General features: G+C 32.2%; 2 protein-coding genes, 1 long non-coding RNA gene and 1 pseudogene across 13 annotated transcripts; 2 read left to right on the top strand and 2 right to left on the bottom strand.

The window, feature by feature from the left end:
* Nucleotides 1–8,451: 8,451 nt before the first annotated feature.
* Nucleotides 8,452–22,656, top strand: LOC105322105 (uncharacterized; annotated as a pseudogene).
* A 7,756-nt stretch (nucleotides 22,657–30,412) lies between these two features.
* LOC105322103 (cyclic GMP-AMP synthase-like receptor) lies at nucleotides 30,413–98,140 on the top strand. Of its 10 annotated transcripts, XM_066074129.1 has the most exons (13): nucleotides 30,416–30,813; nucleotides 33,571–33,779; nucleotides 41,202–41,360; nucleotides 42,628–42,786; nucleotides 43,361–43,501; nucleotides 92,689–92,829; nucleotides 93,376–93,516; nucleotides 93,920–93,968; nucleotides 94,237–94,299; nucleotides 94,921–95,123; nucleotides 95,464–95,704; nucleotides 96,033–96,254; nucleotides 96,549–98,139. In XM_066074129.1, exons 3-13 carry the CDS (start codon nucleotides 41,214–41,216, stop codon nucleotides 96,944–96,946), a joined length of 1,905 nt encoding a protein of 634 aa, XP_065930201.1. In that variant the 5' UTR covers nucleotides 30,416–30,813; nucleotides 33,571–33,779; nucleotides 41,202–41,213; the 3' UTR covers nucleotides 96,947–98,139. The 10 variants fall into 10 exon arrangements, with proteins under 10 accessions (XP_065930208.1, XP_065930206.1, XP_065930203.1 ...); XM_066074134.1 differs by lacking the exon at nucleotides 43,361–43,501 and having other exon boundaries at nucleotides 30,414–30,813; nucleotides 96,549–98,140; XM_066074131.1 differs by lacking the exon at nucleotides 33,571–33,779 and having other exon boundaries at nucleotides 30,415–30,813.
* On the bottom strand, nucleotides 50,373–123,882 carry LOC105322102 (cyclic GMP-AMP synthase-like receptor). Of its 2 annotated transcripts, none has more exons than XM_066074140.1 (10): nucleotides 123,701–123,882; nucleotides 118,461–118,619; nucleotides 108,492–108,656; nucleotides 107,878–108,171; nucleotides 65,476–65,524; nucleotides 65,143–65,205; nucleotides 54,414–54,616; nucleotides 53,485–53,725; nucleotides 52,953–53,168; nucleotides 50,373–52,477 (listed from the first exon to the last, which is right to left on the bottom strand). In XM_066074140.1, exons 2-10 carry the CDS (start codon nucleotides 118,605–118,607, stop codon nucleotides 52,080–52,082), a joined length of 1,776 nt encoding a protein of 591 aa, XP_065930212.1. In that variant the 5' UTR covers nucleotides 118,608–118,619; nucleotides 123,701–123,882; the 3' UTR covers nucleotides 50,373–52,079. The 2 variants fall into 2 exon arrangements, with proteins under 2 accessions (XP_065930212.1, XP_065930211.1); XM_066074139.1 differs by lacking the exons at nucleotides 50,373–52,477; nucleotides 52,953–53,168; nucleotides 53,485–53,725; ... (1 more) ...; nucleotides 65,143–65,205; nucleotides 65,476–65,524 and adding exons at nucleotides 100,391–102,497; nucleotides 102,970–103,185; nucleotides 103,507–103,747; ... (1 more) ...; nucleotides 105,512–105,574; nucleotides 105,835–105,883 and having other exon boundaries at nucleotides 123,701–123,859.
* Nucleotides 56,755–63,390, bottom strand: LOC136272498 (uncharacterized). The gene is made up of 4 exons (XR_010710508.1): nucleotides 62,494–63,390; nucleotides 60,728–61,673; nucleotides 58,962–59,907; nucleotides 56,755–58,141 (listed from the first exon to the last, which is right to left on the bottom strand). It is a non-coding gene; the product is annotated as an uncharacterized lncRNA (long non-coding RNA).
* Nucleotides 123,883–134,058: the final 10,176 nt, after the last annotated feature.

Raw genomic sequence — 134,058 nt, 5'->3', positions numbered from 1 at the left:
TTGGGCCTTTTCCAATTATTGTAATTGTTTTTGAGCCAATAAAACATTTGTATTTGTATTAGAGATAAATGATTAAGTATCGTAAGTTGATAATTTTGGTCGGGACGTTTGCAAATCCAAAAAGCCTTAAGGGTTTAATGATAGATGTTATTACACACATTGACTAATTTATCACACAATAACATTTAAAAAATGATTACATATTATATTTTATATAATTTTCAGTAATTGTACATGTATGATTAAATAATAAATTATTGACCGTTTTACTATATTTTAATTTAGTATAATTATTACAAACCCTATTTGCGCCCCATGGTACGTAATTTGCGTCATTGATGGAATGGATTGGACATTACAAGTACGCTACAAATTTGATTAGTATACTTACCACAGACAACGACACTGAAATTGGGATATGTAAATATAGACCCTTTCAGGGTAGCTTTGGTATTGCTCTTTTGCAGGGCAAAATAAAATCGTTTGGTGAAATATGACGTAACATCAATTGTTTCAATTACCTCATTTAATTACTGCCTACTAAAAATTCGGTAAAGTATATCAATTTACTTTGCAAGGGAGCAGTGCTGCAGATATCGTAAAAGTGACTATAACACTTACTAAACAAACCAGTATTGAAACGTATAACTTTTTATTATTATCCCCTTGCGCAACTTTTTGCGAAGGGGATATAGCATCTCTGCTGTGCGTGTATGCATGTGTATCTATTTCAGCCTTTTAAGCAAATATTCAAAGAAAAAACCCTCGCAGGCATGATTATCAAACTTCGTATACTTTATAAGCATGGTAAAAGGACAAACCCTATATATTTTCAAAAAAAGTTTTATGTACAACTTGACAATAGACATTTCTTGTTAGCATAAGTAAACATTTCAAATCATTAACTAGATATTTTGTTGGATTTAGGCCTTGTAAAGGTAAGAAACAAACATTTTTGACTGTGATCTAAAATTATTTCTAATATCTTTATTCCGTTATCGATGATTTTGGAATTTTTGTATATTGATGATATTTTCTGTGAATTATGCCATCATTTACTCCTGCAACATAGGCTCGATATATTCCTAAATGCTACCCTATGGGACGAAATTCGCTTATACATACAGTTTCATCATCATCATCATCATCATCATCACCATCTATGTTTTAAGTGATAAAAAGTAAGGATTATCAGATAATCTTTTTATATGCAAAGGTACTTACAATCTTTTGACAAATCATGCTACAAAACAATCTACTTTCCAGAAATAAACTTGTAAAATTTTTCAAATAACTAAATTGTTATTGTCAAAAATAATGAGCTGTGTATTGATATTGACAACAAATATGGGTTCTAACTACTATATCCTAGTAAAACATTTTTTACAATGGATACAAAATGCCATGTCAAATAAAAAAAAAAAAAAGAGTAAACGTAATGTTAAGTCAAAGTTATAATTCAAAATATTGTCATTAAATGGCAGTGTTAAGTAGTTTTGCTCATATGCCAGAGCCAAGCATCGAACTATATGCGAAACATTTAACAGATAATATATCATGCAAATTTGTTTTGTAAAGGCTGTTTAGAATTGTATTTACTTTACAAATGCTTGATTTTTCCTTGCATATTACATCAGAGTTAAACGCAATCAGTGGTTCAAAATGAGGATAAGATCGTAAAATTCAATATCATAACACTATTGTCTATGATTTACATATATATGTATATATATATATATATATATATATATATATATATATATATATATATATATATATATATATATATATATATATATATATATATATATATATATATATATATATATATAAATCTTCAACCCATTTTGCCTCTTTAGCAGGAACGCTGAACAAAGGGGCCAGCTTTCCTCTTTCTCACAAAAAATCCAACAAACAGATATTTTAAAAATACATCAACATTTGCAAATTTACAAGGTACTGATTGTACAATTATATACATGCCTAGAAATAAAGCCATTGGTTTAAAATGTGTGCATGCAGAGCCACCTTTACCTAAGCAGAGCTATGAGTCTCATTCAGTATCCTTATAAAATCTTAAGTACCATAACACACAACAATGTTGTAACAAAGACCGATCAATAAGTTAATTGATGCAACGTTACAGGCCATCTAGTGTAATGGTTAATAATAATGCACCCCAGACATACTTATGAATGTATAAAAAAATATACATAACTTCTGCTGAACATGAAACTTGTCAAAGGAATTAGTTAACTTGAATATTTTGTGGTATGGATATAAACGAAAACATGTAACATTTCAGCACCATTATTGTAAGAGACCATCTAGTTCCCTGACAATAGACCACCTTTCTTCCTCTGGGACTGACTGTAGAACATTGTCTCTGGGAATGAAGTAATTCTCAATGGCTCACTCACGTACACATTTCGCGAGCTGCTTTATACTCTCCTTAAGCAAGTCCAATTTCTTCTCTTTACTAAAATCACTATGCTTATCATAAAATCTTTCTTCGAATATGCTAAAATAATTCATAGTAAACCATACATATTTTCAGAAAATTATTTTTTTTAATTTTCCTAAAGGGCAGACAACTCTTTAAAACAGTTTTAAGTGCAAAAAGTTCATTTAATTGACTACATACATACATACACCCGAGTATAGTTTGTGTCAGCCTTATAATAGCTTTAAAAAACGTATTTTATGTAGTATAGATCAATCAAAACTGTTTAATTCGCCTTAGTAATGGCTGGACAACCTTAGGTCAACTACGGAGGATTTATTTCTCACCATTTTCTGATACACAAATAAAAGATTTTCAGAAGTTCTGACGTTTGATCTACTGAAGATGTTTTACTTTAACAATTTCTAGATACAGCAATACAATTATCACAAGAAGTTTTGGTATTGTTACTTTTTACTTTTTTCTGATAAATCAAAACAACGTATTGCAATAGCTTCTGACATTGGATCAACCGAAGAATTGTTAACGTTAGCAATTTTCGTAAACAGCAATACAATTACCACAAGACGTTCTGCCATTTGGTCAAGTAAAGAATTTTCATTTTTTACCCTTTTCTGATACATCAATACAATTTTCACAAAAGGTCCTGCCATTTGGTCAACTAAAGATTGTTTCCCTTTTACTATTTCCTGATACACCAATGCAATTATCATAAGAAGTTCTGCCATTTGATCAACTGAAAATGTTTAACAAATTCCTAATAGAGTATTACAAATTTTACCAAAGGTCCTGCAGTTTTGTCACCTAAGGAATTTTTACTTTTTACTATTTCCTGATTTACCAATACAATTATCGCAGGAGGTTCTACCCTCTGATCAACTGAAGCATTTTTAACTTTAACAATTTCCTGATGCAGCAATTACAATAATTATCACAACAGATTCTGACGTTCAGTCAACTGAATATTCACGGAAAGGTCTGGAAAGCAATCTGAATGGCTCAGTCATATATAAGTAAACTTTATCACAAGGACTGGAAAGTTGACTGAATATCAACAACCTGCAATTCGTTTATATTTCAGTAAATATTCAGTCACCTTTTAAGTGACCCTTTGTCTGTTTCCCTATGTTTTCATTATCCATATCTGGGAGACGGTCAACAAATTACCAATAATGTCAAGCATCTTTAAATTAGCGACTTTCCAGTTAAAATTTGATAAATTTCGTTGCTTAGTGTCCAAAAGCTTTGATGATAAAGAAATCGTTCTTCTAAGATAGTTAATATTATTATATGGCCAACACTACGTAACGTCAGATAGTTTAGACTATAAAACACTTTTGATTTGTTACCTTTATGTTTAGCTTGGCTCGATTTCGATGTTGCTCCTCCTGCACCATCTTAATATCATAAGATATTTTTTTTAATGATTCTCCAATATTTTCTAAATCATAATTGATACAACTAGTGAATGGTGACTTTATACTTTATTGTAAATCTATAACTCTCAAGTAATCAAATGGGCAACATCTAAAATACACTCTTATCCACATGTTGTCGGGGTATGAGACAACATATCATTTGTTGGACTGTTGGACTACAGACACGACACAAACGTTGCCCAAAGTCAAACAACTTAGACAATACTTCTGTCAGAAGGTCCAACAGATCACATGTTGCAATGTAAACATAATTGAATCTTTTTGCTATTTTATAGGTTCATATAAGGAAGCATATTTACAAATGTGAATATATAGAAATGAATGCCTTTGTTAGTCAATAGGTTCAAAGAAAGAAACATGTTCAGAAATGTAATATCCTCTATTTTTCACGCAGTTGATTATAAATTGAAAAAAATTTCCCAGACTTTTACAATGCAAATAAACTTTTAATCGTTACAATAGACCAACAATGATTCTATTTTTATAATTATAAGAGTTTAGCACGACATAAACTAAATCAATAAAATAAAGTGTATTCATTTTATACATGTATATTTATTTCTCAGGTTTTCTCCAGAAACATATTTGTTTAAACGAATAACTAATCTCTGATGCTCTGCTGATTTAGTGCTGGTTAACCGGTTTAAATTTGCAATCTTTTTTTACAATTATTATGTTGTGTACGAAACTGTAAGCATTTTGTTCATTTTGTTAACTGACATGGTGTGTCACAATGAGTTTTACGGCATGACGAAGAAACAAATACGAGAAGAGGGGATATACCAACAAGAAATACACACACACACATATATATATATATATATATATATATATATATATATATATATATATATATATATATATATATATATATATATATATATATATATATATATATATATATATCATGAAGGTAACAATCATTGCAGAAAAAATGCGTAACCTGCCATCTTTTTTTGTGTTTGAATAGATCCATCAGCATTTGATATCGTTCTCTTATTAGAATGTTTCTCTGATTAAAGATGACTTTTGTATAAATAATAATTTAAGTTTGAATTCAACGACTCCCCTCTTCTTCTTCTGCACCTTCTATAGCAACGCATTTCACTTAATTTGATCTCTAAAGTTATACAGTTAACTAATTTACAAGATAAACAAAAATTAGTTTTGGACTTAATACTGTTTAAGAGGATAACAAATTTCACCTGGTAAAATTTGACAAAAGCCATTGCTTTTTAATCAATTTATCTTTGAAATATTACAGTGTTTCGTTATTTTGTTTAAAGTGTCATATAAACATGTTGTCTTTCCAGGAGGTTCTGGACCCCCCTAATGATATGAATCATTAATAATGAATGAACATGTACGCATATATAGATGTTATTTTCTATCTTCTTTCAAACACACAACTCTTTCCCTCATGTGTATGTGTTTATTGGGTAAATCGTTTATTCACATAACTGCACAACTATCCTGTTGCCCCTTGAGGGCACCAGATATGTTGTATTGTTTAAGCTAAGCTACAAAATTTCCCCCATCCTAAAGAATTACCCTGTTTAACTGCGCATGCTTTGTTGCTGTGGATGCGTCTAGCTCCTGTGTACTATTACTTTCATCACTTATTTAAGGAATTAGATGGTTGAGGTCATTTTACACTATACAAATCTAATTGAAAAGAAAATCTCCGTTTAAATATATAGAACAAATATTCAAACTTGAAATATAAACTCAATAGATGTTTTCTTGACTCAATTACAGTTTATTGCTAACGAAATCATATCGATATATTTAAGGAATATCTGATGGTTAATCTGTTGACCACCCAGCTTCTTAGAAAGTCGTATCAATACGCGCTGGTCTTCACTTACCGTTGTATCAATTGACATGGACTTGTCGATAACGTATATTTCTTAACTTCACTTACTGTAGATGGATAAGGGTATTGCTAAGGCTAGTATAAACTCACAAGTTTTTGGTAAAACATATTAGCCTAAGTGGTAGTCATGTCCGTGTTTTTCACCCTGGCGTTAACCTTGCGATTTTCCGGAAATTAATTAAAACCTCACTACGTTTTTATTTTGTTTATTTTGAAAGTTTCAAACACCATGCGGACGACCCACTCCCACACACAACTCACAACCTACTCAATATACAGGGTCATAAATCCTGGGGAGCATTCAAGGTTGTCCTCAAGAGAGACAACTCTTGAAAACGTGCATATCTTATTAAGATAAATAAATTAACAAAAGTTTTGAAAGCATTTTAATATCTGGTATTCATTTCAGGAGTGGGAAATGACATATGACTATAAATTTATTTTCTCTCTCTCTCTCTCTCTCTCTCTCTCTCTCTCTCTCTCTCTCTCCATGAGCTCATACAATATCTTTGTCAACAATGTTGCTAATGCATTGTGGCATTATTACAATATATATGGTTCATGGAAGCAAGGCAATCAACAACAATTACATGTATATTGTATTAACAGTCTTTCTCTCTCTCTCTCTTTCTCTCTCTCTCTCTCTCTAAAAGAGTCTATCTCTCTCATACTCTCAATTGTATAATGTTATATTTACATTACAAATGCAGGCCCTTGATTCATAAACACTCTCATCGTTTACTGGTATATTGATCCTATATAAACAAAAACAGGGCACGGGCCTTGTTTACATCACAAATAATTGCGAGCCCTGTATCTTGCTAATAACTCTACGAATGACTCTCAAATTTTATTTGATCATTAGAAATGCATTTTTAAACCATTGTAAATAATAAAAACATAAAAATAGAATTTTTGGAACGCCTAAAAGATGAACAACAGATAATTGTATTTAAGCCCCTGTCACACTATAACAATTTTGAGCTACCATAGCGAACGAGTTTGAAAATAGCTCTTAGTTAGGCCTTATCGTAGAAATGTACCTGGTCTTCGTTCATCACATCAATCACTAAACGCAGCGATTAGTTAAAGTTTGTTTAAAAAATCGTGTCAACAGTACACTTTTTTAAAAAGTTTTGTATAATTTCGGAAAACACTCGCACTGCTCTCAAGATAAATTTTCCATTAAATCTGGCGAAACTTTGAAAAACGTGTAATACTAAGAATATCATACAATCTACCCAGAGTATGTTACGAGTTACTACGATTGTTTCTCGAGTCTTACTCGAGTGTCCCCGAATAAGAAGTTTGTTTCGATGCGAATATAAGATAAAAACAGTCGTTTGTGGACGTGCAAGACGTGAACTTTCCAAGTGAACCACGAGTTAGTAAGAAAATATGAAAATGTAAGAATATATAGTTATTGTTTTGCAATAAATAGTTAAATTTATGTTTTGACTAGTAACTACATATGTACACCGTTCGTTAATTTTGTAACTTACTTAAAAACCTTTGTCTTTTGAAATTTCACGTTCACTTGTTCATTTAAATTGCTCCATTCTACCGGAATAAAGAAACTCCATTCAGAAATTTAATTTCCAGAAAACTTGCACAAAAATCCAATATGATATTAAAATCAAATGAAAGATTATATTTTCTATTTAAAAATAATATGTATTAATCAAATTTTAACAAAAAATACTTTTCTCCTATGATAAATATACTGGAATCTTAAATAAATCCTACAAGATTTTAAATATTGGCTGTAGGATATATTTCTAAATATATCACCTGTCAGGTGAGATACATAAAAATCAAAAGTGGTTATCTGATATACAGTGTATCATTTGATATAAGTGTAATTTTACGAAACTGCAATTTAAGCAGTTGCAAGCATAGTACCTTGTCAATGGCATATTTATCATAAATTCTAGGAGTTTAAAACTCAAAATATTAAAAATAAGGGAAAGCGGATTAGCAAGCTTGTTGTCATGTTGTTCGGAGCTTTATACTCAATATTTTATAGTAAAGTACTGTCGATTTCCTTAACATTCTACGTTTTAGTGAAAGGCAAGACAATTCCCTCCCTTTTCTGGAATACCACTGTGTTTCATCTTGAAAATGATTTGAACAAAATGAAATCAACAAATTGAAACATTACTTTTCTTGTGACTATCCATTATAAGGACTTGCATTTATACTTTATAAACACAAAAGTTTTTTGAACCCAGATCGCGTCGTGTAGAACCACATTTTGAATTAATCGAATAGATCGGATAACATTGAATATATAGGGATTGCGTCATCCTGTTATTTATATTTTTTGTGATTTTCAATAAAAAATCTAGTATTTCAAGTTTGAACTCACATTATAATGACAACATTAAAATTCATCTTTCAAGTCGGTTGACATGATGAGTTAGCATGTTCGCTAACCAACAAAGTGTGTGAAGATGTAAAATCAATGATATTTGAACTTTTTAGATTCATTTGTTCCTTACACATGCACAAGATTGTGTAGTTTAATGAAATTCATCGCGCAAACTTGACAGCGTTGTCTGCGCAGTCAGGTATATAACCGTGCAAATATTGCAATTGTTTGTAAATAGGTATTCTCTAGTCTAATTTTAAAACTGGCTGGAATAGATGTTTTAGATTGTTAAAAAAACCCTGTAATTTATCAATGTTACGTAAGACGTAAGTAATGGAATTAGCATGAATTATGCGCCATGCTAACTTTAACGATTATTTGAACTCCTTAAATGGTGTTTTAATACGTATAATATTGCCAATTGGCGTCTTACATCTCGAATTATTTGAATGTTTTATAAGGAATAAATTGACTTTAGGGCACAAATCATGACAAAGCAGTTTGCATTGAATAATCCAAATCTATTAAACTTGTTAACGTTTGAGTAAGATGTATGAATAACTATAGACGGATACAAAATATAAATTCCTAAAGTAAAATTCTATATTTCTTTTATCTAAAGTTGTGAACTTTATAAAAGCAGTAATAGTTGCGCTTCCGTAGTATTAAGGTTTTCTTATGAACTCGAGGAAAAAAAAATTGACATGATTATCTTTCAATATTGTAATATTCTTAATTTCACATGTAGTAAAAACAGAGAACCTTAAAAAGAAGATGAAGTTCCAGTTCCAGATAATTTATTTTTCAAAATCACAAAGGATTGGAACAATGATCAGGTAAGTCAGTTTGTTTTTATAAATAAATTTGATGGCATCCATCAGTTAATCTGTTCTTCCTTTTAGCTCACCCAAGCCAAAGGTTCAAATTCACAGTTCTTATCACCTGTTGTTTATTGTCTGTCTGACTGTTCATCATTCTGTCTGTCTGTACGTTCGTCCGTCCGTCTGTTGTCTATCAGTCTGCAAATTTTTCACATTTTGTATTTGTCCCCTAGAACCAGTTGGCCAATTTAGACTTATATCTTGGTATATATCATACCTTTAGATTTTAAACTGCTAAGATAAAGTCTTCTTTTCAAGAACTACAAAAGAATATATGTGATTTTATCTTTGCGTTCTTTCAACGAGTTAAGATGGTAAATGAATTTGCAAAGTTCACGCATTTTTTTCATCTCATATAAAAATAAAATAACACAACTTGATGTGTTATCCTTATAAATGATGTACGTATAATATAACTCTAAATAATGGTTTTTTTTTAAATCAATATATTTTCTTAGAAATTAATCACTTGAATGGAATGATAGAAGACTGGGATAGTCTACATGCACAAAGTTCAGGAATTTTGTTGGTTTGAACGGACTCAATCGACAAACAATTGTTAAATTTCTATAAAAACAAATTCTATTGAATTGAGTTTATAAAAATTGATAAAGAGCACTTACTGACGGTCAAACAAAAGTCCTAGAATGCATAGTTTTGGTAAGCTTTTTATATAGAAACGCAATCAAAACGTTTTCGTCTCGACGTTAAGATTAACTTTTTGTTTGGTAATGGTTTACAGTTCTATTAACTTCTTTACCAATATTTTCAGATGTAAATATTCGTTAAAATCAATGTAAATTTGTATCTTGCATTCTAAATGTTCTGGATATTTACAATTTTACAAAGAGCAAGATACCATGTGATGTTTAAATATAAAAGATATATGTAAACTTACACTGTCCAACTGACAAGCTATTCATGCTTCATTTTCTTTTAAGCTGCAATTTTGTGCAAAAAAAAATTCAAGTGTTGTTCGGTCATCAAGTAAATATTACACCGTATTTATAGCCTTGCCATTGCTTACCTACATCTGTGTACAGAAGGTTTCCAACCACTTTGTTAAAAACAAAGTCATTATTAACACTTATCTGCTATTCAAATATTGTGTAAGAATTTTTTTAATTTTTTTTTAAATATTTTAAAACATTATTAAACTAATTTTGACTGTGTTTATAATGCATAACGGATGTTTAAATGAAAACCTTTTCTCCTAACCTTTTTTTTGAATCATTGTAATGTGATACTTTAATGAAAACTAAAATTAATTGCTTATCACTAATTTGGTTCCAATTTTTTTTTTATATCAAAAAAGTCTTTTGAAATTGAGATGACTTATTATCTTTGCTATGATATGTTTTTCTATGACAAAAGAGAAATATATGATATGCAATATTTTAATATTTTAATTAGGGATGTCAAAGAGCATTGTACTCGACAATCGCTCGGTTACACCGATCATCGAACGAAAAATTTGTAGTCGATTACATGTTATAAAGAGTAAAAAGAAATTTAAAACAATTTTTTTTTCTTAAAGCAGCGCTGCTTTGTGCTCCGAGTAAAAATAATAAGTTTAATTTTTTTTCGGCATTTTTGATCAAGTAATACTCTGTCCCATCAAACATGGTATATTTTTTGAATTGGGTAATAATTAATTGTTTTTGTTTATACATCAAATTATTGTTTTGAATAGATGCACATGTACTAAGGCAAACATGTACTTAAAGAGTTCAATTTTTGGTTCTTAAATCATTCATTTTTTGAAGCGGTTGTTTTTTAAATCATTGAACTTTAATTGCTGACTTAATGACGGGACAGTGACTTAATATTAAGGAAATCACATTTTCCTAAAACTAGTATGACATGGCGCTCAATTACGTGAAATCGTCACAAGAAAAAAGGAAAGATTAGACATTCTCTAACGGACATTTAGACCAAATTCTTTGAATTTCAATTTATTTGAAATCAAGCTGATCAGGTGCGTCTTATTTTATTTTTAAATGTTTTGAGTTCAAGATACATTGTATGTGACAGTACCATTATCTTATTTTAAAGGAATCTAGTTTCAAATAAGTCAACGAATACTTGACTATCGTTCGCCTACAGACTCCGATTAATCGACTAAGCCAAACGAGTACAATTGACATACCTAATTTTAAAACATGTCTTTTAATCGTTATATTAGTATCGCTAAATTTGTATACTAAATGCATGTAATATGCATGATATCGTGATATTATGGGTATTGTTAAACATATTTTAGATTTCATTGTTGCGTTTTTAGGTGATTGAAATCGATCGGGTCATTTAATGTGCGGAATTCCAGGAGACAAGAGCAGGACAAGACAAATCGACATGCAATTGTAGCATTTGACTAGGCAATGGAATTTTTTTCATGAAATTGTAGAAAAGGTATATATTTTAAAGACTTACAACAACATGCAATCAGTAACTCAATCATATATACTGGTCATGAACCAATGTTAATTTTAAGGAAAATAAAGATTTTAGTGAGCATGTTTTGTTTATATATATAAAATTATTTGCGAAAAAAATAAATGACATTATTATTAACAGTAAGATACCTTATCTTAACCATGCTAACTTTGTTAACATACATGTATTTAAGCAAGCAACACTAATTAACATTCAGATTTTTTTTTGCATCATTTACTATCACAAAAGAAGATTCATTTTCACTAAGTTTACATCGTGCAAGTTAATTATATTTAATCTTTAGACAAACCTTTCTCTAGACTGTCCTTAAGTAAAAATGTGTAAAATTTTATTTTAGAACTATAAGACAGATGCGTTGCAAATGTGCATTCTATCATTCTGTGATGATTGATCAAGGAAGTGATAGTTTATCAGACAAGATACACGTGGACCACCACAAGGTACTGAAATGCAAAACAAAAGAGTTAAAAATGCAAATGTCATTAAAAAAAAGACTTGATACCATTAATCAAATATATATTTTCTTGCAGTGCTTTAATAGAAAAAAAATGATTAATATCAAAGTTTACAATTCTTTGCCATTGAATGACGTAAAATGACAGATTTACAGGTGCTAAATATGCACAACAACAGAGCATCACGATAAGAAAAGTGGCATTTTAAAGAGACATGGTCACGATTTTGACCAAAAATTATTTTTTCGATTTTAATGTTTATAATGCTTCAGTAAGGCATTTTAATGGGCAACCAAAAGTTAAGTGTCATTTGTTGAGTTATAAGCGAGTTACAGAGCTTACAATTCCTCGCTAAGTAAACTAAGCTTTTGTTTACATTTTGAATGTTGAAGTGAAAATTCCAGTTTTAGACCTAAAATGAATGTGTTAATCGTTAGGAACTATTCATTTATGCTTAAAATGAATAAGAGTATAGACAAATCATCTTGAAAAAGATTTTTACTCGTATATTGAACCTGTGTAATCAAAAACAGGGCACGAACCTTGTTTACATGACGAGAACTATGAGCCCTGTATATTGTTTAAAACTCATCGACGGGCACCCAAATTTCATTTGATCATTAGAAATGCATTCATAAAGCATTGTAAATAATAAAAACAGAAAAATAAAATTTGACCAAAATCGTGACCATGCTTCTTTAAAGTTCTTATGAAAGTGTATGAAAAGTAATACAAGCAGTTTGGACACCCAGGGGTAAGAAAAATGCGGGATTGTCGACTACACACAAGCATGTAGAAAGGTAAATATTGAAAGTGTTACAATGGTACAGTCAGTTCAAGCATATCTTTTACAACATACACCATAGCATAGCATTGCATTGAAATCTCATAGAATAGCATCGGAATCTCATACCATAGCATTGAAATATCATACCATAGCATACAATAACATAGATTCTCATTCGTCATATCATACTATAGCATACCATAGCATAGCATACAAAAGGATTTTAACTCGGTTAAAAATATTTTATTAAAAAGAGTGTTTTCACATTGCAGATTACACTACTGAATTCAAAATCCACTGATATTCCCAAAAATTGACTGACATTGTCTGACATCCACTGTACATTGACTGTACCTCACTGTACATTTCACTGACTTCCACTGTACCCCTCTGTACCCCACTGTACATTTCTACTGAACAACACTGTATCCCACTGTACACCACTGTACAGTCCTACTGACTTCCACTGTACCCCACTGTACGCCACTGTACAGGGCACTGACCAGCACTGTACCCCACTGTACGCCACTGTACCGGGCACTGACCATCACTGTGCCCCACTGTACGCCACTGTACTATTAATTTGAGAAAGAATCGGATTTTTAAATCTTCAGGATATTTTTTTTCTTCAATATTTATTTTTATTATGCTGTATATAGCATTCACATTATGCATAGATACAAACTGACAGAAGAATGCAACAGGTCGTTAAATCTATTTAGTATGTTTTATCAATTAACAGATTAACGTCTATTGTTATTGAATGTTACGGTCACAAAATTATGATAATGCCCATAGCTATCAGGTGAAAGTTCTGAATTTTACACGTTGAATCTGATTATCAAAAAAGTGCATGTCAATATGTTTATTCTGCCAGTCAATGGAAAATACACCCCCCCCCCCCCCCCGCCAACCAGCAAGGTACATTATCATTCCTTATTGATGATATACGACAAGCCCTTGTTTAAATGATCGGATTCCTAATTCTCTGTGTCTCATGAGTCGCTTTAACCCACTGAAAAACAGTCAATTAAACACTGAATCCACAAAATATATTCATGCTTGTTCGTGTACACATGTCCGTGTATCATGACTGCGCGCTTGACTACACAGGTACATTTTGAAGAAAGCGGGCGAGTTTCGAGCTCATATGTTGATTTCTTTTGATTAAAATTATATTTAAAATTTCATTGCAAATGTTGGGTTTTAATTTTGCAAAATAACATATAATGCAGAATGCATTTTAAATTTTAAACAGAGAGAGAGAGAGAGAGAGAGAGAGAGAGAGAGAGAGAGAGAGAGAGAGAGAGAGAGAGAGAGAGAGAGATTAATCAGAAATCGATTAGGGTAAGAAATTGATTGTCTATTAATTGCAAAACCCCTTGCATGTATATCACTTTCTGACTATTGTATTGGTATCATATGTAGTCGTAGAAAAGTTCATTATAAAATCTATGCTGGAACTGGTGGTTGTGATGCCGTAGGGGAATTTTAAGGTGCTTATTCCTTTCTGACCCCGGGCCTCAATTTTTAGCACTAGTAAATTCATGAGAGAGAAAGAGAGAGAGAGAGAGAGAGAGAGAGAGAGATTAATCAGAAATCGATTGGGGTAAGAAATTGATTGTCTATTAATCTGCTTCTTTTACATACCGATTATTTTCTTAAGTCTCGAGTTTATCTCTGCCAACTAACTCCTGGGTTCAAAAAAAAAATCTGCAAACTTTAAGTCTAAAAATAAAATGTAGTACAGATAATACATCCCCCCTTTTTTTCCTCATCCACTTGCAAATTGATACCCCTTGCAGTACTGTGCTATGTCGAAACGATTCATGTTAAGCATGAATATTATGTTAATAGAATTAATCTTTTATGCATTTTTGTTTATTTTTGACCTCGGTGTGGAATAACTATTAAATAGATATAATAAATCCCACTTTTGTAAGCATTACATGCAAGTAGACCTAATTGTAAGTAATTAAAAAAATCTTTTAAGACAGATTCTAAATAATTATGATCCTAAGGCACCCGGCAACCGTAATGGTTTTTTTAATCAAAAGTGAAAATTCAGATTTTTGTTTTAACAGTGTATTTCCCCGACGTTTACATCTATTTATACCTAGGCTACAGCACATATACACAGGTGGTCAGTTTTCACACCTCGACGCAGTCAGCCGGTCGTGTGTATAGTCTGCGCCTTTTTCTGTTTGTTCCGAGTTTTTCATTGTTCCATGACAGACAAAAGATTTTTATCTGTAGACATACACAAAGAAGGAGACAATACATGCATCGTCGATATTAAAAATTACTTTTTAGCGTTGACTTTCATTCATTAAGAATTTAAATGACAATCATTCAATAACGAACTTCAATTCAAATTATTTGAATCCATGGACATTATCCCGTAACTAGAAATCATTTTTATGCCAACATGTACAATTAGCCGCTGTCAACATAACTATACATGTTACCGGTGGTACTTTATTCAAATACTGAAATATTTGTACGTTAGCATGGAGAGAGAGAGAGAGAGAGAGAGAGGGAGAGAGAGAGAGAGAGAGAGAGAGAAATTATCTTGTTTGCTATGATACAATATACCAATATACTGGTTTCAGTAAATAAAGATAAAAAAACGAAAAATCAATTTAAAGGCCGAACATTTTTACCGGGTGGTAAATCTCAGGTGGGGGGGGGGGGCTTAATTTCTAGAGGTGTGAAAGCCTCGTGAACGCTGATAATCACTATACACAGGAAGCAAATATTACACAAGATATAAATGATTAGTCAGAATTGGTCTTTGTTTGATTATCTTATTGTTCTAAAGACAACATGAAGCGATTACGTGTCGTCCGGATTTTCTCTAAGTGTGTAAAGCAAAAGTTGGTAAACTACCAATCGCAACTTCTCGGGCCTTTCCGGCAAGCTCGGAAAAACACCTCGAATGTATTAACATCACCGGATGTTAGAATTTTTTACAAAATGGAGTCGCTTCCTATTAAAATAAGTATCGGCTATACAGTCTTGTATGTTGCTTCTGTGTTATATTTTAATGTATATCGTTTACTTTAATGAAGTATAGCTCACATCTAAACCGATCGTAAAATGTGTTCTATTTATATCAAGTTTTACAAAAAGGGGGGTTGTCATGGACGCCTAGGTAATACATTCGAGGTGTTTTTCCGAGCGTGCCGGAAAGGCCCGAGAAGTTGCGATTGGGTAAACTACATGTAATTCTGCCCCCCCCCCCCCCAAATTTAACTCGGTACATTGTGTTTAGCAATCGACATTGATGAAGACGTTAATTTTAACAAATATAATTGTGTTAAAAAAACCACACGATCAGTTATAATGTTGAATGTAAAGGCAGCCATTATACGATGACAACTAATGGCGTTCGTTCTCAATGGAGTGACGTTTTCGTGCAACAAGTTCCAACTGTCTGTATTATAACCAGTAAATACAGTTTTTATAGCTCATAAGTTTGTTTTAAAAAGAAAATTTTATACGCATGATTTGGGATGCATGCTCATTCATCTTTGTGGAATTTATTAGGTCACAAACATTAAACATGATTCAAATATAAATTGCGTATTTTCAATTACTGAATAATAAAAATATTTTTCTCATTTATCCGACCTGTACACAATTTACCTATTACGGAAGGAGAAAATAAATATGTTTGCCTATTAAATGAAATGTCGTTTATAATTGAAGAGATGCTACAATTAAAGTGTGATGCAGGGGGTGTTTATGCCTTCGTGACCTTGGTCCATAAACATTTGGGAAGATAGTTACAACATAAGAGAGAGAGAGAGAGAGAGAAACAGAGAGAGAGAGAGAGAGAGAGAGAGAGAGAGAGAGAGGGCGATATATTTTTTTCTTATTAAAACTATGTAACTATATCATGGCAATATTCTTAGCCGTGCAAGAGAATATACATGTAGATGTATGACATGTGGTGATAACGAACAGTGTTGAAATTCAAAAGTATATAATTTAAAGTACCGTAACAGAGTGAAATATTATTTGAACAGTGTACGTTTTCACCACATTCCATTTTTAATTTAACACTATACAATGTACTTATTTTGATATCAGCGACTGCTGGGGGAGAGGGGAGGATTTATAAATATTTGACATGTTTAATATCCGACTTGATTTAAATGATAAAAAACGCGTCTAAAATGATGAATATAAAGATAATTTTGTTTATTCATTAATGTTATATTTTTAAAAATACATATTTCAACTGGATTTAATACTCTCAAGATCAGAAATATACCCCTATAAGGGAATTGCATAATATCTTGAACAAGGTGTCAGACTGACAATTTACAAGATTGAATATTGCGACACTCACAACTTTTGATCTACTGAAAGTATGTATACTATACACAGACACTGACTCACTGATCTTCCTGTGAAGTAAAACTTCAAAGACATTTTAAAGTCCAGACCAGTTGGTTATCTTCTCTCTTTTTAAAAAAAAAAATCAGTATGCTGAGCAATATAGTGGATTTTTTTTTCTATAAATTGTAATACATTGTTTTAAATTCTCTGAATTTTAAAACTTTAATGTAACATGTAAACTAATACTATTTTTTGATAACATTGATAAAATTAAATTCATTGTAAAAAAAAAAAATCCCAACTAAATATTTAGGTACTAAAACATTAGTATTGAAATATATATAAATACTTCCCCCTTTTAATTGGATGAGTTGCTATATTTCGTATGATATTAACTGGATTCTGAGTTTTTAATACATGCACGGATCGAAGGATCGGGGGGGGGGGTGTCAGAAGATAATTCAATTTTTTAAAACTTACATTGTACAACTATCCAAAATATGTCTAAGCTCCCCGAGAAATCGATGATATCCCTGCCTTTTCCCTGACCGCGCATGTAATTATATATGAACTTAAAGAAATAGAAGCCCATTTTCTCTCTTGTAAGCAATAGGAAAGAATCAAAACAAATCCAGATTTTGGTCTCAAATAAAGTAAATATTCAATTCATTGTTCAAACATATCAATAACTTAAAAAAAACATAGGTACAGTGGGTTACAGTGGTGTACAGTGTTTGTCAGTACCCTGTACAGTGGTGTACAGCGGGGTACAGTGCTGTTCAGTGCCCCGTACAGTGGTGTACAGTGAGGTACAGTGCTGGTCAGTGGGTAGGTACAGTGCTGTTCAGTGGAGTACAGTGGAGTACAGTGGCTCTGTACAGTGGGGTACAGTGGGATACAGTGTGGTACAGTGGCTCTGTACAGTGGGTGTACAGTGGATTTACAGTAGGGTACAGTGAATATACAGTGGATGTCAGACAATGTCAGTCAATTTTTGGGAATATCAGTGGATTTTGAATTCAGTAGTGTTAGTGGTAAACTTTGTCTTCTAATCATTTTACTTTGAAATGTGTGGAACTCTCGTGTGTATGGAGGCGTTTTGGTTCAAATCTCATTGCATACCATACCACAGCATAGCATATCATATCATTAAACCATTCATTTCAATTTCTCATAGCAAAGCATACAAATCTCATAGCATTGCATTAAAATCTCGTAGCATATCATTTAAATCGCATACCATAGCATAGCATAAAATTGTAAAAGATATGCATGAAATGACTGTAACTAAACAGGATTTCTGAGTGTAGATTTCATCACATAGTTTAAATCATTGGAATTGCTGACCCGTTATAATGGTTATACAAAACTAAGTTTTAAATTGAGAACTGTTGCGATGTTCACCAGCAAATCAAGTGCTTATATTTGAAGCATTTCTGAATTGGTCTGTGTATTTGTTTTTAAGGACAACCTTAAAATTGTTGCAAAAATGAATTTGTTCTTAACTTCATAAAAACCACACTATTTTATAATCTTTACCGGCTTACAAGGAAACATTTTACATGAAATGGGTTTCATCAATTATGTTCTTCTATATGAAAATTAATGATAAAACTAAAAATAGTTTACATAGCGTATATAAGTGGTCTAAACATTATCATATGGTTTCAAATAAAATAATTTTATTAGACTTAATTATCACGACACATGTTGCCAATTTCAAAATTTATTATGTCATTTCACAAGGGTTGTGAATAAACATGTTCAGATTCTTTATAAACTTACGCTCTTACCTAAAATAGGAATTGTTTCCAAAAAAAAATCCCAGCTTAAAGTAGCACATAATCACATAAGACGGTACGCAAATGATTTAAGTATGGAATACACCAAATTATTTAACAGTTGAATGCTGTTTTCATGCACACTATTTTAATGGTTCTACGTCGAAGAAAAAAATTAAATATGTTTAAGTTGTCTTTTTCAGATAGAGGTCTACCAAAGAGAAAGCCTGGATGTCCATCTATTATTAAGGAAGTGTAAATTTTAGAATTGAACGAGCTAGAACCAAGGAAAAAGGCTGAATTGACATTAGTTGTATAAACATTTCATCACCTAGAAAATACGCCAGAACATTTTTGATTGATACTTTAAGACACTGCATGGTCAACAAATTACCTATTGCACCTGACCTCAGATTTTAGATAGGATCATTTCAGCCATAAATTGTCATTTAGTAAAGACAAAATCAAAATAGTTTAGCTTTAGAATTGTTTTTTTGTTAGTTTTTGAAAATATTGATATATAGGTCTTATTTTCAAAGAGAATAATTGAGTGTTAAAAAAGCCTCGATCATCGAAACTTCTTGAGCATGTGTCCTTATGACTAGCTGCTAAGAAAAAAATCCGATATGTCTGCTCAAAGGCCGGCAAATGTCTCCGATATTTTTAAAAATATGAAGTTCGAATGTTTTATTTCTAAGCTAGTTATAAACAGTATGTAAAAATTTCCATCCACTTTTTCAATTTGTGATTTATGTTCTTTACTTGTCTTAAATTCAAAATATAGACATACATATATATGACATACATATTTTTGAACTGTTGAAACTTATCAACGTATAATATCAATTGAAAACAAGTTTTAAATGTGTCATATTTACAAAAGATTCATTGATAAAATAAAAAATAAACGATTTAATAATGAATGATAATAAATCTTCTTTAAATCATTATTTTGATACGATTGCTATCATTTATATATATTCATTAAAGAATGTCTAATTACAAACTATGTATTATATTTTTGATATATATATTACAAACAACATCTGTCGAATGAAACACTAGAATAGAAAAGTTTTAAGAGAAAGTATTACAGAATAACTGAATGTCAAAATATTTTTAAAATAATTTTTTTCTAGCTTGAATTGGGTAGGATATTTTTCTATGATGTATGTTGATCTATAATGACGTCGTACTTTTGCTGTTGTTTATAAGTGCATTTGCAAGTAGAACTGAAGCTTCCCATTGCATTTCATTTAAAATTAGGATAATCTAGCAAATTTTCCATGTTTAAAAAAAATGAATATATGTCAAAAATATATAAATTACATTTTGTGAACATGAATGCAGCATGGATAAAGATTAACTGTCAAACATGTAAAATCTTTCAAGTTTGTAACTTTATTTCAATGTAATTGTATAAAGCATAATCCCTTTTAAAATTTAAGAATCCTTATCAGATGCTTACCTTAATACAGGGTGTTTCAATAAACATGTCCCATCTTTCGATGTCTATACCTTAGCACTAACATGACACATTTCTTAACAATAATACTGCATCTAACAGCGTTTATGCTGGCATAATGTATTACAGTACAAATACAATGTATTATGATGTCATAATTAATATTTGATGACATCATCAAAAGTCAAGTATCCAGGTATTTGAAAATGGATAATATAAATTATCTCTATATTTATATTGTAAAACTGTACTTTGAAAATGGAAAAACGCCGACCCTAGTGAACAGGTTTTAAAAAAGAAGTATCCAGATGTGAAACATTTTTGAAGGAGCCAGATTTTTTGTATTGTTACTAAATTTGAACAGTACGGGACTATCGGTGACAGAAGAAAAGATACGCGTATAAGACAGAGGACTGTGAGATCGGATAAAAATATTGAAAAGGTGAAGACAATTATCAAGGAGAGTCCAACGAAATCAGTAAGGAATGTATTTAGAGAAGTGGACTCCAATAAAAGTTCTTCATCTGTTTATCGAATTTTAAAATACGATTTAAAATTCACACCAAATAAAATTTCTATAATGCAACATCTAAAAGACATGGACATTTCATCCCGATTAAGTTTTGCAGAATGGATGTTGAGAAACATTGATTTAACTGAAGTCATTTGGTTTTCTGAAGAAGCACATTTCACCCTGAATGGACATGTCAACAAGCAGAACATGCGTTTTTAGGAAATTCAAAACCAGACTTTTATGCAGAAAGACCACTTCATAGTCAGAAAGTTACAGTATGGGCAGCACTGAGTAGTGGTGGTATCATAGGCCCCTTTTTCTATGAAGAGAATGGTGAAACCACAGCAGTTACGTCGCAACGTTATCTGACCATTCTAAAGACGAAATTTCTTCCTGAGCTAAGGAGAGGAGATAGAGAAATGAACAACGTATGGTATCAGCAGGATGGTGCCACCCCACACACTGCAAAAATTGTACTTGAATGGCTGGCTGAAAAGTTTGGAGAACATTTCATATCCTTACGTTCAAACAATGAATGGCCACCACATTCAGCTGATCTGACCCCTTTAGATTTCTTTTTATGGGGTAATTTAAAGGACTGTGTTTATTCGCCACCCCCACAAGACACGAGTGCTCTGAAAATGTCTATACGAAGAGAAATCCGACGTATAACCGTAGACTCTTGTAAAAATGTTATCAGGAACTTAGATAGAATAAGACTAGTGACTGAGAAACAAGGCGGACATTTGGAACACGTACTAATATGACTTAGTTTTAAAATGCCTGTGGAAAATAAATGATTCAGCTTTATTAAAACTTTTGATAAAATTTCATGCAACTGCTCATAACATTTTTGCAAAATTTCAGTTCGTACATGAAGCATAACTTTTATTCTAAAACTGTAAAGTTGGGACACTTTTGCTGAAACACCCTGTATATCGATAAATTGGATTAGTCTTTTGGTGATTTTTCTCTATCTCTGACATACGTCTGGTATTGGTTATTCTTTATTATTTTTTTTTATCTGTCATGTTCTATAGATACATAGGAAGGCTGAAAAGTGTGCAATTTTTTTTAAAGAAATGATATGCCATAAATTTTGAGAAATGATTTAAATAGTACCACTTTTATACGAATTTAAAATGAGTTGTGCTTATATTTTGGCGTATAAATTGGATAGTTATTAAAGTTATTCCTGATACTAAATTTATTTAACTGTTATTCATTGTAGGCAAAAAGGGTCATTTGACCTTTAAATTGATTTTGAAGTTTACCTATACGAACCGAACGTATAGTCATTATGATTGACACGTTTTCGATGTTAGTTTTACTGTGGCGTAGGCAATGATTTTTATAATATGCACACGCTTTTAGCTAATCAGAAGGTGCGTTACAAAAAAAAAATTAAAATTAAATAAAGAAAATACCTTAGCTTAAGCTTTGATGGTTACCTATATATTTATATAGAGAGCTTTGTCTCTGAGTGGTTATTAAAGTTTTAAAATGGCTGCGCCCTCTCATCAAAATATGTCAATTGTGCACGCGGTCAACAAAATTTCAAACAAAAAAATTTGAACAGGTTCTTTGTATCATTTCTTTACCGTATTGGTTTTCTTAATGTTGACTATTTGAAAATACAATGTATAAATGAATTGTGCATGACTTCCTAATGTTGATTTTTGTGTATTATGGAAAAGAAAAGATTCTATCCATACTTGCTCAATAAAAATATTTTCAAACCTTCCTCACGGCTTCCACACAAAATTCACCTTTTTGGTGTAATGGTTTTTGTGAATTTTCTTTCCTATACCAATGTAAAAATTTGAACCATTGATTTTGCCCCTTTCTACCTATCGGGATATTATGTCAATACACTTGAATTTATTCTACATTAGGATGTTTCCATACAAGCACCAGCTTTTTTTTGCTTAAAGCTTTCGGTGGAAGAATTTTAAAGATGTTTATTTTTATTAAATTCTGTGTAAAACTTCAAATCGCCGTTACTAACTCACCCTACATCATGGGATTATGATTTGAATCTAATTCACTTGAGGATGCTTCCAGAAAATGTCACCTTTACAAACATAATATTAAAAAAAGATGTTTAATCGTCCATTGTTACAGGATCAGACTCTTCAATAAAGCAAACGTAAATTTTGTTAATGCAGGAATGTTTAAATGCAAAGGTTGGGTTAAATATTAAACTAGTGGTTTATGAAGTAAAAAGTTGAAAATGTTAAAATTTATAGACAGAAAAAAGGTGCTCAGAGACATTCAATGGAACTTTCAGCTCTAGAGACCTTAAAAAAATTGGAAAAACTTTTATCATGCAAATATTGAAATCGGTTATCCATAAAAATAAAGAACTTGTACGCAATTAAATCCGTTTGAAAACAACTTATCAATGTTGCTCATGCAATCATGCGTCAGATGACATCTCAGTCGAAGTGATTGAATGAAATATCAATTTAAAAAAAATGAATTCATTTAAATTGATTTCAATGATTTTAATCCGAATTTAAAACATCATATCTAAGTTGCTCTTGCAATTCTGCGACTGATTACATAACAGTCGAGTCGATTGAATGAAATTTAGGTATATTTCAAATTCAGTCAAATATATGTGAAAATGTTTTTTGAAGAACAATGTAGAACAGATTATTCTCAAAAGGATGTACTTTATATCTATGCAACCACAAATAGAATATTTCATTAAATTATCCTAAATAGAAGGTAAAAGGTTAGCTCCTAAAACGTTCGCGTTTTGGGGTAACAAAATTATAAATACTTGTTGAATGATATATGTTAAAATTATACGGCCTCTCATATAATATAAAACAGTAACCGGACCCTCAAATTAGAGACTTAAGGGGTGAGGGGAAGGGGGTTCTAATGTCCAAAGCTCTTTACTTTTCTCATGTATCATATGATTAGGGATTTTAAAGGGCTGGAAGTCCATAATCTTCAAAAAACCTCATTGAAAAGCAATACAGAAAATCATTAGGATTCTTTCCCTTTTTCCACAATATGTTCCCTTGTCGGAAATCTTAGTCAAGGTCATATCACCACCGAATATTTAACTGAAGACCTCCTCGTAGCTCGCAACGAGATCGTGTCTAGTTATATATCCTATGCTTTTGTCCTTGCTATAAGCTATTATTGGTTCCGATGTAAATATTGCTTTATCTTTTGTTTGTTTTAATTTCGTTCCAGTATTTTAAGATGCGTTTTTAATCCTTTGATTCTTGAATTATATTTTTTACCATAACTCATTGATTTCTAATTGGAGTTTCGATTGGCTTTTGGTTTAATTTAGGATCTCATTTCTGTCTGCTTCAATTCTGACTGTGATAATATGGTCTACGTCTGTATTAGAGTAGCTTCTCTTGGATAAGTGTTTCTTTAAATCCTGTAGAATAATACTGTGAGTTGAAGTGTCAGAGGTATTCCTCACATATCTTATGCATTCATCCTTTTTAAAAACGGCTGGGTTATGAGAGCTTTCTCTGTGTAGATACTGAAAATTGTTCGTTGGTTTTATGTAGTATCTGATATCTAGTTTGTTTGAAAGAACTGCGAACGCTAACGCCCGTTTCCCGAATACATTTTACATCCAAATATTTCTGAATTTCTGTCAGATATTCAAAAACTAAGTTTTCTACTAAAAAGTATAATCATATCCTTATCAATTTATATCAAAATAAAATTTGTAATCAAATTATTTATCTTTCAACAAAAGTTTTGCTAACGCAGGGTCTTAAAAAATTTTCATTGAAATCTGTCTCTATGAGTGAGGAAAATATTATTTAGCGGCAAATATGTGCATAAAAACTTAAAAATAACATATCTACGATTTATATTAAAGTAAAATTTCTTTATAAATCATATCTGTTAATTATTTTTCGAAAATTTACAAAGCAAAATTCTTTTTTTGGAATGTATTTCGGTCTGTAGGCATACAATGTATGTTCCCCCCCCCCCCCCTTCACAGGGGGGAAAGAAGTTTTAAAAACATTTCCGTTTTCCGTTATTTTCTATTATGAAATGAGCTATTTTAACCCAAAATACAAAGTTAAATCTCTTTGTTTGACCAAATCATTTATATTTAATGAAAATATACATAAATGTTTACATTATTACAAAAAAATAATTTTAATTTGACAACTTTCAAAAAATGACTTTTAGTTAGGCGGCTAGCCAATGCTATCGTTCGCAGTCCTTTTCTTCCTTTATACACTGTTGTGTCTAAAATGTTGAAAAAATTAAATTTTAGTATGGATGGCACTGACTCCCTGTTTAAAAGAATTCGATCATCTCAGTCTCAGACCCATTGAAGATAAGAAACATCATCTCTAAATCTGCCGCGAAACAACACTTTATTAGTATATTGAAACTGTGTTATGATTGAATGGGTTATTGGGAACAATCTAATGTTAGAAACAGTAGGGAACACAGTTTAAACCATTGCACAGCCGGTGATATGTTTGTAACATTTTTCATACAGTTTAAAATTATTGTTTTCTAGTATGCGAGTTCTGATACGTCGCTTTTGGTATTTTTCTAAGGTTTTTGCAACAGTGAATAATGATTCACTGAACTCCACGTCAGTATACATACATGTACAAGTAACATATGATGGCTCAAACTTCCATCGCTCGAAGTTCTTAATTGCTCAAATTGAGTCTAAGGTTCCGGATTTTTTCCTACTTAACTAACATCCTTCTGATTTTTCGAATTGTTGATCCTCGAAATTTTTTATCCCTCAGAGTCAAACTGCAGTCCCGTTATTTATAGTTTGTTGATATTTTTTCTCTCTATACTTCGAAGTGAGTGTGTATAGACACGTGTTACCTACACTAAGTGACCAAAAGTATTGCAACAAACATGGCTGACGTCATCACAAAGTAATATCAACAGCAAACAGAAAAACGAACTTTCAATGTGATAAAAGGTGTCTTCAGATTTTCCTTTTTGTATCATGTTGCATAGCCTTTCTGAATTGTAACCTATCGTCGTCTGTAGGGAATTGAGGCATACAACCTTCTCATGTAGGTCTGTGAAAGTCCATTCCAAATTCTCGTAACTGCTGCTACTAAGTCATCACGATTTTCAAAGTTATCAATCTCACGGGACTTTCTGCCACTGTTCAGAATGCCAATGTTTTCTCCCTCCGCACCATCGAATTTCGCGTTGTCGGTAAACTTTGCTTATTGTCAGAGTTTTCTAAATTTTCCCCCGCCTGTATCCTTCCAGATGTAAGCTTCGCCTCACGTTCTCTTGGACAAACGCGTTCCTTCATTTCTATTGTATGCTAACGTTACATCCTGTAAAGATTGCCTACGATTTGTTTTAACAATGCAATTAAGTTTCCGAACACCCCTCACATATGTCACTCGCGGCTTTCAACTTCCGGGATCGTTTTTAACACTTCCCATTTGAAAGATTTTTTTTTCAAAAGACATCCGACTGTACTGCGAAGTATTCCCAATAATTCACTAACTTTATTGTAGTTAAATCCCTTTGCATTCAATATTACGATCCGTTCCTTTAAATCCGTTGACAGTTCTCGGTTTTTTCGACATTGTTTATGTTAGTTTCTGCATTAGTTTCTGCATTGGATATCGTCGGCAAATGAAAACCAAAAACAGTTCCTGAAATAATTACTACTAATTTAATTTACACACCGAATACTATGCCCCGAATAAAATTTGAAGCAAGCAAAGTTGTAATGACGTCAGCTTTATTTGTTGCGATACATTTGGCCACTCAGTGTAATTAAAACTAACTTGGCCATATAAATGGCTCCAGTCGTCAGACGTAGGACTCTGTAACGGGTTGTTTATTCAGGCGAAATTTGTCCTGCAGGGCGGTAATTGTTCGAGGATTTAATTCATTAGCCTTGAAACTATAATTGATATAAGTGCAAGTTAAATCACGTGTTACTTTGTGTCTGGTGATTGTTATTGCGAACAGTAAACTCTAACCATCTTTTCACAATTCAAAGGCAGCCAAAATCGATTGTAAAGATATGTGTTGATTAATAAAGTGTTTAATTTTCCAATACCTAATAACGAGGAGGTCTTCCGTCCGATTTTTTTTATTTGATACGATGAAATATCAATAATCTCTGCCAAATCTGAGGGCCTGGTGAAACTAGGTTTTTTGTCTTGAGACCGGATACGGACGAACAAAAGTGATAAATGAAAATAAAAGCTTATATTTGTTGTACATTTGCCTAGTGTACATCACTTTTTATCATGCTAGATGAACCACTTCAGAAAATCTGTTAAACTTGTTAAAAAGATGAATTGTTTGAACCCTTCCGGTGAGTACCGAAAGAGACAGTTGGCAAAATAAAACCCGTTAAACACATATTCAATCAATTGTCTTTCGTTCATAAATGTTCTGTGTCTCAATCACTTACAGTCATAAAATCTTCCGGGTATCAAATTTGTAAAAGGAATAGGTACCTAACATATATGTTATTTCTCACAAAAAGTAGAATATGTTTGCTAATTTACCACTGTATAGTTAGCATATATATGATCGTGTACTGATATATTTATTACGTGTAAAATAAATAAAATAAGGAACAAATATTATATAAGTGCTTCCGGTGACGACTGGAAGTGACGACGAATAAAGAAATAATGTTAACACATATCCATACTTGGGCTATTATCCAACAAAGTTTGGTTGTCCAAGTCGTCACCGTATTTGAGATTTCGTGGATTCATTGTTTTTGGTCTCTTGACAGAAAACGGACAAACGGAAGTGCTCAGTAAAAATAAAAGTTAGTATTTCTTGATGATAAGATAACTTTACTTTATTGTGTTTTTTATTAGAATTTTACTAGATTATCAAAGAAAAACAGTTAAACTTTCAAACAGCTTGATTTGTTTGAACCCTTCCGGTGAGGACTGGAGGTGAAGGTTGACAAAATAAAAGCGATTAAACACATTTTCTATAAAATGTCTAGCATCTACCTAAGTTTCGTGTATTGATCGCTTGACTTTCTGAGATTTTGTGGGTAAAACATTTAATGAAAAAAGGCTATTTGAGATATTTGATATATATTACCAGCAGTAGAATGTTTTTGTTTATTTTAAATCGGATATATGATAAATGTAATGATTTATACTTATATTTCAATTCTATGTGAAAATAAATTGAATGCGTAAATTTTTTTTAAGTGCTTCCAATGATGACCGGAAGTTATGACAAACAAAACAAAATAGCTTATAGACTTCTACAACTATTGGTCTATAATCATACAAAGCCTGAATGCTCAAGTCCTTATCCAAATCCTCCCACACAATGTTGCAAATGTTGTCAAAAAACACGTTCACACTCAAATATTCCTAATAAACTCGGTAAAAAGTGTTTTTATCCAATTAAAACAGCTGTCTGCTGCAGAAACCTAATCTCTTCGCCCAAGAAAAGATAACTCTGTACTTTTGCCATCCGAAAACTCTCGGGACTCTCTATATGTTCAGTAATAATACATAGTAAAATTCCGCGAAACATCAATAACAAAACAAAGAAAAAAATTTTATACATATGCAGATCTGAACATGCAGCACGGGTAGGGGTGAATTTTGATTGATGGACAATTTTATTTTAAGTAGAATTCAGCTTAAAATGTCAAAATATGTATATTTTTTAAAATAATGCATATCTGCTGTCACAATTTATATTTATGGTGTATATATTTGTGGTCTTAAAGATACATGTAATGATAGGAAATTAGAGAACAATGAATATTGTTCGACCTGCTACAGCAATTACTTTATACTGACCACTAGAGAAAGACCATTTGATTTAGAAGAAAAAGACTCGTATAGTTTAAATTTATTTAAGGAATTTATTTTGTAATTTGATAGGTTTGTTACATGTTCTTTATGTCCTGGATGACTTGTACAAAATTAAATTTTTAGAGAGTGATAGATGTCTTGCAGAAAATTATGCAAATATATAGAAATGCCTGATTTTTTTAAGCCAAATTTTGCGAGAATTTTACATTTTAAACCATATATCTAAAATTTGCAATCACTGACCCCCATGTTTTATTATGTAAAAATGACACTGAGTACATATCTATGCAACTTGGATTTATCTTATAAAATTCTTGATATTCAAAATGTTCCCTATTTAAATTTTAGTACACTGTAACTGTAGCTTCGTTAAGTGGGACGATGGTCGTGGCCAATTTTAGAATGTATTGATCTTATTTTGTAGAAGAGCTCTATAAATTATAGGGGGATACCTTAACTTAAAGTGTAAATTTTTTGAATATTTTTTTTAATTAAGATAAAGCTTAACGCTAATCAATGTCAATCAACTTTTTGATTTAATATTTCAACACGCTTCCTTACATGCTATTTTTTATTTTTACTTTTTTAAACTCTAGAGGATCAATACATTCTAAAATTGGCCATCGTCCCTCTTCACGAAGCTACAGTTACAGTGTACTAAAATTTAAATAGGGAACATTTTGAATATCAAGAATTTTATAAGATAAATCCAGTTTGCTTAGATATGTACTCAGTGTCATTTTTACTTAATAAAACATGGTGGTCAGTGATTTCAAATTTTAGATATATGGTTTAAAATGTAAAATTCTCGCAAAATTTGGCTTAAAAAAATCAGACATTTCTATATATTTGCATAATTTTATGCAAGACATCTATCACTCTCTAAAAATTTAATTTTGTACAAGTCATCCAGGACATAAAGAACATGTAACAAACCTATCAAATGTTAAAAATGTGAATAACAAAAAAAGTATAATAAAAAGAAAAGTATATTGAAAATTCATAATATTGCTTGTTTCTCTCATTTTTAGCTAAAAAAACCTTCCGCACGAGAAAATAGTTCCCCCAAAACGTGTTTATTTCTTAATAGTTAATAGTTCTTAATTTTCTGAATAGTTTTCGTTTAGCGTAATCATTCCTCAAAAGGCTAACTCTGTCCAACCTATTCACTGCAATTTCCCCAAGGATGTATATCTTAAAGAGTTTTCAAACTGTTTTTTTAATTCATGAATGTAAAAACTTATTAAAGATTAAAGTCATAATATTGTGATAGAACAATCTGAATTATTTTCTTCAAAAGTCTCTTAAAGCACCTTGTACGATTTTTCATCATTATCACTTGGCTTAATTTTGTGGCGTTTTAATGCAGAACAACTTTGACCCTTTAGAGCAAAGTTCTTCAACCTGATGAGATAAAGGGGGACTCAGAAAAGGAATGTAAACCGTAATGTATTACTTTCATGAAAATTAAATATCTAGGAGTTTGAGAAAACCCCTATTTACTCGAGGCAGTTATGGCATTCCATAAAATCAAAAGATAGTAAGCCCTACTACAAGTACTAAGTAACTTGAAAAGTGTATTCCTATTGAACCTAAATTCTCAAATTGTTCACTAATTATTCAGAATATGTCAATTCAAGTGAAATACTTACGGATAAGGAAATGAAGTGTACCTAAACTCAATAAAACATAAAATGAATGAAAAGTTCGTTCCGTATTAATCACCATAAAACATTCCATTTTTACTTAATTCTTCCGGGATAAAATGATGTCCTTATTCTAAATACATTGTAGCGTGCACAGTTATGTGATAATCGTATAAGTGTAAAACATAATTCTTTGTGTTTTGCTATATGCATTATTTTTGTACTTGGTGAAATGGCACAAAACCAATAATGGTGCAATGTTACAAGTGGATGTTTAACCAAATTGCAAATTTAAGGAATCGTTTATGTACAGGAAAAGGTTATACAATATTGTCTGTATATTATATCCATAAGCGGTTCTCCTACAGCGACTCTATGACTTGAATCAAAATGAAAGTAGAAAGTTCCGAGAATAGACTTTCGCACATGTTCACCAACAATGGGCCTTGATGTTGCAAGCGTGTGAAAGATAGTTATATAAACAGGTCGAGCTAACTTTTCCACCTTCAACAACAGGTGTGTATACTATTTACTTATGATATTAACATGATGAGATTGTTGCGATAGCATGTCAAATGATTACATATTTAACACATTTATGATATCGAAAAATAACACATGCATGTTTATTTGACATAAACAAAATTCTTAACCAATTTGTATTAGGTAAAATGTTTGTTAGATGTGTCTAAATAAATATCATGATATAACTTCGTATACATCAAAATGTGCTGTTCCAACACAGTTAAAAACTTGGCAAATGAATTGCAGATCCTGGTACTTTTTTAAACATTGTTTTATAGACGATAATAAATTTGATTACGTATTTTCTTTTCAATAAACGACACGTTTGCTAAAGTTGATGATGTCATAACTGTATGATCTGTGGCAGTATATGTTTTTACACACTCACAAAGTGTTTGGTATTTTTGAATGTATATGTTTTGTTGCGTGTTTCAGTGGGGGGTTTTTCCGAAGCAATTTCCTACATTTTTGGTATTAAATGTTCAGTATTCACGTATATTAAGAACTACTTATCAATTGTAGGATATTTAAACTGTCTGTGATCTCAAAATATTTCTAATGTCTTTATTCCGTTATCATCAGTATCATTATCTATGTTTCAAATGATAGTAAGGATTATTTATATGCAAAAGTATTTACAGTCTATTGACAAATAATGTACAAATACTCAGAAAGAAACACTGAAAAAAGTATTATGATTAGTTTTCTGGTCTAGAGTTATGCATTAATTGATACAAAAGATTTTCTATATTGTTCCTTTCTTGCATGACCTTGAAGTTTGTAAAACTTTAAAAATTTAGGATTTTTGTTTTGTTATAGATGATTTTGTTTTCATTTATTTTCTTACGATTATGAATGTTTCTTTTACATACAGAGAGTCCCCTGGTATAGAGGTATCTTAAAAGAATAAAAATGTATAACAAGTAGGAAAACAAATCACAGTTGTGTAAATTTTCGATATGGGAAATTTATGATATGAATTGAAATGGAATTAAATACATTTCTTTTCACGTTGACAGACCCTCCAGATGATCATATAAATCAACTGACAAAACTGACAAAACACGTCATTTATAGAACTCCAAGTAGACTACTTAAGTAAGGGACTTCATGCATCTGATGTCTCTAATATATCTTATATATATATATATATATATATATATATATATATATATATATATATATATATATATATATATATATATATATATATATATATATATATATATGTGTGTGTGTGTGTGTGTGTGTGTGTGTGTGTGTGTGGTTCATGGACGCAAGGCATCAATAACAATTACATTATATTGTAATATCTTTAACATTCTCTCTCTCTCTCTCTCTCTCTCTCTCTCTCTCTCTCTCTCTCTCTCTGAGTCTATTTATTTATCTCTCTCATACTCTCAGTTGTATAATGTTATATTTGCTAACTATAAACTGACTATAATACACCTACATACACATTTCATACTAGAACATGTCTTTCATGTCACATTTCACAACGACCATTATTCATCAACATTTTGGTAACACATGCAGTGGAATTATTGCACTGCAGGATATTTAAAGGAATCTTTTTCTAATTTAACATTGTAAGCGAGTATGTTGTTACCGATACATGGCTACCCCTAGCACGTTTCAGATTGTTGACAAAATCAAAAACTGCTGTTCAGGCGGTTTCATTCTGAACAATTTTCATGATATTTAACTAGAAAAGGCTAATCACTCCAAACTTCGAATTCACATTAATAAACAATTGTTCTGCAACTTTAAATAATTTAAAAAGCTTGCCGATAGAATAAACATATACTTTTACTTACTTTTCGATCCGTCCCAAGTTATTGCTTCCAATACTTTTTTGATGATTTTTAATAAAAATACATATACCTCTGAAAGAAATACAGTTGATATCGATGAAAGGAATATATCCAAGATATCTTCATTGAACAATTATCATTTTTCACTCATAAAAGTTCACAGGAACGAAAACAAATTTCTTAGGGAGATTTATAATGGGAAATGTTTACATCTTTTCTCCATTCAGAAGTACTCAGGATACCTTGTGCAATTTTTCAACGTTATCATTCGGGCTTATTAATGGCTGATGCAATGCAAAATCTCCGGAGACTTTCTATTTTAGGAGGTGTATTGAAACCTGAAGCCGTAGAGGGACGTTTCAAAACAGATAATCATGACATTTTTCATATAAGTGGATGAACGTAGTGTGAGCACAATAGTATTTATGGTTATCGAAATATCAAGCAAAAAGTGGTGGAAGCAAAAACTCGGGACAGAGTATAAACTCCTCTCTCGATTTGCAAGAGTCTCAATATCCCGTGAATGACGCATTAGGGCATTCTTGGTTTTTTTTTAGTTTTTCGTTAATATAAAAATCAGAAAGGGTCCGACTATTAACAGTCTTCTTTGAAGTCATCTTTTCGTAACTTCTATGGTCGAGCCAACGATACCTTGTCAGCAAATACAATATTCCACAAGGTCGCATGCTAACAGACGTTTTTCATACTAATTGTTAGACGATAATTAATCACTTATGGACTTTTTTCGAAAACGATAAAGAGCACACGGCGAGTGTGACCGGTCAGCAGATGATGCTCACTCCTCCTAGGGATCTGATCCTACCTCTATCTATTTGGAAGTCCGTGTTGCTCTGCTTTGAATGTGTATTTTGTTTTATGGATTTTGAGATTGTTGACGGTTAATTATTGTCATTTTTTTCAACATGCTGATAAGGCTTTGAGGTGTGCCACAGGTAAACGAAAAGCGGATCTCCTACAGCGACTCTATGACTCACTCAGTGTCAAATGAATCAAAATGAAAGTAGAAAGTTCCGAGAATAGACTTTCGCACATATGTTCATCTACAATGGGCCTTGATGTTGCAAGCGTGTGAAAGATAGTTATATAAACAGGTCGAGCTAACTTTACTACCTTCAACAACAGGTGTGTATACTATTTTCTTATGATATTAACATGTTGAGATTATTGTGATAGCGTGTCAAATGATTACATATTTAACACATTTCTGATAACGAAAAATAACACATGCATGTTTATTTGACATAAACAAAATTCTTAACCAATTTGTATTAGGTAAAATGATTGTTAGATGTGTCTAGATAAATATCATAATATACTTGACTTTGACCCGTGCGTGCACGGGTTGACATTGCATATAATATAGGATATGTACAAAATAGGTACATCTATACACCATATTGTTGACATTTACATAACCAAGCTTTAATTAAGCCAACAATAATGCTATTAATTTCACTACACTCTGCTTAGTTAGAATAATCTGTGTCTCGAAACGGGCCTTCACCAGAACTAAAATGCATTACATCAAAGATATAGATAACATTATTAAGGTCTTCCGTTTCCAACGGAAGACCTTGTACTGATTCTGTTGGAAATTCTTCATTATTATTTTTCTTCTTCTTTTTCTTCTAGACGTTTCTTTAAACTGTAATATCTCGCTTGTTTGTCATTAGATTTTATTTAAATTTTCAGGGTTTATTGGCAATGACAATAGCTTACTATAGCACAAAACAATTTGAAATCGCTACTTCCGGTTTTGAGTTATTCCCCTTTGAATATTTTTTTAGTGGGTCTCGTGTACCTGCAAAGGCTCCGAGTTGATCCGTAGCAAGTAGTTTTAATTTACAAATCCTTAATGTAGACATCTTGAACGTTGTCCTCCTAGTTTTACATGTTTGATTAACCCACGTATACTTCTTAAAAAATAACATCGAAATTAATGTTTAAAAAAATGTTAAATTTTGCTTATATCTTTGCTCAATAACTTTTTAGTTGTAAATTTTTTCTAGACACATATAGAACAAAAGTTGTGCAGAATATTAAGAGCTTTCATTTGATACCATAAAAAAGGGGCTAACCCCTAAAATGAGGGGTCTAGATCCCTTAAAAGTCTTTGCTTCATAACTCTAAAACGGTAAGTTTTTCGATATGGGCGTCGCTGCAAAAAATGTTGTTTGAGACTTTATTGATCTCATAAAACTGTTTTTGTGTTCGGGTATTGCATAATATGAGGGAAAAAGTAATACGTGTTGACCAGTACTCGCGGCAATTTGGCCAAGTTAACGAAACTCTCCCTCGCCCGCGGCCGAGAAAATCAGTCACCATGGTCGCGGCTGGGCTACCTTGCGGTCAGCGGATATCTAATACACGAGAGTTGCGTCTCTCATATACGAGTTTATTTAGCCGCCAACTCAAGAATTGTTTTAGTTTTGATTACACATAAAAGTTTATCGACTAAACGATTCGGTGTCAATTAAGAAATTGTTCAGTTAATAAATAAGAGCAATGTCATTCTCAATCTAAAGCAATATTAGACATAGATCAATTGTGGGTTTTAAGTTTAAAATAAAGAACTTTTATTTGATAGAATATGGTCATTATACTGCAAACTTTTCAAATCGTCCTGGGTTCTGAGCTGTGCGTGTCTCTGCGTTGAACCTTTACGTAATCTATCCTTCGTCCATGGCCGAGGAGATGAGCCACGGCTGCACTACCTAGCGGTAAGCGGTTATCTAATACACAAGATTCGCACACCGCGACGCATACAATGTGTTTGAGTTTATATAGCCGTAAATACAAGAACTGTTTTAATGTTATGTTATAAAAGTTTGTCCATCTTGTATTTATTTAATTAAACATTTGAGTGAAAATGAAAACTAATGAACGATATTACTCCAAATCGGAAACATTGTCAGACATAAATTAATGGCTGGTTTGTATATCTAAAAAAATTTAACCCCCCACCCCTCCCCCAATATTAAATGATGATCATCCCTCGCACATGGCCGAGGAGATAAAGCGCGAGTGGACAAGTGATCCGCAGTCGGCTCGTGTTCTTCTACATGTACCTTATTACGCGCTCATGTTTCATATTTTGCACGGACAGAACTATACTTATTATGTTTTCAACTATTATATAGGATTAAGATGAAAAGATAAATTTATTTTGCTTGTACAGCTGATTGAGCATTGATTTAATTATACTATAGCGTACAAGGTAGTTTAACAATCAACTCAAATTATAATCAAAGTTCCATGTTACATGTTTGCGGTAGGTGCTTTTTTTAAATTGGCGAAAAGATATCCAGATCTGTCGAAAATCATTTTTGGTGACTTCTTCTTATGTGTAACATTTTCTATTCAACGTGTTTCACTTTCCCACCCGATTGTTTATTCGGTCAGTCTGTGTTAATTCAATCGCCACGTGCGACCGAAAATCTTGTGTCGGTTTAGCACACACAACTCAGAACATATGTAATTGAGTAACAGTTGGAAGGTGCTTTTATTAACAATAAGACTATTATTCGAAGTCAGTCATCTTTACATTAAAGATGTGGAATCGTTACCTGAGAGTGTGGCTAATAAATTAACCCGTTAAACACACTAAACTTCTATAGTTATGAACAGAATAATTCATAATATATTATAATTGAAAGTTGGAAGTCAAAGGAAATTTTGTTCTTTAGAAATACGACTACATTATGCAATGCAGTCGATCGCCATAGAAATCATCAAAGTACTGCAAGTGTCGACAGATTTCTTATTTCTTTGAAAGACCATAATTGTTCACTTGACTTGCAGACTATAATATAGCGACATATCCAAAAAAATATATGCGCTTCTCAAAGTTACACTTAAGTGCGTTATTGGGGATTTTATTTATTGCTAATTGTATGAAAATTTATAAAAAAAAATGAATTGAAGTTGTTTATTATGAGGTTGTAATGCAACTTAATTTACTAACAAGGTTAGCTACAGCCAGTGGAATAATAATTTTAGGTGAACAATGAATACCCAATATATTAAAATACAAGATAAATAGTTTCCAGAACTATAATACTATGCATGTGTATATGAAAGTTGCACCCTCATTTGTATGGATGTAGGTGAGGAGGTAAAGGTGTATCGATATACATACAATGTATGACTGCACATACGGATTCCGGACCGTGGCTACAAGACGATACACATAATAGTTTTTTAATACATCAATGCGCAGTTTGATCTAGAAACTGACCAGTTTCATAACTTCTTCGAATTTCTCTAACAAGGACTGTCTAATTCCTTCCCAGAATTCCAATTTACGCAAGCGCTATTGAAGTTTTTTTTCTATTTTATAAATCAACCCACTGACATAAAAATAAGGATTTTGCATATTATTACATCGTCGAGAGAGGTGCTATTCATTCTGTAAATAAGGTTATTTAATTACATTACGTTACACAGCGGTGTCTTTATGAAACAGAACCATCTGGTGTAAAATTTAGATGCTCGCTTTTGCATAAATACTCCCGCTGATCTTTTTTTTTTTAGCTGATTATATATTATTTTGAATGTCCAAGTCTACTCGTATCATTAAATGATATCAGACGACCCACATTTCCCTATAGAAAAGTTCAGAGATGCCATCAATTTTGACTAATTACTAAAGTTTGTCCGCACGTAACAATTCTAAACTTGCATATAGTCTTCAAAAATTTAGAAAGATTTGAATAAAGGAGTTATCTTAGAGAAAAGGTTACGTGTTTTGTAGGCGTGTTCGGTTTTAAAAGAAAAATACAATTCCTGACATGAGTCATGAGTACATACTGTTTATAACAATGCTTGCTACCCTTTGATTTAACTCGCCATTTAACATGATGTCTCATTTTTTAAAGAATTTTTGAAATGATTACACAAACTGTGTTCGACAGTTTTCATACAGCATTTTCTTCCTTTCTTTTCAAAACATGTTTTATATACAGGCTTTCAATCACAACACGTTTTTATAACAAAAGCAGAACTGAAAGTTTAGTCATTATTGTCGTTTGACACCATATCACATATATTTTCAACCCGCAGCAACAACGGAAGACCTACTCGTGGATTTGCCACGAGCTCTGCTCTAGTTTATGTCTCTGATCCCATATACTCGTAATGTAGGAAACAAAAATGCAAAATCGCTCCGAAACGATTTTCAAGAAAATTAATTAAGATGCATTTAAAATAACAGTCAAATTATATTTAACAAACCATTTTGAGGCTGTAAATACCTTTCATGTAAAAATTTTATTCATATTAATTTGGGAATTCAATACTTTTTTACTTGCTTCAAATTTACACACCAAGTTGTCATTTGGAACTCTCGGGATTTTTCGATTTCGATGCGGTTATTGCATTAAATTCATCGGCTGGGCTGCAGGTACCTTTAAAAGCGCTTAGTGAGAGTTGTCTCTCGTATTTTCTTTGGTGAACAGAATATGTAGCAAATTTCCAAAGAAAATTTAAAAGTATTTGTATTATTGTTTCTGAGTTTACATGGTTTATTCATGCAAATGTGATATTAAGGAAACATAAACTTAAGAGCCACCCGTGATTTAGCGTGAAGGTAATGCGCATGCGCAAGATTGTAAAATCCAAAAATCCCGATGATTCCAGGATGTTTAGAAAGAAATTTTTGTTTATTATTAATAAGCATAGCTTGATTGAGAAAAAATAAAAATAAATTGGTAATCTTCAAGTACCAATGCTGCTAAAAATCTATAAAACAAAAGATTGTTTTCTTACAATTTATCGGTATTAAAGCCCAAAAATTCGAGTCAACAATTTCAATATAGTAGTACAGATTGATACTTGGTGACAAGTATCATTTTAAGTCTGATGGTACAAATATATAAGTATAGAAGCATAAAATTGGATGTACATCTAATTAACTTTTATACTTTCACTTAAATATATTTTGTTGATGTTGATATTTTATAAAGAAACACGATATACCAATAAAAGAGCGATTTTGGGTATAAATACCGAAACTCAAAGAGTATAAATTCGGAAATGAATTTTTAAGTGTAAAAAGCTGTATCATAAATTTTGAATTGACTAGGTACATTTCAATTCAAATTTAAAAAAGGACTAAGTGCGGTTTTATGCAATTTTTGCCCCCCAAAATCAAAGTTTTAGAAAGAGCTTTAAAATAAGATGAAAGATAGTTAAAATCATATTGGAAATAAAGGTGTAAAAGGTTATCACCACAGTGACGTCATAACGTAGAAATGACGTCATGAATATTGCATTATTTTGATAAATTGATGTTTTGTAGCAAAATATGGGTGTTTTCCGATGGTTTTTTGACTGGGAAACATCGAGCGCAGGCTTGCTCAAGTACCATTCTTTAGTATAATATGTATAACTATCTGAAGAAAAACATATGTTAAAATTGCACTTGAGCAGACCTGCGCTCTATACTTCCAAATGCAAAATAAAGAGCAAAAATGAGAATATCTTCATTTGTTTGCAAATTTGCGGGAATTGGGTCATTTAGGTGACGTCATAGATAAAAAGCGAGTGAGCAATGATGACTAAAATCAAAATTAAAGTTAGAGGCATCCTTTTTACAATGATTTGTGAAGATTTCATTTTTATACGATACTATTTAAAAATTGGTTGAAATCGGGGGCAGATTTTTTACCATACCGCACAAAGTCCTTTGACATGTACGCCTGACACCCGAACAGTAAATTAATGATTTTGAAAAAGACAAAATGTGTTTTAATCTTTGTGAATTTTTGTCCATGATATATATATTCTCTTAGTACATATGACGAAACCATTGCTTATCTCAAATTAAGAAACTAAAGACTAATAAACTTGAACATTTTCCTCCGTTTCATATTCAGATTTAGACAATGTAAACAGGTATTCCTTTCAAAGGACTGACGGGCATGTGATATTATCGGTCAACTTCGTGTAAATGTAATGCTAAATCATTACATGACATGCAATAAACACGGTAAATAGGACAAAACGTCCCGTTTTGTTGATTTCCAAAATAACTGAAATGAATGTATTTTATTGAACTTAGCAGGCTTAATTGAAAGATAAAATTGATAACGATTGTCGGAATAAGGAACGATACACTTCAAATTTCAACTATCTTAAAAGGTAATATAAAAACTCTTTTTTAAAGTCCATACACTCTAAGGCCGAAAATGTTACCATGTACTGCAGATGCATTCAGTATTGACATTGCACTTATGCCTGCAGACGACTTATCAAAAAGCTATCCCACTTTTTCATCAATCATAAAAACCAAGCACTTCAATCAAAGCAGACGATATAATTTTTTTCAGCCGTGTAATCGACACTAAAATGTTTACATTAGTCATCAGGGTGGAGAGCTTGCTTTTGTGAAATAAAAGCATTTTCAATCTTTTTATTACTGACAAAGTACGCATAGAAATGAAGTAGTTAACAATAATGTAAAATACAGGAACGAAACTACAGAAACCCAATGATGTACTGGATAGCAATTGTTTTACTCTATGGCAGTCTATAAGAGTTACGATATCGCATTTAGATTAGGAACATAAATTAAGTGGAGGGGGTAAATATTTTTTACGGCTGCATGAAAATACATTTATATTCAGAACTTCTTCCATTTGTTTTTAATTAAATAGAAAGTCAGTTCGAATAGTATATTACGCTGATTTAATTTTTAAATTTTTATTCTTTAAATAATTTTACCTTTTCTGTATATTTGAACTCTATATTTGAACTTATTTGAACACAGTAAATATTCGATTTAAAAAAACCTGTTTACCACAGATTTTCAAAAAAAAGTTTAAATAGAATACGTTCATCTAAACTTTTTACATTCTTTCGGATATGAGATAATTTTTTTTATCTGATAAGTATCTCATATTAGATGACATATTAGGTGACTGAAATATTTGATTGTAATTGTATCAACACGACACTCTCTGAAAGCAAGCGATTTCTGGTAGTCACAATAACAGTATCTGTAAAATGTGAACGAACTCATCAGAGAAACGTACAGAGAATGTCAGTTAACTGTGACCCTATGTAGAGGTAAACGATTACTGAACGTTACTATCATAATATTTTAAAATTGTATTGCCGTCAATAGCGGTTTGGAAATGACAATTAGGCTTTATTACCAGTAAGATATCTCATTCTGTCTTTCTTTTTTTACTTTTTGTTTACTAATTTTAACTACAAAGACAACAGTTTTATCACTACTTTTGTTAAAAGCATTCAACTAGTCCTGGTGGAATTGTTCAAAGATTCCTTCTAACGTTGTACCACTCTGTGAACCAAAGGAAAAACGTTGTTGTATGGATAAGAATATTCTAGAATCAAACATAACGTACAAACTTTCTTAAGTCAGTACTCAGCCACAAGTATGAGTATTTACCTCAGATTTATGCACTTTTCTTTAAACAGTGTAAGTTAAGAAATACTTTGATGTGAAAATTTTAATGACGTTTTCTGGCCTAACCAATAATAAGTCTAAAAAATAATTCCAAAAAATATCTCATATTTCAGTTTATCAGCGTTATGGTAATCAAATGTCCTAATTGTGACAAGAATGATTTCAAGAGTGTAAGAGGACTCAACTGTCATATATCACGAATACACCCGAGTAGCGCAGACGGCAGAGGATTGCGACCATCCACTGATACACGCGGCAGGAGGGACGATAAGGTAAGAACAACAATACACGCTTCGGACGAAAAGTAATAAAAACAATTATTTGAAGGAAATTCACAGTTCTGATACCATTTGAAATTCATATAAATTAGATAATGTTTGGTCAAAACTTGTAAAATGAGACTCAAATAAAAATTACGTAGTTTATTTGTTTTTAAAAGACAATTTTTGAGAATTTTGATATCATTTAGTTGCATCATATTTGGTCGGTTTAAATGAAGAATTGAAGATAAATCGGACAAGAGAGCAGGCATCTTTCGTTTTAAAACTGCATTTTTAAACTGAAATTCAAAATAAAATTATTCGAGTAATTTAAAAGAATACCCTGGGGAAATCAACTCAACAAGCAACATAATCTTTAAAAAGTGAGGGGATTTGAAAAAGTGGGATCCGTACAAAAAGGATGTTGTTAAGACTGTTACTCATTCAGTGACGCCGTTGTTATATATATAAAAGACGTCATTTTGGACACACTCTTATTTTTTCTGATTTTATAAACTCTACTCAGTTTGTCGAAGACTCATGAATGTTTGTTGAGTGAAAATTTACATCAAATACATTTATAAAACTTTTTTTGACTTAACGTTAAAAAACTTTAATTAAAGCTTTTTAAAGTGTCTATGGTATCAGATATTAACCCTCAACATTTGTTAGAAAATGTAATTTCTTTTTTGAAAAAATAGCCAAAAAGGAATAAGACTTGTTAAATGTTGTATAAATTTTAATTTCCTAGAAAGATATATAAGATATATATTATAGGACTTTTATTCATTGAGTTGTGTGTTTTCTTTCCCCGACCCTAGGCGAGGAGATAGAAAACACACAAAAAGTTTGATAACTATCATATACCATTGCAAATCATAAGAGATTTTTTATCGCATTTTTACAACGTCTTTAGCTAAAAATTATAATTATGAGCCGCACACACATTTATTGCATTACGTCAACAATTTTACGCATGGAAAAAAAGTTCCTTAAAGATCAACAAACAAACATTACATTTTTGAATATATTTTAACAATTTATAAAAAAAAAAATCAACACATTTCAAATGATTTTTTCCTTTTTATTCTATGTCAATCAACCGCCTAGACCTACGTAATGTAACATCATGACGTCACGTTGAGAAAAAATACAAAGTGTTATATCAAAAAATTATTACATCAATGAAAACCCCCGTTTATTGACCTAAAACTGATAATTCACAATATATAATAAAAACTTTCTTAATAATCATGATCTTTGTGGATTTATTTCCAAGGATATAGTCGTTAAGGATATCACATGTCCTTTTTGCGACAAAAATGATTTCAAGAGTGAAAGAGGACTCAGCTGTCACATAACACGAATGCACCGAAGTAGCTCAGACGGCAAAGGACCACGGCCATCCACTGGTACACGTGACAGGAAAGACGACAGGGTAGGGATAACAATACACGATACACGACCACTAAATCAGGACATATATCGTATATCAAAGACGTAACAAACTAAATGGCATATCAAAAGAAAAAATAATTACTTGTGCTAGATTTTTATAGGAAAAATACAAGACATGATAGATGACATGATAGAATACATAAAATATTGAAAAAGAAAATTAAAAGACAAAAACGAACAAACAAACAAAAATACATATTTGTACTACATGAAATTCATTAGAATCATTCGCTTGTAAATCTTATACTATATTTTCTGTAACAAGAAATAAATTTAGTAGTTAAATAGAATAAACATAATAAAAATCAAGATATTCTATTTACAAAGTCGTCAATAAAAAAATAACCATCACGATTTGAGAATAAAATAATATTTAACTCCAAAAAAAATAGAAGCCGTATATTTTAGTATGAACTGTATATAATAAGGTATTTGGATTTATCAAGGTATCGGCACAACGGCTTTAAATTGTCCTATTTGCACAAGGGACAATTTCAAAAGCGAGAGTGGGATTATTTTAAACAGTTTCAATATATTTCAAAGCTTTTATTTAGGACAGAGCAAGACCAGAAACTCTTACTCCACGTCATGAAAATCATGAGAGACACAACACTGACAGAGATGTTGTAAAGGGTGTTGCCAAGGTACAGAGGGATTCACTCCAAAAGGATTCTCCAGACAACATTCTGTTAAAAGTAAATAACTATTGATATGTCTTGCTTTTGAATAGATTTGCACGGATAACCAATCCATTTTCATGAATAAATAATCTTCATAGGTCTATCATATCGGTTAATGTTTATTGCATAATAAAAGCCCGGGAAAAGTTTTTTCAATTCATAATCATCTTCATGATAAATTTGTATTTTTATATTTTAAAATATATTATCTTACACGATAGTGTCTTTAAATATCCAACAAATGATATGTTGCATTATACCCAGCAATCTGTGTATGATAATGTATATTAGATGCTGATCATACAATATCTCTAGAGCTATTGATTTACATGAATATCAAAATTCATTTGGTGCATCAATTATGATTTAACAAATAATGAATAATCATTTTAACAATTTTTTTCCTTATGATACTAGAATGATGCAGTAGGAGCAAAACCGGAATCACGTCCAGCAAAGTATAAAGGTAACAGGACAGAGGTTTTTTTCCAAGAAAAGCAATCCGAATTAATATAGTATTGGCAATATATCAAACATTTATTATCTTAGAAAAATGATCAAGGTATCATCCCAGCCTCTGGACACTCGACAATCATTTTAAAGATCTCTCAAATTTATGCTGGACATGTACTTAGATGCTCTACATAATTGGACTTAAATTGCTATCTCCCCTGATAAAATCAATGAAAACACATAAATACGTACATTTGATATATTTCTACTTTGATCAATAGAATCTCCAAAACAAAGCAGAACAACCGAGGAACCCCATGACAGACCTCTGTCATCATTGTCAAGTAAGAATTGATTTAATCATACTTTGGTGTATCAGATAATAGTAAAGAATGATTTAATTCCTGTTGTAACGCGCTTTCTGAGTAGCTCAAACAATATTTTTATCGTATAAAAAATGTTGCCTACATTATAGTGAGACTAACGTCAAGAACGTATCAATTCGTCTGGCGTTACGTTTGAATTTTGTATAAAGGTCAAATGACTGTTTTTATCTACAAGAAATAGCCAAAAAATTTACTAATAAGCAATGATTTCACTTTGTATTAGTTTTATGCGATATAAAATAGTTAAGGACAGTTAACGCTTTTTTATAAACCGCTTCAAGGTTTATAAAGCTTAAACTGCCCCTAACCATATTATATCGCATAAAACTAATACAATTTGAATTCATACCTTCTTGTGATGATTGTATTGATGAACTCTAATTTACTGGTAAAAATAAAATAATTGTTCAGTTGACTAAATGGCAGAACTTCTTGTGAAAACTGTATTAGACTATTATATAATGGTTAAGAATAAAAATTATTCAGTTGACTTGATAGCAAAACATCTTGTGATAATGGTATTGTTCTATTAAAAAAAGATAATAATTGAAAATTCTTACAGATTTTATTCTGTCGTTCAATGCTCCAAATTTTGAGAAATTTGTGAAAATGATAGAGGGCAGCATTGTACGCCCGAGGGAAGACAGTACACTTAGGACCGAAAGTGTAAACAAGTTCATAGATGATTTAAAGGTTGTAATGGAAAGGATATCAGACATACCGTTAAAACTCTTAAAATCGGGGTCTTACTACGACAAAACAAAGGTAACTGTTACAAGACTTATGGTATCAATTTGCATCGCCTTGAACGTGTACTTCATTTTTTTCATTTTCTTGTCTCTTTGATCACCTCAGAATACTCAAAGAATGATTCCTTATTCCTTTATTATTAGTTATGGACATGTTTTCACAAATAAATTCTCTAAGGATTAATTATAAGCAAAGAGAAGGAGAAATTCATGGAGTCACTTGAATTTAGAGTGTAAAATTTAAGTAGTTTATAGAATAAAATGACGACATCACGTCAAGATTAACATCTTACTATATAGCGAAAACTCTGCCATATGAATTTCATACACGTTTTTACTTTAATTTCTTTAAACAGATCGACTACAACAATGAATTTGATTTTATGTTTTATGCTGACATCAAAATGGAAGCAGATTTTACAAACTGTCCCCCAGGATATTGTAAAATTCGGAAAGGAGTAACTGTAAACAAGGATCTAGATCCGTTTATTGACAGGAATGGGTACCTTGTTCCCAAATTGTACAAATCCCATATGTTCGATATATTTGAAAAATGTCGGACTGACCCCAGTTTTAGAAAGGGAAGGAGAACTCAACGTAGGTGATCTATTTTCTTTTATTATTAGCCTTTTCAAATACGTATGCATATGGCTTCTTATGCATAGGTATATCGCTGAAAATTGTTTGCTTTTCAGCATATTAGAGAAAAATTAATTTGTTACAAAGTATCGTGCAGACATCTAGCGTAGATTATGAACCACGATGATAAACACTTCCCCTTGCAAAGGCTTTGAATAAGGTTTAACTGGACATGATCCTGTATACATACACGTTCTTGTCAAATGTTTTATTACCTTAAGATGTATTTTGTTCAAACTTACATTTATTTCCATTATTATGTAAAACTTTAAATCTTCTGTTCTAGTACAAGATCGTAAACCGGAGAGCCCAGCATATACATTACTCTTCGATTTAGGAATTCCCGATAAATCCCCAATCGACATTGATCTGGTTCCTGCAATTAGAATATCTGGATGGCCCAAAACAAAGGATGCAAGAGAAATCCAGACTGGAAAATGGATTGATATAAGCACGGCAAAAAAAGCTATGGAATGTTTCCATGTCGTAACCAAACAATTTCCTGAAGGTATACGCTGATTCATTACATTGTAAATTTTAGCTAATTTGATAGAAAAGAAACATCTGGAAGGATTTGGAAATATATCATATTGTTTGACATATTTTTCGAAATATTTAACCCTTAAAAAACCTTTAAATACAGCAATTAATTTCTTATAATACAGTAATTACATTCTTTGGAAAACAAGAAAAAAAATTAAAAACGAATTCAAAGTTGTTGAGTTTTTTTTTAATGAACCTAAACAATAAATTGCAATATAATTGGTGAGAATTTTATGTTTTTAATATAATTTTATTTTTAGCTCACCCAGACATTAACCTGCTATGGAGGGTTTCTTTCTCGCATGCAGAAAAAGAACTTATTCTTCACGCAGACCTGTCAGACAAAGGTTGCCGGAAGAATGTATTTAAAATTCTGAAGAAAATAAAGGAAAACATGAAGTCTAAAAACCCAACTGAAATGGACAAGTTTTGTAGCTACCATCTTAAAATGTTCATTCTAGGGTTTTATGATACGCACAGTGATTTTAGTAAAGACCAAAAATTGGACATGCTTAAGAAGGGTATAGAGCAACTCGCGAAGTGCGTACGTGAGGGAGCCATTGAGAATTACTTTATTCCTAAGGATAATGTTCTACAGTCAGTCCCAGAGGAAGAAAGGCGGTACGTTGTCAGGGAACTAGAGGGTCTCTTACAATAAATGGTGCTAAAATGTTACATAATTTCGTTTATATTCAAACCACAATATGTTCAAAGGGGGTCTAATACAATAAATAATGTTCAAATGTTACCCTTTTTTATAATAATCAAAGCCGAATGTGTTCAAGTGCGTTCATTTCCTTTACTGGCTGCATAGAAAAAATATTATGAGCCTTAATTTCTATAGAAAAATATATCTTTACATTGCTTAAGTTGACCAATTGATCTGTCTTTATCAAGACATCATTGTATGTTGATCTGTATATCTGTATGGGTAACGGGACGCATGAATATGATACTGTGAATTCATTAGATTGCATGGTGGCTCAATTTTCGTTGAATTCGTGGGTACCTCTCACCCACGAATTAACATCTTCCACGAATAAATAAATTGGGACTGTTAAGTCATATTTCCTTTTGGAAGTATCAGAGAATACACGAAATTACGTCCCTATAAACCTGTAGAGTTAAAGCAATTCACACAAATTGGCCCCCACGAATTTTAATGATTCCACAGTGGTCTGCGTATGCACATTTAAAAGCATCAGCTTATTTTCTATGCATATTTTGTAATTTAATATGTTAACATTTTTTAGGAATAGTCTACCTCTGTTAATTTTCTTCTGCGAAAAAGAGACATAATGTGTTCGTTGTTTTGTAAGATGGTATTTTTGGCGTTAAACTCTAATGTAAGATGTACATGTAACCAAACAAGTAAGTGTTTGAAGTTTTGAATTACATGTATTTTGTAAAACAATTTTTTATACATATTTCTGTAAAATTTGTTGCATAAAATTTAATGTTTTCCATTTGCATAACTATCCAAAACAACAGTTAATTGCAATTAATTTTTGGACTAAATTTTTGGACGTTATCCTTTTTAAGTACATGTAAAAATTACCTTTTGTTTTGGAGCTTATATACATGAGGTCATATTGTAATTTTTTTAAAACCTGTAATTGAACATCCGTAATTATGTTTAAAGAATAAAACTGCATATTAGTATAAGGAAAGAAAGTTTAAATTGAAAAATTTCCATTTCAAGGACTTTTATAATTGGATCAAAACTATTGAATGTGTTTAACATTAATTTTGCATACATTTTCAAATATGTTACTGTTTTGTTATTTTAAACCTTTAAACTATAACCATTTTTTTTATACGACAGGACTTTTTTTCCATTGATCAATATTGTTTAGGAATTCTGTTTTTTACGAAAATATTTCTTTTTAGGATCAAGAATGAACTGATATTCAGACACAACTGCAAAACCTTTTTTTCTGTTCTTATACCGATTTCTTAAATTTGTTATTTGGTAAAAATTTGACCATTTACATTGTAAATTTATTGACTGACTGTGTGCCACTTTTCCAAACAGTACACATATAGCTCTTTATAGTAAGTGTTTAAACTAAATATAATAGGGAAAATTGTAAGTTAGCTACCAACTATTTATTACGATAACGTAGTTTATATCCCGGAAGAATTTAATCAAAATGAAATGTTATTTGTTGATTAATAAAAAATGGACCCTTTATTCGTTTTATCATTTATTGATTTTGGATTATCTACCTTTCATACTCGTGAGTATTTACCTTTAACTGACAAATTTTTGTACAATTTAATCTTTTTAAAATTAAGTTTAAAAGGCATTTATCAAGTTATATGAAAAAGGGTTTACTGCCTATTACTTTAAATAGGATAGTATAGCTTCCTTGAGTAACCCTCTCCTCCTGAAAAGAACACTTTAATTACAATTATGACAGACATAGGGAAAAAATCAACCTTATCATATCAACATAGCGCAATACACGTTTGCATGACAGGAATATAAAATTGACAGTATCTAGGCATCATTAAGAAGGTAAGCATCTCAAAGGGCCTACTCAAATAATGGACAATAGAATGAAAAGTGTTTCAGATAATTTGCTTTGACCTTAACCTATGACTTAAAAATTTTCCAGCTGGCATAGAAGTTTAAATAATTCAATGTCATTACTCTTACCTACATGTATTTATTTGTTCAATCCGAGCAAAATTAAGCATTTGAGAATAAATGTATGTTCTAAAACTGGATTATAAAGAGATCTGCTATGATCTTCTCATTTCGCCTTAAAACTTGGGGAAGTAACAGCAAAAATAGGCCAAGGGGGAGACAAAATGCTCCTGACAAGAGATCTCGGACGGACGGACAGACAGACAGAAACAAAAATGGATGGATGGACTGCTCACTATAAGTCACCCGCAGAGCGGGGTCCTAACAAGTAGACCGTGCAAAATTCAATTTAAGATAACAAAGTTGAACAGAAAATAAATGAAATTGCAATGGTGAATTCGTAATATTAAGCAAAATTTCATACCGGTATTTATTTTAATGTTGCATTTATTGGAAGAATACAAAGTATTAGGATTTTCTTGCACAAAACGAGTAATTTCGTTGTGAGTGCACATCAAAAGGGGCTTTTTCAACTTTCCAATATAGTTGCATACCCTAGTTCTCTTACCAGCGTTGTCAATAGACGAGGATACAATACACGTAGTAGGTAAACTTTATTTCAAATTACCAACACGTTTTTAAGTCCACGATGTCTCTGCTTGTTCTATTGCAGTACATGTTTTGACAAACTAACACAGAGTAACGTCTGTAAATGTGAAACTTTTAAATATATCTGTTTTGTATCGTGTTTCATTGGTTTCTTTTCTCAAAACACTTTCCTATATCGTTTGCGATAAAGGGCATGGTTACGATTTTGGTCAAATTTAATTCTTCAGTTTTTATTATTTACAATGCTTTAGAAATGCATTTCTATATTCAAATAAATTTGAGAGTCAGTCGTAGAGTTATGAGTAAGATACATGGGTCACAACTCTTTGTAATGTAAACAAGACTCGTGCCCTGTTTTTGTTTACAAAGATTAAATACACTATATAAAGCTGATTTGTTTATCTTCTTATTCATTCAAAGCATAAAATAAACAGTATTTAACATTCAACACATCATTTTAGGTCTAAAACTGGAATTTTCCCTTCTACATTCAAAAAGTAAACAAAAGCTTTCTTTACATAGAGAAAAATTTCAGCTCTGTAACTCGCTTTTAACTCAATGAATGACACTCAATTTTTGGTTGCCTATAAAGAATGCCTTACTGAAGCATTGTTAACATTGAATTCGGAAGAATGATTTTTTACCATAATTGTGGCCATGCCCATTTAAATGTTCGGTGTTCGACGTATATTACACAAAAATGTGATCTCAAATTATTTCTGATGTTCTTTTTCCGTTATCGCTGATATTGGATTTTTTGTATATTAATGATATATTCCGCAAATTATGTCATCAATTCCCCCTGCAATATAGACTTGAGATGTTCCTAAATGCTACCCAATGGGAAGAAATTCGCTTATGCATACAGTATCATCATCATCATCATCTACGCTTTAAATGATAAAAAGTAAGGATTATCAAATAATCTTTTTATATGCAAAGGTACTTACAGTGTTTTGACAAATCATGCTACAACCAATCTACTTTCCAGAAAATAACTTGTAAACTTTATTCAAATAACTAAATTGTAATCGTCAAAATTATGAACTGTGTATTATTATTGACAACAGTTATTGGGTTCTAATTACTATATCCTAGTAAAACATTTTTTACAATGGATACAAAATGCCATGTCAAATGAAACAAAAAAATAAGAGTAAATGTTTAGAGATAGAAAAAAAAACAAAGCACAACCGCAATATATTTTTTTTAAATTATGCATCTTTCTATAAAACCTGATCACTGTGCAAATGGTAATCACATTCAATAGTTTTGATCATACGATAAAAGTATTTGAAAATAAAGTTTTGAAATTTGAACATTGTTTATTCTCTGTAATCAATAGTTTACATCCATCAATATACAGTTTAAAGCAATATGAGCTGCAATTTTCATGCTGAAATTTTTTTTTACGAAAATGTTATTTTCTATTAAATTAACAAACATATCATGGTTTTTAAAGTTCTGTTAGGCATATGTTTATTTGAAAAGCCGTAAAGAAGCCTTAATTGAAGCAAAATTGAATTATTGTCGTCCTCTACCAAAATTGATCTGCTATATATTCTTTATAAGAGAAATCTTTCATCTGACGAAATTAATAATTCTTTCAAATGTTATTTATCATAAGAGTTTAAGTTATATGCAGACTTATCATACTGGCAGGTTTTTGCAGCAAAATAAAATTCTAAAAATTACAGCTCATATTGCTTTAAATCTTTTAACAAACTTTATGATCAATTATCGATTATAGGTAAAATAAAAGATAAAGAAAATATGGCCTCACAAATAAAAACGTCACAACGTAGATACTATTATATGTACTTGGAGACAGTAATGTGAAGTAAAGTTATTATTCAAAATATTGTTATTAAATGGCAGTGTTAAGTAGTTTTGCTCATATGCTAAAGCCAAACATCGAATTATATGCGACACATTTTACAGATAATATATAAAGCAGACTTGTTTTGTCAAGAATAGATAATTTAGAATTTCATTCACTTCACAAATGCTTGATTATACCTTGTACATTACATTACAGTTATACGCAATCAGCAGTTCATAATGATGACAAGATCGTAAAACTCAATATTAAAATACTATCGTCTATGATATATTTATTTAAAACAACCATCATCTAATTTTACCTTTTTAGCACCAAAGCTGAACAAAGAGGCCAGGTTAAAAACATACATCGTGTTCCTCTTTCTCACAAAAAATCCAACAAACGAATATTTTTAAAAAAAACTCAACATTTGCAAATTTACAAAGTACTGATTGTACCATTATGCACAGGCCTAGAAATAAAGCCATTGGTTTAAAAAGTGTATGCAGAGACACTTTTACCTAATCAGAGCTATGCGTTTTAATCAGTGTCCTTACAAAATCTTAGTACCTTAACACACAACGATGATGCAACAAAGACAGACCAATAAGTTAATTGGTGCAATGTTACAGGCTATCTTGTATAATGATTTATAATAATGCACCAGACATACCTGTGAAATTATAAAAAAATAAATATATAAAACATCTCCTGAACACGAAACGTGTAAAAAGAATTAGTTAACTTGAACATATGTTGGTATGGATATCAACGAAAACATGTAACATTTCAGCTCCATTTATTGTAAGAGACCATCTAGTTCCCTGACAACGTACCGCCTTTCTTCCTCTGGGACTGACTGTAGAACATTGTCCTTAGGAATGAAGTAATTTTCGATGGTTCCCTCACGTACACATTTCGCGAGCTGCTTTATGCTCTCCTTAAGCATGTCCAATTTCCTCTCTTTACTAAAATCTCTGTGCTTATCATAAAACCTTAGAATGAACATTTTAAGATGGTAGCTGCAGAACTTGTCCATTTCAGTTGGGTTTTTAGACTTCATGTTTTCCTTAATTTTCTTCAGAATTTTAAAAACATCCTTCCGACAACCATTGTCCGACATGTTAGCGTGAAGAATAAGTTCTTTTTCTGCGTGCGAGAAGGAAATCCTCCATAACAGGCGAATGTCTTGGTGAGCTATAAATTCAATAATTTGAAAAAAAATAAAATCCCGGCTAAATATATCGCATTTAATTGTTTAGGTTCATTTTTAGAAAACATTTTCGCATTTGTTTTTAAATTTTATCTTTTGTTTTGTTTGCCATATAAGTTAATTGCTGCATATTGCTTTAAAGTAAACTTGATTTTAAGAGTTTATTTTCAAATTAATCCAGTTTATGGATAGTACTTGCCCAATTTCAGTACAATACAATATGAAGAAAGTTAATTTTCTTCAATTTCCTATATCACATGATTTATCATATGGCACGATATCGTATAGTATCATACGATGCAATATCGTAATTTTTTATAACTATATTGATTAAAATTGTATACTACAAAACCGTATGAAATTAATGATGTGATCAAACAATTCTCATATCTTTTTCCAAATCATTCTTAATGTTTCTTTTCTAACAGATGACTTAAAAAGTAATGTACAAAAGTATACCTTCAGGAAACTTCTTGGTTACGACGTGGAAGCATTGCATAGCTCTCTCAGCCATGCTTTTTTCTATCCATTTACTAGGACCAATTTTTCTTGCAGGTTTTGGCCAGCCATCAATTTTAATTGCAGGAACTAAATCAATGTCGATTGGGGGTTTATCGGAAATTCCTAAATCGAACAGTAATGTGTATGCTGGGCTCTCAGGTTTGCGATCTTGTACTAGAACATAAGATTTCAAGTTATTCATTTTTGATTGAATTAAGTATAAACAAAATGCGTCTGAAGGTAAAATAATCATTTTTAAAATAACGTGTACACAAATCATGCCTAGATAAAGTTTATTTGAAGTGTTTAGGAGAGGAAGTTTTCTCTTTGTGCTAGTTCTATGCAAATTTACAGTCACGTGGTAACAAATTAGTCTGCCTCTAATCTGCCGAATAGCAAATACGTTTTCAGCTATATATCAATGCATAACAAGCGATATGCCAATATATTTAAAACGGTTTCTTACTATAAAAAAAAGTTGACCACTTACTTTTGGTTCTCCTCCCTTGTCTAAAACTGAAATCAGTCCGACATTTTTCGAATATATCGAACATATGGGCTTTGTACTTTTCAGGAACAAGGTACCCGTTCCTGTCGATGAACGGATCAAGATCCGTATTTACAGTCATTCCTTTCCGAATCTTACAATATCCTGGGGGACAGTTTGTAAAATCTGCTTCCATTCTGATGTCAGCATAAAACATAAAATCGAATTCATCGTTATAGTCGATCTGTTCAAAGAAATTAAAAGAAAGGTGTATGAAATACAAGGAAGAATTGTAGGTATTTGGTAAAAAAAAAAAAATAATCATTGATGCATTTAAATCGTTCCTCCGCCTACTTAGATATTACGCTATTATGGCATTTGTTGATAACGAACAGTGTTAAAAATCAAAAGTCAAAAGGAAAATTACAAGTCAGGAGGTGAGCAAACAAAGACCTCATAAAAAAATTAAAAGTAAAATCAGGTGCCATTGAGGAGTAAAGCATCCTCTGCTGACCAGTCACACCCCCTGGTGCTCTTTGTCGAAATTGGGAAAAAAGAAAAATCCGTAGACAATTAGGTGATTAATTATGATCTAACAATAAGTGTCTAAACGGTTTTTTTCCTCATGATTGACCCTTAAAGATGATTTTATTCATAAAAACATCTTTTCACAGTAAATTAGGAATACGGAATCCTTCCTTGAGTTTATGAGTTAATCGAATACACAGGTGCTTGGGGGGAGGACCGACCAACAACCCCCCAAACCCCGCTTGCTCTCCAGGGGCATCTCAATTCCGTTATTAATGAAATGCATTGAAGAATACGTTACAAATACGACCCGTAGTGTTAATACAGACAAATACATAAATGTAAACATAAAAGTTATATTTTCAAGACGCCTAACATGATACCACTTTTTTTTTTACAGTTACCTTTGTTCTGTCATAGTAAGACCCGGATCTCAAGAGCTTTATCGGTATATCAGATCTCCTCTCCATAACAACCGATAAGTCATCAATGAACTTGTTTATGCTGTCTGTCCTAAGTTTACTGTCTTCCCTCGGACGTACAATGCTGCCCACTATCATTCCCACAAATTTCTCAAAATTTGGAGCATTGAAAGACAGCGATAAATCTGTAAGATTTGTTTACTTTTATCATTTTCTGTGTTTAACTATTTTCTGATACAGCAATACAGTTTTCACAAATCTTTGCAGTTAAGTCAACTAAGGAAAATTTACTTCTCACCATTTTCTGATACACGAAAAAAGATTTTCAGAAGTTCTGACATTTGATCTACTGAAGATGTTTTTACTTAAACAATCTCTAGATACAGCAATACAATTATCACTAGAAGTTTTGGTATTTTTAGTTTTTTTACTTTTTACTATTTTCTGATAAATCAAAATAATTATTGCAATAACTTCTGACATTTGATCTACTGGAAAATTGTTAACTTTAACAATTTTCGTATACAGCAATACAATTACCACAATGCGTTGTGCCATTTGGTCAAGTAAAGAATTTTCATTGTTTACCCTTTTCTGATACATTATTACAATTTTCACAAAATGTCCTGCCATTTGGTCACCTAAAGATTGTTTTCTTTTTACAATTTCCTGATACACCAATGCAAATATCATAAGAAGTTCTGTCCTTTGATCAACTGAAGCATTTTTAACTTTAATAATTTCCTGATGCAGCAATTACAATTATCACAAGAGATTCTGACGTTCAGTCAACTGAATATTCACGGAAAGGTCTGAAAAGCAATCTAAATGGCTTAGTCATATATAAGTAAACTTTACTACAAGGACTGGACCGTTGAATGAATATAGACAACCTGCAATTCGTTTATATTTCAATAAATATTCAGTCATCTTTTAAGTGACCGTTTAATTCCCTTACATATCAATGATGCTTCTTTCACACTAAATCAGTTCTTACTTGGAGCTGATGATGAGGGTCTTTCACGAGGTTCCTCGGTTTTTCTGCTTTGTTTTGTAGATTCTATTAATGAAATAGACACAAATCAAATGCTTATCTGTTTCCCTATGTTTTTATTTTCAATATCAGGGAACAGGTCAATAAATGACAAATGATTTAAACCTTCTTTAGATTAGTGCCTATTTTCTGATAAATCAAATCAATTACTGCAAAAGCTTCTGACATTTGATCTACTGGAAAATTGGTAACTTTAGCAATTTTCGTATACAGCAATACAATTACCACAAGACGTTCTGTCATTTGGTCAATTCAAAGAATTTTCATTTTTTACCCTTTTATGATACATCAATACAATTTTTACAAAAGGTCATGCCATTTGGTCAACAACAGATTGTTTTCTTTTTACTATTTCCTGATACACCAATGCAATTATCATAAGAAGTTCTGCAATTTGATCAACTGAAAATGTTTAACAAATTCCTAATAAAGTATTACAAATTTTACCAAAGGTCCTGCAATTTTGTCACCCAAGGAATTTTTCATTTCTTTCTATTTCCTGATTTACCAATACAATTATCGCAGGAGGTTCTTCCTTTTGATCAACTGAAGCATTTTTGACTTTAACAATTTCCTGATGCAGCAATTACAATTATCACAAGAGATTCTGACGTTCAGTCAACTGAATATTCACGGAAAGGTCTGGAAAGCAATCTAAATGGCTTAGTCATATATAAGTAAACTTTACTACAAGGACTGGACCGTTGAATGAATATAAACAACCGGCAATTCGTTTATATTTCAGTAAATATTCAGTCACCTTTTAAGTGATCGTTTAATTCCCTTACATATCAATGATGCTTCTTTCACACTAAATCAGTTCTTACTTGGAGCTGATGATGAGGGTCTTTCACGAGGTTCCTCGGTTTTTCTGCTTTGTTTTGTAGATTCTATTAATGAAATAGACACAAATCAAATGCTTATCTGTTTCCCTATGTTTTTATTATCAATATCAGGGAGCAGGTCAATAAATGACAAATGATTAAACCTTCTTTAGATTAGTGCCTATTTTCTGATAAATCAAAACAATTACTGCAATAGCTTCTGACATTTGATCTACTGGAAAATTGGTAACTTTAGCAATTTTCGTATACAGCAATACAATTACCACAAGACGTTCTGTCATTTGGTCAATTCAAAGAATTTTCATTTTTTACCCTTTTATGATACATCAATACAATTTTTACAAAAGGTCATGCCATTTGGTCAACACCAGATTGTTTTCTTTTTACTATTTCCTGATACACCAATGCAATTATCATAAGAAGTTCTGCAATTTGATCAACTGAAAATGTTTAACAAATTCCTAATAAAGTATTACAAATTTTACCAAAGGTCCTGCAATTTTGTCACCCAAGGAATTTTTCATTTCTTTCTATTTCCTGATTTACCAATACAATTATCGCAGGAGGTTCTTCCTTTTGATCAACTGAAGCATTTTTGACTTTAACAATTTCCTGATGCAGCAATTACAATTATCACAAGAGATTCTGACGTTCAGTCAACTGAATATTTACGGAAAGGTCTGGAAAGCAATCTAAATGGCTTAGTCATATATAAGTAAACTTTACTACAAGGACTGGACCGTTGAATGAATATAAACAACCGGCAATTCGTTTATATTTCAGTAAATATTCAGTCACCTTTTAAGTGACCGTTTAATTCCCTTACATATCAATGATGCTTCTTTCACACTAAATCAGTTCTTACTTGGAGCTGATGATGAGGGTCTTTCACGAGGTTCCTCGGTTTTTCTGCTTTGTTTTGTAGATTCTATTAATGAAATAGACACAAATCAAATGCTTATCTGTTTCCCTATGTTTTTATTATCAATATCAGGGAGCAGGTCAATAAATGACAAATGATTAAACCTTCTTTAGATTAGTGCCTATTTTCTGATAAATCAAAACAATTACTGCAATAGCTTCTGACATTTGATCTACTGGAAAATTGGTAACTTTAGCAATTTTCGTATACAGCAATACAATTACCACAAGACGTTCTGTCATTTGGTCAATTCAAAGAATTTTCATTTTTTACCCTTTTATGATACATCAATACAATTTTTACAAAAGGTCATGCCATTTGGTCAACAACAGATTGTTTTCTTTTTACTATTTCCTGATACACCAATGCAATTATCATAAGAAGTTCTGCAATTTGATCAACTGAAAATGTTTAACAAATTCCTAATAAAGTATTACAAATTTTACCAAAGGTCCTGCAATTTTGTCACCCAAGGAATTTTTCATTTCTTTCTATTTCCTGATTTACCAATACAATTATCGCAGGAGGTTCTTCCTTTTGATCAACTGAAGCATTTTTGACTTTAACAATTTCCTGATGCAGCAATTACAATTATCACAAGAGATTCTGACGTTCAGTCAACTGAATATTCACGGAAAGGTCTGGAAAGCAATCTAAATGGCTTAGTCATATATAAGTAAACTTTACTACAAGGACTGGACCGTTGAATGAATATAAACAACCGGCAATTCGTTTATATTTCAGTAAATATTCAGTCACCTTTTAAGTGACCGTTTAATTCCCTTACATATCAATGATGCTTCTTTCACACTAAATCAGTTCTTACTTGGAGCTGATGATGAGGGTCTTTCACGAGGTTCCTCGGTTTTTCTGCTTTGTTTTGTAGATTCTATTAATGAAATAGACACAAATCAAATGCTTATCTGTTTCCCTATGTTTTTATTATCAATATCAGGGAGCAGGTCAATAAATGACAAATGATTAAACCTTCTTTAGATTAGTGCCTATTTTCTGATAAATCAAAACAATTACTGCAATAGCTTCTGACATTTGATCTACTGGAAAATTGGTAACTTTAGCAATTTTCGTATACAGCAATACAATTACCACAAGACGTTCTGTCATTTGGTCAATTCAAAGAATTTTCATTTTTTACCCTTTTATGATACATCAATACAATTTTTACAAAAGGTCATGCCATTTGGTCAACAACAGATTGTTTTCTTTTTACTATTTCCTGATACACCAATGCAATTATCATAAGAAGTTCTGCAATTTGATCAACTGAAAATGTTTAACAAATTCCTAATAAAGTATTACAAATTTTACCAAAGGTCCTGCAATTTTGTCACCCAAGGAATTTTTCATTTCTTTCTATTTCCTGATTTACCAATACAATTATCGCAGGAGGTTCTTCCTTTTGATCAACTGAAGCATTTTTGACTTTAACAATTTCCTGATGCAGCAATTACAATTATCACAAGAGATTCTGACGTTCAGTCAACTGAATATTCACGGAAAGGTCTGGAAAGCAATCTAAATGGCTTAGTCATATATAAGTAAACTTTACTACAAGGACTGGACCGTTGAATGAATATAAACAACCGGCAATTCGTTTATATTTCAGTAAATATTCAGTCACCTTTTAAGTGACCGTTTAATTCCCTTACATATCAATGATGCTTCTTTCACACTAAATCAGTTCTTACTTGGAGCTGATGATGAGGGTCTTTCACGAGGTTCCTCGGTTTTTCTGCTTTGTTTTGTAGATTCTATTAATGAAATAGACACAAATCAAATGCTTATCTGTTTCCCTATGTTTTTATTATCAATATCAGGGAGCAGGTCAATAAATGACAAATGATTAAACCTTCTTTAGATTAGTGCCTATTTTCTGATAAATCAAAACAATTACTGCAATAGCTTCTGACATTTGATCTACTGGAAAATTGGTAACTTTAGCAATTTTCGTATACAGCAATACAATTACCACAAGACGTTCTGTCATTTGGTCAATTCAAAGAATTTTCATTTTTTACCCTTTTATGATACATCAATACAATTTTTACAAAAGGTCATGCCATTTGGTCAACAACAGATTGTTTTCTTTTTACTATTTCCTGATACACCAATGCAATTATCATAAGAAGTTCTGCAATTTGATCAACTGAAAATGTTTAACAAATTCCTAATAAAGTATTACAAATTTTACCAAAGGTCCTGCAATTTTGTCACCCAAGGAATTTTTCATTTCTTTCTATTTCCTGATTTACCAATACAATTATCGCAGGAGGTTCTTCCTTTTGATCAACTGAAGCATTTTTGACTTTAACAATTTCCTGATGCAGCAATTACAATTATCACAAGAGATTCTGACGTTCAGTCAACTGAATATTCACGGAAAGGTCTGGAAAGCAATCTAAATGGCTTAGTCATATATAAGTAAACTTTACTACAAGGACTGGACCGTTGAATGAATATAAACAACCGGCAATTCGTTTATATTTCAGTAAATATTCAGTCACCTTTTAAGTGACCGTTTAATTCCCTTACATATCAATGATGCTTCTTTCACACTAAATCAGTTCTTACTTGGAGCTGATGATGAGGGTCTTTCACGAGGTTCCTCGGTTTTTCTGCTTTGTTTTGTAGATTCTATTAATGAAATAGACACAAATCAAATGCTTATCTGTTTCCCTATGTTTTTATTATCAATATCAGGGAGCAGGTCAATAAATGACAAATGATTAAACCTTCTTTAGATTAGTGCCTATTTTCTGATAAATCAAAACAATTACTGCAATAGCTTCTGACATTTGATCTACTGGAAAATTGGTAACTTTAGCAATTTTCGTATACAGCAATACAATTACCACAAGACGTTCTGTCATTTGGTCAATTCAAAGAATTTTCATTTTTTACCCTTTTATGATACATCAATACAATTTTTACAAAAGGTCATGCCATTTGGTCAACACCAGATTGTTTTCTTTTTACTATTTCCTGATACACCAATGCAATTATCATAAGAAGTTCTGCAATTTGATCAACTGAAAATGTTTAACAAATTCCTAATAAAGTATTACAAATTTTACCAAAGGTCCTGCAATTTTGTCACCCAAGGAATTTTTCATTTCTTTCTATTTCCTGATTTACCAATACAATTATCGCAGGAGGTTCTTCCTTTTGATCAACTGAAGCATTTTTGACTTTAACAATTTCCTGATGCAGCAATTACAATTATCACAAGAGATTCTGACGTTCAGTCAACTGAATATTCACGGAAAAGTCTGGAAAGCAATCTAAATGGCTTAGTCATATATAAGTAAACTTTACTACAAGGACTGGACCGTTGAATGAATATAAACAACCGGCAATTCGTTTATATTTCAGTAAATATTCAGTCACCTTTTAAGTGACCGTTTAATTCCCTTACATATCAATGATGCTTCTTTCACACTAAATCAGTTCTTACTTGGAGCTGATGATGAGGGTCTTTCACGAGGTTCCTCGGTTTTTCTGCTTTGTTTTGTAGATTCTATTAATGAAATAGACACAAATCAAATGCTTATCTGTTTCCCTATGTTTTTATTATCAATATCAGGGAGCAGGTCAATAAATGACAAATGATTAAACCTTCTTTAGATTAGTGCCTATTTTCTGATAAATCAAAACAATTACTGCAATAGCTTCTGACATTTGATCTACTGGAAAATTGGTAACTTTAGCAATTTTCGTATACAGCAATACAATTACCACAAGACGTTCTGTCATTTGGTCAATTCAAAGAATTTTCATTTTTTACCCTTTTATGATACATCAATACAATTTTTACAAAAGGTCATGCCATTTGGTCAACAACAGATTGTTTTCTTTTTACTATTTCCTGATACACCAATGCAATTATCATAAGAAGTTCTGCAATTTGATCAACTGAAAATGTTTAACAAATTCCTAATAAAGTATTACAAATTTTACCAAAGGTCCTGCAATTTTGTCACCCAAGGAATTTTTCATTTCTTTCTATTTCCTGATTTACCAATACAATTATCGCAGGAGGTTCTTCCTTTTGATCAACTGAAGCATTTTTGACTTTAACAATTTCCTGATGCAGCAATTACAATTATCACAAGAGATTCTGACGTTCAGTCAACTGAATATTCACGGAAAGGTCTGGAAAGCAATCTAAATGGCTTAGTCATATATAAGTAAACTTTACTACAAGGACTGGACCGTTGAATGAATATAAACAACCGGCAATTCGTTTATATTTCAGTAAATATTCAGTCACCTTTTAAGTGACCGTTTAATTCCCTTACATATCAATGATGCTTCTTTCACACTAAATCAGTTCTTACTTGGAGCTGATGATGAGGGTCTTTCACGAGGTTCCTCGGTTTTTCTGCTTTGTTTTGTAGATTCTATTAATGAAATAGACACAAATCAAATGCTTATCTGTTTCCCTATGTTTTTATTATCAATATCAGGGAGCAGGTCAATAAATGACAAATGATTAAACCTTCTTTAGATTAGTGCCTATTTTCTGATAAATCAAAACAATTACTGCAATAGCTTCTGACATTTGATCTACTGGAAAATTGGTAACTTTAGCAATTTTCGTATACAGCAATACAATTACCACAAGACGTTCTGTCATTTGGTCAATTCAAAGAATTTTCATTTTTTACCCTTTTATGATACATCAATACAATTTTTACAAAAGGTCATGCCATTTGGTCAACAACAGATTGTTTTCTTTTTACTATTTCCTGATACACCAATGCAATTATCATAAGAAGTTCTGCAATTTGATCAACTGAAAATGTTTAACAAATTCCTAATAAAGTATTACAAATTTTACCAAAGGTCCTGCAATTTTGTCACCCAAGGAATTTTTCATTTCTTTCTATTTCCTGATTTACCAATACAATTATCGCAGGAGGTTCTTCCTTTTGATCAACTGAAGCATTTTTGACTTTAACAATTTCCTGATGCAGCAATTACAATTATCACAAGAGATTCTGACGTTCAGTCAACTGAATATTCACGGAAAGGTCTGGAAAGCAATCTAAATGGCTTAGTCATATATAAGTAAACTTTACTACAAGGACTGGACCGTTGAATGAATATAAACAACCGGCAATTCGTTTATATTTCAGTAAATATTCAGTCACCTTTTAAGTGACCGTTTAATTCCCTTACATATCAATGATGCTTCTTTCACACTAAATCAGTTCTTACTTGGAGCTGATGATGAGGGTCTTTCACGAGGTTCCTCGGTTTTTCTGCTTTGTTTTGTAGATTCTATTAATGAAATAGACACAAATCAAATGCTTATCTGTTTCCCTATGTTTTTATTATCAATATCAGGGAGCAGGTCAATAAATGACAAATGATTAAACCTTCTTTAGATTAGTGCCTATTTTCTGATAAATCAAAACAATTACTGCAATAGCTTCTGACATTTGATCTACTGGAAAATTGGTAACTTTAGCAATTTTCGTATACAGCAATACAATTACCACAAGACGTTCTGTCATTTGGTCAATTCAAAGAATTTTCATTTTTTACCCTTTTATGATACATCAATACAATTTTTACAAAAGGTCATGCCATTTGGTCAACAACAGATTGTTTTCTTTTTACTATTTCCTGATACACCAATGCAATTATCATAAGAAGTTCTGCAATTTGATCAACTGAAAATGTTTAACAAATTCCTAATAAAGTATTACAAATTTTACCAAAGGTCCTGCAATTTTGTCACCCAAGGAATTTTTCATTTCTTTCTATTTCCTGATTTACCAATACAATTATCGCAGGAGGTTCTTCCTTTTGATCAACTGAAGCATTTTTGACTTTAACAATTTCCTGATGCAGCAATTACAATTATCACAAGAGATTCTGACGTTCAGTCAACTGAATATTCACGGAAAGGTCTGGAAAGCAATCTAAATGGCTTAGTCATATATAAGTAAACTTTACTACAAGGACTGGACCGTTGAATGAATATAAACAACCGGCAATTCGTTTATATTTCAGTAAATATTCAGTCACCTTTTAAGTGACCGTTTAATTCCCTTACATATCAATGATGCTTCTTTCACACTAAATCAGTTCTTACTTGGAGCTGATGATGAGGGTCTTTCAGGAGGTTCCTCGGTTTTTCTGCTTTGTTTTGTAGATTCTATTAATGAAATAGACACAAATCAAATGCTTATCTGTTTCCCTATGTTTTTATTATCAATATCAGGGAGCAGGTCAATAAATGACAAATGATTAAACCTTCTTTAGATTAGTGCCTATTTTCTGATAAATCAAAACAATTACTGCAATAGCTTCTGACATTTGATCTACTGGAAAATTGGTAACTTTAGCAATTTTCGTATACAGCAATACAATTACCACAAGACGTTCTGTCATTTGGTCAATTCAAAGAATTTTCATTTTTTACCCTTTTATGATACATCAATACAATTTTTACAAAAGGTCATGCCATTTGGTCAACACCAGATTGTTTTCTTTTTACTATTTCCTGATACACCAATGCAATTATCATAAGAAGTTCTGCAATTTGATCAACTGAAAATGTTTAACAAATTCCTAATAAAGTATTACAAATTTTACCAAAGGTCCTGCAATTTTGTCACCCAAGGAATTTTTCATTTCTTTCTATTTCCTGATTTACCAATACAATTATCGCAGGAGGTTCTTCCTTTTGATCAACTGAAGCATTTTTGACTTTAACAATTTCCTGATGCAGCAATTACAATTATCACAAGAGATTCTGACGTTCAGTCAACTGAATATTCACGGAAAAGTCTGGAAAGCAATCTAAATGGCTTAGTCATATATAAGTAAACTTTACTACAAGGACTGGACCGTTGAATGAATATAAACAACCGGCAATTCGTTTATATTTCAGTAAATATTCAGTCACCTTTTAAGTGATCGTTTAATTCCCTTACATATCAATGATGCTTCTTTCACACTAAATCAGTTCTTACTTGGAGCTGATGATGAGGGTCTTTCACGAGGTTCCTCGGTTTTTCTGCTTTGTTTTGTAGATTCTATTAATGAAATAGACACAAATCAAATGCTTATCTGTTTCCCTATGTTTTTATTATCAATATCAGGGAGCAGGTCAATAAATGACAAATGATTAAACCTTCTTTAGATTAGTGCCTATTTTCTGATAAATCAAAACAATTACTGCAATAGCTTCTGACATTTGATCTACTGGAAAATTGGTAACTTTAGCAATTTTCGTATACAGCAATACAATTACCACAAGACGTTCTGTCATTTGGTCAATTCAAAGAATTTTCATTTTTTACCCTTTTATGATACATCAATACAATTTTTACAAAAGGTCATGCCATTTGGTCAACAACAGATTGTTTTCTTTTTACTATTTCCTGATACACCAATGCAATTATCATAAGAAGTTCTGCAATTTGATCAACTGAAAATGTTTAACAAATTCCTAATAAAGTATTACAAATTTTACCAAAGGTCCTGCAATTTTGTCACCCAAGGAATTTTTCATTTCTTTCTATTTCCTGATTTACCAATACAATTATCGCAGGAGGTTCTTCCTTTTGAGCAACTGAAGCATTTTTAACTTTAATAATTTCCTGATGCAGCAATTACAATTATCACAAGAGATTCTGACGTTCAGTCAACTGAATATTCACGGAAAGGTCTGAAAAGCAATCTAAATGGCTTAGTCATATATAAGTAAACTTTACTACAAGGACTGGACCGTTGAATGAATATAAACAACCTGCAATTCGTTTATATTTCAGTAAATATTCAGTCACCTTTTAAGTGACCGTTTAATTCCCTTACATATCAATGATGCTTCTTTCACACTAAATCAGTTCTTACTTGGAGCTGATGATGAGGGTCTTTCACGAGGTTCCTCGGTTTTTCTGCTTTGTTTTGTAGATTCTATTAATGAAATAGACACAAATCAAATGCTTATCTGTTTCCCTATGATTTTATTATCAATATCAGGGAACAGGTCAATAAATGACAAATAATTTAAACCATCTTTAGATTAGTGCCTTTCCATTTAAAATTAAATAAATCTAGTTGCCGAGTGTCCAAAGGTTTTGATGATAAAGAAATTGTTCTTCTGATATAGCCAATATTTAATTTATGGCCAACACTACGTAACGTCGGATTGCTTGGACTACAAAAACAACTCTGTCTTGTTACCTTTATGCTTTGCTGGGCTCGATTTCGATGTTTCTCCTCCTGCACCATCCTGGTGTCATAAGATAAAATTTTTTTTAAATGATTCTCAAATATTTGTTAAATCATAATTAATAGAAATGGTGAATGGTGACTTTATTGTAAATCTATAAATCTCAAGTTAACGTACGGTCAACATTTAGAATACAGTCTCATTCACATATTGCCGGGGTATGAGACAACATAACGTATTTAACTTTGCCCGACTTAAAAATTTTTACATTTGTGAAAAAGGAATATTTGATAAAATGTTAATTTAAACATAGCATTGAATAATTCAATAAATTGCTTAATTTGGCTTTTCTGACTTAGCTAAAATATAACTTACGCAAATCATAATAAAGATATTCATTCAGTTTTTGATTTATTCATCCAACGTATTGAAAACTATCTATATTTCAAGTAATTTAGAGGGAAAGCTAGATTTTTACTTCTGCTGAGTTTATAAAACCAAAACAGACAGTCATTTGATATTGGAAGATACACTTATTCAATTTATTTTAAAAAATAACAACTTTTTGAGTGGAAGGGTAGAAAGCCTAGAATCAATAACTAAAAAATGCTGATTTTATTTCAAGGATATAAAAGCTTACACAGTATCCTGGACGCTCCTTTCTATTCTTGGCTAACCTGTCATGTTGCCTTTCATCGGAAGATTTTGGGTGGTCTTTATGTTTGTTTGCAATATGAATGTTAAGTCCGTGGAGGTTTTTTAACCCATCCTTTTTGCTAATTTCACACATCATTTTGTTGGAATGTCTTTACAAATTAAAAAAAAAATCATTTCAGTTAAATTGATTTTTTCTGATTCCCCTTTAAGCATGTTCAAAGGTTACCTGATTTTACACTATAAAATTATAAATCTCTTGTTATAAACAATTTCAAAGTAATGAAAGGTAATGAAAGAAATGAAAGGTGGTAAAATAAATATCTTTTTGTTTACAAGCGAAAGCTCCAAACAGCCTTTAACGACGGTAAATTTTAAAATGTCATCGATGGAATGTTTAGTAGCCATTTAAATGTATATATTTGGTCTCGATTTACTGCGAAAGTCAATACGTGACACACTGTTGAAGTCGTTATCGTTCAGTATCTCATATCTAATTTGGAAAACAACATACACCGTGCACCTGGCTCATATTCCCTAATCCAATAAAACTACTTAAAGAACAGGTATCCGGGCTCATTTGACGTGCGTTGGCAAGTTTTCATGATAAGGGACGATTACATACAAAATACACATATAGAGTCATTCTCAAGGGGTTGACAGAGTTTCTAAGCAGGTTTATACATATTCATATTGATGTGAATGTAATAAATAGTGAGAGGGTTAGTTCAACGTAACAAAGATTAACTGTTGCATAGTAACGTTCTTAAAACAACTATCGCGATAATTTGATTATGGACTCTCAGGTTGATAACGTGATGATCTAGGCTTTACACGTTAACAAAGTTTTAATAATGTATCCGCCGCTATGCAATTTTACGTTGCAAGCTATAATATATCAGATGTATACTTAAATTGACCAAATGGTATGCTGTATATTCTACGTTCTCTTTTTAGTTGAAACTTTATTTGTGCGGAGATTTTCGACGGTTGTTCAGTCAACATCCGGTATTATGCATCGTACATGTAATTATAGCCTGGCCATTGCTTACACAATGAGCCTGGTTAAAAATTAAAGCAATAGTCAAATTAAATTAGAAAGCTAGGAGAATTCTGGTTGTATTAAATTTTTTGTCTACAGCATGCCGTTTCTAATTAAGCGGGTGATAAGGCAGAACAACAGAATGTACCTATTTGTACCAATGTTTAAAGATAAATAATAACTTGAGGGATTTTACGCTTCATAAATTTCGAATCGATTATAAAAAAAAATGATAAGACATTTGCTTACTTCTCAGTCGGGTTCGAAGCATGCAAGAATCGAACAAACTTGCTATTACGCGTACATGTTAATGTAATGCAATGTAGTTCAACAAATATATTATGTTGCTATAGAATACAAGATACCAATGGGCCATATCTCTCAACTGAAATAAAACTCTTTACAATATTGTAAACTCGCAAAAGTTTTACATATATTCCAAGAATTGACAATACATAAAACAATATATTAAAATATTTTAAAATCTTTTTGAAGTAATATTATAACTACTGCACTAACGCGCGGTTTTCATTTTCTCTGCTAACTTAGTGCTTTAATTATCCCAACCTGTTTATATAATAAGTAAAGAGTATACACACCTGTTGTGGAATATGATCACGTTAGCTCGATCTGTCTTTTCTTACACACTATTGCACCATCAAGGCTCAATGTCAAGGGTTAACCTGTACATACATTCTTTTCTGGGAAAGCGGTTTTCTACTTTCATTTACATTTAAACTATTTTGATGCTAGTTTTAAATTCGTTGTCCTAAAAGAAATATGAAATAAAGAGTATACAGCATGAAGATGATTAGATATCAAATTTAGATTTTAAAAAATTGTTAATTACATTTTGTAAAACAAAAATGTTTACTTTTTTCTGTCATTCCGGCTACAATTTTGTAAACATAAATTTTAAATAAACTACAAGAGCCCTTCAGAAATAACACAAATATATTAAAATGGGATCAAGACCCCACGGACTTGACTTTTGACACATGAAGGAAAAGTAATGGCAACACGCATAACGCACTTACATACCAAAACTGAGTATTTTTTTTTTTTTTTATAATCTACACATAGCAATATGGGAATAAACTTTTACAATATTGCAACAAAACACCATGCTCTCATGAGATATATGGTAACAGACACATGTATCTATTAATCTTTTACAATTAAACTATGATAAAACATTACATTTACCCGCGTTCTATGAGGGATAAACATACCCTCCTTAATAACATAATCAGAATATTACTCTCTTCAGTGGACATGAGCAGTTATCGTTTTGAGAATTAACAAATGACTCAGAAACGTATATGCTTGATGATCGATAAACTTATGTCCCCATATTTACAAAGCATTGCATTCCTAACAATCCTTTTTGGTAACCCTTTTTATCTATTAGCTGTGATTATTAACGATTGATTTAAGCAATGGTGTTCCGGGTGAGGGATAGGCAGATGCCCACATATTATTAATTCATCACACTGTAAAACTCCTTACTTTCATTTAAAAAAAAGTTTATATGTGCGCAGTCATTTCACATACCAGCCTGGGTTTTAACATATGACTTGAGCACATGTTTTGGATCATGGATCGATATACCCCCGTAGCTAAATCATCATATTTCAAAGTTAAGAACCTCAACAAGTAACAGAACAAGAACTGCCCAGAGGCACTGTTTATGCTCAAGCATATTTCAACTGGTGTCACCTGTCTTATTTATGATTTAAATGCATTAGAATTCCATTTACCCAGTAATCTATTCTGACAATCAATCACCCCCTTGATGCACTGTAGGAGGTCATTCTAATTCAAATGGAAGATCCTTTGAATTTGTTTACATCCAAATTACAAAACATTATACTTAGATTTTTGAAAATTCTTGCCTTGTGACTGTAATGTTTTTGGGGGAATATGTAGCAAAATATGGGCTCATCACCTCTTCCTTTAGTTTTCATGTAATGTTCTTACGCCACACTGGATAATATTTTAAAAACTTGTAGGAATTGATTGTTAGAGTACCATCACCATCATACTTTTTATATTTTGGAAGTGAAACAAAATCTTTCTATTCTTAAACGTAACCTGTGACATTTGTAAGACATAATTAGCCGTGTAATCTAATGTTAATTCACCAATTCTGAGGTATCCTATATTCTTGGCATTAAGTAGTACCTTTTCATAGATGTTAGATTCTATATTATCTAATGCATCACAGATATTATGTAGGGCTATTAAGGTAATTGGTTAACGAATATATTTTATGATCTTGCTTTCGACAAGATTTTAGCAGTATTTAATCAAGGGAGCATATACTGCCAGGCAAGTTATTAATTCTATGTATGTATGCTATTGATGAAATAAATAACACAATAGAAGAGGCTGCAAAACCAAAAATAGATAAGAGATAAACAAAACAAAGGTATTCTGATACAATAGAAGACCATTACTGATATTAAATCTATTTGTAAACTTTCAATGAATAGACCATGCCCGTTTATATGCTTGAGTAAAAGGTCGTGCCAATATTGACACAGCAGGTTCCTAAAGACCGGTTCTAAGAAGGTAATGCCGAGAGACAAGGAATCTCTTTTGGTAACTTGTCCATCCCAGGAGCCAGTTGATGGAATAGTCGCACACGAGACAAGCAATCACATATTTTCTCTGGTATCAAGATGCCTAAACTGATACAAAATGTTAGACTGAAAACAAATTGGACCTAATTCCCTTACCATAAACGGTATAGATTTATGCTTAGATCATTGATTGTTATTGATATGCACAAGGGCATAACTGTCTGTATGAAAAAATAGAGTTTTGGGGGTTTTTTTCCACATAAATCCACACCTTAAGAGCTAACACTATAGTATAAAATTCCAAGAAAGTAATATGGAGGTTTTTGCAATTATCAATCAAAGTCCCATAACACTTGTGCCCATCTAATTAATTATGAAGGATTTGTTACTACATGTATGTCAATTTTTTGGAATCAACACAACTATCTGGTAAGAAAACCGACCTAGCCTTAGATTTCCCTAAGACGGCTGGCCAAGTATGCATTGTTGTTTAGTCTAATGCAATTAAACGCTCTGGTAATGCAAATAGTAATATTGCTTAGTTTCATATGAAATGCTTTTTCTGGCAAGACTGTATTGCAAGCAAAATTGCATATCCTTCAAAGTAATCTTTTTGCTTGGTAAATAAAGGTCCCCAAACAATTTTTAACTTTATCAATAGGTAGTCTTGCCTCCATCACATCGGTGTCTAAATCATATTTCAGAGAAATCATAACATTGTCAAAACCGAATGTTTATCCTTATCCATCTTTATACCTATGTCAGCACAAACTACTAAGAATGTGGCACCCTGTAGAAATAAGAAAAGTCATCTAATACATGAGTCATAAAATTAATGCCCGTTTTGTTTGTGTAACCCACTGAGGTACAACACTAAACCTATTAAATATACAAGAAGAGCTTCAATCTGTCTGAATGCATGTGTCAAAATATCATTAACGTGGCCATTTGAAACCAAAGTATTTAAACAGCGATGCATGCAAACTATTAATTTAAAATGCATTGAAAATATCTGTTTGCAACAATATAATTCCTTCCCATACTGTTTTAATTCTTCTAATGAAATACATTCCCAACCACTATTGAAATAACTTGTTTGATAGTGGTTTTATTTCAATAATGGTTGCAAAAGTGCCATCGTTGCCAGATTTACTCTTTGGTTAGGATAAAAAATGGATCACAACTGTACTCACGTGCTCTTTTCTTGCTAATTAGGCCTAAAGGGGAAGAATGAAAACTGGCAGTAGTTTTTCTTCGTAGGACCAATAATTCTACCCGAATGTATCTCCTTCTTCTTCTTGCTTGTAACGTCCAGTGTGGACAATTCCTGTGCGGATTTTCAGGGGGTTTTTTGTCCCCCGCTGCAACGCGGAGCGGGGACATAGAAATGCCGGGCGTCCGTCCGTCCGTCCGTGTGTCCGTGCGTCCGTTTTTCCGTCTGTCACAAGTTTTGACGGATTGCCATTAAATTTATTCCAAATGTTTATACCACTATCACCTTGGTCAAGTTCGAAAATCAGCATTGGTTGAAACTTTTTGTTGGAGTTATGGAACTTTGTGACCTTGTAAGCGCTCTCATGCCTACAAATTTTGACGAATTTTCATTACATTTATACCAAATGTTTATACTACTATTACCTTGGTCAAGTTCGAAAATCAGGAAAAAAATAAAAGGGTGGTGGGGGTAAAAAAAATGTTCCTCCCAACCTCCCCACGCATTTAATTCTGGAACAGCCCTGAATGTTTGAATATATTGCAATTTCATATACAGTATACTAGTATACTGCTTGACCGGCGGGGGACCCAAGAATTTTATTCTTGTTTAAATAATATTTTAATTTACCCTGTGTAAAAATTCAAGAACCATATTTAATCCATAAATTAAAATGCCGTTTGTTCTTTATCATAAGTCACCCTTTTGTTGGATATGTTGCCTTTTGAGAGTTACGATTACTCTTGTACAAGTCTGGTTAGATGTTCAGTTACCATGAAATTATGTATGGGTCCTTGCTTTGACAAACAAACGAAATGGCTTTTGAAGCAATTTTTACATGAATAAATAAGATGGGTGCAACCGCTTTTTAATTATCTGTGCTGGAGTTTGCACTAGGTTACCTTACAATATTTACATGTATCAATTTTGTAGTAAGCAAAGGCATAAGCATAAGGCATCTCCTCAAGCTAACCAAACGTCGATTGGTATGATGTTTGATGTTAATTTGATTAACATTTTCGAATGCGAGGATTGTGTGAGGCGACCATTGACATAAAATTCCATAGAAAAATCACCCAATTTTACCTCACCATGTTCTATGGGTTCCATGAACTCCTTATCATATCTTCTTTAATCCTCCGTTTCTCTGCAATTTGCCTAACCAGTTCAATATGTAATGCAAGCTTTGACTCTGCAGTTGAGTTGTGCCTTTAGTGCAATATATTGTCACATCCCTGCTTATTTTTATTGCCACCTTATCTGTCTGATCAGGGGGGGGGGGGGGCTGGCCTCCCGCCAGCTTTTGAGTTGGACCTCATCATCCTTTTTTGGGAGTATGTCAAAAATGAAAATACATTGTAAGCAAATATAGAGTGTAACGAATGAATTCAGATTTTGATGATAATAGGAAGTTGTTTTTTATTTGCTTGTCAAGTTTTTTATTTTACAGTCCTGGTTAAAATAAAAAATTGTACCATGAACACGCATGTGACCATGTTAACTCTTAAAAGTGCATTATATGAACACTTGCATTTATCGAATACAGAGTGGAAATTTAATAAACAAACGATAAAGGTGTACATGAATAACCTGAGCCTTTTCTCCACAGTTAAGTCTATATTTTATTCACCGAGTACCACCCTGTAGCTATTACAATTGATAACAAAATTATTCCCGGATATATCACATACGGAAAACAATCTATATTGTTTTGAAACAGACCAACATTTCCCGCAATACGAGCAAATTACATCACCCATTGAGCGACTGCAATAGCCATTAATCTACATGTCTTAAACAGCTGCTACCTGGTAAGGTCTCTCAGTTATAAAAAATCAAAACTCTGACGTTAGTGTTAAATTTTTGCATCTGAAGTCGCTTATTAAAGTGTCGTGCCAAAACCTAGGTAGGCCGTAGTGCCTTTACCAAAGATGACTATTTATTGTTAATTGTTTTTTAAGCAAACAATAAAACTGCCAATTGCAATCCTACAATTATCATTACCGGTATAATTCACAAAGAAACGCCGTCCAAACATTTAAAATAATTCTTTTTTGTTGCTCAGATAACCCCCCCCCCCTAAGATATAGTTTGATATTTAAATCAACTCTAATGAGAATCATCTATAAGCAATAAATCTAAAAGCCACAACTGCAGACGAATATTTGATTAGGCATATTTTACGATAAATCTAAGTACAGCTGCACCGTAATAAAACTGTGAAACATTGATGAAACACAAACGTGTGCGAATGAAACCGGGGGACTGCGAATACAAAAACATGTAGGAGAACGAATTTTAATAATCAACTGATACCGTAACCATAAATTTGGCAGACAAAGATTTCTTTCACAACAAAAAGGATATGGTAATTCAGGAACGAATTTAAATAATATATTCCTAGGTAAATAAGATCGATGGAAAAATCGCCAGGATAAAAGACAAAAACAAAATCGTAAACAACTGGCAAGTACAATGGCTGCGTGAGATTTAACTATTTCGTTCTTCCCAATCATTAAAACAAAATCGGTACCTAACGCAAATACACTTTTTGTATCCTTAGATATTATTTCGTGCACCTTTTTTCTACCTACATCCATATACAACACGGAATGCGTTTTCCCAAGACCAAGATGTGCAGAATATCTTATGTCTCCATGTTTCAAAAAATCGTGCAAACAACGTATAACTGAGTGACAAAGAATGACAACCGAAGTTTTGCCCATTGAAAACATTATTAATTTTTTACTAAATTCTTGAAAAAATTAAAAACAAACTAGAGAAAACGTCCGTCCGCTGAGGCTATATGTGTAGGAAAAGACAGGTTGACGCACCGCTTGGTCTGAATTTTAATTTTTTTTTTTAATTTTGAATGGTCAATTTCTACCTTGTTTAATACATTAAACAAAATGACCATTTGATTACATCTTCATACAATATTTCAGAATTTAACATTGAAGGAAGACTCTTATTGACTACAATAAAACAAATTCACTAAACTTGAATTTTTATAACCTATTAATCTCTGAGACAATCTGGACATTTAAAATGAAAATATGGGATTTAAGGTGGTAATGTAGCTTGTCTAGAAACAGTTTACGGTCAGGATATCAATATCCGTAAGCACTTTATACTAAAATATTCGTTAAAGCTCCCAATTTTTTTCTCACATTATCTTAGATTGTAATTTCCGATTATTGGTTTTTGTAATGTTAAAATGTTAAAAGAAAGTGGTGCAAAACTTTGTAGGATATCAGTATCAACTCACCTGATTTCAATTGTCAAGCTGGCACACCTATATATATTAATATAGCTGACAACTATTACCAGTGTTTCTTTGTATGTAGGTGGGTTTTAATCGGTTATTTAAAACTGGATCTTTAGGAACACATTGAACATTTCTTTTCAATTAAATTGTACATTAAATTGTACATTTTAAACAATTTGATGTAAACTGTCTTCGTCGTCTTTAACGCATATTCTTAAAATGTCCACAGCCTATGGTTTTCTTGTTCTACATATTCTAAAATAAATCGCCCCATTTATCGGCACTTCTTTATCAGCTTTCTCCACGAATACAACTTCTGGCCTTGCTGGTTATGTGGTTGTGTTCCTTACTTCTGTTTAAAGGGGTATGGTCACGATATTTGTCAAATATTATTTCTCTGTTTTCATTATTTACAATACTCTAGAAATGTATTTTTAATAATCAAATCAAATGTGGGTGCCAGTCAATGAGTTTTAAGCAAAATACAGAGCTCACAATTCTTCGTCATGTAAACAAGGATCGTGCACTGTTTTTGTTTGCATATGTTCAATATAACAGTACAAATTTTGTTGCATGCTGATTTGTCCATCTTCTTATTCATTTTGCGCAAAAAATAAACAGTTCCTAACGAATAAGACATTCATTTTAGGTCTTAAACTGGTATTTTTACTTCAAAGTTCAAAATGTAAACAAAAGCTTTGTTTACATTAACGAAGGATTGGGATCTTTGTAACTCGCTTATAACACAACAAATGACACTCAAATTTTGATTGCCTATTACAAATGCCTTACTAAAACATTGTAAACACTAAAACATTGTAAACATTAAATGGGCATGGTCACGACTTTGGTCAAATTTTATTCTTATATTTTTATTATTTACAATGCTTTAGAAATGCATTTCGAATGATCAAATAAAGTTTGGGAGTCATTCGTTGAGTTTTAAGCAATATACAGGGCTCACAATTTTTTGACATGTAAACATGGCTCGTGTCCTGTTTTTGTTTACATAGGTTCAATTTACCAGTAAAATACTTTCTCCAGCTTATTTGTCTATCTTTTTATTTATTGTAGGCATAGATAAACAGTTCCTAACGATTAACATATTCGTTTTAGGCTTAAAACCAAATTTTTTACTTTAACGTTATCGATTTACCATTTTACGTTAAGGAAAATCCTGATTGGAACTATGTTAATGAACGGCATGATATCCAGGGATTACAAATTGTACGATTTGAGTCAAACGATTTTGATAAGTCTGAAATTGAGAGATTATTTGGAACCCTATCTTTTGAAGACACAACTGTTGAAAAAATATTTGAGAATACTCAAACAAAACGACCGCAAACGGCTGTGTCCATGTTACGTCTTAGGACAAAATTCCAAACACGTCACAAAGAAGTATCAAAAACAGAAAGAAAAATTAACCGACGACCAAGTTTCCACAGCATTGATAACAAGTATCGCCATGCGATTGGATTACTTGAAGTTCCATTTCTTCTGAAAGAGTTCAAAAGCTCTGTTAAATTTCTTTATCACATTGCATATGACAAACAATTATCACGTTTGTGCATAAGTGGGCACAGCCCTAAAATACATGTATATAAATATTCATACAACAATGTTTTTGGAATTTGCAACATAGATTCTAAATATGAAACACTTATTGTTGAGGATGAACCACAAGGGCTTGCAATAGGTTATAAAAACAGACTTGTGTATTCTGACAGTCAGAACGGCGTTATTGAGATGAGACAAAACATCACTCACGAGAAAGGAAATGAAATGCCAATTAAAAGTGGAAGAAATGCTCGAATCCTTTTCAAAAGAGAGGGTTATAATTTCTGGGGTATACATTACACATCATCTGGAAAGTATTTTGTTTGCATAATCCCATATGCTAGTAATCCAGAGCACCCAAATGCCTCCGTTATAAAAATAAGCAATGATGGACGACTTGAAAACGAGTATACGAACAACGAAGAAGGTGAACCATTATTCTGTAAACCGCTGAATATTTGTGAAAACAGATTAAACCAGAATATTTGTGTATCAGACATGGTCTGTAAAGTCGTCGTCTTAACATCTTCTGGGAATGTTCGTTTCAGTTACTTAGGCGTTCAGCCCACTGTCAGCAGATTGCCTTTTAATCCACGTGGAATTGCGTGTGATAAACAAGGAAACATTTTAGTAGCAGATCTTGATAGTCATGTAATTCACTTGTTAAGGGGTGATGGGGTATTTGTGACTCATGTTTTGTCGTGTACCAGCCCGATATCTCAACCTTGGGGCATTTGTGTAGATTCTCAAAACAAAGTATGGGTAGTAGAAAGAAATATGAGTGGTGGTGAGGTTCAAACCTATGCTAAAGTAAAGGTTTTTCAGATCTATAAAACATAGATAAAACAACATCACATAGATTCGACGAAACAAAAACTGGAACAAACGTTTAAAACAGAATAACATGTATAGTATCGAATCAGACGTGCCTCGCTTTCACTTTTGCCTCTTTTAGTGTAGAGAACTGTTCAATAATAACTCTGTACAAGATAATAATAACCTTTGCTTATATAGTCGATAAGCTTTCCTCGATTTATAATTGGTGTGAGATCGGCGTGTCCAGTGTGAGTCAGAAATTGGAGATTTTTTACTTTACATTATGTACTACTACGCCGTTGGAAAACGTAAACAATGTCTTCTGCTCTACAGAAATGATAAACGACATAATAAGCTAATCCCATTATAATTGTTTTGCTTAATTGATTGAAATTTAAAATATTTTCCTAGAAAAATTTGTCTTATGCTTTTTTCCTGAGTTGCACTATTTGTAGCACGCGGAGGATTAAAACGACAGTAAACGTTTGAACGCTATAACAAAAAGTTCTCAGACACCGTGTTTAATGTAAAGGAATGCGATAAAATCATTTATTATATACCCGTAGGCGATAGTGACATTCCACCTCAGAGCCTCGTTCTAGACCGTAAATCTTGACACCTCGGTGTCATTTTACCATCACACACAATAATGAATGATTTTATACATATAAACTTTCTGTTTTTACACAACTTAATTCGAGATATGTCTCTGTCCCTTTCATTTTATGCCAGTTTCGTAAGGGTATATCACAATGCTTTCTATACTATGCATGTGTAATAATCATCGCAAAGCACCCTTTGTGTCATATGACAGATAAGACGAGGGAAGTAAAAAAATAAGGTGAAGATACTTGTATATTTGCGTGTCCAGTAGTTTTCTTATTTTTTACCAATTACTTGAAATTAGGTGCAGGTATTACATAATGCAATTTTCCATTGTTGATTGACTTTAACTTCCGATGATTAAATGACATCGTAATAAACAGCATGGCTACAAAGATTTACCTCAACATTCTGATTTTCAATGACAATTTCTTCATCTATATCTAAACTTTTTTAACAATACATGTATATAAACTTTTTCTATGCGGCTTTTTTTTAGCAGAATTTTGATACACATAATTTAATTACTTGTGTTCAATTAGTGAAATAAAACAGAATAATGAAGGCATTTTATTTTTTGTTTTTATTCATCAGTATATTTTAGAGCGTTTGGTAATGACCATTTGTATGCATTTATTAGATTTTTTATTTACTTATTTCAGAGTGAACATGAGTGTTTTTTAACAAGAGGTCCAATTGGCCGCATCGCTCACCTTCGCAACACTGGCTTTATATGGGTGTTCAAAGGATATCATGCCATATGGCCCCTCAGTAGATTAACCAAAAATGAATATCCGAAATTTACACTTATTTTTGCATATACAGTACCGATCAGCCCCAACCTAACAGAAAGTAAACCCAAACTAAACCCTGGGTTTACTTTCTGGGTTTACTTCGGGTTTACTAGAGTGGACCCAGAGTAAACCCAAAGTAAACCCAGAGTGAACACAGAGAGTAAACCCGGCCAGAAGTATACCCCTGAAAGCAGACGCTAACTGTGTATTTGGAATATACAGGTGGTAGAAATTACAGGCAGTAGAATAGTAAGATTAAAATACAAGTCTGCTTCACACTTCAGTGCATAGAGTTGACCTCAAAAGCAATTTCAAAATACCCCGAGTAAACCCAAATTACACCCCAAGTGGACCCAACTTTTCAAAAGGTCAACCTAGAGTAAACCCAAAGTAAACCCAAAAAGTAAACCCGGGGTTTAGTTGGGGTTTACTCTGGTGTTAGGTTGGGTCTGATCGGTACTGTACTTAATTTTTGACATATTTACCTTTATGGAATACCATTTTTACCGAAAATAAGATCATATGCATTTTTTATTTACTTGTGTTTAAAAACTATCAAAAACTTGTGTAGATTTTATGCAGTTCATCGTTTAAGAAAGGACACCAGAGTATTTACATTATTTCATCCCTTAAGCAAGACATTTCTATTGATCAACCAAAATTTCAGCGTCAATCGTAGAATTGTGAGCAAGATACATAGCTTGGTTTGAGTCATGGTTTTGTTCACATCAGTTAAGTACATTCAACTTAAGATTTTTAAACTTGTATTTTCTATTAAGCATAGCTGCATTCAAAATATAAACGAACCAAACCATGACCTCAACTTTGTGTACAAATATACAGAGGCATTGTGCGCAAAGCTCTGTATCTTGCTTATATCTCGAAGCTTGACTCTCAGGTTAGTAGATAGAAATTTGTAAACAATTACAACAAGAGAGAATTGCACTAAAACAAAGAAAAAGCACAATTTATTTTTCATCATATATAACCTAATATATTTTTAGCAGCGAGAATAATCTCCGTTTAGATTGAAATTGCTGAGCATCTCCGCTTTGAATTAAGATTGGTTTTTTATTTCTGCAATTTATATTTGCCTTTCCATAAGGATGCTTTGTGCCAAATTTGGTTGAAATTGGTTAAACGTTTTTAGAGAAGAAGTTCAAAATGTAAAAAGTTTACAGACGGACAGACGGATGGACGATCGGTTGCTTCCTTTAAATTACATGTGCACTATCCAATAAGTTACCAATAAGCAATTAGCAGATCAGTTTGCGCTTAGTTATGTAGATTAAATCACTGTTAAATAAGATAACACTTGACAAGACGATGACTCATGTTTCGATCATTGGTTATTTAAGTCCACATTACGTTATGAAGAAGCATGCCCAATCATTGTCCGATTGCATACAAAAAGGAGACGTTAATCGCTCACTTCCAACTAAGTGCAGTAGGTGATTGTAATTTTGACAGCATTACGGTTTTTGAATTATTCAAATTCTCACGGATATATTGAGTGCAGTTTGCACGTAAAAACTGATCAATTTTCTTGCGATTGGAACAAGAGGCTTATGGGCCAAATATCGCTCACCAGAACAATAGTTCTTGTACCATTCTTTTTCAAAAGGGTTTTTTATGAAGTGAACTCTGAAAAATATTGTAAACCTCTCATATATTTGAAGATTTTACCATACATAACACAATACAAAAAAGAAAAAAAATCATATCATAATATCTAAGATTCTTTTACTGACCAATCTCAATATCCTAGGCATCAAATCATTATAAAGCATTATAAAGATAACACAATTCTAAAATGAATTATAAAAATTAAAAAAGGGAAGAAGATCACTATGGCCCTCCAAGTGGATATGAAGATATGAGGATGCTAAAAAAGTAAAAATAACTATGGAAATTCTAAAGCCATTGTAAAAAATTACTTGTTCTGACTGCTTATCAGAAACAGAATATTGTATTTTTTTGGTCTTCTAAAATCATGTAATTTGTAGATTTTGCTTAAAGGCGTTGTTTACCCAGGGTTTGAGTTCTCATATTTGGATTATTCTAAAGTTCAATGTCATGAGTAAAAATTGTTTTAAACAAATAATGAATTCATGATTTGAATATTATTGATATAACATTGAATATTTTTACTGTATTATGATATTAGGCTTAAACGAAGTTGTGCTTTTTGCAAAACAGAGGAAATTCGAGTTAGATTTTTCAGGTTTTTCACTGAAATATATTTGGTAGTATCATATTATTCAATGTTAAGATTTCATTTGTTAGTAAATATTCTTTTGCATTTGCATTTGATTGGTTTTATCTTACTTTTTCATGTAGATGATTTAATGGCACACATTACAAAAATATCTAAAAAGGCTATAAAAAAAGTAAAATTACACCATGTCTCATAATTTTGATTATTGACCTTATTTAAATGTTATGCCACCAGAGTTAAGCAATTTGTTTTATTTTCACAATCAAAAAAATCTCAATTTTGGTGTAAATTTTTTAGAGATACTTCTTAAATCTTCAAAAAAATATTCAATGGCCATTAACTAAAAAGGTAGGCCATTGACTTACTTTTTTGAAAGTGAAAAATAACACCACTATGAAAGGTCTATAATAGACAGTAGACAGTTTTTCATGATCATCAGTGGAATTTTTGTTCATTCTGAGTAAACGTAATCGTTAACAGGATCACCGAAAACATACCCGCAGTAAAAAAACTAACACCACGAAAAAGAGTTTTTAATTTATACAATAAGAAAAGCAAAGTAATCACTATTTTGTTTACAAGAAAACTTAATTGAGTTTGCATAGATTTTTCAAAAACTGCAGACTCAGCAAATGGTCACCTAATCCAGTTAAAAACTTTTACTTTTACCTTTTATCATTGATACTGATCACTTGTGACGTGTACATGTAAAGTCCAAATTCCTCTTCTATCATAGAAGTATTTTTGATAAAAAAAACTAAAACCTTAAAAGGTTCAAAAGATTGACTTTATGCAAACCAAAAACAAACTTGAAATACTTCGTGGGGGTGTTAAAGAAGCATATGGAATCCGAGTTACATTCCGTGAAATCACAAATCTTAATTATTATGTACATATTCAAATATCTAAGCAACGAAACGTAGATAAAAAAACAAATAAAAAATACTGAAGACAATTTTATTTCCAGAAATTAGTTGGTATTACGTAGATTTACACATTGATGACGTCATGACTAAAAGTTGAATGTCGTGTGAATTTGATCGGAAAGCATTGTAAACATATTCAAAATATAACTAATCTAAGAACTCTAATAAGTATTGTGGTGTGATTTATTGAGAATTGAACATAAGAATACTGATGGAGATGTTAGTTTGATCAATTATTCGCTAAAAGGTATGTAAGTTTGCTTTTATTTCTCGGCCAGGCTTTCCTCTGTCGTTGTTTACGATATAAAAATCCGACTATAACAACACTACCCCGTTTATATTGAACTTGAAATTTTATACGTATCGTTAGTTTGATCAATGCTTAAATTGAAAAGTGCTGCTAGAATCCCATGTTGTGTGTTGTTTTGATGCAATTTGCCGTTTTCCGTGCAAACTATATAAAAGTTGGGAAGGTTTTACGAGAACCGGATAAATAACTTTTTAATAAGGAAAAACATAGGATTCTAGCAGCGTTTTTGATTAAACTGAGATGTTTTGCTTTCACTTGGTATGTTTATTTTATTTTTGAAACCATGAGGTAGTGTTGTTCTATCTCATTTTATGTTAAGGAATATACGTAAACTATTTATAGTTGTCACGTGATAATGCACCAATGTAGCAGTTATGTACTACCCGATTTTATTGCACTGACATCTATTTTAAAGGATAATACTAAGTTTTTGATCTTATTCAAAATAATCATTTAATCTCACGATTTTGAATATAACAGTCAAAATATGACGCTAAATTGCCCATATGCATCCTTAACACCCCCGCGGTTTAATAAATGTGTCTTCCGTTGAAAAAACCAATCCATTTATGTTTTAAGAAGGGAAATTCAACGCAGCACAGTTTTTTAAAAGGCTGTCAAAAATTTCTGTTCAGACAAAAAGTACGGGAAATGTGCGTTATGGCATCACAGTATATTAGACCCTCAAAAGTACTTATCAATTGATGTATTAGCAAAATAAATTTATGCTAATCTTATGATTTAAAACAACAAATGCTATTACTTACAATTTTGATGTCCGTTATATCCTACACACTGAAAAATAAGCGAGATGTCGTTCTCGCTGTACCACAAAGTATGACGTCATATGCTTCAAAATAACGCATTAAGTTAAGTCATTGAAGGCTATCATGCAGTTTTTCAGCGAAGACAATTAACAGAAAATTATGAATGAATATGAATGCTACCTATATAGTTTTATTTTCATTTTGTTATAAGTATGCATTGTTTAAATAGGCAACCTCGGTTTTGTGTAAAATATTGTATATCTTAAAGCTGACTACCTAAAATAAATCACTTAATTGCAAGGGCATACACTTAACTGATTCTGACAAACTTTTATTTGTGAATTTGATATATGCTATGTAACTAAAAAATTTCTACGGTCCTTGTAAAATCTTACAAATTAATTATTTTTTTAATGAAATTAACCCTGTGACTTTCAAAATTATTCAACATATGCATTATAAATTACGGTTTCTACTAACAAATGATCTTATCAAACAAAGTTTGCAACGTTTTTCAAAATCCACGATATAACATCAAGTGATTTTTTAACTCAGTTGTGAATTTTAATTTGACATGATTATGCCCTTGCAAGATTGAATTTATTAAATGACCTCAAAACCATCAATTTATCTGTCTGTACCATGCGACTACCATATCACGTGACCACTATTGACATAAAATATTGTACTGTTATATATATATATATATATATATATATATATATATATATATATATATATATATATATATATATATATATATATATATATATATATTAGAAATATATTGCATTTGATTGACTGTTATTGATTTTAAAAAGGACATGTCATTTGAACTAAAGTATACGTGTTTTCATCACAAAAATATGCCAATATTTTTATTGGCCGCCTTAACTGTACTGCGAAAGGTATAGGTTTATCTAAAATACAAAAGAGTGGTATTATAACAGTTTAGCACGACATAAACTAAATCAAAAAAATAAAGAGTATTCATTCTATTCATTTATTTCTCAGGGTTTTTTTTACACTTTTATTTCCAGAAACATATTTCTTTTAACCAATATCTGATCCTGTTCTGATTTAGTGCCTAGTTAGCCGGTTTTGCTATCTCGTATTACAATTAAAATGATGTATACGAAACTGTAAGCATTTTGTTCATTTTGTTAACTGACATGGTGTGACACAATGGGTTTTGCGGCATAACAATGAAATCTACCACTAAAGTAAAAAAAAACAAGTACAAGAAGGGGGAATCTACCAACAAGAAATATATTTATATCATTGCAGAAAAAATGCATAATTCGGCATATTCATATCCCGCATGAATCACCAAAGAAAGGTTTTTTTGGTGTTTGAATAGTTTCATCAAGATTTAATATCGACCTTTAATTAGAATGTCTCTCTGATTAGAGATTATTCTGTAAATAATAATAATTAGGTTTGAATTTTACGATTCCCATCTTCTTCTTCTTCTGCACCCTCTATAGCTACGCATGCCACATAATTTAATCTCTAAAGTTGTACAGTTGACTAATTTGCAAGCTAAACAAAAATTAGTTTTGGACTTAATACTGTTTAAAAGAATAACAAATTTCACCTGGTAAATTTTGACAAAATCCATTGCTTATTAATCAATTTATATTTTAAATATTACATTGTTTCATTATTGTGTTAAATCATTAAAGATTTGTATGTTGACAATTGTAGATATTAGTGTCATTTTATTGTCTTTCCAGAAGGTTCCGGACCCCCTATTTCCAATCATATAAATCATTAATAATGAATGAACATGTACGCATATATACATGTTATTGTCTATCTTCATTCAAACACACAACTTTTTCCCTCTTGTGTATGGGTTTATTGTTTAAATCGTTTATTTACATAACTGTACAACTATCCTGTTGCCCCTTGATGGGACCAAATATGTCGTTTAAGCTAAGCTACAAAATGTCCCCAGCCCTAAATAATTACCCTGTTTAACTGCGTTGTTGCTGTGGATGCGTCTGGCTCCTGTGTACTATTACTTTCATCACTTATTTAAGGAATTAGATGGTTGAGGTCATTTTACACTATACTAATCTAATTGAAAAGAAAACCTCCGTTTAAATATATAGAACAAATATTCAAATTTGAAATATAAACTCAATAGATGTTTTCTTGACTCAGTAACAGTTTATTGCTAACGAAATCATATCGATATATTTAAGGAATAGCTGATGGTTAATCTGTTGACCTTAGATAGTCGTATCAATACGCGTTGGTCTTCACTTACCGTTGTATCAATTGACATGGAATTGTCGATAACGTTTATTTCTTAACTTCACTTACTGTAGATGGACTATATTATTGCTTAGGCTAGTATAAACTCACATGGTAAAACATAATAGCCTAAGTGATAGTCGTCTTGTCCGTGTTTTTGACCCTGGCATTATTTCCGATTTTTTTGGAAATTGATTAAAACTTCACACCGTTTTTATTTTCTTCATTTTTAAAGTTTCAAACACTTCGACCCACTCCCACACACACCTCTACTTAATATCTGGTATTCCTTTCAGAGGTTCCCACCACTTCAAATACCGATAATTATGCAGTGTTGCAACAATATGCCCATACAAACCTTTCCCTTTTACACAAGGCATTGTAGCTATTTAGATGATCTTTTTTGGCTTTTAATCAGCTAAAACCAAATATATCTACATACGGAGGACAAGTTGTTAGTTTATTAAATAAAAAAGAAGGTCCTTCTGGGCTTCAGCAGACTTGACTGGGTCATTAGCAATATCAAATTGACAATATATTCTATATTCCTGATCTTCAGATCATCTGTAGGCCACATGTAAACCTGTAGTTTAGAAAAAAAGATATACTATTATCATAAAGTGAAATGCTGTCATTATCAAAACAAAAGAGTGTGTCCCAGATTACACTTATTTTGGGCAAATGAAGTATCTGAGACATGGGTCAAAACATTACCATGATAACAGCCATTACAAATCATTGAGTGGGAAAAGACATATGACTATAAATTTTGTCATAGCTGTTCATACTCTCTCTCTCTCTCTCTCTCTCTCTCTCTCTCTCCATGATCTCTCAACATCTTTGTCAACAATGTTGCTAATACATTATGACATTATTACAATATACGAGGGTTGTTCCAAAATAGCGTAGACAAGTGGTGTCATTCAGTTAATCGAAAACAAAGGGAGATGAAATTTTAGCCACAAAGGGTTCAAGAAATTTGCATTCAAGTTATGTTTTAAAATCAAATATTGTTTGAGAATAAATTAGTGAAATGAAAGCATGTTAGATCAAAAATTCGACATGCAGCGCAATGTCAAAAGCAAAAAGTTAAAATCAACATAATGAAATGAAAATTGCGAGGAAAAGTACTTTTTGAATGAAAAAATAAAATAAAACATACATAGACATTTGATAATAATTCTATTATTTACTCAGAAAATGTTTTGGCTGTAACAAAACTTTTAAATATTATATAGCGCGTTTTGTGACAAGTTGAAAAGTTAACTCGTAATAAAATGACGATGTCAGCGTTTAAGGCGGCGCAGCAGTAACTGATACAATTTTGTAAAAACCATGAAATAAATCCTAAGCGGCTTTGGAAGTAAATGAAATTAACAAAATCGATTAGAAATGCGTTTTGTGAATAAGTAGTTAAACAACATTGAAAATATTTGAACAAGTATGATGACAATAAGTGAAAAAAAGAAACCCCGAACAGTATCAATGGACGTCAAAATGCAGAACGACACATTTAGGTAAGACGGACGTTAGTTTGGAGCCGACAGATCGTTTGTAATTAGAAAATATCTTTGAAAAAAATAGAAATATATGTTGAATGTGCATTCAGGGTATATGTTAAAAGATGATATTTTCTCTAAGACATTTTCGGAAATAAAACGTAAATGTTATCGTAAAACGATGTTGAGGGTTTAGCAACAATGTAAAACTGGAAATTTTCGACGTCGCACATTGCGCCGCCTGACAAAACGTGTCGCTAATAATTATTTATTTTCTCAAGAAATAAATAAAGTACAGATTTGAATTTTTCAGTATTGTTTGCCAATGGGTCATTGAGGAAAACATAGAAGTCTAATGAAATTGCAGTAAACAGATTATAAATTATGTGTCCTGTCTACATTATTTTGGGACAACCCTCGTATTTATGGTTCATGGAAGCAAGGCAATCAATAACAAGTTCATGTATATTTTAATAACTCTCTCTCTCTCTCTCTCTCTCTCTCTCTCTCTCTCTCTCTCTCTCTACTTCTTTTATACTCTCAACTGTATAATGTTATATTTACATAACAAATGCAGGATTTTGATTCATCAACACTCTCATCGTTAATAGATAAATAAGATATGACGTTAACAGTTTAAAAGAGATACATGCACCAAAACTAAATGTAACTGTCAAGGGAATTCTGTATGGAAATGACTGAAGGCATAATTGACACGAACAAAATGTTCTAGGAAAACATTCAAAAAATTTTCAACGTTTGCTACAGTAGGTACCAATGTGAGTAAAAACGGACTATAATACACCTCCATACAGATTTCATACTAAAACATGTCTTTCAAGTCACATTTCACAACGACCATTATTTATTAACATTTTGGTAACACATGCAGTGGAATTATTGCACTGCTTGATTTTAAAGGAATATTTATCTAATTTAACATTGTAAGCGAATATGTTCTAACCGATACATGACTACACCCTAGCACGTTTCAGATTGTTGACAAAATCGAAAACTGCTGTTCAGACGGTTTCATGCTGAACAATAATCATGATATTAAACGAAAAAACGCTAGTCAACCCAAACTTCGAATTCACATTAATAAACAATTGTTCCGCAACTTTAAATAATTTAAAAAGCTTGCCGATAAAATAAACATAAACTTTCATTTACTTTTCGATCTAGACCCCCCTAGCGATTTGCATGAGTCTCGAACTGGTCTCATTAAACGTTCAGATTGTGAATGACGTATCAAGGCGTTTTATCGGGGGTTTGTATTTTTTCGTTAATTTAAAAATCAGAAAGTTCTGACTGTTAACAGTCTTGTTTGAAGTCATCTTTTCGTAAGTTCTATCACTAATGGTCGATACAACGACCTTGTCAGCAAATACAATCTTCCACTTGGTCGCATGCTAACAGAGTTTTTCATACTAATTGTTAGACCCTAATTAATCACCTAATTGTCTACGGACTTTTCCGGGGGGGTTTCCCGATTACGACAAAGAGCACACGGCGGGTGTGACTGGTCAGCAGAGGATGCTCACTCCTCCTAGGCACCTGATCCTACCTCTATCCTTTTGGAGGTCCGCGTTGCTCTGCTTTGAATTTGTATTTCTTTTTATGGATATTTGAGATTATTGACGGTTTGTTATTGTCATTTTTTTTCATTATGCTAATAAGGCTGTGAGGTGTGCCACAGGTAAACGGAAAGCGGTTCCCCTACACCTATGACTCACTCAGTTTCAAATAAATCAAAATGAAAGTAGAAAGTTCTCGGAATAAACTTTTGCACATGTTGACCAACAATGGGACTTGATACTGAAAGTGTGTAACAGATAGTTACATGTATATAAACTGATATACTACTTACTTATGATATGCATAGGCAGAGGAACCGGGAGGGGGGGGGCTAGCGGGGCTTAGCCCTCCACTTTTTTTTCAAAGGTAGACCTAACCATAAGGCTCGTAGCATAATAGAGGGTTCATCCCCCTCCTTCTCCTCTCACTTTTTATCGCAGCAAACGTTATTGATCTGAAGATCTGAAACGTACCTTGAAAAATTGAAATAGTGAGAAAGTGAGATGTTGGAGTCATAGGTATACTCCCCCCCCCCTCCCACGGTTTATGATTTTCATGATTTTCAGAATTAGATTTTGTCAAGATTTTTGTGAAAATAATAGTCAAATTATTCAAATCAAACCATTTTGAGGCTGTAAAAAACTCTCATGTAAAAATTAATTCATATTTATGAAGATTTCAACATTTTTTTGCTTGCTTCAAATTTGCACACCATGTAAACATTTGGAACTCTCGGGATTTTTTTTATTTCGATGCGTTTTTTGCATTAAATTCTGGCAAACAAATCCTATGACATAAATTTCCCATCTGCTGGGCTGCAGGTACCATTATAATGCACTAAGTTAGAGTTTTCTCTCGTATTTTCTTTGATGAACAGAATATATAGCAAATTTCTAATGAAAATTTACACGTATTTGTATTATCGTTTCTGAGTTTACATGGTTTATCCATGCAAATGTAATATTGTGGAAACATACACTTTAGAGCCTCCCGTGATTTAGCGTGAATGTAATGCGCATGCGCAAGATTGTAAAATCCAAAAAATCCAGATGATTGCCGGATTTTTTAAAGGATTTTTTTTATTTTTAATTAGCAAAGCTTAATTGAGAAAATATAAAAATAAATTGGTAAATGGGTATAAATACCGTGTGAATTCGGAAATGAATTCGTTAAGGTTAAATAGCTGTATCATAAATTTTGAATTGACTAGGCAGATTTCAATACAAACTTAAAATTATGACATATACGCGTGACACTAAAACAGTAAATTCATGATTTAGAAAAAGAACAAAATGTGTTTTAATCTTTGTGAATTTTTGTCCATGATATATATATTCTCTTAGTACATTTGACGAAACCATTGCTTATCTCAAATTAAGAAACTAAAGACTTATAAACTTGAACATTTTCCTCCGTTTCATATTCAGATTAAGACAATGTAAACAAGTATTTCTTTCAAAGGACTGACCGGCATGTGACATTATCGGTCAGTTTCGTGTAAATGTAATGCTAAATCATAACATCACATGCAATAAACACGGTAAATAGGACAAAATGTCCCGTTTTGTTGATTTCCAAAATAACTGAAATGAATATATTTTATTGAACTTAGTAGGCTTAATTGAAAGATAAAATTGATAACGATTGTCGGTATAAGGAACGATACACTTCAAATTTCAACTATCTTAAAAGGAAATTTTAAAGCTTTTTCAAAGTCCATACACTCTAAGGCCGAAAATGTTACCATGTACTGCATATGCATTCAGTATTGACATTGCACTTATGCCTGCAGACGACTTATCAAAACGCTATCCTACTTTTTCATCAATCATAAAAACCAAGCACTTCAATCAAAGCAGACGATATAATTTTTTTCAGTCGTGTAATCGACACTAAAATGTCTACATTAGTCATTAGTGTGGAAAGCTTGCTTTTGTAAAATAAAAGCATTTTCAATCTTTTTATTACTGACAAAGTACGCATAAAAATGAAGTAGTTAACAATAATGTAAAATACAGGAACTAAACTACAGAAACCCAATGATGCACTGGATAGCAATTGTTTTACTCTACGGCAGTCTATAGAAAGAGCCACAATACCGCATTTAGATAAGGAACAAAAATTAAGTGGAGAGGGTAAATATTTTTTACGGGTGCATGAAAGTACATGTATTATATTCAGAACTTCTTCCATTTGTTTTTAATTAAATAGAAAGTCAGTTCGAATGGTATTTTACGCTGATTTAATTTTTAAATTTTTATTCTTTAAATAATTTTTCTTTTTCTGTAAATTTGAATTATAAATTTGAACTGATTTAAACACAGTAAATATTCGATTCAAAAAACTCTTTACCACAGAATTTAAAAAATAAGTTTGAATAGAATACGTTCATCTGAACTGTAAACATTGTTTACTAAAACGGATATGAAATCAGTTTTCTTATCTGATAAGTATCTCATATTAGGTGACTGAAATATTTGATTGTAAGTATATCAACACGGCACTCTCTGAAAGCAATCGATTTCTGGTAGTCACAATAACAGTATCCGTACAATGTGAACGAACTCATAAGAAAAACGTACAGAGAATATCAGTTAACGGTGACCCTGTGTAGAGGTAAACGATTACTGAACGTTACTATCATAATATCTTAAAATTGTATCGCCGTCAATGGCGGTTTGTAAATGACAATCAGGCTTTATTACCAGTTAGATATCTGTCTTTCTTTTTCTTTTCTTTTTTTAAAATGTTTTATTATGTTTAACTACAAGACAACAGTTTTATCACTACCTTTGAAAAAAGCGTTTAACTAGTCCTGGTGAAATTGTTCAAAGATTTCCTCTAACTTTGTGCCACTCTGTGAACCAAAGGAAAAACGTTGTTGAGTGGTTAATATTCAAGAATCAAAGATAACGTACAAACTTTCTTTATTCAGTACTCAGCCACAAGTATGAGTATTGACCTCAGATTTATGCACTGTTCTTTAAACGGTACATGTATAAGTTAAGAAATGCGTTGATTGATGTGAAAATTTTAATGTTTTCAGGCCTTACCAATAATTACAGTCTAAAAAAAAATGCAAGAAAGTCTCATATTTCAGTTTATCAGCGTTATGGTAATCAAATGTCCTATTTGCAACAAGAATGATTTCAAGAGTGAGGGAGGACTCAGCCGTCATATAACATGGAAACATCCAGGTAGTTCAGACGACAGAGGGTCGCGACCAGTTACTGGTACACATGGAAGAAGGGCGAAAGGGTAAGGACAACAATACACGCTACACGATTTCTAGATCAGGACATACACTGTTAAATTATATTAAGTGTGTTTTGTATTTGGAATAAGTTACAGTAAGTAAATATTTTATTGCATTTTCATTTGCTATCAACGTCATTATATCAATTTTATCAAATATTACTTTTCACAAAGTGAGTCTAGTAGGGTACAATAGAGTGTGTCTCCTTTTTTATTTAAGTTAGGGTTAGGGTTACAATATATTTAACTCCAAACATTTACAACCGATGCATAATTTCAATATATCTTTTTTGCAACAGAACATTGAACCCTAAAACTAAATACCATCAGTCTAGACATGCAACCGATGAGACACACTGAAATCGTGAAAACTTCCAGTTATAGATATATGAAACATTTAGATTAAATTAAATTGACCAACTAACTATGCCTACAGACAAAAAGTAATATTTTAAAAGAAATTCACAGTGGGTCCCGGGATATCTGATACCATTTGAAATTCATATAAATTAGGGAATTTTTGATCAAAATATGACTCAAATAAAAAATTAAATAGTTTAATTTTTTTTAAAGAAAATTTTAGAGAATTATGATATCACTTAGTTGCATCATATTTCTTCGGTTTAAATGTAAAAATTAAGATGAATCGGACATGAGAGCAGGCATCTTTCGTTTTAAAACTGTATTTTTAAACTGAAACTCAAAATAAAATCATTGGAGTAATAAAAATGAATACCTTGGGAAATCAATGAGGGGATTTGAGAAAATGGGATCTGTACAAAGAGGATGTTGTCAAGATTGTTACTCATTCAGTGACGACGTTGTTATGTATATAAAGGAGGTCATTCGAACACACTTTGATTTTCATTGAGGTTTTATAAACTCTGCTGAATGTTTGTTGAGTGAAAATTTATACAAATACATTTATGAAACTTTTTTTTACTTTTCGTCAAAAAAAATTAATCTAAAGCTTTTTAAAGTGTCAATGGTATCAGATATTAATCCTCTTCATTAGTTAAAAATGTATCTTTTTTTTTTAATTCGGCAAAATCTCCGACCTTAGGCGAGGGGATAGAAAACACACAAAAAGTTTGATAACTATCATATACCATCGCAAATCATAAGAGATTTTTTATCGCATTTTTTACAACGACTTTAGCTAAACTCCAATCTTTTTTGTAAAAATTATAATTGTGAGCCGCACACACATTTATTACATTACGTCAACAATTTTACGCATGGAAAAAAAGTTCCTTAAAGATCAACAAACAAGGTACACGTGACAGGAAAGACGACAGGGTAGGGATAACAATACACGATACACGACCACTAAATCAGGACATATGTCGTATATCAAAGACGTAACAAACTAAATGGCATATCAACAGAAAAAATAATTACTTGTGCTAGATTTTTATAGGAAAAATACAAGACATGATAGATGACATGATAAAATACATAAAATATTGAAAAAGAAAACTAAAAGACAAAAACGAACAAACAAACAAAAATACATATTTGTACTACGTGAAATTCATTAGAATCATTCGCTTGTAAATCTTATACTATATTTTCTGTAACAAGAAATAAATTTTGTAGTTAAATAGAATAAACATAAAACAAAATCAAGATATTCTATTTACAAAGTCGTCAATAAAAAAATAATCAACACGATTTGAGAATAAAGTAATATTTAACTCCAAAAAAAATAGAAGCCGTATATTTTACAGTATGAACTGTATATAATAAGGTATTTGGATTTATCAAGGTATCGGCACAACGGCTTTAAATTGTCCTATTTGCAAAAGGGACAATTTCAAAAGCGAGAGTGGGATTATCTTAAACAGTTTCAATATTTCAAAGCTTTTATTTAGGACGGAGCAAGACCAGAAACTCTTACTCCAAGCCATGAAGATCATGAGAGACACAACAGTGACAGAGATGTTGTAAAGGGTGTTGCCAAGGTACAGAGGGATTCACTCCAAAAGGGTTCTCCAGATAACATTCTGTTAAAAGTAAATAAGCTATTGACATGTCTTGCTTTTGAATAGATTTGCACGGATAACCAATCCATTTTCATGAATAAATAATCTTCATAGGTTTATCATATTGGTTAATTTTTATTGCATAATAAAAGCCCGGGAAAGGTTTTTTCAATTCATAATCATCTTCATGATAAATTTGTATTTTTATGTTTTAAAATATATTATCTTACACTTAAGTGTCTTTAAATATCCAACAAATGATATGTTGCATCATACCCAGCAATCTGTGTATGATAATGTATATTAGATGCTGATCATACAATATCTTGAGAGCTATTGATTTACATGAATATCACATTTCATTTGGTGCATCAATTATGATTTAACAAATAGTATTTCACTTCTAAAAATAGAAGCCGTATATTTTACAGTATGAACTGTATAAAATAAGGTACTTTGATTTATCAAGATATCGGCACAACGGTTTTCAATTGTCCTATTTGTAAAAGGGACAGTTTAAAAGGCGAGAGTGTGATTATTTTAATCAGTTTCAATATTTCAAAGCTTTTTTTTTAGGACAGAGCAAGACCAGAAACTCTTACTCCACGTCATGAAAATCATGAGAGACACAACACTGACAGAGATGTTGTAAAGGGTGTTGCCAAGGTACAGAGGGAATCACTCCAAAGGGGTTCTCCAGACAACATTCTGTTAAAAGTAAATAAGCTATTGATATGTCTTGCTTTTGAATAGATTTGCACGGATAACCAATCCATTTTCATGAATAAATAATCTTCATAGGTCTATCATATCAGTTAATTTTTATTGCATAATAAAAGCCCGATAAAAGTTTTTTCAATTCATAATCATCTTCATGATAAATTTGTATTTTTATATTTTAAAATATATTATCTTACACGATAGTGTCTTTAAATATCCAACAAATGATATGTTGCATCATACCCAGCAATCTGTGTATGATAATGTATCTTAGATGCTGATCATACAATATCTTGAGAGCTATTGATTTACATGAATATCAAAATTCATTTGGTGCATCACTTATGATTTAACAAATAATGAAGAATCATTTTAAAAAATTTTTTCCTTATGATACTAGAATGATGCAGTAGGAGCAAAACCGGAATCACGTCCAGCAAAGTATAAAGGTAACAGGACAGAGGCTTTTTTCCACGAAAAGCAATCCGAATTAATATAGTATTGGCAATATATCAAACATTAATTATCTTAGAAAAATGATCAAGGTATCATCCCAGCCTCTGGACACTCGACAATCATTTTAAAGATCTCTCAAATTTATGCTGGACATGTACTTAGATGCTCTACATAATTGGACTTAAATTGCTATCTCCCCTGATAAAATCAATGAAAACACATAAATACGTACATTTGATATATTTCTACTTTGATCAATAGAATCTCCAAAACAAAGCAGAACAACCGAGGAACCCCATGACAGACCTCTGTCATCATTGTCAAGTAAGAATTGATTTAGTCATACTTTGGTGTATCAGATAATAGTAAAGAATGATTTAATTCCTGTTGTAACACGCTTTCTGAGTAGCTCAAACAATATTTTTATCGTATAAAAAACGTTGCCTACATTATAGTGAGACTAACGTCAAGAACGTATCAATTCGTCTGGCGTTACGTTTGAATTTTGTACGATTTAATGTCTTTATAAAGGTCAAATGACTGTTTTTATCTACAAGAAATAGCCAAAAAATTTAATAATAAGCAATGATTTCACTTTGTATTAGTTTTATGCGATATAAAATAGTTTAGGACAGTTTACGCTTTTTTATAAACCGCTTCAAGGTTTATAAAGCTTAAACTGCCCCTAACCATATTATATCGCATAAAACTAATACAATTTGAATTCATACCTTCTTGTGATGATTGTATTGATGAACTCTAATTTACTGGTAAAAATAAAATAATTGTTCAGTTGACTAAATGGCAGAACTTCTTGTGAAAACTGTATTAGACTATAATATAATGGTTAAGAATAAAAATTATTCAGTTGACTTGATAGCAAAACATCTTGTGATAATGGTATTGTTCTATCATAAAAAAGATAATAATTAAAAATTCTTACAGATTTTATTCTGTCGTTCAATGCTCCAAATTTTGAGAAATTTGTGGCAATGATAGAGGGCAGCATTGTACGCCCGAGGGAAGACAGTACACTTAGGACCGAAAGTGTAAACAAGTTCATAGATGATTTAAAGGTTGTAATGGAAAGGATATCAGACATACCGTTAAAACTCTTAAAATCGGGGTCTTACTACGACAAAACAAAGGTAACTGTTACAAGACTTATGGTATCAATTTGCATCGCCTTGAACGTGTACTTCATTTTTTTCATTTTCTAGTCTCTTTGATCACCTCAGAATACTCAAAGAATGATTCCTTATTCCTTTATTATTAGTTATGGACATGTTTTCATAAATAAATTCTCTAAGGATTAATTATAAGCAAAGAGAAGGAGAAATTCATGGAGTCACTTGAATTTAGAGTGTAAAATTTAAGTAGTTTATAGAATAAAATGACGACATCACGTCAAGATTAACATCTTACTATATAGCGAAAACTCTGCCATATGAATTTCATACACGTTTTTATTTTAATTTCTTTAAACAGATCGACTACAACAATGAATTTGATTTTATGTTTTATGCTGACATCAAAATGGAAGCAGATTTTACAAACTGTCCCCCAGGATATTGTAAAATTCGGAAAGGAGTAACTGTAAACAAGGATCTAGATCCGTTTATTGACAGGAACGGGTACCTTGTTCCCAAATTGTACAAATCCCATATGTTCGATATATTTGAAAAATGTCGGACTGACCCCAGTTTTAGAAAGGGAAGGAGAACTCAACGTAGGTGATCTATTTTCTTTTATTATTAGCCTTTTCAAATACGTATGCATATGGCTTCTTATGCATAGGTATATCGCTGAAAATTGTTTGCTTTTCAGCATATTAGAGAAAAAATAATTTGTTACAAAGTATCGTGCAGACATCTAGCGTAGATTATGAACCACGATGATAAAAACTTCCCCTTGCAAAGGCTTTGAATAAGGTTTAACTGGACATGATCCTGTATACATACACGTTCTTGTCAAATGTTTTATTACCTTAAGATGTATTATGTTCAAACTTACATTTATTTCCATTATTATGTAAAACTTTAAATCTTCTGTTCTAGTACAAGATCGTAAACCGGAGAGCCCAGCATATACATTACTCTTCGATTTAGGAATTCCCGATAAATCCCCAATCGACATTGATCTGGTTCCTGCAATTAGAATATCTGGATGGCCCAAAACAAAGGATGCAAGAGAAATCCAGACTGGAAAATGGATTGATATAAGCACGGCAAAAAAAGCTGTGGAATGTTTCCATGTCGTAACCAAACAATTTCCTGAAGGTATACGCTGATTCATTACATTGTAAATTTTAGCTAATTTGATAGAACGAAACATCTGGAAGGATTTGGAAATATATCATATTGTTTGACATATTTTTCGAAATATTTAACCCTTAAAAAACCTTTAAATACAGCAATTAATTTCTTATAATACAGTAATTACATTCTTTGGGAAACAAGAAAAAAAAATAAAAACGAATTCAAAGTTGTTGAGTTTTTTTTTAATGAACCTAAACAATAAATTGCAATATAATTGGTGAGAATTTTATGTTTTTAAAATAATTTAATTTTTAGCTCACCCAGACATTAACCTGCTATGGAGGGTTTCTTTCTCGCATGCAGAAAAAGAACTTATTCTTCACGCAGACCTGTCAGACAAAGGTTGCCGGAAGAATGTATTTAAAATTCTGAAGAAAATAAAGGAAAACATGAAGTCTAAAAACCCAACTGAAATGGACAAGTTTTGTAGCTACCATCTTAAAATGTTCATTCTAGGGTTTTATGATACGCACAGTGATTTTAGTAAAGACCAAAAATTGGACATGCTTAAGAAGGGTATAGAGGAACTCGCGAAGTGCGTACGTAAGGGAGCCATTGAGAATTACTTCATTCCTAAGGACAATGTTCTACAGTCAGTCCCAGAGGAAGAAAGGCGGTACGTTGTCAGGGAACTAGAGGGTCTCTTACAATAAATGGTGCTAAAATGTTACATAATTTCGTTTATATCCAAACCACAATATGTTCAAAGGGGGTCTAATACAATAAATAATGTTCAAATGTTACCCTTTTTTATAATAATCAAAGCCGAATGTGTTCAAGTGCGTTCATTACCTTTACTGGCTGTATAGAAAAAATATTATGAGCCTTAATTTCTATAGAAAAATATATCTTTACATTGCTTAAGTTGACCAATTGATCTGTCTTTATCAAGACATCACTGTATGTTGATCTGTATATTTGTATGGGTAAAGGGACGCATGAATATGACACTTTGAAATCATTAGATTGCATGGTGGCTCAATTTTCGTTGAATTCGTGGGTACCTCTCACCCACGATTTAACATCTTCCACGAATAAATAAATTAGGACTGTTAAGTCATATTTCCTTTTGGAAGTATCAGAGAATACACGAAATTACGTCCCTATAAACCTGTAGAATTAAAGCAATCCACACAAATTGGCCCCCACGAATTTTAATGATTCAACAGTGGTCTGCGTATGCACATTTAAGAGCATCAGCTTTTTTTCTATGCATATTTTGTAATATCAATATGTTAACATTTTTTAGGAATAGTCTACCTCTGTTATTTTTCTTCTGAGAAAAGGAGACACAATGTGTTCGTTGCTTTGTAAGATGGTATTTTTGGCGTTGAACTCTATATAAAATGTACATGTAACCAAACAAGTAAGTGTTTGAAGTTTTGAATTACATGTATTTTGTAAAACTATTTTTTACATATATTTCTGTAAAATTTGTGCATAAAATTTAATGTTTTCCATTTGCATAACTATCCAAAACAACAGTTAATTGCAATTTTTGGACTTAATTTTTGGACGTTATCCTTTTTAAGTACATGTGAAAATTACCTTTTGTTTTGGAGCTTATATACATGAGGTCATATTGTAATTTTTTTAAAACCTGTAATTGAACATCCGTAATTATGTTTAAAGAATAAAACTGCATATTAGTATAAGGAAAGAAAGTTTAAATTGAAAAATTTTCATTTCAAGGACTTTTGTAATTTGATCAAAACTATTGAATGTGTTTAACATTAATTTTGCATAAATTTTTAAATATGTTACTGCTTTGTTATTTTAACCCTTTAAACTATAACCATTTCTTTTTATATGACATGACTGTTTTTCCATTGATCAATATTGTTTAGGAATTCTGTTTTTACGAATATTTCTGTTTTGGATCAAGAATAAAATGATATTCAGACACAACTGCAAAACCTTTTTTTTCTGTTCTTATACCGATTTCTTAAATTTGTTATTTGGTAAAAAATTGACCACTTACATTGAAATTTTATTGACTGACTGTGTGCCACTTTTCCAAACAACACACATATAGCTCTTTATAGTAGGTGTTTAAACTAAATATAATAGAGAAAATTGTAAGTTAGCTACCAACTATTTATTACGATAACGTAGTTAATATCCCGGAAGAATTAAATCAAAATGAAATGTTATTTGTTGATTAATACAAAACGGACCCTTTATTCGTTTTATCATTTATTGATTTTGGATTAACTACCTTCCATACTCGTGAGTATTTACCTTTAACTGACAAATTTGTGTACAATTTAATCTTTTTAAAATTAAGTTTAAAAGACATTTATCAAGTTATATGAAATAGGGTCTACTGCCTATTACTTTAAATAGGATAGTATAGCTTCCTTGAGTAACCCTCTCCTCCTGAAAAGAACACTTTAATTACAATTATGACAGACATAGGGAAAAATCAACCTTATCAAATCAACATAGCGCAATACACGTTTGCATGACAGGAATCTAAAACTGACAGTAACTAGGCATCATTAAGATGGTAGCCATCTCAAAGGGCCTACTCAAATAATGGACAATAGAATGAAAAGTGTTTCAGATAATTTGCTTTGACCTTAACCTATGACTCAAAAATGTTCCAGCTGGCATAGAAGTTTAAATAATTCAATGTCATTACTCTTACCTACATGTATTTATTTGTTCAATCTGAGCAAAATTAAGCATTTGAGAATAAATGTATGTTCTAAAACTGGATTATAAAGAGATCTGCTATGATCTTCACATTTCGCCTTAAAACTTGGGAAAGTAAGAGCAAAAATAGGCCAAGGGGGAGACAAAATGCTCCTGACAAGAGATCTCGGACGGACGGACAGACAAACAGAAACAAAAATGGATGGATGGACTGCTCACTATAAGTCACCCGCAGAGCGGGTCCTAACAAGTAGACCGTGCAAAATTCAATTTAGGATAACAAAGTTGAACAGAAAATAAATGAAATTGCAATGGTGAATTCGTAATATTAAGCAAAATTTCATACCGGTATTTGTTTTAATGTTGCATTTATTGGAAGAATACAAAGTATTAGGATTTTCTTGCACAAAACGAGTAATTTCGTTGTGAGTGCACATCAAAAGGGGCTTTTTCAACTTTCCAATATAGCTGCATACCCGAGTTCTCTTACCAGCGTTGTCTATAGACGAGGATACAATACACGTAGTAGGTAAAATTTATTTCAAATTACCAACACGTTTTTAAGTCCACGATGTCTCTGCTTGATCTATTGCAGTACATGTTTTGACAAACTAACACAGAGTAACGTCTGTAAATGTGAAACTTTTAAATATATCTGTTTTGTATCGTGTTTCATTGGTTTCTTTTCTCAAAACACTTTCCTATATCGTTTGCGATAAAGGGCATGGTTACGATTTTGGTCAAATTTAGTTCTTCAGTTTTTATTATTTACAATGCTTTAGAAATGCATTTCTATATTCAAATAAATTTGAGAGTCAGTCGTAGAGTTATGAGCAAGATACATGGGTCACAACTCTTTGTAATGTAAACAAGACTCGTGCCCTGTTTTTGTTTACAAAGATTAAATATACTATATAAAGCTGATTTGTTTATCTTCTTATTCATTTAAAGCATAAAATAAACAGTATTTAACATTCAACACATTCATTTTAGGTCTAAAACTGGAATTTTCCCTTCTACATTCAAAAAGTAAACAAAAGCTTTCTTTACATAGAAAAAAAATTAAGCTCTGTAACTCGCTTTTAACTCAATGAATGACACTCAATTTTTGGTTGCCTATAAAGAATGCCTTACTGAAGCATTGTTAACATTGAATTCGGAAGAATGATTTTTGACCATAATTGTGGCCATGCACCTTTAAATGTTCGGTGTTCGACGTATATTACACAATACTGTGATCTCAAATTTTTTGTGATGTTTTTTTCCGATATCGCTGATATTGGATTTTTTGTATATTAATGATATATTCCGCAAATTATGTCATCAATTCCTCCTGCAATGTAGGCTTGAGATGTTCCCAAATGCTACCAATTGGGAAGAAATTCGCTTATGCATACAGTATCATCATCATCTACGCTTTAAATGATAAAAAGTAAGGATTATCAAATAATCTTTTTATATGCAAAGGTACTTACAGTGTTTTGACAAATCATGCTACAACCAATCTACTTTCCAGAAAATAACTTGTTAACTTTATTCAAATAACTAAATTGTAATTGTCAAAATTATGAACTGTGTATTATTATTGACAACAATTATTGGGTTCTAATTACTATATCCTAGTAAAAAAATTTTTACAATGGATACAAAATGCCATGTCAAATGAAACAAAAAAATAAGAGTAGGCCTAAATGTTTAGAGATAGAAAAAAAACCAAAGCACAACCGCAATATATTTTTTTTAAATTATGCATCTTTCTATAAAACCTGATCACTGTGCAAATGGTAATCACATTCAATAGTTTTGATCATACGATAAAGTATTTGAAAATAAAGTTTTGAAATTTGAACATTATTTATTCTCTGTAATCAATAGTTTACATCCATCAATATACAGTTTAAAGCAATATGAGCTGCAATTTTCATGCTGAATTTTTTTTTTTACGAAAATGTTATTTTCTTTTAAATTAACAAACATATCATGGTTTTTAAAGTTCTGTTAGGCATATGTTTATTTTAAAAGCCGTAAAGAAGCCTTAATTGAAGCAAAATTGAATTATTGTCGTCCTCTACCAAAATTGATCTGCTATATATTTTTCATAAGAGAAATCTTTCATCTGACGAAATTAATAATTCTTTCAAATTTTATTTATCATAAGAGTTTAAGTTACATGCAGACTTATCATACTGGCAGGTTTTTGCAGCAAAATAAAATTCTAAAAATTACAGCTCATATTGCTTTAAATCTTTTAACAACCTTTATGATCAATTATCGATTATAAGTAAAATAAAAGATAAAGAAAATATGGCCTCACAAATAAAAACGTCACAACGTAGATACTATTATATGTACTTGGAGACAGTAATTTGAAGTAAAGTTATTATTCAAAATATTGTTATTAAATGGCAGTGTTAAGTAGTTTTGCTCATATGCTAAAGCCAAACATCGAATTATATGCGACACATTTTACAGATAATATATAAAGCAGACTTGTTTTGTAAAGAATAGATAATTTAGAATTTCATTCACTTCACAAATGCTTGATTATACCTTGTACATTACATTACAGTTATACGCAATCAGCAGTTCATAATGATGACAAGATCGTAAAACTCAATATTAAAATACTATCGTCTATGATATATTTATTTAAAACAATCATCATCCAATTTTACCTTTTTAGCACAAAAGCTGAACAAAGAGGCCAGGTTAAAAACACACACCGTGTTCCTCTTTCTCACAAAAAATCCAACAAACGATTATTTAAAAAAAATAATCAACATTTGCAAATTTACAAAGTACTGATTGTACCATTATGCACAGGCCTAGAAATAAAGTCATTGGTTTAAAATGTGTATGCAGAGACACTTTTACCTAATAAGAGCTATGCGTTTCATTCAGTATCCTTACAAAATCTTACTACCTTAACACACAACGATGATGCAACAAAGACAGACCAATAAGTTAATTGGTACAAAGTTACAAGCTATCTTGTGTCATGATTTATAATAATGCACCAGACATACTGAAAATATAAAAAAAAAATATATAAAACATCTCCTGAACACGAAACCTGTAAAAAGAATTAGTTAACTTGAACATATGTTGGTATGGATATCAACGAAAACATGTAACATTTCAGCACCATTTATTGTAAGAGACCATCTAGTTCCCTGACAACAGACAATCTTTCTTTCTCTGGGACTGACTGTAGAACATTGTCCTTAGGAATGAAGTAATTTTCAATGGTTCCCTCACGTACACATTTCGCGAGCTGCTTTATACTCTCCTTAAGCAAGTCCAACTTCCTCTCCTTACTAAAATCACCGTGTTTATCATAAAACCTTAGAATGAACATTTTAAGATGGTAACTACAGAACTTGTCCATTTCAGTTGGGTTTTTAGACTTCATGTTTTCCTTAATTCTCTTCAGAATTTTAAAAACATCCTTCCGACAACCATTGTCCGACATGTTAGCGTGAAGAATAAGTTCTTTTTCTGCGTGCGAGAAGGAAATCCTCCATAGCAGGCGACTGTCTTGGTGAGCTATAAATGAAATCATATGAAAAAAATAAAATTCCGGCGAATCATATCGCATTTTATTGTTAATGTTCATTTTTAGAAAAGAAAAACATTTTCGCATTTTTCTTTTTGTTTTGTTTACCATAAAAGTTAATTGCTGTATACTGTTTGCAATTGAACTCAGTTTTAAGATTTTTATTTTTAAATTAATCTAGTTTATGGATAGTATTTGCCCAACAACTTCAGTACAATGCATATGCAGAAAGTTAATTTTCTTCAATTTCCTGTATCAGATGATATATCATATGGCACGATATTGTATAGTATCATACGATGCAATAGCGTTATTTTTTATAACTATATTGATTAAAATTGTATACTACAAAACCGTATGAAATTAATGATGTGATCAAACAATTCTCATTTTTTTTATCCAAATCATTTTAAATGTTTCTTTTCTAACAGATGACTTAAAATGTAATGAACAAAAGTATACCTTCGGGAAACTTCTTGGTAACGACGTGGAAGCATTGCATAGCTCTCTCAGCCATGCTTTTTTCTATCCATTTACTAGGACCGATTTTTCTTGCAGGTTTTGGCCAGCCATCAATTTTTATTGCAGGAACTAAATCAATGTCGATTGGGGGTTTACCAGAAATTCCTAAATCGAACAGTAATGTGTATGCTGGGCTCTCAGGTTTGCGATCTTGTTCTGGAACATAAGATTTCAAGTTATTCATTTATGATTGAATTAAGTATAAACTAAATGCGTCTGAGGGTAATATAATCATTTTTAGGATAACGTGTACACGACGTCATGCCTAGTTAGAGTTTATTTGAAGTGTTTAGGAGAGGAAGACTTTCTCTTTGTGCTAGTTCTATGCAAATTTACAGTTACTTGGTAACAAATTAGTCTGCCTCTGATCTGCCGAATAGCAAACAATATTAGTTATATATCAATGCATAACACGCCATATGCCAAAATATTTAAAAAGGCTTCTAAATAAAAAAAAACTAAAATTAGATCACTTACTTTGGGTTCTCCTCCCTTGTCTAAAACTGGAATCAGTCCGACATTTTTCGAATATATCGAACATATGGGCTTTGTACTTTTCAGGAACAAGGTACCCGTTCCTGTCGATGAACGGATCAAGATCCGGTTTTACAGTCATTCCTTTCCGAATTTTACAATATCCTGGGGGACAGTTTGTAAAATCTGCTTCCATTCTGATGTCAGCATAAAACATAAAATCGAATTCATCGTTGTAGTCGATCTGTTCAAAGAAATTAAAAGAAAGGTGTATGAAATACTAGGTAGAATTATAACGTTCTTCCTCGTTCTTAAATATTTCGCTTTAAAATAACAGGCATTTGGTGATAACGAACATCAAAAGTCAAAAGGAAAATTACAAGTCAGGAGGAGAGCAAACAAAGACCTCATAAAAAAAATTAGAGGTAGAATCAGGTGCCGTTGAGGAGTAAAGCATCCTCTGCTGACCGGTCACATCCCCGGGTGCTCTTTGTCGAAATCGGAAAGAAAGGAAAATCCGTACACAATTAGGTGATTAATTATGATCTAACAATAAGTGTCTCAATGGAGACACTTGTTTTTTTTTTCTCATGATTGACCCTTAAAGATGATTTTATTCATAAAAACATCTTTTCACAGTGAATTAGGAATAAGGAACCATTCCTTGAGTTTATGAGTTAATCGAATACACAGGTGCTTGGGGGGGGGGGGGAGGACCGACCAACAACCCCCCAAACCCCGCTTGCTCTCCAGGGGCATCTCAATTGCGTTATTCATGAAATGCATTGAAGAATACGTTACAAATACGACCCATACTGTTATTACAGACAAATACATAAATGTAAACATAAAAGTCATATTTTCAAGGCGCCTAACATGGTACCACTTTCTTTTTACAGTTACCTTCGTTCTGTCATAGTAAGACCCGGATCTCAAGAGCTTTATCGGTATATCAGATATCCTATCCATCACAACCAATAAGTCATCAATGAACTTGTTTATGCTATCTGTCCTAAGTGTACTGTCTTCCCTCGGACGTACAATGCTGCCCTCTATCATTCCCACAAATTTCTCAAAATTTTGAGCATTGAACGACAGCGATAAATCTGTAAGAAATTTTTACTTTTATCATTTTCTGTGTTTAATTATTTTCTGATACAGCAATACAGTTTTCACAAAACCTTTGCCATTAAATCAACTAAGGAAAATTTACTTCTCACCATTTTCTGATACACAAATAAAAGATTTTCACAAGAAGTTCTGACATTCTACTGAATATGTTTTTACTTTAACAGTTTCTATGTACATCAATACGATAATCACAAGAGGTTTTGTTTTTTTAACCTTTTTACTATTTTCTGATAAACCAAAGCAATTATTGCAAAAGCTTCTGACATTGGATCAACTGAAAAAATCTTAACTTTAACAATTTTCGTATACAGCAATACAATTACCACAAGACGTTCTGTTATATGGTCAAGTAAAGAATTTTCATTTTTTACCCTTTTCTGATACATCATTACAATTTTCACAAAAGGTCCTGCCACTTGGTCAACAAAAGATTGTTTCCTTTTTTACTATTTCCTGATACACACCCTTGCAATTATCATTAGAAGTTCTCCCATTTGATCAACTGAAAAATGTTTAACAAATTCCTAATAGAGCAATACAAGTTTTCCCAAAGGTCCTGCAATTTCGTCACCTAATGAATTTTTACTTTTAACTATTTCCTGATTTACCAATATAATTATCGCAAGAAGTTCTGCCCTTTGATCAACTAAAGCATTTTTAACTTTAACAACTTCCTGATGCAGCAATTACAATTATCACAAGAGATTCTGATGTTCAGTCAACTGAATATTTACAAAAAGGTCTGAAAAGCAAACTGAATGGCTCAGTCATATATAAGTAAACTTTACTACAAGGACTGAATATAGACAACCTGCAAGTGACCGTTTCATTCCCTTACATATAGATGATGCTAATTTCACACTAAAACAGTTCTTACTTAAATCTGATGATGAGGGTCTTTCACGAGGTTCCTCTGTTTTTCTGCTTTGTTTTGGAGATTCTATTGATGAAATAGAAACAAATCAAATGCTTCCTATATTTTCATTATCAATATCAGGGAACAGGTCAATAAATGACAAATAATTTAAAGCTTCTTTAAATTAGTGCCTTTCCATTTAAAATTTGATAAATCTAGTTGCCGAGTGTCCAACGGTTTTGATAAAGAAGAAATTGTTCTTCTGAGATAGCTTATATTATTATATGGCCAACACTACGTAAAGCTGGATTGCTTGGACTATAAAATCAACTCTGTCTTGTTACCTTTATACTTTGCTGAGCTCGATTTCCATGTTGCTCCTCCTGCACCATCCTGTGTCATAAGATAAAATGTCTTAAAAATGATTCTCCAATAATTGTTAAATCGTAATTGATAGAAATGGTGAATGGTGACTTATATGTAAATTTGTTTTGCCTCGGACTAGAATGTCTCGACGTCATTGGATGAATCACGTCACGTGATTGCCTTATAAATTTCTTTACACGGCGTGCGTTAAAATTTATACGGCAACATGGCGGACGTAACGTTAGTTGAGCTTATTTTTAACACAAACGTTCAACCATACCTATAATTTTTAAGCCCCAAAATATTTAGAGTGACTCCCCCTTTGCCCGTGACGTAATAAAACGATCCTATATACAATGGCATCCAGGTTTACACAGACGACTGACGAGAAAGGTACAAAATTAGATAATAAGCCTATGAATTTAATTGGTATGTATTCTCTTTTGTTGTTTATATATCAAATTTAGGGTCCTCGACAAAACAAAACACTTATTAGGTTTGTTGCTGACTGTTTACAGAAATTGGTAGTGTCAGTAAAGTCCACAGAAGGCTCGGGTCCGCCTCGCCTTCTATGGACTTTACCGACCCCACAAATTTCTGTAAACAGTCAGTAACAAACCTAATAAGTAATAATATAACTCTCAAGTTATCGTACGGTCAACTTTTGAAATACAGTCTCATTCACATATTGCCGGGGTATGAGACAACATATCATTTGTTGGACTTTTACAGACACGACACAAACGTTGCCCAAGGTTAAACATCTAAGACAATACTTCTGTCAGATGGTCCAACAGATGACATGTTGTCCAAATCCGATCCAATAGCTATTTTGTGTTATCTTTCACTGCAGACGCAGGGATCATTTCAAGTTGCACCCAGCCACTCTTGTCGCAAAGCACTTGGATTATTTCCGTTTCTTCTATCTCGCCAAGATTGAACAACGGTTAAATAGTTGTAGCGAAGCGACCGGTCAAACATCTAGTTTGTTATACCGCGGCCGGTTGAACTAACATTTGAGTTTTTGTTGGGTAGAATAATTAAGAGGAAGATTAATAAAGGCATAACAATACCGTTTATCATTTGACTTTAGGATCAAAGGGAATCATTAACTTGCCATGGAAGACCATCTTATACATTAAGATTTGATCAGCAAAAACTCTTTAAGGGACACCATGCCCTAACTATTGACCGTTATATTAGATAAAAAAACAGAAAGTTCAAAATTTTAACGGGATATGAACTTAGTTTGTCACGTGATCAAATACTGTGAAGGCTTCACATGATTTGATCACGTGACAAACCAAGCTCAGATCCTCATTAATTTTATAACATTGTTGTTTGTTACTTATATTTACGTTTAAGAAAGGCAAATTGTTCATAATTTTTAACATAATCGTGTTTTAAAACATGAACTTACAATAATGCAAAGATATGAAAAAGAAAGGACCTCTCAGAAGATTTGATCACGTAACAACTAAGTTCATATCCCGTTGAACTTATTTATTACTTATATATACGTTTCAAGTCAAATCGTTTATAGTTATTAACATATCCGTGTTTTAATGTTAACAAAAATGCAACCGTCAAACAAAATTCGCCTGTGGTTATCCTTTTCACGTCATGAAAACGTTCATAAAAGACTGAACGTTTTGGCTATTCTACATGTTCATATAAGGAAACATTTTTGCAATGTTAACATACAGAATTGAGTCTCTTCGCTATTTTATAGGTTCTTTTAAGGAAGAATATTTGCAAATGTAAATATATAGAAATGAATGCTTTAATTTGTTAGTCAATAGGTTCAAATAGGGAAACATGTTTACAAATGTAAATATAAAATATACAAGTTTATCATGAAGATGATTATAAATTAAAAAACTTTTCCCAGACTTTAACTATGCAAATACAATTTAAATCGTTACAATAGACTAACGATGATTCTATTTTATTAATGCAAAAGAATTAGTTATCATTGCAAATCTTTTCAGAAGCAAAACATATATAAATAACATATTTACTTTGAACGGAAATTCGTCTGGAGAACCCCTTTGGGATGATTCCCTCTGTACTCTTGCAACACCCCTTACAACATCTCTGTCACTGTTGTGTCTCTCGTGGTCTCTATGACGTGGCGTGTAAGTTTTTGGTCTTGCTCCGTCGTCCCTTTTGCCATTTGTACAAGAAGACGGTCGAGATCCCTTGCCATTTGCGCTACCTGGATGCACAGTCGTTATATGACAGCTCAGTCCTCCCTCACTCTTGAAATCGCCCCTTTTGCAAATAGGACATTTGATAACCGTAGTGTTGTATTCCTGAAAAAGCATAATAACCTAATTGATATAGCTCAAATGTAAAATATTCATCGGTTTTTATATTTTTGGGGTGAAATGTTTTGTTTTTTTGTTTTTTTTTTTTGTTTTTTTTTTGTTTTTTTTTGGGGGGGGGGGGTTCTTAAGCTTTGTTTTGGGTTTTTTGTAAGGGGGGGGGGAAGGGGTTGTTTGTTTTTGCCTATCCCATACAATTAATAGAACAATTAATCTATTTATTCCTTTTGGTAAGTCATTTGTTATATCCTTGATTAGCGGTATGTGTCCTGATCTAGGGACCGTGTAGCGTGTATTGTTGTCCTTACCCTATTGTCACTCCTGCCACATGCACCATGGCCAGTAGATGGTCGCGATCCTCTTCCGTCTGAGCTACCTGAATGTTTCCATGTAATATGACTGCTGAGTCCTCCCTCACTCTGGAAATCCTCCCTTTTGCAAATAGGGCATTTGAAAACCCTGGCTTTGATATCCTGGGAAATAAATCCACAAAAATTAAGGTATTCGCATTGTATATCATGCCTATTATATCTTTCTTTTTTAGGTTAGATTTTATACAACATTTGACTACTTTATACCTTATTGGCGAATTCGTCAAAAATGGGATGTTTTACTTTTCAAATTAAAGTATACTACGTTTATTTACAAACAATATCTTTTTGTCTGTAGACATAGTAAGCTAGTCTTACAACAGTCGATTAACGCTAAGAAATGGTTTCCCCAATTTTCTATAGTTTGTCCCAAGTTATTGCTTCCATCAATTTTTGATTATTTTTAATAAAAATACACATACCTGTGAAAGAAATACAATTGAAATCGATGAAAGGGAATATATCCAAGATATCTTCATTGAACAATTATCCCTTTTCACTCATAAAATTTCACAGGAACGAAAACAATTTTCTTACGGAGATTTGTAATGGGAGATGTTTACATCTTTTCTCCATTCGGAATACACTCGGAATACATCGCACAATTTTTTAACATTATCATCCGGGCTTTTTAATGGCTGATCAAATGCAAAATCTCCTTAGACTTTCAATTTTGGGATGTGTATTGAAACCTGAAGCGGTAGAGGGGGCGTTTCAAAACAGATAATCTGGACATTTTTCATATTAGCCTAGTGGATGAACGTAGTTTGAGCACAAAGGTATTTACTATTATTGCAATATCAAGCAAAAAGTTGGTGGAAGCAAAAACTCGGGACAGAGTATAGTTGGAATTTTTTTATGATTTCGTGTGTCCCCATTGGTCAATGGTTATAATGGTATCGGTTTAACACTCAAAGTTCTGTTGCAATAAACAATATGACTGCCGTCATGAGAAAAGGGCCCTTAAGGTCAAAATTTCACAAACTCACTTTTTTGTCAATTCTAATTAGTCAGCTCTTTCTGAATACAAATATACAAAGATATCCAAGATCTTTTATATTTCAAGCATTTTATGACAATTTTAGTAAGAGATGTTAACACGACTTTGACGTAGCTCGTCGAAAACGTCACGACGTCACGAACGTCAATTTTTTTTGGCATTAATATTTTTCTTCTATACTTCCTTTCATCGTCTTGAATTGTTTGAAATGAAGTAGAATTAATTAATAATTTTCTACCACTCTAGATTTTTTACAATTTTAGCAAAAGAGATCAAAACATTTTAAATATACGGATATAGTTAAAGTTCTGCATACTTCTGATGACTCCACACGCTATACCCCCCCCCCCCCCCCCTTGCACATAAGATAAATAGATAAAGGATATCTAAGGAAAACAAATATCAAACTTCTCCCCAACCTTTAAATAAATCAAAGTTATTTAAGCTGCCGAGAAGCAAATTAAATAAGCATACATGTAACAAACAAAAAGATTGTCAAATTCGATGCCTATGTTTCCCAATTTTGGGGCATTGTAAAATTGCATACACGAATTTATTTTCAAAAAGAGAAATATTTATTCTTTTTAATTAACCTTTTGCACGGAAATTTTATCGCATATTTACTGATATTACTTTTTAAGTATCTTCATAGTTCTGAAGCAAGTTTAAAATCAATTATAGCTGTTTTTGAAACTCGGATGGTATGGTGTTAAATTATTGTCATGATTTCTCTTCTTTTTTATACGTTATCAACACTTAATTCTTATAAAATTACCGATGGAAAAAATCGGTTTTAACTGTCTCACTGAAAAGTAATTACAATTACAAGAATGTAGACAGTTTAATTGCGAAATTTTTTTTAACAAAAATGGCATCTTATATTTATAGATGAAAATTTACATCCATTAAGTATGATTCCCTCTATTTCTTACGAAAATTGATTGTAATTCACAGCTGTATAGAAAAAGACAAGTCTGAAATCAACTCGGTCCAGTTCTTACCATGCAGTTTACCGATCGGTCGAAATCTTCAGAAACCTAAGAAAAATCACTAATTGCAGGAACTACCGTATATCAGGGTTTTTTCCGTGTCATGTTTTTTCCGCGATTCAGAACTTAAAACTGTATATAACATTTTTTTACTATTTCAAAGTCATAAATTGCCGCTCTTAATAATAAAAAAAAAATTGGACAATAAACCCATAAACCCATTTACTCGATTTCCTTAATGTTAAATAATTACCGATAACTATTTTCAGAGACGCAAACATTCAAAAATAAATAGATCATGTACCCTTACATATACCAGTAGCTCAGGTATAATTAGACATCGGTTTACGCAAGAAAAGCGACCATTTTAATAAGCTTGTCAATGGATTATTAAAGAAATTACGAGGCTTACATACATGTTATGGGGCGCTTGTCCGCCGATCCCGCAATTTCTACCTCTAAACTTACTGATCACAGTTCATTGTACTTTAACATACCTGTTTACTTCATAAGAAAAGAAAGAACTAAATTATAAGAACAAAACTTTGTATCAAATTTACGCTGATATATTTTATGCGATTCGAAAATCGTCGCGAACAAAGCAGAAATTGGATACACGCGGAAAAAAACCTGATATATGGTATATAATCATGATGATGCCAAACTCAAATTCCCATATAAGATGCTTTGGCTACAGCTTTCATCTATCGTTCTGCTGTACAGTAACAATAATTTAATGACCTTTGCTTACTTTTTACGATCAATTCAATTAATTAATTTATTAAGTAAAAGATGTAAAGATAAATAATAAAATGCTTTCTTCGGTCTTCGATGATACATGCGGGTTATGGCTATAAAGATAGTTACATTTCATAACGCGGGTTACATCGCTACTTTTTTTTCATGTTTATTGTTTAAATATACTAGTACACACCTAATTAAGTTTATCAAATACGGCAGAAAAACAAAATACAAAAGGCACTCCACGTGCTGAATCTACACTTCTATTCAATCGCTTTGTAAGTTCACGCATAACGTTGTATTTTTTGTGAAACAATTTTTTAAAACCATAATCGTTGAAATATGTAAGCATTTTCACTTTTTTTTTCAAAATGTAAGATTGCAAGTAAATTTCAATAAGACTTCTGCATCAATTATGTCTATTCGTTTGCACTAATTGATTGTACAGTGCCGATAGACATAGCTTATACTCAGTAAGAATATTTTTACATATTGACTAAATTTAATTTTCTTATTATCGATGTTACACGATTAAAGAATCTCTCTCTCTCTCTCTCTCTCTCTCTCTCTCTCTCTCTCTCTCTCTCTCTCTCTCTCATTGAATACAAATATCGGCCAAGTGATTATCGATTTTAAACAAAATGACAAATTAAATGATAGACTTTATAGAGTGCATAAAGTTGCATAGGGTATTCCGAAGTTTTAAGAAATATCGCGATTCGCGGATTTTTTTATTGCTGTACATTGTAACAAACACACATTTATACACATTGACTATCATCGAAATTTGTTTCTTGCATTAAAAAGAAAAGATGAGAAACCATTATCTATGAAGGTGAATTGTACGGCCGTGCATGTAATTATTTGTAAATGTCGCACATGTAGTGTTTATATTTATCGATAAACATGAATTAATTTATAAAACGGCAATTTTATCGACTTGATATGTAACATATTACTTAGTAGTATAATGATTGCGTTTACAAACCTGTTTAATTTTGAATCATGTACGTAGCTGATTTGAGATGAATATAATCATATAAAATGCTATAAATCCATGAAAATGTGGTGAGTTTTCAGGCATTATATGACTGATTTTTTTTTTTTATCTAAGCTATAAAAGTACACACAACATGTGGATTTGGGTTGTTAAATTGCACAAGAAAACAAAATATGTTGCACTCAAATAATAAACAATTTTTCATTCGTATATGTAAACATACTTTTATGATGTTTCATTAAAGGCACTTTACATGAATATGTCACTAAGAATCAGATCTTTCCGTGAAATCAAATGCGATATACATGTATCAGAGTTGATTTTTACGCTGTCAGAATATTTCTCAAACTCTACTAATCTTTTAATTATAGCTTTTTAATTCGTTAAATAATTTCAAAATTTGATTGCAAATTCTTAAATTGTAATAGAATATGCGAGAATTTATTTTGTATGTTGGCAGTAGCACTATAATTGAGACATAGCCGCTTCTCTCGTATTCCTTCCTACTAATTCAAAAAGTGTAGAATCGTCTCCCATGGGGTGAACTTCCAAACTTATGATTTGAAATATTTGACTTGTATTGTTTCACAGTAATTACTGCACAGATAACTGGTAGATTTGAACAATACTGCTCTGCATCGATTCGGTATGTCTCAGCCTTCAACATCTCTTATCAACAACGAGTGTACAGTGTAGTTTTTTTTTTTTTACTTTATTGAATCATACATGTATTGCTCATGCTAACTAAAGTTGTATTATTTTACTCAGGTTACTTTATAAATCATGAGACGGGTTTTTGGTTTTTAACAATGATTTATAAAAAAGTGATTTCCCACTTAGGGAATATTTTCATCACACACTAGAATGTAAAATGTGGTGTTTAAGTTTCATAGCGGATGCAAAAGCAGAAATTTTATGACGTCTCAGCATCAACTTTTGTGTAATATTTACGCGTTCGAAATGTGTAGATATTGAAGTTACATGTGTATATTTCATTTATCAAATATTTATTTTTTAAATCAACAGGTAATATTTGACTGAAAAAATATTAATCGCGGTATTAAAACAAGGATAGACTCTAGTTATTCAGAAAACACAACACAGACGCAGAAAAAAAAATAGAAACAGAAAATTAAAAAACTGCGTTTACAAAGCCGCAACTTTGACGTCGTTTTCTGAGCATTGTGACGTCAAAAGATAAGGGCCCTTTTCTCATGACGGCAGTCATATGTATTCGAACTGTGTATCGCCTACAAATGTTTGAAATGAAAAAAATATATTGTAAAACTTCAAAAATGGTACATTTTTCTTAACCCTTCTCGACTTATCTTAGTGAAAAGTAATAGCGAGCGCAGCGAGGCGGCGCGAAGCGCCGCTCGCGTAGCGAGCTCCATAGACAACGTGTACGAACGGAGGAAATTCGAGTTGAAATCTGCACATTGTTCAAAGAAATTTTTATAAGGCCTACTATCCCAATGATCCTTTGCGGTGCATAGCAACATGGTGGAACAGGAAGCGTTTCTAAGGAAAATTCTTACCTCTAAATCGCATACATCATTTTCATTTAACAATAAAAAATCCTTTTATAAAATTGAAGTAAACAGCACATATGCTTACGTTAAAAAAATGTACCTATCTGAACTTTTGCTGACATATGACGTCATTTCCTTCCCCGAATTTGTCCGACAATTTACGAAAACTGTCGAGCAAAAGAAAGTTAAGAATGATGTCGCAGTGATCTCGCGTTTTCATTTAGAGGTGGATCAAGCATCTGGATGTAACGTGTAGAAAGTACTCAGTATCAGTGTCAACGGTGACTCTTTGGCTAATAAGTTTTGTTTTGATAATTTTTTTGCTTAGTAAATACACATGCAAGTTCCATATTCTAAATTGACTGTCATATTGATCCAATCATATATGCATACGTTAGGTAGGTGACAAAAAATAATCAAAACAGAAAAGTCCAATCATTATTAGATCTACGTGCAGCCACGTCATTTTGTACTGAATGAATAAATAAAAGAAAAAAAATAAACTGTTAAAATATCTACATTGTACATGTATTTGTTATAGTTGCATACGTGGTCAAACCTTTCAATAATATTGGATATCACACACCAGAAAAGGGTGAGGGCACACGTCTACAACGCTTATATAGCGTACAAAAATTAAAAAGATTAAAAACAAAATTGATGTCACAGAGGAAAAAAATTAAAACACAGGTAACAACAAGGAACAAAATGAGAAATAACACAGACACACAATCTATTGTTTACTGATTTTAATGATCATTATTAAAAGGTAAAGGAATGATAAAACATAATTGTATTTACATGAAAAAAAACCAAACGGCTTTGTGTTTATCAAAATATTTTAATAAATCTGTTTAACATTTTATTAATGCTCAGTGGTAGCATAGGCGTCGGAACCGGGGTTGGGGGGGGGGGGGGGGGGCTTAGCCTAAGGTATTAGGTATTTCATGATTTAGGGGGGGGGGGGGTTGGTAGGTAAAAAATTTTTTGGAACTATAGGTATACTTCCACCCCCACCCCCACGGATTAGGATTTTCATGATTTTGTGAATTAGATTTTTTTTCTTTTGCTTTTCAAGATTTCTGAGGATTAGTCTAGCCCCCCCCCCCCACCACTTTCAATTTGCTTCCGACGCCACTGAGTGGTAATTTGTTTAAGTGTATAAGCCTAGGAAGGGAACAATAAAATAAAAGATTGATGAGTTCGGGTTCCTTGCGGTGGTAAAAGTTTTCGAGACAAAGCCAAAGATTTTTGGTTAGGGCAAGTCCACGGGTTGCATTTAACAATAATGACAGATGTGTGGTTCCTTCTGCGCTCGCCCCAACGGTCACACCGTAAAACATATTAATTGATAAAATTGATATTTTAACATAGCAACTGAAAATTTGATTATAGTTTGCTTACTGTTTTTCAATTTTCTTATCCCAAATACAAATCATGCTAAATTTATCCTGGGTGTTTACACATTCAGTAGCATGTATGCTGTAAGGAGGCTAGTATGGAGGGTAATCGTGTTCAAAAATCCAGACATGTAAACTTGTAAATCCGAATATGTAATCGTGTTGGTGTGTAAGTCTGAGTATGAATATGTGTAATTCTGACCGTGTAACCTATAAAACTCGGGCATAAACACGTGTAAGATTTGACTCAGTTCCTTCGCATGATGCTCAATTCGCAGCTTTATTGCTTTCATCAGTTAATTAAACCTTCAACTTCGCACACTTTCAATCCGTAGTTTCTGCATTTGTATCTTCAGACTCGGCAATAGCACATCTGACATAATACAAATTGACAAATGTAAAGTCTACAAGTTTGTCGAATTTTGACATGACCTTATATTGCAACTGCTTTGCTGCGGGGAAACGGCATGCCGTAATCGCCGGAATGGATAAATCATAAACATAATATTCAACTTAACTGTTGCAATAAGCTTTTAATGAAGGACAGTTACCTATTTTCTATCAAAAATACCAGTATTATTTTTAGAATTTTTTTTACGTGTGATTGAAACTTGACAAAACAGGAAGAAGTGTCATGCACATAAAAATCGTCGCCGATGTGACGAATGCGCTAATTTCTGTAATATAATTCTCATGGTATTGTATGATAAGTGTTAAAAAGAAATGCCTAATATCTTATTTCTCTAAAATAATTTGACTTGTAATTTAAACAGGAATATAAGTAAATGCGTACCCTTTTCTAGAAATGAGGCGGATCAAGAAATTTCTTAAGGGGGTAAATATATTTTGAGCGACACGAGGCTCGGAGACCGCCGTGAGGTCCCATGTTGTAACTCCATTGCTTCTGAATTTTAAGAATTTTTAGAGAGAATTTTTAACCGGGTTTTTCGATTATTGAAAAAGTGAAAATGGCGGGTGAGTGGCTGCCAAAAAGGTACCCTTATTCTACCGATAACTCCTCGTACAGTTTTTGAGATAGGAGATTGTTCTTTTGCATAACACTTTTACATAAATCAGAGGTATACAAATTGCTAGGATTTTGATTTCTGATAATTTGTCAAAAATATCAGCTGTTCAACTTAGTCATTTTTTGGCAAATACATTGCATATAGAGTACCTCATCTCTTTGGATATGTAGTATTTATTAATTCAGGATTGACAAATGGATTATAATATGGATACTGTTCACACAAAAGAAAACCCGGTTTGGTATTACATTGACAGCTTTTCTCTTGTTATTTTGCTGAATTAGTTAGAATAAACGACCTGCAAAGATTTGGTAATTTTTTGCGGAAAAATGTTTGTAACTATACATGTATTGATACTTTTTGGAAAAATTTCCAAGAATTCTCAATCGAAACACCCCTTTTAGCTTATCAGGTTTAAATACAATTCCGAGAGTATTCCGAATGCATAGGCGTCGGAACGGGGGGCTAGGGGGGCTTAGCCCCCCCCCCCCCCCACTTTTATTTTTTTTCCAAAGTTAGACCTAACCATTAGGCACATAGTAGAATAGAGGATTCAGCCCCCCCCCCCACACTTTTTTTCGCAGGAAAAATAATTGTTCCTTAATGTACCTTGAAAGATTGAGAAGTTGGAGTCATAGGTATACTACCCCCCCCCCCCCACCCCCTCCTCCGACGGATTAGGATTTTCATGATTTTGGGAAATAGGTTTTTTCCTTTCAATTTTTCTGAGGATCAGTCCAGCCCCCCCCCCCCCCCCCCCACTTTCAATTTGCTTCCGACGCCAGTGGATTGGAAAAAAGATGTAAACTTTCCCCATTAAAAATCTCCGTAAGGAATTTGGTTTTATTCCTGTGAATTTTTCCGAGTGAAAGATGATAATGTGCCAATGAAATTGTCTTGAAAATTATCCCATTCAACTATTTCAATTGCACTTCTTTCACAGGTATGTGTATTTTAATTAAAAAATCGTCCAAATGTGCTGCATAAATATCTTGGGACAGACTATAGTTGCTTATGACAAACAGTACATGTTCACAAGTGGCTGTAAAGCTGTATTATAATAGCTCTCCGGGATTTTTTTATCAACCAATTTCACAAAGTGAGTCTGTATTGAACCGACATTCAGGATGTCATGCTCATATTCCGTAATAATTGTTTGAAATTTTAAAAAATGCCAATTTTCACCTGCATGATAGGCTTTTTTCCCTACATATTGCTGACAATGCAGAATGAAACATTTTTTTTTTAAAATTATACACATTTTAATTTCACGACAGTTAACCTTATCTTTGGAATTTTTATATATGTATTTTTAAAGGGCGCTTCTTGTGTCTCATGTTAATCAAAATCTCAAAACCAATATATGTCTTTATATTCTTTGTTTTTCTTATCGATAACTTTCCGAAAAAAAGTACTTTCTAAGAAAAGTTGTTATCCAGAGATATTATTATTATAGACCATCCTTATATTTTTTTTATATTTATTCCGTCCCTATTCCGGCGATTACGGCATGCCTTTACCTGCAGCTAGTCTTTTTCTATCGGTGACGTCACTGTTTCCATATATGGTCATGTCAAAATTCGACAAACTTGTAGACTTTACATTTGTTGATTTGCAACATGTCAGCCATGATATTTCAGAAAACGGAAATACAAATTCAGAGACTACAGATAGAAAGTTAGTATTATAGTGGCAAGTTACATGTAAATAACAAACAACATTTTACAGCTGCAATTAGCATCTGCTGGAAAAATTAGATTGAAGGCCTGCAGGGTCAACTCTAAAGTGTTCATCCCTGAGTTTTATAGGTTACACGATCAGAATTACACATATTCATACTCAGACTCACACACCAACACGATTACATATTCGGATTTACAAGTTTACATGTCTGGATTTTTGAACACGATTACCCTCCATAGGCTAGATGGTCAACCAAATAACCATCAGATCTGCCTAAAATTAGCAGATATCATTTGATTGGCTATAAACTATTATTAAGGAAAGAAAAAATATCCATATATTTCACCTTTAAAATTCTGGTATTTTTATATTAAGCTCTACTTCTAAAGGAGATAAAATACATTCTACAAATGACAACGACCATCTTACCCTCTTAACTTCTTTTGATTAATAACTTTAAACACCGTTTACAATAGCATTAATCAGCGGTGTACGTGTCCTAGAGACCGTGTAGCGTGTATTGTTGTCCTTACCCTATCGTCCCTCCTGCCACGTCCACCAGTAGATGGTCGCGACCCTCTGCCGTCTGAGCTACCTGAATGTTTCCACGTTATGTGACTGCTGAGTCCTCCCTCGCTCTGGAAATCCTCCCTTTTGCAAATAGGGCATTTGAAAACCATAGCGCTGATATCCTGAAATATAGCGCATTTTTGTAATGAATTTAGTCGATGATTACCTTTGTTATCGCCAGATTCCACCTTCATCAAAATTTTCAAATCACTCAACTTATTCCTCAACTCAAATCCTGTATATAAAAGTGCATAAATTTGAGGTCAATACTCAGGCTTGAGGCTGAGTAGTGACTGATGGAAGTTTGTACATCATGCTTGATTCTAGAACATCCTTAAACATGAACATGCATGCAATACGCACAACTTTACTTTGGATTACAGAGTGGCACAAAAGTAGAATAAACGTTTGGAAAATTCGATTAATAGGGCTCCGTAAACGTTTCTTTTAAATGTTATGGTACAACTGTAGGTAGAAAATGATAACATAAAGATAGCTCACTTTTCATAAGCAAACGCCTGTTACCTCCAAACCGCTATTGACGACGTCACAATTTTAAAGTTTCCTGAAAGATCGAACGTTCAGTAGCCATTTACTGATAAATAGGGCCTGGTTTACTGATACAAGTTGTTCACGTTTAGACAGATCCTCGAGCACTCATGAAATCCCTTGCTTTCAAGGAGTGATGTTTAGCTTAAACAATCAAATGTTTTTGTTACCTCATATGAGATACTTATCATATAACATTTATATCTGTTTTAGGAAATAACGCATACCGTTTAAATATGACGTACGAGTATTCTATTAAGGTTTATTTTGAATATATTTAGTAAAAAGTCCAAAGATTTTTTTTAATCGAAAGGGTGTACATAATTTAATGTTCATATCAGTTCAATGAGTTCATATATTCAGAAATGTTTACTGGCTGATTCGACACGACATGACACTTCGAAATGACTTTTTTTTATCAAAAAATAACCGAATCGAAGAAATACTGAACAGAATACATCCATGTAGTTCCATGCAGCCGTAAAAAAAACCCCCTCCCTCAAAAGGACTTGGACAGGATTCGAAATCAAAAATTTTATTTTTATTTTTTTGTATAAAATGGTTTTCTTGAGCATTTTAAAATTAATGATTGACCAAAATATTGAATGTCAAAATCAAGTTACAAGCGAGATAGAGAGGTAAGAATTGATTGTTATGTAAACAAAGGACGACTCTTATAAGCTGTTTACCAAAAAAAATGTAGAGAATTACCATTTCTTAGACAAAATGACATGTAAAAAAACAATTTAAACTAACTCAATATCTTCATAAACACTATAATCAACAAAAGAAAGTTACATTTGATTAAAACTTACATCAATAAAACACATATGTAAAAAATGACAATATTCGAGTTTTGTTTACAAAACAAAGAACTCTGAACTCTGTATCTTGCCTATAACTTGATATATTACTTAATTTTGACATTTCATATTATCTGCATTTGAATTATGTCATTATTTCAGGAAAGTATGAAATCATTGTAAGCGTAAAAGGGGAGACGAAAATTTGGCAAATTTAATTTGGTAATATCAAAGGCCATTCTGTCATTTCCTATCAAAGGTTTTTCATAAAAAAAAATGTAAGTGGAATTATTTCTATAAAAATAAAGCTGCAAGTACATGTACACAGCATGCTCTAGTATAGTCTCACTATAGCGAACGATCCCATTTTGGACTCGTCCACTCTATTGGTGGGCAAACATTATAGCGCGAAGTCCTGCATTACCTTTCACCAAAAGGATGAGATCTCCGATGCGAGGAGACAAATCAATTTTTGATGTTTGTTTTGTAAAGAAGGATGTGCGACCATCTTGTACATTAGATGATAAGAATGTAAGCATTTCTTAAACTGACTTGTTTCTCCCCGAAACCGGCCACAAATCTTGCCAAAAGATATAAGAGCAATAAAACTGAGGTCCTACCTGTCATGAAAAGTGTGCATTTGAAAAGTCTGCATACAAGAACTGGACAATCACTCAAAACAGCTGTCGAACTGCGCAGCGACAGACTTATTTTGATGATTTAAAAATTTGAAAAAATATGATGGGGGTTCATTGGTGTCCTCTCTACAACCTTTTTACATTCTTACCCTCGCTAAACGGCGAATTGGCAAAGAGGGTAAACCGGAGTAAAACAAAAATGGAGGAACATATTATTGTCAGAGCTTTTGGTGTAACCATGGTAATAGATGTAACAGTACAGTTCAAAAAGATACATTTTTATCGGCTTTGCAAGAATTCCTACATATTAGATAGAAATAAAACAAAAAGAACTGTTAAATATGTAGCAATGCAATTTCACCTGAAGTACCAGGAAGTACAGATTTTTTTATAGTCGTTTCTGCGCAAAATACATTAAATAAATGGGCATGCTCATTTATTAACAAATATCAACATTTTACATCTCATTACATCACCAAACCGTGAGATTCCGCCATACTTAAAAAGGGCGAATTGCACGCCGGTCTTTCCAGATCCGCGAAATCGGCGTATCCAGACGAACCTTTCCCGGTAAAATAAAGCAACAAGCAGGGCTTCTAAAGGTCAATTGGCACATTAGGCGTACGCCGGTTTGACAAATCAAGTTCAACCATAATGGAACGACTGTTTATAAAGATTTGTCGAATAAACGTACACACTAATTTTTTACCTACATTTAGCTAGACACGGACGCAAATCACACTCTTTTCAAGCATTCGATGTCTGATTGATATCGCCCATTGGAAAAAAAATCCAAGCATATGAAATAAAACTCCCCGCTTCGGCAATTCAGTTTATATTTCAGACTATATTATTTTTACTTCAATTCAAGCTGAAGATTTCTTTAAATAGCGATAATCCATCATCAGTTAGTACTTATATTCTACCAAGAAGTAGACAATAATTATTGCTTAGGTAACAGCTTGTTGCTATGACGCCCCCTCCCCTCCCTTTCACCGACTTAACAAGACTATCTATTTATTATTAAAAAATATTGAAATTGCTAGCTCCCATTGCTTGATTTGTTTCGAAGAATGCAACTTCCAAACATTAGATAATTTCAATTCATTACATTGAAATGCAGTCTAGTTCCTGTATTCTATATAGCTGTTATCGACATACGCATCACGTTTCTGCTTGAATGCTCTCTCGTTTTTCAGTAATAGAAGAAATAAATATTCATTTTATTTTTTACAAAATACCAAGCTTAACGCCCTTAAAGTTTGGTGGGTTTTTTTTTACATTTGCGCGCTGATTTCACGACTGGAAGAAAAAAGTATCGTCTGCTTTGTCTGAAGTGCTTGGTTTTTATGATATGGGGTTAGTGTTTCAACAAGTCGTGTTCAAACATAAGTGCACTGTCAATGCAAGATACATTTGCAGTACTTAGTGACATTTTCGGCCTCAGAGTGTATGGACTTTGAAATAAGCTTTAATATATTGCCTTTTTATTTAAATAGTTGAAATTTGAAGTCCATGAATTTTTCGATTAACAGGTGTTACCAATTTACCTAATAAACAAACGCACTGAGGCTTGAGAGAGCGTTAAATGAAAGTATACTCATGTTGAAATCCACTTTATTGATACATTAAATAAGGAATTATGAAACATACAATCATGCAAATTCAATACTTAAGCATTTTATTTTGTGCAGTAATGTTCCTCGTCTAATCTATCAACTATCTCCGCTAGCCAATGGTTACGATCCACTCCTCAACTGTAGATGAGAGGAGCGGATCGCAAACCCTTGGCTAGGGAAGATGTCAATCGACCTGAGTTTTCCCTAGAGGCTGCATTGTTCATCCTTACAGCTATATTGTAACATGGGTAACATTTTGCCTCGTGCTACATGCAACTTTTAAAAGACTATTTATATAAGTAACGGAAAAGACGCATAAAACAACTAATTCCTACCTCTATTTCTCGGGTGCGAAGTATGCGAGAATAAAAAAAAAGTAGTTGGTTATTTTGAGAAAATATATAATACAAAGTAGTTTAACAAATATCTTTATACGTCACAAGGAGACAAAATTTGAGGTAAATGGATATTTCGCCAGATAATGTTCTATTATTCATACTACGAGGGTTTTACAACATTGCCTAAGCCCTGTAATCGGAAACCTCCGAGTGTCTGTACTTACTGAATTTATGTTGTTGATCCTTATAACTAGGAAACCATAACTTACGAAGTAGGAGATTTTACTACCACGAATAAAATGGTTTTAAAAACATATTTTTGCTAACCTCCAAACCTACATGTACCTACGTAGTCCTTGCTATGCCCGGGGGCACATAGGACCCTCCTAAATGACCCCTTCAAATGTTTTTCACATGGCCTAAACCAGAATATGAAAAGGATTAAAATTTTCAAGCTTATTATGAGCAATTTTTTCATCCAATGTCCAAGCAGAATTTAATATTCCATGGACAAAAATATCACACCTCTTAATCTGCTTTTACTAAGTCATGAATTTACTATCAGGGTGCCATGTATGTCATAATGTAAATTTTGTATTGACATTCAGTGATTCACCTAGCTAATTCAAAATTTAACATACGTCCATTAACTTAACGAAATTATTTCGGATTCTTTTCTCGTTTGGGTTTCAGTATTTATACACCATCGCCAGTTTTTACCTTTTTTGCAATATCCATATCAAAATATCCGACTTCTTTGTAAAATGTTGTCGAAAATATCAAATTTAAAAAGGTACGGTATACATGTACCATGCGCGGATCCAGAAAATTTTTCCAGGGGGGGTCCGAAGGATAATTGTGTTTGCCAGGGGGGGGGGGGGGGGGGGTCCGAGGCATATTTTCGCGATAATTTTACTATGTAAATTTAATAAATTTTCATTTTCCAGGGGGGGTCGGGACCCCCCCCCCCCCGACCCCCCCTCTAGATCCCCGCATGCATGTACATCCAATTTTATGCATACATTTATAAATCTACTTCTACTAACAGGCTTAATTGATATATGTCAACATGTCTCAAAAGTTAAATGTTACGAAATACAGACATCTTTTTTCACATAAATTATCAGTTTGCTGTAAAACATGCACGTATGCGCTACTTTTCGTAATCAGTCATATCTGAAATATGTTATCATTTGGCACACACACTATCGCAATAATATCAACATGTGTCTATCATAAGTAACTAGTGTACACACCTGTCGTGGACTGTGGTCACCTCAGCTCTATCAGTCCTCACCTATCTTACGTTCAAGACTCAATATAGGTCAACCTGTACGGCATTCTATTCCGAGAATCTTCTACTTTCACTTTGACTTTTATTGATCGAGTGAGTCATAGAGAGGGAAAACCACCGGTCTCTGTTTACCTGTGGGAGTAAGTCGGCTAGTGATAAAAACTTTTAATTTAAAAAAAGAATGAAAATCATTGATAAACAAAACAAACACGTGGTGAGCTTTAAACCAATTTTCCGAAAACCGCATGGTAAAGGTTAGGGTCAAGACGACCATCCCTTTGGCTATTAGGTTTTTCCCCGAATCCTAGACCTAGTCCATCGACAGTATTTAGCGAAGGTATCAAATGTGTGAATGACAAATCTATGAGAAGTTCAGCAAGAGAGATATAGTTTAGGATGAGGGATACTTTGTAGTTTAACTTAATCAAAGTTTTAAGAAAAACCAATTTATTGACAAATCAGGGACCTTCAGGGGGCAGCAGGATGATATAGTACAGTTATGTAAATAAACAACATGCACAATATTATCAATAAACACAAGTATACACAAGAGGGAACGAGGGATATAAGTACATGTAAGTAAGTAAGTAAATAATTTATTATAGTGACACGTGTTATAACAAATTACAAAATGTTATAGATAATGAAACACCCGGCCTATTGGGCCTATATGTCACTGAAAATACAATTATAACATATATACACATATTACGCATTGCGTATGTTATACAATAATGATTGTCTGTAAAGGTAAGATTCAAGTAAATATTTAGATCTTTGTCTCGGAAAATTTGACAGTAGAAAAATTATACAGTCTAAATTTGACATTACTAGTGTTGGATTACATCCTACATTATTAAATAATTCCCTTCTAAAATCAGATAACATTGCACAATTCAAAAGAAAATGACTCTCGTCTTCTATTTCATTAATACACAAAAATTACATATTCTTTCATCGGGAGGTTCCCCCCTCATATCGCCCTGTTTCAATTCTAATTGGGAGAATCCCACATCTGAATTGTGCCAAAATAAATCTTTGAGATTTTGAAATGTTCATTTCAAGGTAATTTTCAGTTTTAAAATTTGTTTTAACGCCTTTATATAATCGCAACTTTGGTAGTTGGTTTATCTTTCCTAACCATTCATTTTCATAAGAATAACAGCTTGTTTTCAAATTCATTAACATCACAGACTGATAAATTATCATAAATATGTAACAGATTCATAGATTCAAATAGTGATTTAATTCGTGATGTCCATCTAGATATACCAGTTTGATTAAAGTGCCACAAATATACACGCTTTGTTAGCCGATTGTCCTCCATTGTCAGCAATCGATTCCATAATCGCACGGCGTCAATACAGTGTCTATGATAAGAGAGTTTCCATCCAAATATAATTGTAAGGAGACGGACATCAACTGTTGTATACCCATATATGTATCATAATCCATGTTTTTAATATTTATATTTTATATAACACTCATATATACATGTATATGGCAGCATACATACAAATCTTATCATTATCACAATATTAAATGAGAAACTGTAATATTTGAAATACATGTTTTACGAAGTTCTTCTCGTAAAGGGGAACTCGCTGTTGTAATTAGCCTTACGCCCGGACGTAAATGGTAAGAAACCTTATTAACCTGAATAAAGACAAGGTCGAGGATACAATGTACATATGTTTATTCCTCTGTGTCCCAAGCGTAAGTGACGCAGTATAAAAATGAATATTAATTACAACATATTGACAATTAAATTTAAATTGAACATTATTAAAGAACATGAGTAAAATAGACATTTATATAACATCACTGGTCCGCCATTTAAAGAGTGGCGGCCATATTTAAAATCAACTTCCGGTATCAATTCCCGGCCGTTGATTGACAGTATTATAATTTTAAAGTAAAAATATTGACTAAACAAATTTTCAATTACTGAACCCAATATCCAAATAAGTATTAAATTATCATTAAAGTAAGTGAATATGAATCGGATTTACTGTACAAAATTATGTTTAAAATTATCTTATCGCCCAAGCTAGAAATGTTAAGGAACTTTTACTAATTTCTTAATGTTAAATTGCTTTAACTTAATTTTTAAAAACTTGATTAATAAAAATACTTATATTTCATATAAAACAAAACTAACTTATAAAACATGAAAATACTGACCTGAATAAAGACAAGGTCGAGGATACAATGTACATATGATGTTTATTCCTCTGTGTCCCAAGCGTAAGTGACGAGAGGGAGACGGGGGAATAAACTTAATCCTCGACCTGTCCTCAGTGAGGTCACTCAAAGGGGGTAATTACAGTGTAATTAACAAATTATTATAATGACTTTATTGAATTTCCTTTGGGGAGCCTCGCGAGGTTAGCGTCCCCTTTTACCTTAATTTTTATTCAATTAGCGGAAGAGTTTCTCACTATCCCTGGCATCTATTGTTATGCGTTAATCCTAAAGTGATAGTAAAATTAACTCAAATACCTACGTACTGACAGTTGAATAGATAGACCGACTTTTGTTTGCATTACTTCTTAACTTGAACATTTGATAATTGCCGATATGTGAGAATGATTTATTCCTAAATAAATTGTTACTAACTTTCTAGATCCGAACAAAAAGGAAACGTGTAAACGTTAATCCGAACCCATGTACATTATTTATGTAGCGCGACGCTTTCTTTTTAATATTTATTTAGCCCACAAATTCTTAACTTTCGTTTAACTTAAATCTTAAATTGTAAAATATGAAATAATTAAAACATTTACGAGATATTATAGACTATAAGTAATTATTACGTAAAATATATAAAAATCAAAATGTGCACCGTCACACATGTACCAAGTAATAGGCAATTTGTCTTTTGAATTTAATTCCCAAGAGAGTTATATATGTAATTCTTAACAGTTAAGAACCTGAAAATGATTTCTGTTAAACTTGCAAATCAGTAAACTGTTTTTAAAATTACTTGGGATCAAATACCGCATATTACATGTATTATTATTTTTTTTTTTTATTGTTATCAAACTGCAGTTACCATTACATTAAAAAAGAACTTCATTAAAGATTTAATTACGTAGCAACTGTTAGGATCTTATCATAACTTTCAACGTATAACTTTTTTATATATCTACTTTTTAATCATTTGTATTTAATATAATCAAAGTTTTTTTATATTTTAACAAAACAGTACTCATGCAATCCCTAACATGTTTCCAAACAGTGTATGTCATTTGTAATATAATGTATAGGCATAACACTCGCGGATCTAGAGGGTGAGGGGGTCGGGGCGGACCCCCCCCCCCCCTGAAATTTGCATAGAAAAAATTAAAATATAACGTATAACGATTTATAAGAAAAATGCTTTGACTGTTATTATCGATTTAATGAAAAGACCCCCCCCCCCCCAACAAAAATTCCTTACCCTCGCCTGGCGCTAGACTGTGCGATGAAATGCTGTTGACCTCACCGAGTTTGGCAATATGTGCCAATAATAAATTTATTGTAAAAATGAAAAACAATTTGACTTCTAGTTATATTAAATCGACAAAAACATTTGAAAATGTAAATATTTCCCTCTATAGTTTCAGTTTATTCTTTTCTTTCCATGCATCCAAGCATCTTGTACAATAGTTTTGTATTTTACTTATTCTGGTGTATCTTGAGGGGGCGGCGACTTATTCCTCCGAAAAGTTAAGGCTCCTTTGTCCAAATATATCAACAGAATATAAAATATTTGGTTAAAATTACTATGGATTTTTTTCTAAAAACCCAAAAAATATTAATAAAATTATAGTACATTAGAGTTTAATTTTATGTTTTAATTCAAAATTCAATATAAGTTTTTTGTTGAACTGCGTAGTACATTGGGTTGAGTCGTCAGATTGTAATAAGTATACCACGAGTACGAAACCGGATAGGATTTCTGAAATTCTTACAGCTGAAAGAACTTTAATAAGAGGCAAAGAAAAATTCCTTTTAACTTTTAAACAAAAAATTCTGGATCCGCGCACCTGGGCCTATACTGTACGGTGAAATGCTGTTATTTTATCGAAGTGTAGTACTCTGCTTCAGCCCCTGGTGTTTGTTTCACCTAGTAAACAAGAGGAAAATAAAATGTCACCTACAATTTAAGTTGAAAGAATCGATAACTTTATTTATCACACAAGAATACCCCCCCCCCCAAAAAAAAAAGAAAAAAGAAAAAGCTACATTGAAAGCCCACGGCTAGACCTCAAAAACTCTGTGTAATTGTACTTACATGTACACGTTGATGTACAATGTACTACATGTACAATGTACTACATGGAGAAATTAGCTGTTTCTTCTGTGTTATAGGAACAGTATTGATAATTTACGTATTCTTTAAAATATCCCTCTGTGGATAAGATACCTGGTAATGATTCAGAGGCAAATCTAAATATAAAAAATAAAATGCTTTATTTTGTTTTTTTATGAAGGTTGCTGCATTTAAGAAAGAAATTTACATAATACGCTTATGTGGGTTATGTATTTTTCTGCAATAATAGCTAGCTTGATGCCCGCATGATACACAAGAAAATGCATTTTCTTGTTTAAATGTTTCCAAGAATCGGCAAGTCTGTTACAAGAATATCGTGAGAAGGGTTTACATGTAAATCATGATGAAAATGTACAACTTATAAAAGGATTCCTGAATATGATAATACATTGTACATCTGCTCTAGTGCCGGGTGATGTAGCGCACCCATTCAAGAGACCACAGCAAGTTTCCGGGGACAGCCATTGTTTGTGCAACTGCATTACACATATAGCAGATTAATTATCCCCTAAAACACTTTTTTTTGTCATATCCATTCATTGAGACATCTATTTAACAGAGCAACCCACATATGCTCGTTCTCATTGCCGGAGACAGTTTCAGGACTTGTTAAGACTTAACTGTATTCAAATCAACCTTACTGAAACCAAAACAATGGGTAAACAAAAATTGTCAGGACTTGTCTAAATGCATGTACACTCTGATGTTGAAATAGATATTGATAAGATAAGTGTTTGTTTAATTTTACCCATGGGCGGAAATTGTTCAAAATTTTTCGAAGAGCAAAATTTTAACTAGCACTGAATTTTACAACTCTTGATTTTCATCGATTGGATCCTCTCTTTGCCAAATTGCTGGATCCGCCTCCGTTTTTAGTAATTTTACTAATAGCGAGCGCAGCTCGCCGGCGCGCAGCGCCGGCGAGCGAAGCGAGCTCTAAGAACCAGTGTGCGCGGGAAAAAGAACGAGCTAAACCTACAGTTCATCAAACAAAATTTTTTGTCTACGTCCCATAATGCTCTCTAATGTTTTCACCCGTGGTGCTATGCCAAAAATGGCCGACTTTTAACTCGTAATTTACAGTGACTTAAAGTTTGAAGACACGTTTTGAGTACCGCATATGCTTTTGCGAGACTCAAAAGATTTGTTACATGCTTCCATACCTCCGTATTGAGTCGAGAAACGTAAACAAAGACGAACAAAGTCATGGATGACGTCACAGTGCACTCGCGCTATATTTCCCGCGATAAATTTAGAGGTGGATCAAACATCTGTAATGCGTGTACTAGCTATTTCAGTATAGACTGCGATACCTGCCTCATTGACATATGATTATTATTATTATTTTTTTAATATACAGATTTTATGTATATATATTAGCAAGAGCCATACTTTACTGTCATATCGATCCATTTTTAAGCTAATTGTGCATGCATAAGTAGGGAGGATTTAAATAAACAATAGGACATTTTGAACTAAATAAAATGAAAAAATAAACACTTTAAAAAATTATGTAGATATTGCATATAGTCAGACCATTAAATTTAAAAATGGGGAATTACACACCTACAAACAGGTACCGGACTCTCTCTCTCTCTTCTTCTCTCTCTCTCTGGGAAGGGGGTTGCGCTGTATGTATCATAACCATTAAAATTAGTACATTTGGCATACTTATTGTAGAGCAATACTCTCTCAAAAATTCTTTGACGTTCGTTGATACCTAAATAAAACTATAAATTGACAATGATGCAAGGTATGTGTAATTCTTGCTGCGCTCGCCAGAACGGTAGCACCGTAAAACATATTATGTAAATATAAGAATTTTCCCTGCCCCCCTTCCAAATTCGCGCATGGAGAGAGCTGTTCTATGTGTGGCTTGAGACGATGAGCCATAGAAGTTTTGTTCAGTGTATTTACAAAATATCAATGCAATACAAATGCTTGTGTACAATACTTAAGTTTGCAGTCAAGACATTGGAGTTATCGCTCTTGCACCCATTTTGTCTTTCAAATCCTTCACCAAGATATTTCTTGTTTTACAATAAAATGTAGCTCTCTTACAAACATTTGCTACCGTTCATTCGACAGAGAATATGACCAGGGACCTGTGCGCATTCTGTGTAATGTGTCGGCACAGAAATGCAATGAAATTGATAAAGAATTGTTAAATAAATACTAATGTAAATTAAGAAAAAATGTAGAACATGTATTCTATGTATAATGTGTGAATTGAAATGTGCACAGTACTTTAAATAAAAAGCAATTTATATTATATTCCCTTACAGCTTTGTGCCAAAAAATGACATCAGCAACTTTAATGAAACCCACCTGCTGAAATATCATGTTACTGGCATGAACATGTATATTATTCAGATTATGAAAAATGAATCGATCCATAAAATATGTTTTTCAATTTAGAATCAATGACCTGTTTATTTATTTTTTACTTTCCATATACGCTGTATACCAATTTGCATACATTATTTATGTTGCTACATGAATTATGCAAGGCACATATTGACCCACTTACCCATAATATAATTTTATGTTTGAGAAGACATTTATTTTACATTCCCTAAACGATCGTAGAAAGGACATATACACGTATAAGTTTATTCTATACGCCCTAATTTAAGGAGATACACAGGGGAGTCACGAGGTATATAAATGCATGGCCAATTCTGTTTTCTTCAAACATTAACAATTTTCATTTTCCAACAGCAAGCAGAGTATACATTACTCACTAGCGCCAATAAGCTGGCATTGATAAAACTATTGGAATTAGAAATAGCCTGTATAATTCTTTTAATTCAAATTTTATGATACAAACATATTAATTAGCCAATTGCTTTTGCATACATCACAAGTTTTCAAAGGTACAGAGAGAGAGAGAGAGAGAGAGAGAGAGAGAGAGAGAGAGAGAGAGAGAGAGAGAGAGAGAGAGAGAGAGAGAGAGAGAGAGCGAGCAATCTAGTGCGAGTTCATCACATAGCCTGTATAAAATGATAAAATGAATAATTATTTGTTTGAATTGAGGAATATTGGAAATAAAGAGAAAACACGATACATTTGAAGAAATATATTTGCTTACACGTAACTTTATTTCCTAATTAACATCTTGAGTTTGTCAAGTGCAAAGAAAGCATATGATTATTAAGTGTATAAACAATTGAAATCATTATGTATTGCATATCTGATACACTTTTTATATACAGTGTTTCTATAGAAAAATATTAATGGCGTACACCAAAAATTAAGATGAATTGTGATGCATGAAAAAACAGATAATTTGAGACCTTGAAAAAAAATGCACATTAAAATCTTTTTACTGTTTTTATTACCCGTGATTTGATATCTATCACACACGAAGAAGATGATATCGCGATTAGAACTTTGCGAGCTAAATAAGTACATGCATATTGCATAAACGATAGAAATCGTTAGGAATAAATTACAGTCTTCATGTACATTATTCCGCCGGAGGTTCTGACACGTCTTTTGCTTTAAACGTGCACTGATACACTAAGCCCCGTGATCTCACTGCACCGGTGTTATGACCTCGAACTACAAAATAAGTCAATGGCCTCTCCCTCCTGCCAGACAGTATATCGACCCCCTTTCTGTGACATAAAGAGAGTTTTTGGTGTCTAATGCCCTTACATTATGGAATATCGTCTATCGAGCCGAACAAGGGTCGTAACTTCTTCGACATGTGACGATATCGTTTTATTAGCATTCTGGTTTGTGCTTCTTTCTTTAAGATTTCTTATTTTTTATATCAGTTTGGTATAAAGATAATGATTTAAAGACTGAGTTTATTACACTGTTCATTCAAGTGATGCCTGTGGTATTTTTAAGCATTTCATGTTTATTTTAGGATATGTTTAGGACACAACAAGCGGAAATAATAATTTGATAATTTGTTTTGTTATACTTTCATGTTAAATACTGAAATCTGATTGGTTAAGACGGAGTTAATAATATTTACTATTACCCTCAGCGTTAGCAACGCACTTGGCAACGGGTAACATTAAAAAATGTTACATGCGCGAAAATTATGCGCGTACGGTTCGCTGTAGAATTCACGTTATTCCTATATAAAAGCAGTAAAATTTTCTTGAAAATTTTAAAAAAGACATTCAGTATAACAAAATAAATAGTGCCTGTTTGGGAGGATAACAGTTGAAATTGACACCCCTCGAAAACCATTGTCAACCTCCGCTTCGCGTCGGTTGACAATGGTTTTCGAGGGGTGTCAATTCAACTGTTACCCTCCCAAACAGGCACTATTTATATAAGATAGAATGTTCTATCGTTAAAATGACAGATGTCCTATGGACCCGGTTTAACGATAGAATTCGTCCCATATACTCGCTTCGTAGCAAATGAAAAAATTATATCGCCCTGTATCTCGCCTAAATTTTCATATGATTGATCTCAAATACCTTCAATGTTGCTCTTTTATAATCCCATATTACCACACTAACCGTTTTTGCAACGAAATCGCTGCCACTTTAATCATCACATTTGAAAATTCGCTGTTTATGGTCGCCATGTTAACGATAAAATCCGAGACATTCCGAGTGCGATATTTGACAAAATGGCAGGCAAATTCAAACGCGTATTTTGATAAAATGCCTTGTTACGACTCATCAAATGGATATTTATGTGGACTAAACTTCATATGCATGTTCAAAAAGGTTTGTAATGTATAAAAACGTGTTTTTTCTTTGCAGATTATTTTTAAACTGATCCGCTTCGCGGCTGCTACTGAGTTGCTACTGAGTTGAGTATTGAGTGTAATTAATTAGTGCATTTTTCAAAGTAAGTGAAAGTAATTTGTAATTGAGTCTCCCTTCAATTACAAGTAATTGAATGTATTTAAATACATTCCAAAAAATATCAAGTATTTTCAATTACTTTTCAATTATATTTCAGTTACTTTTTTCAATGTTAAAAGTATAAAAACGTGTCATAATCAGTTCAATTCTCCATTAACTCTAAGCAGTACATTTTATCAGTACAAATAAATGCAAACAATCATATGCATGTAAGGTTAGCAGAAGAATTACAGACATATGCATGTTCAAAAAGGTTTGTAATGTATAAAAACGTGTTTTTTCTTTGCAGATTATTTTTAACAGACTTAAAATCGACGCGAAGCTGATCCGCTTCCCGGCTGCTACATTGCAAGTATATGGGACGAATTCTTACTGTGACCTGAGCGTAGCCTGGTCACGGTAAGATTATTTTTTCTATTAAATTGTCTGCACCGCTTGATGTGTTATAGGACCGACGACATCCAAAAAAAAGAATGCAATGCTTATATGTATATACTTATTGGTGTCCATTTTTATGAAATAAAATCCGAAAATAAAAAACCGAAATATGTTTATCGTCCCTGTAGAGCCATTATATGGGCTCTTAGTCTGGGATATGAAACATACATGGAGTAACCATGTTAGCAAGTTATTTAGTTCGCTTCCGCGACTTAAAATCAGGGATGGGGTAATTGAAAGAAGTATTTGTAATTGAGTGTAATTAATTAGTGCATTTTTCAAAGTAAGTGAAAGTAATTTGTAATTGAGTCTCCCTTCAATTACAAGTAATTGAATGTATTTAAATACATTCCAAAAAATATCAAGTATTTTCAATTACTTTTCAATTATATTTCAGTTACTTTTTTCAATGTTAAAAGTATAAAAACGTGTCATAATCAGTTCAATTCTCCATTAACTTTAAGCAGTACATTTTATCAGTACAAATAAATGCAAACAATCATATGCATGTAAGGTTAACAGAAGAATTACAGACAGAAATTTAATAATAATGTACAGGTTGCAAACCTGTTTTAAATGGACTTGTGTTTACACACTAATTAATTGTCTCATTATGTTTGATGTGTTTATACAACATGATAGTCTAGAAAAGGTCTTATTTGTTCAGACCTGAAGCCCTCTCATACCCAAGAACAAATGTATTGAATAAAGATTTAGTATAAA

This window comes from Magallana gigas, chromosome 10, assembly GCF_963853765.1.
Source record: "Magallana gigas chromosome 10, xbMagGiga1.1, whole genome shotgun sequence".
NCBI lineage: Eukaryota > Metazoa > Mollusca > Bivalvia > Ostreida > Ostreidae > Magallana > Magallana gigas.
This window is presented reverse-complemented; position numbering and strand designations above follow the sequence as displayed.

Coding starts and splice junctions, on each gene's coding strand:
- LOC105322103 (XM_066074131.1), top strand. CDS start 41,214: ATGGTAATCAAATGTCCTAATTGTGACAAGAATGATTTCAAGAGTGTA. Junction 93,517..93,919: donor CAGACAACATTCTGTTAAAA/GTAAATAAGCTA, acceptor TTATGATACTAG/AATGATGCAGTAGGAGCAAA. Junction 95,124..95,463: donor CTTACTACGACAAAACAAAG/GTAACTGTTACA, acceptor TTCTTTAAACAG/ATCGACTACAACAATGAATT.
- LOC105322102 (XM_066074140.1), bottom strand. CDS start 118,607: ATGGTTTTCAAATGCCCTATTTGCAAAAGGGAGGATTTCCAGAGCGAG. Junction 108,657..118,460: donor GTGGCAGGAGGGACGATAGG/GTAAGGACAACA, acceptor TTTATTTCCCAG/GATATCAAAGCCAGGGTTTT. Junction 52,478..52,952: donor AACCAAGAAGTTTCCTGAAG/GTATACTTTTGT, acceptor TTGAATTTATAG/CTCACCAAGACATTCGCCTG.